A 144,179-nucleotide genomic window follows, 5' to 3' on the forward strand; every position below is an offset into this window, starting at 1 on the left:
CTGTAAAGGTGCTAAAATTCACCCATTTCATATCTGAATTCCAAGTATTATTTTTAGCTCGCGCTCCGCGCTCGCATTATTGATTTTCATGATAAAAAAATTGAATGTATTCAGAATTCCCAGCACGCATGTTTATTGAGATGCACAGCTTGATCTCATTCAAAATGTGCTAAAATTATCCAGTTTCAGATCAGAATATCAAAAATGTTCTGCTCGCGCTTTGCGCTCGCAGTATTAATGGCAATGTAGGAAGATACCAAAACTTACCAATCCTTTTTCATGATTGACAAAACATGAATCAAGTGTCCCGTTGGGGGTTTGAAATATCATCTTTTTAGGTTGGAATATAAAAAATGTTCAGCTCGCGTTTCGCGCTCGCATTATTTAATCGTTGAAATATGTATCATCTTATTGGCTAACTGCAAAACATCCTTAACAGGTCCCTTTTCGACCAGGCGAGAACGCATATTAAACATTTCTGCTCGCGCGTCGCGCTCGTGATAATTATAAATACCATTCATTTATCTTTTGTCTTGTCTTATATTGTTTTAATGATCTGGCAACAATACTTTGATTATCACTTTCGCTTGTATTTATTTATGTTTTAATAAAATGTTTTAATTTTTATTGTCTCTTTGTTTGTACATGATCATGATATCAACTTGTATTTTAATGAATGCTGAATTGAATTAAATAGTTACATACGCATTTTGTTTAGGCTCACAAACATTGCCCAGAATGTTCAATTTTTGGGACGAAATACATACAATTTCAATTATTTTAGCTCGCATAGGGCTTATGAGATTATTACACATTTAGGTTGTTTATTAAGTAAAGCTAGGAAATGACAGTTAGGACATGGGCGTTTTGCCCCCCCCCCCAAAAAAAAAAGAATCTACTTTCAGCGGCCGATCGGGGAAAATATGGGTGAAAAAAATTGCCCCCCCCCTCCCTATTCATTGGCGGAAGCTGGGTCCGCCCCTGACTCAGCCTTTCAGGATAAAAGACATGAAAAAGGAAAATATCATATCGCGATTCGCGTTCTCATTATTTATTTAGGCCTTGTGAGATACCTCAATGTGTTTTTAAGAATAAAATTTAATATTTTCTTTAACATCTACCCCCCCCCATTTCATTTTTTTTGTATCTCGGTGCCCTCTACAAAAGTTTAACAAGCCCTCCTCCCCTCCCCCCCCCCCCCCCCCGTGCACCCCATGCTGAATAAATAACGGCTACGCCACTGATGAGGAGATTGAGTCGATCCCTTCGAAATTGCATTTTTCCCAAGAGGTTATTATGAATGTTGTTGAAGGCTATTTTAAAACAACTAGTAAATAAACTACAGCTCTCGTTCACACAATAATCTAGTAGGGACTACTTTAGTGAGAAGTTAAACCAAATTGAAACCCCCCAAAATCGCACGCGCTTCGCGCTCCCATTGATGTTGCATTAAATTTTATATTCTTGGATTTTTTTTGTCATGAACACATTAAAAAAGTGATCTTTAATTGCCTTAAAAATGTGATTATAAGATATTTAAAATGCATTCAAGGCACTTAAGTTAGCCCGGCCGGGAGGGAGGGTGCAATTTTTCAAAAAGTACACCTGGGCGCCAAAAATCAGGTCAAATTTGATCCTGGATCCGCGCCTGGGTTCTATAACAATAACCCATTTAGGGCAATCATCTCCTGACAACTACTTGAAGGGAAATATTATCCCTTTATGTTTACGCCGGGGACTGTTACCCCCCGGAAATTTACCCTCCAGACAATTAGCCCGGATAATTACCCCTAGTACGGAGCCTTGAAAATGCCATCGAAGTGACGATATGGCGTGATACTTTATCTTTCCATGTCTAATTAATAAGCTTATTATTTCGACTTGGCATTATATTCTATCTTGTCAAGTCTATATGTCGACATGGCGAGATGTGAAGTGTAAAACTAAAAGTCCCGGCGAGAATCCCGATATATCGCCATGTTGATATATAACTTTTTATAAGTGGACTTGGCAAGACAACGTATCTCGCCATTTGGACATAATAAGCTTATTTAGTCGACATGGCAAGATAAAGTATCTCGCCATGTCGTCAAGTCGATGGCATTTTAAAGGCTACGTTCTAGGGGTAATTGGCGTCTATAGGGTAAGTTTAGGGGGGGGGGTAACAGTCTCCGACGATAAAAATATGGGAATAATATTTTCCTTGAAGTAGCTGTCAGGGGGCGATTGTCCTTTGGGTCATCGTAATGGAACCCCATGTACTCGTATCATTGGCATTTTGACCTCTTTATGACATTTGATCTCACTATATCCTGATCATAATTTTACACACACCGCGGACTATCAGACCCGAGGACTATCGGACCCGCAGTCTATCGGACCCGCGGACTAACGGACCCGCGGACTATAGGACCGCAGTCTATCGGACCCGCGGACTAACGGACCCGCGGACTATCGGACCCGCGGACCATCGGGCTGTATCCTAAAATACATAAATTCTCTGAAAACATACATGTCACGTGGCGAGTGACTTTTATTTTATTATTTACCTACTGCTGCTTGACACAAAATAAAGAATACGTAAAACTTATAAATACAGTTATTAAAAAGATTTAATCAAATCTCTTTTGTCATTCTGTGGTTTCATTTTGATTTCTTTTACAATGATTGTACATGAAATATGCAAGGATATAACAAAATGTAACTTAACTTGGAGGGCGTCTTTTTCCATGGGATGAGACAGTAGCCATGTGACAATGCTGGTCTAAATTTCCACCAAAATTCTGACAGAGAGAAGATTCTGGCGGTAAGCAAAGTATTTTTCTGTCGATTGATGATCTGTGGCAGATATTGAGTAGTAATGGGACCTAAAAGACAGTTAGACACTCCTGAAAAGAATAATCCCAAGCTGACAGCCCCAATGAAAATTATCGTGCAAGATTCTGTCGCGACTCAGGCCAACGCCCCAGGGGAGGTTTCGGCGGCGGCGTCTGCAGGGGAGATTCTGGTCGGAACGGCTAAGCACAGTGTTGGTGAGATGAAATCTGACCCACCTCCACATTGGTTCAGTAGTTTTGTCGATCGATTTGAGTCTAGCTTAATTCGTTTGGAACAGCGCATGGAGTTACTTCTTCTGGAGAGATTAGATGAAGTGAACCTGAAAGTGTCTGAGAATGAGGAGAAAATCTTTGCATGTGCCATTCAACTTGATGATGTAGTGGCAGAAGTGAAAAAGCTCAAATCAGAGAGAGAAGACATGATTGCCAAGATAGACGATTTAGAGAACAGATCTCGTCGTAATAACCTTGTTTTTCATGGTGTGCCGGAAAGCCCTAGAGAAAGCTGTATCGAAGTACTTGTGGGCTTATCTCCAGAAAAGTCTACATTTGAGAGATGTCACCGTACACCAACATCAAAGCGCTCATACCCAGATCAGAAGCCAGATCCAAGCCCAAGGGTCATACATGTGGCCTTCACATCATATACCATAAAGGAGCGAGTTCTTAAGGCATGCATCGCTAAATTGAAGGAGAATAAGGGAAAGAAGATCTTTGTATCTGAAGATTTTTCTAAATGTGTTTTGCAAAAGCGGAGAAACAAGTTGGATCTCATTAAGCGCTTGAGAGATGAGGAGAAGAGGCCTTTCTTCCTTTACCCGGACAGGGTGGGCTTCAGAGCTCGAGATGGAAAGTTGCACGTCGTTGGTTGACTTAACACGTTGTAGTGTATTACTGTTTTTTTTTTACTTCATCAGAAACCTTGAAAGAGATGTAAACTGGTGTTGATTTTTATTTTGTATCTTTTCGTTGTCATGAGTGTAATATCACTCCCAAAGGCTGTTTACTTTAATTTCATTTTACTTTCATCCATTGTTACTGCACTCCAGTGATCTTTACGGTTAGTATTTGATCGACATCACTTCATCTGAGTCTACTCTCTAGTCAGTATGTTGGTGCCTTCATGTACATGTACTGTTTTGATCTCAGTTGGTTTAGGTTATTAGCACTTATACACAGGGCTGTGTTTTTTTTATTTGAAGCCCTTTGTTCGATCCTGTGCTTGCCTTGCTTTATTTTTTCCATGTTTAGTAATATGTATTTATTTGTTTTTATTCTTATTTTTAATGTCCCTTTCTGTAATGGCAGATTGCATAACATTCATGTACCTTTTCTTCTTTGTGCTATGTTGTATTCCATATGGTGGTGATGGTTTTGGAATCTTAAAAAATTATTTTTATTAAGCTCAGTTCGTTTAATTGTAGGGGGCTACAGATGTATATGTTAAAAGGAAAAAAGTTTTTAATTTCTTGCGTTCTCTAAAATCTGATATTGTATTTTCTCCAGGAGACCCATTGTGATATTAGTGATGAACACTAGTGGAAAACCCAGTTGGGTGACATAGCTTTTTTTGCTAGTTTTGCATCGAATAGTAGAGGTGTGGCCATTGTAATAAGAAACTCGTTAAATACAAATAGTAAATCTATCTTTAAGGATCATCATGGAAGATTTTTTATTATAAATGCCATGATAAATGAACTCCCTCTCACTTTAGTAAATGTTTATGGACCAAATAACGATGACCCAGATTTTGTATTAAGAGTGTTTGCAGAACTTGAAAAATTTGATAATGAATTTATAATAGTAGGCGGTGATTTTTACACAGTTATTGATGACAATGAATATCAGAGTTCTAGAGATCACCATTCAAATATTAAAACTAGTGAAATGCTTTCTGTATTAATGGAGGAATATGGCTTATGTGATGTGTGGAGATCTTTCCATCCAGGCTTGAAAAAATACACTCGACATCAAAAGTCCCTTAGAGTATTATCCATATTAGATTTCATTTTAGTTTAAAATAAATTTTTGGATAATTGCAAGAAATCGCAGATTTTACAAGGAATCCAGTCAGATCACTCAATTGTTTCTCTTGATTTTAATTATAATCAACCAGTGAAAGGTAAAAGTTATTGGAAACTCAATACCCATTATTTACAGTTTGATACTAAATTTATCAATTTAGTTAAGGATAAAATTAAGGAATTTAAATTTTTTCATCAAGACTCCCAATGTAACAACAACATTATTTGGGATACTTTTAAATGTTTCATTACAGGAGTTTGTATAGAATACTCAACCCGTACGAAAATAAAACAAAGAAATTAAGAAAAAAATACATTATTGGCTAATATTGATAAAATCAAGATACAATTATCAAATAATGTATATGTAGCTGGTTACCCCTTGTTCTCACAATTGGAGGAACTTGAAGATAAATTGGATAAGATATATGAGTTTGAAACTAAAGGTTTGATTATCAGATCTAAAGTTAGATGGTTAGAAGAAGGTGAGAAAAGTAGCAAATATTTTTGTAATTTGGAAAACAGATCCTGGCAGAGGAAAAATATAAATAGGCTTAAATGAAAATGAGGAAAATTTGATCGCTAATTCCACAAAGATCTTAGAAAGTATACATGATTTTTATGCCAAGTTATATATCAGATGATAATTCAGGCGTAGATGATGATGATCTTAATGGGGCAATTTTTGCTAATATTTCAGTTCCAAAACTTGATGATATAAAGTTCATGGAAACACCTCTTATCAAAAGTGAATTGTATAATGCAGTTAAAGCAATGAAAATGAACGAAACTCGAGGGTTAGATGGCCTGCCAGTTGAATTTTACATTGTATTTTGGAATGATATATGCGATATGTTAATTGATTCCTTCCAATTTTCATTACAGAATGGTGTTATGTCGTCTTCTCAACGAAATGGAGTTATAACCCTTCTCCCTAAAAAAGATAAAGATCCTTTGTTCATAAAGAATTATCGACCTATCACATTATTAACCACAGATTACAAAATTATTTTATAATCCTTATATGCCCAATCTGGTTTTATGAAGGGAAGAAATATTGGTCATAATATTCGTTTTATTTTGGACATTATTGAATATACAGATTTTAATGATATCCCTGGAACTATTTTGTTACTCGATATCGAGAAAGCATTTGATAGTGTTTCTCATAATTTTCTATTTCAAACTTTGAAACAATTTAATTTTGGCTCAAATTTTATTGATTCAATAAAAACCTTGTATTCTTCTCGTTAAAGCTATGTTTTAAATAATGGTTTCTTAACTAATCGTATTTCTATGAGGAGAGGAAATTTTCAGGGTTGCCCAATTTCCGCATATTTGTTTTATTGGTTATTGAGATAATGGCTCTTTCTATTCGTCAAAATAATCAAATTAAAGGTATCCCCTCCCAAAATTATTCTGAAGTTAAAATCTTTTTATTTGCAGACGATTCAGTTTGTTTATTAGATTGCCTTAAATAATTAATTTTCCAAATTCTTTGATGTTTTGTCAAATTTTGGTAAATACTCTGGTTGTAAAATAAACTTTAGTAAAACAGAGGCGGTCTGGATTGGATCTAAAATGGGATGCCAAAATTTTCCTTATTCTAACCAGGGTGTTTCATGGAAAACTACTCAATTCTATTGTCTAGGTGTACACTTCTCATTAAACTTAAGTCTCTTGTATTGTTTGAATTACAAAGAGAGATTGAAAAAATAGAAAATACTGTAAATTGTTGGCGGATGACAAATCTCTTTTTAATAGGCAAAATGTGTGTAATTAAAACTCTTGTACTGCCACAATTGATTTATCTTTTCTCAGTTCTTTGTATAAAAATACCTCGCTCCTTTTTCACAGAGTTGAACAAGATTTTTTACAAGTTTATTTGGAGTAGAGGTAGGGATAGAGTGCAGAGAAAAGTTATGTGTAATGATTATAGAAATGCTGGTCTTAAAATGATTGATCCCCTATTATTCGCCATTTTCCAGAAATTGACTTGGGTTAAAAACCTTCATGATGAAAATTTTGATGCTTTCTGGAAAAAATCGAGTTGACCTTTTTGGAAAAGTTTAATCAAGATGTTTCTCTTTTGTGGAAATGTAATGCGCCAGAGTGTGTTTTGAACTCTCTTGGCAATATTCAATTGGCTGGTTCTTTACGTTCATGGTATTTATACAGAGAAGAAGCCGATAAGGAATTTTATGGTCACAAATTCTCAGAACTAAGTGCATGTCAGTCATTATGGTATAACAAATTAATTCGTTAAAAATCAAATCCTTATTTATATTATGAAGCATGGTTTAATAAAAACAACCTTACAATTTCAGATTTGTTTAATCCTCCTTTTCCCGGACATAAACTTTTCGAAGAATTGGTACTTGATTTTTGTATATCCTTGAGAGATAGAAGAAAGTTTAACTTTTTGATGAAAAATATCCCAGAGAGCTGGTTGGTCGAATTTGATGTTGACATTGTTGAAGTTCATGATACTATTGTGTTTAATTTGTTACAATACAAAAAAGTACCTAAGAGTGTTTACAACATCCTACTTAGCCCCCATGTTCCAATCAAGAAATATGCATTCTGGAATGATAATTTATTGTTACCTGTTGATATTAGCTGGGAGAAGATTCATTACACTAATTTCTGTTGTACTATTGACACTAAATTAAGGTCTGTTTATTAATTTTTTTTTTCATAAAACTATTGCAGTCAACAGTTTCCTATTTCAGATCAAGAGGAAAGATTCTCTTGACTGTTATTTCTGTGGAAAGAAGGAGGAAACCTTAATCCACATGTTCTGTGATTGTGAAAAGATTACTCCTATTTGGCATAACCTTATCACTGTTGTCTCACAGAAATTGAAATCGACCTTTTCTGTAACTAACTTTGAAATGCTTTTTGGCATCAGCACTGACAGATTTCTTTCATATTTATTTTTACATTCGAAATATCACATTTATTCCTGCAAGTTTAGACATATTCTTCCAAATTTTATTTCATTTAATTATGTTGTTAAAAAACTAAAAGAAATTGAATATATTTTAGCTAAAAAGAAAAATAGACTGCATAGTCATTTAAAAAAAATGCGTTTTGAACTTTAAGGGTGTGTATCATTATTGCATGTATACTTTACAGCTAGTGACCATGCTCCATTATTTCCTCTACATTACAGAATTTTCTTGTAGAATTGTCCATGCCAACTCTATATTTATTCCTGTGACCCACGATTCTGATATCTAAATTTTCTTTTTCTCTTTTTTTTACAGATTGTTGGTACCTATATTGTTCCCCTTACCTAATAATATCTAAGTTAGAATTCATACTGCCACTGTATTATAATATATTGATTATTGTTTGTACATTATTTTGATATGAAGAAAACCATGTTTATCTTTGAACTGTTATCTTTCAATGCATAGTACGATGTAAGAATGTACTGCTTGATTCGTCCGTATATTATATACATACATGTATGTACTTTCAAGGGCGACCTCCGAGACTTAATCTATGCAAGCGTATTCTGGAAAGTGTTTAACCCCCTGACCTTTTTCTCGAACTTACAAAGTGTTTCCAAATTTATGAGATTGATGGTCCATATTTGGCAGGATCTTGGATTGGATGGAGCCACATGGCTGAGGGTTTCCTCCCCTTTTCTTTACGTGAGCGTGTGTGTGTGTGTCGTATGCAGGATGGGGGGCAAAGATATTTGTGTTTGTACGGGGATAAGGTTTTAATTTGCGTGTGTACGAGTGAAGGGAGAGTGAGAGGGAGAGTGAGAGAGGGAGAGAGAGAGGGGGGGAATTGGGGCGGGGGGTCCTTCAGATGCTTGTACTCATTCTAGTCCGATTTCGTTATTTTGGCTTCTGTTCTCCTTTTATTTAGGGCGGTCCTTTTGTTTTTATCTCGGCGCTTCCCTCTTGAAAACGTTTAGATGATCTAATATCTGCATTTTTTTTATTGTAATGTTTCATGATTTTATGCTTTTTCATTATACTAATCATTTGTAAATATTGTGATTGTTATGATTTATTTCAATAAAAACTTAAATATAAAGAAAAATAAAACTTAACTTAAACAGTAGTTGACTAAAGCCCCCATCATCTCCTCTGGCTTGATATGCCCCACTCGGCCCTGGTGGTCGGTCCAGTTCCTGGATATAATAGAGAAAGAATTCTCTAAAAAATGAATATTTCCTACTTACTCTCTTCCAGAATCAGGATTATCGCAGGCCCTTACTTTGCTTCATCAGCTAGGCTATTGCTGCCTACCCTGTTTGTAGCTGCAAAATAATAAAAATCGTCTGCAAATCAGCTGCAGCTTGCGTTCAAACGCCAGACGTTTTCTTGCAACGCAAATTGGCGATTGATTGCTAGTTGCAGTCGATCGGAATCGGCTGCAAAGTTGCAGTCGATGTGTAATCAATTGCAACTCAAGTTTCTTGCAACGCCCCATTAGTCACACCCGCAAGAGCATGAGGAAATAACCATTTCCTTATCAGTAGCTTGATAATAAAATATCGTGCTTTTTTTGAGCCCCCAATGTGGCAAGATGGTGTTTCGGCTATGTTAAAAAAACTATTATTTTATTGAAATAACTTGGACACAAAACAGTAGGCTATTCTCTATCAGCTACATTATAAGTGAGGGCACATCAAAGCGTACCCCCCCCCCTTTTTTTTTAAGGGACCGCCGAAGTCCCCCATCTCTTTTTTTCATTTTGGGAGCCCCATTGAAGGGAAAAGACGTTTCTGCTTTGCAGTCAAGCCACTTTTATTGTTTTGAAACTACATGGAGACAGAAGAGTAGAGTTTTTTTTTTAATATCTGCTACATATAAAGAAGTGCTGGTACAGCAAAGCCTATCCCCTCTGGAAACTGCCGAAGCTACCCACACCTTTTACGTATTTTACCTATTTATGGAAAAAGTATGTAATTTTGGAGCCCCCATTGAGGCAAAAAGCGTTTCTGCTATGTAGTAAAGCAACTTTTATTGTTTTTAAACTATATGTAGCCGAAAGAGTAGAGTCTCTTCTATATGCTACTTATAAAAAAAATGCTTGTACAGCAAAGCCTGTCCCCTCTGGGGACTGCCGAAGTTAACCCACCCCTTTACGTAATTTAGCCATTTATGGGAAATGTGCCATTTTGGAGCCCCCATTGAGGCAAAAAGCGTTTCTGCTATATAGTAAGGCCACTTTTATTGTTTTTAAACTACATGACGTCCAAAAGAGTAGAGTTTCCTCTATCTGCTACGTGTAAAGAAGTGCTGGCATATTGAAGCAAACCCCCTTTAGGGGGTCGTCGAAATCACCCACCCCTATTTCATATTTTACCTATTTATGGGAAAATATGCCATTTTCGAGCCCCCATTGAGGGAAAAAGTGTTTCTACTACGTAGTAAAGCCACTTTTATTGTTTTGAAACTACATGGAGATAAAAGAGAAGAGCTTCCTCTATATATCTGCTACATATAAAGATGTGCTGGCACAGCAAACCATACCCCCGCTTGGGACTGCCAAAGCTACCCACCCCTTTTACGTATTTTACCTATTTATGGGGGAAATATTCCATTTTGGAGCCCCAACTGGGGCAAAAAGCTTTTCTGCTATGTAGTAAGGCTACCGTTATTGTGTTTAAACTACAAGTATATGCAGACGAAAGAGTAGAGTTTTCTCTATCTGCTACATATAAAAAAGTGCTGGTTCAGCAAAGCCTGTCCCCTCTGGGGACTGCCGAAGTTACCCACCCCTTTTACGCATTTTACCCATTTATCGGAAAATATGCAATTTTGGAGGCCCCTATTGGGGCAAAAAGTGTTTCTGCTATGTAATAAAGCCACTTTTATAATTTCAAAACTACATGAAGACAAAAAGAGTAGAGTTTCTTCTATCTGCTACATATAAAGAAGTGCTGGTACAGCACAGCCTATACACTCTGGGGACTGCCAAATTTACACAGTCCTATTCCATTTTTTAAAACCTATTTATGGGAAAAATATGCAATTTTCGAGCCCCCATTGAGGAGAATAGCGTTTCTGCTATGTAGTAAGGCCACTGTTATTGGTTTTAAACTACATGGAGATAAAACAGTAGAGTTTCCTCTATCTGCTACATATAGTATAGCATAGTATTTATTCAAACCATATATCAAACACAAACAGTTGTACAAAACACAAAATCATAGAACTCAGAATGTTAGGTTTGGGACCCCAGTGAAGCACAGCTTCTTGACGGGGCCCCCTTAACATAGTGTTATATAACAAAAGTAACATCTTAACAATGAGTATAACTTAAGAACAAATGTGACGCATCACACCGAAATGAGAGACTAGTCGGAATTTTTCAAATACACTTTTATTGGTGATTATTATTTCCCATTTTATTACCTTTAATATGGTATATAACTCGACCCGTAAGAGTAAATACAAATGGAGATATTAGCCTTTGAACGCGATATTAATTGGGCTCTTGGAAATCAAAATCAAGAGGAAAACGCATTTGAAGTTTGACTTCCGTTTTGACTCCGCGCCAGGAAAAAATATACTTTGTCACCGCTATGCTAATCGAAATGCCCTAGCATGACAACGACGATGTTAAATTTGGTTTTAATTTCCGTGATTACACCAAGGAGGTTATAGAAACTTCTTGATTATACAAGGGATTTATATCTTAATCAAAGAAATTAAAATGTCATGCATGTTCTACCTAATTATTGTAAGAAACGGTCGGATCTAAAACCATTGGGGAGGATTCCCTGGTTTCGTTGTGTCAACGTGTTATTTGAATGCCAATCGACGTATGGTCCAATTAAATAAATTATCTCTGTAAAATAGTTCATGTCTTTTTTTTCTATAAATATGAACCTGTTATAATGGAGATAGGCCATCATTTTTTCCCTTACAAATTTACGTGTTATTAATGCTTATATTATTGAGACAGTGGGAATAATTTGCTCGATCTCGTGATCTCGTCTCTTATAGATCACACTTGTTATCAGGCATAGCATGTGTTTGCTCTACTCTGTTGTATAATGTCAAAGCATATAAAAGGAAGCTCCTGTTAAATGTTTCGTCATGTTGATGAGTAAAAGTTCATTATGCGCCTCTAAAAATATCTGCCTTTGCCACATTATTTCAGCATGGACCCTACTACGAATTTCAGGTACACGCATTTTTGGTACACCGTTATTGAGTCTTCCAAATCAACTTGCGATAGCTCTTCAATACTTGATAATAACAAAGATATTGTTAAATTGTAGGGTATAAAATATTTTCATGACACTTCATTTTTAATACATGGAGTTATCATATTTAAAACAATAATAAACACCATTTTATTCCATATTTATTATGACTTTTCCTCCCTTGAAATGTTATCACCAAACCAACACTATGGAGAAATAATCTTTCTTCTGATACCTTACAAAGCTCCCAAAGCTTAGGATACGGTTTGTTGAAAAAAGAGGTTCAAAGGGAACGAGAAATCAAAGTATCCCGGTTAGTCACCCTTGACAATGGGGTAATCTCTCCCATTAAAACCCCCCACAAGTGAGCCTTTTTTTGACAAAGGAGTCAACCTGTGGCGACCGCATAGAAGCGTTGTTAGCGTAACAGAACACTAACATTATGGCCAGTCACACCTTTCACGGATGACCACCGCCTTGACGCATTGTTTTTACTAAAAGAGCACTAAAAGTAGGCCTACTGGTATCGATAAACTCACAGAAGATTAGCCGAATTCCTAATAATCTAACAATAAAAGGCTTAGCAGAAGCTAACAGTGGCGCCAATGTTGATACAAATCACTAACAGTGCCAAGGGCACCAAAAGTGACAATGTTAGTGATTAATTTCTCTCTTTAAAACTTGTCTCCCTTTCTAATACCAAGTAATTTAAAATATACCTCGACAGAATTAAAGGGGTATTCGGGGCCCAACAATGTATGAATTAATTGAGAAAAATAGACGAGCAAATTGCTGAAAATTTCATCAAAATCTGATTTAAAAAAATAACAAAATTCTTAAATATTAAAAATTAAACACTGTATTTTGCAACTGATATTACTGAGCAGCATGTGGCCATGAATATGCAATAAATGGAACGATAATGCCATATCCTCTGGCTCTTTCCCCTCTTTCTGATTTCATTGAATTGTTAGAAAGTCAAAAAGGGGCCTAAGCTTTCGATCCTAGCAGAATCTTCGTCGGAGGCAAAATGACAAACTATAAAGTGGAACAACCATAATATAGACCACAAACAAGCTACAGCAACACTAGAAACAAGGAGACAAAGGGGGCATTAGTGAGTAGAGAAGACCAATCAGGTTAGTGAAGGGGATGAAAGAAAAGGAGTAGGCAGACACAAAGGGAAGTTAGTGTAATTAAGGCAAAGAGGGATTAAGATAATGAGGCAGGCAACATCAAAAATGATCTGGAACAAAACAGTGACAGAGGGATGAATAACTAGAGAATTAGTGAGAGGTGGGTCAAGCAGGTTACAAAGAAAGGCATAATAAACTGGTGCATAAGAGTGGGGAAAAAAGGAAAAGAATGGGGAACAACTGATAATGTGCAAAAGACATATAAGTATATATGATAAAGCATTAAACAAACTAAGAGAAGAAGGTAAGTGTAAATATGTATATAAATATATCAAAAAAAGAAATGTATATGAACAAATATAAATACACATATGGTGTAACTGATCTTGTAATCCGCTAGGTGTGACGGGAAAAAAACATAGGACTATACAGTAGGGAAAAAAAAGCATGTATATGTGAAAAAGAGGAAGCAAATTGCCTAAAAAGGTAAAAGCAAATATAGAAGAGAGGGTGTGTATTATGAAGAAACCATAGTATACATGTAAATAAGCAAATGTGGTTAATCCAAAAGAGGTGAGTGGATAAAAAAAAAATATATATATAATAATTATTATATCGCCTGAATAAGGAAGGAAAAATTGGAGCTGAGCTTGTATGAGATATGGGAGGAAAGTAGAGGAAGAAACTATAATGTAACTATTCAAAAGAGCTGAGGGGAAAAATTATATGTATATATAAATTTAAAGTGGATAGGAAAGAATAATCAGTAATTCCCCTCTTGGATGTTCAGGCCATGAGGTTGGGTGGTGCGAAGTCGTCTCATCCAGAGCTTCTCTCTGCTAGTACGGACTGAGTCAGGACGGGTACCTAAAGATTCGATGCCCTGTAGCATCATGTCAGTGATGGAATGGTTGGGGAGGTTAAAATGGCGGCCAACTGGAGTGTCCAGCTTTGCTGTGTTGACGGTGGATCTGTGCCCGTAGAATCGTCTCTTGAGTGTGGTCTTGGTTTCCCCTATGTATTGTACCCTACAAACTCTGCAAGTGATGAGATATACAACATTAGTGGTAGTGCATGTTATGTTGCCCTTGATTTGGTGAGACAGGCTGGTAGAGTTACTGGTGAAAGTGTCGCCCTCGTGAAAGTGTATTTCACATATGATGCACCTGTTGCTGGTGCATTTGAAGGTGCCATGCTGTATGGGAGAAGAATGGTTAGTGAGGGAGGGCACTTCAGCACGAACAATGAGGTCCCTGAGATTCGGTGGGCGTCGGTATGCTAGAAGGGGAGTATCGGGAACGGCCAGTTGGAGATGATCAGAAGTGTGTAAAATGTGGTGGTTATCACACAGGATTTTGCGGAGAGGGGGTAGATTGGGATGGAAGGTGGTCACAAGCGGTATTATGTCGGTAGTCTCCTTGTCACTTTTTTGGTTTGAGAACTTCAGATCTGGGGAGAGAACAAGCTTTGTTAATTTCCAGTTGGAATGCCCTGGCCCCGTGTCCCCTGGCACAGAGATATTTCTGCAAATTCCTGGCATGGAAGGAAAAAATCAGTGTCCTCGGAGCAGATACGGCGAAGTCTGAAGGCTTGACTGTAAGCAATGCCGGTTTTGCAGTGACGGGGGTGGCAGCTGGATGAGTGGAGGTACTAGTTGGTATCTGTGGGTTTAGAGTATAGGGTAGTGGTGATACCGTTAGACTTTTTCTGGACTGTGACATCAAGGAAGTGGGTTTCCTGTTGGGAGAAATCAGAAGTGAATTTGATGGTCCCGTGGAAGGAATTGATGTGGTCAATGAATGTATGGAGGTTATCTTCATCCCTGGTCCAGATGAAGAAAATTTCGTCTATGTAACGCCACCAAATCCATGGGCGACAGGGGGCTGAATCTAACATCTGCTGTTCCAGCTTGGTCATGAAGAGACAGGCGAATGAAGGAGCCATCCGGGTGCCCATTGCTGTACCGAATATATGTAGGTAGTGCTTGCCCATGAATGTGAAGTTGTTTTTTGTTAGTACATGAGACATCAGAGATTTGATATCGGATATGGGGGGACTGGAATGGCCACTGGCGGCCAAGGCTTCACATGATGCTTGGATACCTTCGTCGTGGGGAATGCTGGTGTACAGTGAAGAAACATCGAGAGTGCCGATGATCGCAGTCTCGGGTATCTGGTCCTTGATGTCATTTAGTTTCCTGAGAAAGTCTGGAGTGTCGTGGATGTAAGAGGGTGCACGTGAGACAAGGGGCTTAATGTGGTAATCAACAAAAAGGGAGATGTTCTCTGTTGAGGAAACATTTCCTGAGAGGATTGGTCGACCGGGGTTGCCAGGTTTGTGGATCTTCGGGAGGAGATAGAAGCGGGCAGGTTTAGCATTAGTAGGGGAGAGAGATTTGTGGGCCTTCTCGGAGAGATGCTTGCGTTCTTTCATGTCATTCAGTGTTAATTGGATATGTAGGGAGAAATTACAAGTAGGGTCAGAATCGAGGAGTGCATAGTGAGATCGATTATTGAGATGTTTCATGGCTTCATCGATGTACTGCTGGCGGTCCATAACAACGACGGCTGATCCTTTGTCTGCAGGCTTGATGATGATGTCGGACCTGTTTTCGAGTGATGAGAGAGCCTGGCGTTCTTCTCGAGGAAGGTTGTCATGTGCTCTGGTGTCGAGGGTATCTGTGGAGCGAACTTGGGATGAGACAGCTTGGATGTAGGTTTCAAGGGAAGGAACTCTATTCTTGGGTGGAATCCATGTGCTTTTCTTGTAGAAGGGCTCGGGATCAGAAGGGGGTGCATCTAAATAGAACTCTTTGAGACGTATCCTGCGATATAATGTAGAGAGGTCTTGGCTGAGAGCTATCTGTTCAACTTCTGGTGGCGTGGGGCAAAAGAGAAGAGGGGTTTATGCTTGGGAGAGAAGGGAGGATGAGAGATTAACAACCAAACGGGGGGATGCATCATTGTTGTTGGTATGTCGTCTAAATCTGTTTGACCGTTGTCGCTTCTTTGTGAGGTTGCTTATTTTCTTGTTCCTGCGTTCAGTGAGGAGAGACCTGTGTTTAGAGAGATCAGATTCAATTTCATCATTATACTGAAGCCATTGGGTTTGGGTACAGCAAGAACGTAGTTCGTCTTCCAGGCTACTGATGTCAGCTGAAAAAGAATCAAGAGAAGCAATACACTGTTCAGAGAGGATGCTAATTAGTCGAACTGAAGCTCCATGTAAGGTATGGTTCCATCGTTTGCGAAGTTCAGGTGTGAGCGTACCGAGACCAGGAGTGCAATGAAGTTGGAGGCCTGTGGGTATAATGCGATCGAGGGAATAAAATCTGTAATTGTCCTGGTGAAAAGAGTTCTTGAGGTCCTTCAGCTTGATCTTCCTGAGCTGGTGAAATAAAGATAGATGGTTAGTCATGGTAGAAAAGAGACCTAGAATAAAAAATTGTGTAAAACAAAGAAAATGGATATTCATAACAAATCAAAATATAAAGAAGGAGAAAAGTCGAGTAGATTTGAACTGGACCTAAAACAGAATGATAATAAGAATACACAAAGTTAATTAAATCAAGCTGAAAGGGACCTTGAATAAAAAAAAGTGTGAAACAAAGAAAATGGAAATTAAAAAAATATAAAATATAAAGAATGAGAAAGGTCGAGTAGATTTGAACTGGACCTAAAACAGAATTGAATTGTCTCAAATGTATGTATGTCGCCCGAGTAACAAAATGATGATCTTAGAAGCAATATTCTGTGTGGACAAAATGTAAATATACCTAATTTTGTATGATACAACAGACCCTCATTGCATATTCCTGAAGACATGAATATAAATTTCATTGAAATAGGGCCTAATGCTAAATTTTAAGATACCATTTTTTTTTATTTATTCATTTCCAATTTGTATCAATTTGTCAGTGTTTTGTTTGTCTCACTTTACTGTTTAAACCGTATTATTTTCTTCAGCCTGGAGTACCCTTTTAGGAATAGGTATATAGCGGGGGATGTTGATTAGTGCCAAGATATATGATCCTTTTCAAAGATTTTTTCTTTCAAGATATATCATTTATTTAGGTGTTTAAATACATTTTTATGAATAGACCCTACATTAGAAAGAAGAACAATGGCTGATGAAATTTATCGCATGATAACCATCATTGGCAAATACTCTGTCATGAGCATGATGAGTGAAGTCTGTGAAGAGCATTTTCAAAACAATAAAAAACTGATGAAAAGTGGGATTGCATTTTTTTGCATCTTTGTTAAGCTTATTCTATATTTTTTAGATTGAAATTAGTGAATATATATTTACTACCTGCTGCCATTTCATGTTTAAAATGTAATAATAATTCTATTTTGTAGGCCTATATGACAATGAATTACATTCCTTTACCCTATCCTAGACAAGATTTCAGCGGCGTAACAGGGCTCGGTGGCCAAGGGGGGGGGTTGAAGAGCCAAAAAATTCCCGGTCATAAATACCACGGTATGAACAGGCGTAATGGTGTAATGAGGCGACGATTTTGAGAGGGCCAGATATTGCGTATCAGGCAGAATTTATCCTAAGGAAAGAAGTTAGGAGCGAGCGAAGCGAGCGAGCAAAAATTTTGACATTTTAAATACAAAAATCAAATTTTGACATGATATCAAAAGAATAATATACTTCACTCTTTTCTCTTTCCATTCCTTTTTTGTGGTCTGCATGCCACTGTGAACATGATTTTTTGCGGCAGCAGCGCGAAGAGTAAACAAAACGAGAGGCGCAGTATGGCGCATGTACTAGAAAGCTGCTTAATATAAGTCCCGAGCGAGCGAAGCGAGCGAGAATGAAAAATAACATTTTCATGAGAATTTAACTTTGAGATATTTTTGAAATTATATTCAGTAAATAAAATCTTATCCTACACTTCTCCTTTGCTTTTCCTTCCTCCTTTTTTTCTTTCTGGAGCCCCCGGAAATTTGGATCAAATCGCGGGTATATACAGAATATAGCTTTTACGCAACAAATTTATTCAACCAAGTTGAACCAAATATTTTCAGGAGGCAAAACAGCAATGTGGAAAAATCTGTAAAAAGTCGCAAGCGAGCAAAGCAACCCCCCGCCTGTACGCCAGTGATTGAACGTAAAGCTTAATGTAGGAAGGGTCCCTACAGGGGGGCGTTATAGAGCAATTTGAAGGTTATAGATGAAGAGCCCCTACGGCATGGGGTCTGGTGCAAAGCCCCGGTAGCTTATTTGCATAAAATTTAGCAAGCTTATAGCACAATGTTGTATACAGTCCATCTTTCTTCCCGCTCTTTATTTTCTATCCTCGGCAGCCCGGTCATGTTATTATTGTTTTTTTCTTGTCCTTTTCTTTGTATTCCAATTTAACTTTTGACTAATTCCATTCTACCTTCATTTCCCGCTATTGTTTGCCATTTTGTCATCTTTTGATTTATTTCCCATCATGCTTTTGCATTACAAAGGCCTATTTCGGAATGATGTGTTCCTTCTCAAATGTTCTTTCGTTCCTTTTCCCGCTTTCCTTCCTTTTTTTTTCTTCGTTTTCTTTTCACTTTTCCCTTTCCTTTTTTTCTTCTTTTCTTCTTTTCATTTCCCCTTTCCCTAATTCTTTCTTCCTCCCTCCCTTTTCTTTTTTTCCCGCAGCTTGCCCTCCCCGCCTGTTACGCCACTGCATATAAATTTGTAGGATGTGCAAATAATCCTAAATAAATCTAAGTTAAATCTAGATCACTACCATGACTACGAACAAATTATAGATTTTGCCTAACTCTAATCCCCTAACAACAGCTTGCTCTGCCTTCTGTGCGGTAATTCTACCCATGTTGTTAGGAGCTGATTTGTTACTACTATACAGATTGTGATGTCAAGCGTTGATCTCAGATGTAAATAATGCATTATAGCCATCGAGGCGAGATTACCGGTTGTAACAGGGCCCTTTGTTAGCGCAGTATTAGTGAAATGTTCCGCTAACAGCGTTTCTGTGCGGCCGATACAGGTCAATGTCAACATCCTGCTTTGGGGGAATGAAAGGGAAAATCACAGGATTTTTTTTTCTTCTTTCTTTTGTTGCCGTAATGCAGTGTTTGAATAAAGATAACTTAATTGATCTTTTTTCTTTCAATGATAGTTTACTGTAATGTGCATCTTCCATGCATAACAAATCATGTAATGCAACTGTGGCATAGGCGGATTCAGGGGGACCGACGCCCCACCATTGTCGGCGCAAAAAAGGGGGAAAAGAGGGAAAGAAAGAAAAAAAGGGGTAAGTAGAGAGGAGGGAAAACGAAGATGACATAAGAGGAGGAAAACGAGTAAAAAAAATAAGGTCGGGGAGATTTCGCGACATTAAAATATATTTCGCGTCCCTAAATACAATTCGTGCTCGCATTTCATGTTCGATAAGACACATATCTTGTTCAATAGGCTGATACGTTGCTTAAAATATCAAGATTTGAAGTCAATATGCAAAACATATTTCATTTCGGACATTGGGCTTTCATTTTTTTGTTTGATTTTCAAATTGACTTTTTAAAATGCTCTCTAAAATGTGCGTTTTATACCGTGTGAATATCCACATTTTTGGTTTGCGCTGTGCGTTCGCAAATATGCTTAAAATGTCCAACTTTCACTCCTAAATATCAACAAATTTCACGCTCTCATTTGGCTTACCTATATTTATAAAACAATATTTTCATGAATTCCTAGCTAATTCTCAGAATGGAATAACAACAAGTTTCATATCACGCTTAGGAGGAGGAATAGGAAGAAAAAGTATCCTTAGAATGTCCCGGTGCTATGTCGAAATAATGATATATGTAATGATATGTTATTAAGATACACATCTTGTTCTTTATTTAAAACGTGCTTGAATTATCTCATTAATGAATAATTATAAATAATTTATTGTTTCAGCTTCCGGAAACCCCCCCCCCCCCTTCCCCCGACGCACAAGCTTTTATAATAAATTTTGTTTCTTTTTGAAAATAATACTTTAGATCAACTCACATTCATAAACAGTCCATACTTTTAAGGATTTGAACAACTAGTTTCTTTGGGAAATGCTTTCTAATACATTTCTTAATGAAAACATGCTGATCATGGGCCTATGACGAGAGAATCTGAAACATGTTCTTGTTATTTTCAATGAAAATGAGCCGGGGAAAATAATCCTTACAAACACACCGTGAATCGAATACTCTGTGTTCTTGGCTTTTATAACGCGATTATAGCTTGACTAAATACTCTAGATAAGGTATTATTCCATCTCCTGTAGTCCGGGTTATAATTGAGCAAGGTGCCACTCGGAGAAGGAGAAATGTTCATATAGTGCTTCTATACCAGTTTCTTACGCTGAATATGAATATATGAGGTAAACAGGCTGTATTCTGAAAATTAACCTTTGCAAAATCGTGTCCAACGGGGTTCAAAATTGATATCTTTGGCGGCCCTCTTGGATTTATTTAAAAATGTAAATTATTATTCAAATTTCAAATTTTTGGATGAATTATAATATTTTTTTTTTATTAACCGGACTATCCAGAAAACGATTTCAACCGATTTATGCTATTCAAATCATAATGAAATGCGTATTCAGGAAATATATCAAAAAACGTACACTGAAAAGAAGAAAAAAAATTCTAAATCGATTTTCGACAATTTTTAAAGCAAGAAATCTCCCAAACTAATGATATGAAAATTTCATGACGCAATTTGCATATGTAAACAATAATTTCTGTCCGTAAAATTTCGCACGTTTCTTATGCACAAATTGAACATTATATTTTGAAAGTTACATACAAAACAAACATAGTTTGGCTGAGATATTTTCCAGTGACTTCATGCTAGGTGTAGAATGTCAAAAAAATAGTGAAATAGGGCCTTTATGTAGTGACGTCATTTATTACGTCATTTCGGCGGGAAGACCACAGATAAAACCCGGCAGAATGCATTTTTTGTAAACTTTAGGTTCCATGCCATCCAGCTATGGGGTCATTTGCTTGTCAGGTCTTTGTTTGAATAAATCTCCTGGGCTGCCGTACTATGAATGTCAAACTATTCAAATAGATTTAGATAAAATACCTTTTTTCTCTAATCAGGTCACTATCAATGCTTTAGTAATATAGAACAAAATACACCTTTTCACCTAATATATTTCCCTATATTATTTGAACCAACTGTTTTCTATCTTTTTTTTCTTTTTTTTATCTGTTTTCTTCTTTTTCTTCCACCTGTACTTTTAAACAATTACTGCATTTTTCTCTAGATCTCAATTTCAACCTTTAGTCTTTATTTTAAATTAAGCCCTATAATTATCTCTTACCGTGCTTATAATTGAGCTCTCCAATTTTAAACAATTTTTTAATCCTCTATAATCTACTTTATTACTAAGTTCATCCTTTTTGTCCGTCTTTTAATTATAGATTTCTTGCCTTTAACTCTATTCATTATTTGTAATCACTCTGTTTAGTATATCTACCTTGCCTATAATTCTGTTCTTCACTTTTACCGATGTCCATTTTTTCACAAATTTTGCTTATATTTCTGCCCTGTACTATCAATCAGTACTTATTTCCCGGTATCTTATAAATCTGTTTTTCATTTTTAGTCTCAATTCTCTCTATCTGGCTTGCGATTCTGTTATTCACTTTTACTACGTCTTTTAATTATCGTTTTTCCTTCACTTTTAAACAGTCTTAACTCTATCTTGCTTATAAGTCTATTCTTCACCTCTTATCAGTATTTCTGTTTTATTGCCTATAACTCTCTTTACAGATAGGCCAGTGCGTTATGCTCTATATCTCACCTTACTTTGAATCCTTTTTTTTTTCTCCATCTTAATTATGACTCTTATTCTTTACTTGTAATCATTCTTTTTATTATCTCCGTCTCCCTTATAACTCTATTTCTCACTCTAAATCATTTTTTTTGTCTCCGATTACTTGTATCCCTGCTCTGTATAATTGATCAGTGGTTTATCGATATATCCCTTTTAATTGTGTTCTTCACTTTTAATCAGTCTTTGTAATTATATCTATCTTACTTAGAACTTTATTCTGTTCTTAAAATCACTCTTAAAATTATTTTAACCTTGCTGATAATTCTTTATTTCTCAGATTTGTCTATATTCTTTCCTACTTATCAGTCTTGAAATTATCTCTACTATGCTTACATGTATAATCCTGTTCTTCACTTTTACTCAGTTTTTTTCTCTTAGATTTTGCTTTTATTTCAGCTCGGTACTATAAAATATCGTTTATTTCCCCCTTTTTTTTTACTTTGTTATTCACTTTTAAACAGTCTTGATTATCTCTATCTTGCTTCCGACTCTGTTCTTCACTTTTATTCATCTTTTCCCTCCTTATAATTTCTGCGCTTTTGTTTCTCCTTATCTTGCTTATAACTTTCAAATACTTTTTTTAAATATCTCATGATATTTATTAACTTTGTTCTTCATTCAACACATTCTTTAGTATCTACTTCTTGCCTAGTGTAGTAGGTTTCACGGTACACCATGTATCTTTCTTGGGCAGATGTTGGTCCTGAAAAGGACCACCCAATCTCGACGTTTCGACAAGTGTGTTCTTGTCGTCCTCAGGAGAATGAGCAAAGTTTGTAAAAGCAGGCCTTATATACTCTGTCGAAGTGCCGTATGCACGGTATCTCGCAGGGTACTGATTGGCTAGATAGGTCACATGACATCCACATATGCGGACGTGGGTGATAACACACAAATTGGGCGCGCAAAACCATCGACGACCGGAAATGCTGTCGGTTATTATTCTCGTTAGGATTAGCATGAATGACAATAGTCACCACTTCCGCCCATGCACTGCAGTGCTCACACGTGTGTGGAACGTCCGGGTAGGCTAATTAGGCAAATTAGCCTCTTTGTCTAGAACGGTAAGCCAGATATTGCTGAGTTGGAGGCCGCTGTCTTGAAGAACAGCGTTATGTTCCTCAATCTCCAACGCTTCTCTGACTCTCCGCTGATGCCAGTAGGGGACACGGGTGACCAGTCTACTCTCATCCTAAAGAATCCGACGATCATGCGTATGGGCATGATCGATCATTGCAGATTTTTCCCTCTCGTCTCTCCTACCATGGGCCTTGTGTTCCTTAATCCGAGTGTTGAAGGTCAAGGAACGACCCGTCTCTCCGATGTAAACTTTACCGCATTCACAAGGAATTCGGTAAACTCCAGGGAGGTCACTGGAGTTGCGCTTGTCCTTATGGGTAGTGAGGGCAGATTGAAGCTTATTTGAGGAACTATGACGAACCTCAATGCCGACATTGAGGTTCGTCATAGTTCCTCAAATAAGCTTCAATGTAAATAGATGCCTATGCAGTAAGATTGATCGAGTCGGGGTCCGACCACTTGACCGAAGGCCCGCAAAACCGATTTTTTTTTTCCTTCATCAGGTGCCGAGTGGTTTAAGGCGCCTCGTTTTAGCGGCGTATGCCTGTTATCGAAGGGGGAGGATGCAGAGCCAAATAGTGACATACCAAGGATTTCAATTTAGGGGCGGGAGTAAGCACGGGAAGCGCACTCCGGGGGGGGGGGGGGGTGCAGGGAGTGGGAGTGTCCCCCACGAGAACCGTTGAAACTCCGACGTTCCTGTGAATCGTTTCTTGTCTGCTCCCGCTCATCTTAATACGTCCTCTGTCTGTTTTCGGGGGGGGGGGGGGTAGAGCCAAAATATTTCCCGGTAACTAAGTCCAGAAAGATTTCACTAGAGGGGGTGGTAGTGAGCAGGTGAAGTGGCAAAACACTTAATATTGAGCCCGCTCCTCTCACATTATCTGCCTGTTGTCGGGGGGGGGGGGAAATAATTCCCAGTAACTAAATTTAGAATCAGTGCCGTTGCTAGGATTTTTAAGGGAGCGGTGGTAAGCACGCAAATCGTGCGAAATACTTACTGCACGCACGAAACGCCTCTCTATGGGGGGGGGGGGGGGTGCAGGGAGGGGGTGTTTCCGCTACTTACAGTATAAACTTACGTTGCCTAATTTCATTGACACTACTTAATCATTACAGTCAGTTTGCAAGCCCCTATGTTGATGAGCATGATTTATTTTAGTCCTCTCGTGGCTGAATTCATATCCCTGCAAAATCTTGTAAATTGTGGGATATTTTTCTCAAAGAATTTAACAATTTTCTCCTTGAGTAAAATTGATTATTTTTGTACCATAAGAACGGGTAAACGTTACTATTTTACTAATTAGAGGCCTCAAACAGAGTTTTCTTTTTCTGTTTTCTCTTGCAAATTGTACAAAATTTTGTGTTTTTGGGCTCAAACATTAGTTATATCTTCTGAAAGCTCAGGTTCTCTACTTTCATACAATGTCACTCTTAATATGTAACACCTTTTAGATGGGTCAGCAGCCAGCCCTTTCCATCAAGATGCAAGACGAGATTTCTGAAATTTCTTAGTAGCATAAAATCTAGAGTTCTGATTGGCTGGATATTGTTTTCAAAACAACAAGCGCGGGTAATTTGAAGAGATAACCACATGGTGAGTGTGACCTTCTTTGGAAAATGAACTACTTTTTAATCAAGTGCTCATTGAACCACGGAATGTTGAGTTTTGTTGAAAATTTTCCCAGAACTGATTATCATAATTAATTAATTCATCTTTTGTTATTTGTTTATGTTATGGTTATCACTAGAACTTATATATTCACTTTTATCGGACCTTTTCTCTTTAGGCGGTAAAACACACATTAGTTGCTGCAACAACGGCATGCGTTACTCTTTGCATTCTCACGAATCACTATTATTCGCTGCAACGTCGTAACGACTGTGAAACACGTGTTGGGAACTATGTGCAAGAAAAGAATTCGGCGATCCTGAAAAGACAAACAAATCACACAATAGTTTATAGGAATTATAAACATAAAGACTTCTCAAATCCCGCGTCGTATAATGATGAAGGAAAGTGTCGTGGTCTTTCATGTAAATGGTCCATGATGCCAGGAGCTAAAAGGCAGCTCGTTCAATGGGCACCCGAGGTAAGTTTTCTTCTTTTAACTCATTTCCAAACATTTAAAAAGATTCAGCACTTTTCTCAATGTACCATACACTTTAAGACGTGTTTGTATACACATTGGGCATGCTTCTGTACGTAAACCTAACTGAAATGCCCGTTTGACACTTGCACATACTGTGGTGCAAGCATTGCCCCCGCATGTATACGTGCCAGCGCGGGACATTTTATGACACGCATTGTCTTGAACACGTTCACGATATACTTGCGCACCTGTTTTACCAAATGTTATCAGTAAACTACAAATATAAATCATGATTTTGGATCTGTATCATACTAAGAAATTATGTTACTTATAATTTAAATTATAGATTTTGAACTGTACGAAACTGATTTGTAAAATAGTCAGTTAAAACATAGAGCCAACTGAGATTAGTTTTGTTTATAATTTCCCCAATGTGTATGCTGTGTAGTCAACATAAACTGGTCGGCACCCCGCGCGCCAACGCGCTCGCGCATGAAGAGAACATTTTCTATCGGATCGCTGCGAAGAACCCTTCACGTCACAAAAAATGTAAGTTTCTTTAATAATAAATGTAATTACCGTTTGTAATATTATGTATTTGTATGATGGAATTGAATAATTTCTAATTTCAATTGATTTACTGAGTAATTGTCCACGGTAGCTTGTGGTGAGAGTGTGAGACATTTTTGGGCCAAATATTGCACGTAAAACAGGGCGTCACATGCGCTCGCTGGTGTTTAGCCAATAGCTACGGCCCTACGCCAGCTCCCGTGTCCGTCGATGCCCAGGGCCAGGCTTACGCAGGTAGCTCAGGCCCGAAAAGCGGGCCTAAAAAGAACAATGTCTGGCGACGTTCAGTATCGGTACGGTACAGTACCTGCCGCCGCATTTGCTTGTTTGGCTTGGGCTGGGAGTTGGCAGTGGCAGTGCACTGCCACCGGCCTGGCCCGACATGCCCTGCCTTCGCCGACCTTAGCCTAGACTGATAAATATGTCTAATCTAGCTTTTTGATATATTTCTTTCAGGAAAATGCTCCGCTGAAATTTCGTTTGGCTCCGCAGCATAAATAAAATAATTAATTATATAGGATTTGTATAGCGCACGTATCCACCTTGCTAGGTGCTCAAGGCGCTCCTATTACCCCAGCTAAGCTAGTCTACCGATTTTGGTGCGCACAGCTTTTTGAGCAATTACTTCCTGCCGGTACCCATTTATCTCGGTTACACTTGGTAATTTTGAAGGTTCGTAATTCTGAAACACGTAAATTGCGTATACCTCGATCTTCGTTAATCCGAAAACGAAAACTTTACCCATTTTTTTGAGCAAATTTCGTTTTTATCAACCATATAGTTGTTTGCCCTTGCTGGATAAGTCATAGAGAGGGGAATGATGTTGAAATTAAATATTTCATTTTATTTACCAAATAAAACAAATATACAACATTCGAAAAATGTAAACATCGATATGACTGGTGGAATTATGATTGCTTATTCCATCAAAAATATAAAACGGATCGACATCTAAACAAATGCTGGCAACTGTCAAATTCAAAAGAAAGGGGGGATGTTAAGAGTTGAATGTTGGCCATGATGTCAGATATTCTAAGTCTTTACTTTCCAATATATAATAATAGCAGTAACAATAATATTAATTCTTATTTTGCCCAGGAACCCACTTCAGCTCTTATGAACTGTTCATCCAGTGGGTCCTGCATAACATAGTTATAATTATCCTCCTTCGTTCTGATACGTCAACCGCCTGATGAAGGCATAAGGCGCAGCTCATTATTCCAAAACACGTAAATTCCAATACCTCGAAGTTTGTTAGTCCCAAAATGTTAAAGGTTTCGTTAACCAAAACATTTGTGGCGTTATTTCGAAGGTACGCGTTTTAGAAAGTCAGTTAATCCGAAAATAAACGAGAGTTTGTTTGTTTACAATTTCGGACTAACGAACCTTTGGAATAACGAACTTTCGGAAAAACTTACCTTCGAAATAACGCCACAAATCTACCCACGTTTAGGGTTAACTGCTGATTCAATATGTGAGATAATAATTCGTTATATTAATATTTATCCGGAGGATACATCTTGTTCTCGAATGTGTGCCATTATGGGGGTTTAATGTAACAACGAAGGGGGGAGTGGAAACGTGACATCTAGACAGCACAATCATTGCATATTTATGACCCTGTGCAAATATCTGTTTACCAAAATATAATATAAAAAATAAATTTATTGACTTCGTTATTCTTCATCTGATTTTGATGCAGCATTTAGTGTGTGTTTGTCTCTGTCCAATTATTTTTGCCCGGAGTTATCAGTATATGCAATTAAGAATTCAAAATTCTTCAGTCTCATGAACTCCCCGCCCTTTCTGTTTTTCCTCTCCTTTTCTATACCTATTTTATTTCTCCCTATATTTCACAATTTCTTAGATCAATCTATCTCGCTTTTTTATAAAACAACAACCAGTGAATCAAGAATTTAAATTCTAACTGGATAGCTTTAAATTGCCTACTATAAAGTTTTGAAATAATATCCATGTATCCATGGGGAAGGGGAATCATCATCATGATCATCATCATAATCATTATCATCATAATCAACTATATTTATCATCATCCAAATTATCATTACAGAGTCATCTTGGCTGTGCTCCTAAAACTGAATGGCTTAACTTAAACTATAAACCTATACACCTTAACACCTGCAGAGACTATAAGTATACAAGCAGGATACTGGTTGCTATAACGGCAGTGCAAGAGATGCACAATAGTAAAAAAGCACTCTCCTGGTTCTCAGTAAATCGGTATTGATTTTTAGGATAAAGACAACAGAGCATCAGCGAAGGACTATTAGCTCGCTCGACCATGTCAACTCTACATCGGGTCAAACAATAAAAAAAAAATTGAGGGCGAGAGTTTGACATAATGTACAAGTTTATATACACTTTTAAAAATATCTTGTCAATTGACAAAACAAAATCGTCAAAACATGTTCTTATTTGACAAACTTTGAATTTGTCAAATAAAATTGACAAATTTAACAAACTTTGAATTTGTCAAATAAATTTGTTATGCAAGCAGATTTCTTCGACAAATTGAATTCGTCAAGTATTTATGGGAAAAGATTTGTCATTAGACAAATGTTAATTCGTAATGAAAAGTGGTCTTATTTGACAAATTTTCATTTTGATTCGTCATGCAAAGAAATAAGTTTGTCATGCATAAAAATTAATTCGTAATGTATGACAAATATTTTGTCATGCATGAAAATTAAACTGTCATGTAGCACTGCACATAAACCCACTGCAAGACGAATCGTTCATTTCGCTGACAACAAAGTTGTCATGGCATGCACTTTAAAATTTTCACACGAACATTAACAGTTACACTAGAGCTGTATAGACCTAACTGTTGCACATGTAGGTTAGAACTCTATATCTGGATTCTAGATAACTTAATAATGTGTGTGATCTGAAATGCAAGACTAGATTCTAACTTATCTAGATCCAACTTAGAATTCTAGACTCTATCAAATAAAAAAAGGATAGACCCTAGATCTACAGGTTTGTCCTACACTCCACGCAGACTAAGACATATATCCTAACTGTTAGGTATAGTTACGAATAAGACTGGGTAATGAAGTGGAACTTTAGGTTGGTTAGATCCTAAGTTAGATTTAAGTTAGATCTAGTAGATCTACATCACTAAGTTAGAGTTCTATAGATTATGTAGACTAGTCTTACGTTAGACCTAGCCTAGAAATCTAACTTTAGATAGGAGTCTAACGTTAGATCTAGAGATAGAAAAAATTGAAGCTAGACTAGGCCTAACTGTTAGTCTGACGGCATCGGACCACGCTAGAACGGGGTCAGACTCAGAACATCAAACTTCTTTGCATAGATCTAACGTTAGATCTAAATCTAGAGATCTATTTACAATTCGAAAAAAAAAACATGTGTGTATTGCTATGGAATAGCAGTTGATGTCACACACATAGAACTCCCCCATTACTTTAATACTTATTTCACTTAAATTATCTATGTTATAGAGTCTATTGCAAGAGGAGGTGTTCTTTTCAATGGAGGGACAAGTACAGAGGTTTCACATAATATCATGGATGAATTATTTGTTATATCATTAGAATGAGCAAAATGAGATGTTTTGGGGTACATTTTCAGTGTCCAAATGGGAGAGTTGTTCATCTGTGACACCAAAGATCTTGATCGCATTGCCAATGGGAACGTTTCCATAGCATTAGTGATCTCGACATTCAAATGCTCATAACTTTATTATTACCTATCCAATTTTACAAAAAAAAATTGTTGATTTGATTTTCCTGCTTTCGCACAAGCGTCATGTAACTTGCTCCAAGGATATCATTCTCCTTTAAAAGGTAGACCCTTGGTAATTTTCCAGTGACTTAGGTCAGCTTTGTGATTTTTTTTTTTTGACAGCAAACTCACTTGATCTGCTTCTTTGTATGGAAATAGTGGTGAGCTGTACAGGATGAAAAAAAATGTGAATGTTTCAAATCACAGAGAGGACCATTACGTCAAACCCTAGCCTATAATCTAGGCGGAGGCTGCAGCTTTTGTATTTGTCTTTACGAAGGGCCTACTGCAGGCAGAGCTGCTCTTACGTAATACCACAGCTGTTGTTTATCTTTTCACCCAGGCTCTACGCTCAAACTGGCTTGTGGAGGTGAAAATTGAGATAGTAGGGATTACCTGGCCGTGCAGGGTTGATAGCGCTTGGAAATAAATATTTTGGACCTTCAAACGAACACTGGGGTATACAGTCCTCACACAGAGGTTTTCGGCATGACCAGCTTGAAAGATGCAGTTTGTGCTTCTAAGCATTTTGACACCTTTTTCTGAAAAAATCTTCCAAAAATTGAGGGGGTGCCACCCAAAAATAATTTGAGGCAATAAGGTTGGTTGACCGCAACCCATTTTTGCCAAAATTGGATATCTCGGCTTCTGCATAAGCTATTTAAATAATGTTTGTGTCAAATTCTACATTATTTTGGACAAGGAATTTATTTTCAACAACATTTGGATGGATAAATGCTGCCATTGTACTTAAAATTTAACCCTTACTTAATTTGGGAGTAAATTTGACCCTCCAAACAAATTTTGTTACTACGCGACCGCAATAAATTGTTTTTACCTTGTCGCTCGATGACTTTTAAACTTGCAAGCCTAACGCATCTTCGTATACCAAATTTGCGATGCCCAGGTTAGCCGTTCCGAAATCATGCAACATTTTGTAGGTGCATGTCAGACCCAAAATTGCACAAAAACGTGTTTCTGTGTACAAAGTCAATGTAAAACTCATTTTTGAACAATTTTGGGTCTGACATGCACTTAAGATCGTGACAAAATCTGTCAAGAGGGGGTCAAATTGACCCCCTTCCAAATTAAATAAGGGTTATTTAATTTTAAGTACAAAGACAGCATTTATGAATCTTTTTAAGATAACATAGACATTGATACAAATATCATTGAAATAACTTATGCAGAAGCCAAAATGTACAATTCCGATGAAAATGGGTTGGGATCAACGATCTTTCTGTCCCAAATCGTTTTCAGGTGGCACCCCTGTTACACCCACAAATGTAATAATCGCCCACAAATGTAATAACACCCACAAATGTAATAACACTTTACCCACAAATGTAATAACGCCCACAAATGTAATAACACTTTACCCACAAATGTAATAATTTCACCCACAAATGTAATAATGCACTTTACCCACAAATGTAATAATTTTTGATCGCCCACAAATGTAATAATGACTTTACCCACAAATGTAATAAATTTGAAGGGATTTTTGGCAAATCCGTTCTAAACTAATATCCTATAGTAATACGTTAATATAGCACAAAAGTGCATAGTCTTTTTTCCAGACACGGTTAATTCCAAAATTATAATATAAGTCCAAAGTATTTTTCCAGACCCGGTTGTTTCAAAAATTATAATAAAGTCCAAAGTCTTTTTTCCAGACCCGGTTGTTTCAAAAATTATAATAAAAGAAGTTCAAAGTCTTTTTACCAGACCCGGTTATTAAAAAAGTTATAATATAAGTCCAAACTAAGATACGATAATGATATTCCAGTGGAATAAAAATGAGAATCGAGCTTTGTCTTTTCTCCAGACCCAGTTAATTAAAACTAGTGGAATAAATGTCTTTGTTGTTATTTTAACTTATACGGCGCGTATTGTAAACATATGCGCTAAGAGTAAAGTGAGAATCAAGCATAGTCTTTTCTCGAGACCAGTGGCGACCGCACAGAAGCGTTGTTAACGTAACAAAACGCTAACATTAGGGCCAGTCACACCTTTCACGGGTGACCACCGCCTTGACGCATTGTTTTCACTAACAGAGCACTAAAAGTAGGCCTACCGGTATCGATAAACTCACAGAAGCTTAGCCGAAATCCTAAAAATATAACAATAAAAGGCTAAGCAGAAGCTAACAGTGGCACTAATGTTAATACAAATCACTAACAGTGCCAAAGGCACCAATAGTGACGATGTTAGTGAATAATTTCTCTCTTTAAAACTTGTCTCCCTTTCTTATACCAAGTAATTTAGAATAAACCTCGACCGAATTAAAGGGGTTTTCTGGGCCCAACAATATATGAATAAATTGAGTAAAATTAGATTAGCAAATTGCTGAAAATTTCATCAAAATCTTATAAAAAAATAACAAAATTCTTGAATATCAAAAATTAAACACTGTATTTTGCAACTGATATTACTGTGCAGCATGTGGCCATGAATATGCAATAAATGGAACGATATTGCCATATTCTATAGCTCTTTCCCCTTTTTCTGATTTTACGTCGCCCGAGTAACAAAATGATGATCTTTGAAGCAATATTCTCTGTGGACAAAATTTAAATAAACCTAATTTTGTATGATACAACAGACCCTCATTGCATATTCCTGAAGACATGAATATAAATTTCACCGAAATAGGGCCTAATGCAAAATTTTAAGATACCATAATTGTTTGTATTCATTTTCAATTTTTATCAATTTGTCAGTGTTTTTTTTATCTCACTTTACTGTTTAAACCGTATTATTTTCTTCAGGAATAAGTATATAGCGGGAGATGATGATTAGTGCCAAGATATATGATCCTTTTCAAATATTTTTTTTCTTCCAAGATATATCATTTATTTAGGTGTTTGAAGACATTATTATGAATAGACCCTACATTAGAAAGAAGAACATTAGCTGATGAAATGTATCGCATGATAACCATCATTGGCAAATACTCTGTCATGAGCATGATGAGTGAAGTCTGTGAAGAGCATTTTCAAACAAAAGAAACTGATGAAAAGTGGGATTGCATTTTTTTTGTACAGAATCTCCATCGTAATATCATGATAGGCTAATTTTTTTTTAAATCTTTTTGAAGCTGATTCTATATTTTTAGATTAAATTAGTAAATATATATTTACTAACTGCTGCCAATTCATGTTTAAAATGTAATAATAATTCAATTTTGTAGGCCTATAATTATGATAATGAATTACATTCCTTTACCCTTTCCTAGACAAGATTTTAAACTTGTAGGATGTGCAAATAATCATAACTAAATCTAAGTTAAATCTAGATCACGACGCACAAATTATAGATTTTGCCTAACTCTAATCCCCTAACAACAGCTTTCTGTGCCTTCTGTGCGGTAATTCTACCCATGTTGTTAGGAGCTGATTTGTTGATGGATAATACTATACAGATTGTGATGACAAGCGTTGATCTCAGATGTAAATAATGCATTATAGCCATCACGGCGAGATTACCGGTTCTAACAGGGCCATTCGTTAGCGCAGTGTTAGTGAAATGTTACGCTAACAGCGTTTCTGTGCGGCCGATACAGGTAGCTAGAAACAAAAACCCTATAGTAATGCGTTCATATAGCACAAAAGTGCAAAGTCTTTTTTCCAGACCCGGTTAATTCAAAAATTATAATATAAGTCCAAAGTCTTTTTTCCAGACCCGTTTGTTAAAAAAATCATAATATAAGTCCAAAGTTTTTTTTCCAGACCCGGTTGTTTCAAAAATTATAATATAAGTCCAAACTAAGATTCGATAATGATATTCCAGTGGAATAAAATTAAGAATCGAGCTTAGTCTTTTCTCCAGACCCAGTTAATTAAAACTGGTGGAATAAATGACTTTGTTGTTGTTTTAACTTATACGGCGCGTATTTTGAATATATGCGCTAAGAGTAAATTGAGAATTAAGCATAGTCTTTTCTCCAGACCCGGTTACTTAAAACTAAAAACTAAAACCCTTTACGCACAAATGTAATAATTTCACCCACAAATGTAATAATGCACTCTACCCACAAATGTAATAATTTTTGATCGCCCACAAATGTAATAATGACTTTACCCACAAATGTTATAAATTTGAAGGGATTTTTGGCGAATCTGTTTTAAACTGAAACCCTATAGTAATGCGTTCATATAGCGCAAAGTCAGTCTTTTTTCCCCAGACCTGGTTATATAAAACATTTAAACAATCTTCCAAATAAAGATCCCAAAATCAATTCTTCTTAATGTTGAATAACATAGAAGTTTAGCGTAGTCTTTCCTCCAGACCCAAATATTTCAAATAGCAAATAAAAAATGATAAATAATAATAAAAAATAAAAAAAGACCCCACAATCTTGTTTATGTTGAACAAAATGTAAATATAGCATAGTCTTTCTTCCACACCCAGTTATAAAATAATCATTCAAAAACAAAACAACAACAACCGAAAACAGACGCCGCAATCTTTTCAACATTGAATAGCATCGAAATATGGTGTAGTCTTTGTTCCAACCCCGGTTATTTCAAAATAGCAAATCATAGAACAATATTAACAAAGACCCCACAATCTCATTGATGTTGAATAACTTTAAAATATAACCTAGTCTTTCTTCATGACCCATTTATTCTAAAATAACAAATCATAAAAAGATATATAATAATAATAAAACAAAGGCCCCACAATTTTATTGATGTTGAATAACAAGGAAATATAGCGTAGTCTTTCCTCCAGACCCACTTATTTCAAAATTACAAATCATTTTTAAAGAGTCAACAAGTAACAAAGACCCCCAATACCTTATGAATTTTAAATAACATGGAAATATAGCGTAGTCTTTCATCCAGACCCATATCTTTCAACTAACAAATGATGAATAATAATAATAGATTAATAATAATAAAAAAAAAGAATTAGGCCCACGATCCTATTTATGTTGAATAACATGGAAATATAGCGTAGTCTTTCCTCCAGACCCAGTTATAAAATTCATTAAAAACACAACAACAAAACAAAGACCCTGCAATCTTATCAACATTGTAATTGTGTATTATGTAGCAGGCAATGTAACTTAACTTGTAACGATTGTTTCTTATGTAGGCCTTTAAGAAATGAACAGGAATCTGAAACTAGTTTTGATGAAAATGATGGGTACTTTGAAAATTTGATAAATAATAAATATTATACCCCTACGGAATTCGGAAATGTCTTGAAATTACATGGTGAGAAAAATCATCTGATTTTGGCAAATTTCAATTGCCGTAGTTTAAAGTGTAATTTTGAGACATTCACTAATTGTCTTGATGAAATTGGTCAGAAATTGTCATTTATTGGTACTTGTGAAACATGGCTCAATAATGAGGAAGAACATGAATGTATGATTCCAGGTTATACATTTGTAGGCAAACACAGAAATAACAAAAGAGGAGGAGGCGTAGGCATGTATATAAATGATAACATGAAATATATTAAACGCCCAGACTTGGTCACATTTACTGAAAATATAGAAAGCCTGTTCATTGAAATTCCAAATAAGATTAAGAATTATATTGTAGCTGTGATGTATCGTCCGCCAAATCGAAAAATTGTAGATGCTTTAAACGATATTAGTGGAAGTATGAGTAAGATTGCAGGAGAAAATAAAGAATGCATAATAATGGGATACTTTAATGTCGATTTTCTCAAAAGAAATGAAAACATTGACACATCAGATATTTTCAATAGCTTCGTTACTTTCTCATACTTACCTTTTATTCATAACCCAACAAGAATTACCAACACTAGTGCGACGACTGTCGATAATATATTTTATAACTTTCCTGAAAAAGTTATTCAAAGTGGTATTGTAATTACGGACGTTAGTGATCATTTGGCACCATTTATTGTACTGGAAAATAATAACTTTAATAAGGAAAAAGATATTGAAATTGAAAAAATAGATTACAGTGATGAAAATATAAACCTATTTTGTAGTGAACTAAGCAAAGTAAATTGGGATGTTTTGAACGCAATTGACAATGTAAACATAAGGTATGATTGTTTTCTGAAACTGTATAGAGATGTTTATAATCGATATTTTAGTGCAAAGATAAAGAAAAAGAAAGTAAACACAAAAAGAAAACCATGGATAACGAAAGATATCATAAACCTAAGTAAACGAAAACATGCTTTGTACCAAAAATACCTGAAGAGTAAATCTGATACATGTGAAAACGCCTATAAAGGTGCCGTAATGATCTCGGTAACTTGATAAGAGAAAAGAAACGCGAGTATTTTCACACGAAATTTGCGAAACTACAAGGTAATATGAAAGGGACATGGAATGTTATAAACCAGACTTTAAATAGAAATATATCGAAAACAATTGTAAGAGGGTTAGAAATAAATGGTAGTACAATAACTGATCAACAGGAAATAGTCAATGAGTTCAATGACCATTTCACTTAAAAATGGGGGTCTTAAATGACTGATGTTACTAAAAAGTGGATGTAGAACAATATAAATACACCTCGGGGATATTGTTTTGGTGTCTACACTAGGGTTTCAAGGGCCAAACAATACTTTGGGACTGGTTACCGTGATATGCAGCTATCCATTTTGCCTCAAAATCCAAGTTGGCTTAAAAAATGGGTTCTAAAGTGACTACTGTTACGTAAAATATCTACCTGTTAGAAATAATCTTGGTTCTTACACTTAAATGCATGGGACAAGTTATTATTGTTTCATGAGTTGGTAACAGCACCCATTTTGATGAAATTTTTGAATCCATCATGGATTCTTTGACAAAATTGAGTACTAACCATCCTTGTTACTTGTCCGATTGTATTATTTGACCCTTCATACCACAATTTGGACACCAACATTATTTTTCACAGATTAATATTGTAGAACTCTGACCACTATTGAATATGAGTCGTTTTAGATTCCTTTTTAAAAAACCCTCTTGTGTTTTAGGCAAACTGGACAACTGCATATCAATGTAACCAGTCCAAACGTATTGTTTTAACCAAGAAACCATAGTGTGGACACCGAAATCATATCTCCTTGGTGGATTTTAAATGAACTAATTTAAAAGTAACAGCAGTCATTTTAGACTCCGATATTTGGAAGCTTTCTTAGATTTTCGACATACTGGACCACTGACTGTCCTTGTAACAATTTTTTTTCCTTTTGAAACCATGATATAGGCAACAAAATCATATGCCCTTGACGAATATAACATGAACTATGTCCATTCTTAAATACCATCGCGGCTAATTGATACAATTGTTTAAGCCACCGTGGACTTTTGGACATACTTGACCACCCATCGTCCTTGTAACTTATCCCAATTTATTTGTTGACCCATTTAACCATGGTATAGGCACAAAAATCATATTCCCGGATATTGAACAAACTATGTCGGTTTTTTTTTAGTAGCAACAGCATTTTTTACTCCAGTTTTGGAAGCCATCTTGGATTTTTGAATATACCGGACCACTGACTGTCCTTGTAATATGTCACAATGTATTATTTGACCATTGAAACCATGGTCTAGACACCAAAATCATATCTCTCAGGTAGATGTGATATGAGCGATGCCCATTTTAAGGATAAACAACCATTTTAAACTCAATTTTTGGTAACCATCTTGTATTTTTGGACACACCAGACCACTGGCTGTCCTTGTAACTTGTCCCGATGTGCTACTTCATCATTAAAACAATCGAATGAAAACCAAATTAAAGCCACTTAAGTAAGTAATAGATGAATTGTTGATTTTTTAGACTAGGGCAGCCATTTTGGGCACCATCTTGGATTTCCTGGTAACCTGGAGTGCTAATATTAATAATAATAATACATGAGATTTATATAGCGCCATTATCCACTTTGTTGAAATGCTCAAGGCGCTTGAAAAAGAGGAGCTAGAATTATAATTTAATGTAAGAAACAAGTGAACTAGAACAAGAAAAATACAAGTTGAAATAGATAAATGAATGCCTGTCTTCAGAATGCAGTGTTAAACAAGTAGGTTTTTAAGTTAGTTTTAAAAGATGAAGTAGTATTGGAATTCCTCAAGACCAAAGGAAGGGAATTCCATAGCGTGTGTGCTGCGTGAGCAAAAGCACGATCCCCCCAGGATTTCTTGGAAGAAGGTATTTGAAGAAGGACAGAGTTGGAAGAGCGTAAGGTACGTATTGGTTGGTACTGGTGCAATAAGGATATGTTGTATTGGGGGGCAGTTCCGTAAATAATGTGGTGGACCAAGAGAAGGATTTTGAAAACAATGCGTTCCTTGACCGGTAGCCAATGAAGCTTCTGAAGGATAGGTGTAATATGAGAGTGTTTCTTTGTCCCAGAAATAATGCGTGCAGCTGCATTTTGTAGTTTTTGTAGCTGTGATATTGAAGTATTTGGTAGGTTGTAGAGAAGGCTGTTGCCAAAGTCAAGGCGGGAAGAAATTAACGAATGGACAATCTTTTCTGTTGAAGAACGAGTTAAATATTTACGGATAAAACCGATATTACGTAATTGGTAGCGAACCGATCTACAGATGTTGGTGATTTGCTTTGACATGGTCATTTGTGAATCAAGCATAGCGCCAAGATCGCGGCAAGAATCAGACAAAGGAACTGTATAACCCGAAATGGAAATGGAGACGATATTCAATTTTTTCAGCTGCGCTTTTGAACCAAAAAGGAGGAACTCGCATTTACTGTGATTTAGGGACAGTGAATGCGACTTCAACCAAGAGACAATATCAGCGACACATTGTTCCAAATGATGCAAGGTTTGAATAGCTTGGGTTTGGATTGGTGGAAAAGAGACTAGGATTTGTATATCATCTGCGTAGAGATGGTAACGCACTTGATAGCGTGAGAAAACATTCCGGAGACCGGTGAGGTAAATAGAAAATAATTTAGCCCGCCCACAGAGCCTTGGGGTACTCCACAGACTATCGACCTAGAGGAGGAAGTAAAGCCATTCAGGTATACAAAATGGGAATGGCTAGAAAGGTATGATCTAAACCAATCAAGTGCTTTGGCTTGGACACCCAAACTTTCCAGTGTATTCAGAAGAATATGATGGTCAATGGTATCGAAGGCTGAGGACAGATCGAGGAGGACCATGGCCGTGACACGACCGGAATCCATATCTTGAAGAATGGAGTTAGTCACGTTAACGAGCAAAGTCTCGACGCTGTGATGGGGGCGATAGGCAGATTGTAGAGGGTCAAGTAAATTGTTTTCGAGCAAATAGTCGGAAAGTCTAGAGAAAACAACTCTCTCGAGAACTTTGAATAAAAATGGCAGATTACACACAGGTCGGTAATTTTTCAGAGATTCATGGTCTAAAGACGGCTTTTTGAGCAACGGTCGAACGAGTGCAGTTTTCAAAACTGAGGGTACTGTGGCTTGGTCTATGCTGAGATTAATGATTTGAGATATGATTGGGGCAACGGTCGATGCGCATTCTTTTAAAAGAGTTGTAGGAATGGGATCTGAGGGACAGGATTTTGGAGGCAATTTACGTAAAAGTGAAAGGACTTCATCAGCGGAGGTGTGCTGGATTGTTGACAAAGTGGAAGAGGTGACAGGTTCTGGTGGTATGACAATTGGGTTGAGACATTCTCTAATATTTTTAACCTTATCATGGAAAAAATTACCAAAAGATTCTACTAATAAATTGCCGTCGTAGTGCGTGGGTAGAAGAGATGCTTGCTTCCGGTTGAGGAGTCGGTTGGCGACATTATAGAGCTTCTTGTTGTCTTTTCCGCATTCTTCGATGAGCTTGGTGTGGTATATACGTTTCGCTTTCGAAACAAGATAGTTCACCCGGTCTCTCTGAGTTTGAAAAATCTGTCGGTGAATCTCGAGCTTTCCGTTTTCACGCCATTTCCTCTCCAGTCTCCGCCGCTCTTTCTTGGCTTCAGTAATGTCATGGCTGTACCAGGGACTTTGTTGGTGTGATCTTGCTTTACGAGTCCTGGCTGGTGCATGAGAGTCTAACAACGTGCCGAGTCCCAAGTTGTAACGTAAGACAGCGGCATCTACACTCTCTGAAGCAGAAGACATGATGTTACTGTCTTTGATATCATTGATGAAGTAATTCCTGTTGATTCTCTTGATATTGCGAGAGGTGAATGTGGAAACATCACATTTAGGCTTGTCAAAACGGAGAAAACAGTTAATGGCGAGATGATCAGATATACCAAGTATGACACGCGGACGACTATGGAGCAGTCTGTCAGAGTTCCTGACCAGGATGACATCAAGAATGTGGCCACGGTCATGGGTAGACTCTGTCACTAACTGGCGCAGTCCATGTCTGTCGATAAGGTCATTGAATCCTCGGGTGTGTTAGGAAGAAAGATCGTCTAGATGTATATTTAAATCTCCAGTTATAACCAAAGGAGATAATGTATATAATCTTTCATCCAGCAAATCCGAAAATTCGTTCATGAACATTGAAAAACATTTGAAACCAGGTGGTCTGTAAATTACCAAAACCTCAAGAGAAGTTGTACCACTAGATACAGTCACAGACATGTATTCAAAACTGGTACGATCAACTAAGTGGTTTTCAGTGACAGTGAGATTCTTTTTGTACAGAAACCCGACACCTCCTCCACGCTTACACCCTCTAGGATGCTGCAAAAAAGCAAAACCTGGGGGAGTAAGATCCGCGATGACTGCATCATCAGAGGCAGACAGCCAAGTCTCAGTAACTGCAGTGATGTCACACTCGTTATCCTTAACAAAATCTTGGAAAATTGTTGATTTATTTCGAAGGGAGCGTGCATTGATAGAGCTCAATTTAAGATGGTCCCTAAATCTGTCGCGGCCACCCCGGGTCCCCCGATGTGTCCTCCGCCTTCGATAAATACCAAGAGACAAAACCCTTCTCCAGGCCATGGTGTTTTCCTCTTGCCATTTTGCTGAAAATCTTGCATTTCTAGAATTAATTGAGTGAAGAAATTCACTAGTATATTGAATTCTGTTTCTGGTAGGACTAACAGCAGGATCATCACCAGGGCCTGGATTAGGGTGAATGTCACCACAACTCAATAGTTTAACACGGAAAGTAGACAAAGAGTTGTGATAGTACAGGGTTAAACCCACCACATACTTCTCCTTAAATTGAACATCAGAGGCATTGAACAAGTGAGAGTGGCTGGCAATCATACAACAATAAGTAATAGGTAGCTGAGTGCTCTTACATAATAGAAGCACAGTCAATACAATGAAATGCACTCTCAATGGCACCATTGTGTAAAATATAATGGGAAGGTTCCCAGGTCAAGTATACAGAGTTAAATGCTGTAGGCCTACAGTGTATAGCCTATTTTCAAACATGCATAGCAAATTTGAAATCAAAATCACAAAGTACACAAAATATACAACATAACAAACTCTCAAAACTTTACCTATGGGTACTGAAGACAGACATTCAGGTAAACTAACACAATTTACTTTCAAAGAAAACTGTAAACAGTAAAAATAAAGTGAAAAACCAAGAGCTCCGTGGGTGGGCCGCCACCTGGCGCGCGCTACCAAAAAAAAAAAAAAAAAAAAAAAAAAAAAAAAAAAAAAAAAAAAACTTATATAAATAAATTCGTTTACCCATTGGACCATGGAATATGAACCCAAATAGGATTCTAGGGTGGATAATGAGTGAGTTATATCAATTTTTAGTGAATGGCGGCCATCTTGGACGCCATCTTGAAAATAATCACTTTCCCGGATGTGGATTTCGGTAGATTTTAAGTATGTTCCTGATGTCATATACTGCTAGAAACGGTTGAAAAATCATTTGTTGCAATTTGTTCCGGGTCAAACCATATATTGACCCGTCTAAAGTTTATTGCGACGATCAAAGAAGACCAGCACAGTATTATACAACGGAACTATGGTGCAGTATAGTTGCCACAGAGTACACACACAATAATTAGGTCCCTCTCAAACAAAATCCCACTCAAACAAAATGCATAACCTCATCATATTCACAAGTTTGCCAATCCTAATTGCAAGAAGTAGAAATACAATATATTCTACACAGATTTAATCATATGATTATAGATGGATATACAAGAAAACAGCAGAAATGACAATACATTTGAGCGATAAACGAGCGTAACAACATCCCGGTCGGTATGCAAAACAAACCTATTATAAATAGAATTGATAATTATTGACAATTATTATTGATAATTATTATTACTCTTAATTTCTTTTTACAGATTCTTCATAAACAAGCAAGATGCGATTTCGAATTGACATTTAGTTATCGCACAGTTAGTGATTCAGCTAGCATAACTTTGTTACCTGGGCTGATTACGCTATGCTCAACAAACCCTTATAAAATGTCTGCGCCGTCACATCACTAGACTTAATCATTGGAGGCAGCCAGTCGTGCGTTGTGCATGAGTAAAATGCGTCGTTTTCAGTTTGGATCAACATATATATATATATATATATATATATCTGTCTATCTGACGGTCAATCGGATCGGGGTCGCCCTAGCCACTAACCCGTCTCTGTGGTGTAGTGGTTAAGGCACCGGCGTTCAAAGCTGGGGGCCCGGGTTCGATTCCCGGCAGGGACATTTTTTCGGCATCACCAATTTTTCCAAAAAGGGTAGATAGCTCTGGGGAACATTGATTTAAGCTACGCCTACCATTGTTCTCTTCATCCATTTCTTTCACACAATATTTAAATATAAAAGAATTGCCAAAGCTGTAGTACATGTATAACTTCACACATTTGTATACTTTCTCCCATACGTGTACTGTATCAAAGCAATAGCTTTGATCCAGCTGAGGCATGGCGGCTTGTCATTGTTCAAAACCCACCTTCACCCGACAAAGGAAATTATAATTGGTATGGTGTCGAAAATCTGTCTATCTGACGGTCAATCGGATCGGGGTCGCCCTAGCCACTAACCCGTCTCTGTGGTCTAGTGGTTAAGGCACCGGCGTTCAAAGCTGGGGGCCCGGGTTCGATTCCCGGCAGGGACATTTTTTCGGCATCACCAATTTTTCCAAAAAGGGTAGATAGCTCTGGGGAACATTGATTTAAGCTACGCCTACCATTGTTCTCTTCATCCATTTCTTTCACACTATATATATATATATATATATACATATATGCAGCAATGGAGATACACACCTGAAAGTTGACCCTAAGTCAACCGACTTGAAGTCAATTTACTCAGGGTCATGTTCAGAACTTAGAATTTTTTTGAGCTCGGAGAGTGTACTACGGGCGGCAATGGAGTGCTTTCACGATGGGAAACACAGTTGGGGGTGTGATCGCTTATTAGCCACTACGTACATTCATATACCTGCTGTGTGTTCTGCGGAGCGAGAGCTGATTTTGTGAAATAGTGTAGTCTTATTCCAGGAACGAATAAATAACACCCCAAAAAAAAAGAGTAAAATTTTGATTTTTTTTTTTTGTAGTTGAATAATATGGTTCCAAGATTAATCACCAAACTATTTGTTCATTCAATTCAATTTGGATTACATCCAATTAAGTGTACTGAGGCCTAGATTAGTAGGGTTTCCAGTTCGGGGGGGGGGGGGGGGGGCAGTTGATATTTGAATTAACAATACAAATGAAAACAAAGGTAGATCGATTTGATTTCGATGTATACATAACATATCATAGATCCTGTCCATGTCAATTTTTTTTTTTTTTTTTTTTTTTTGGGGGGGGTGCAGTTGATATATTAATATATCATAATACTCAGTATTATTATTATATTTCTTGATATAATGGACTAAAAGTGATGGAATGTTTTTGTACGGTGACTGGAGGTCACTGTCTGTAGTATTCATTAAACTTGATGTTGTTATGCCTCACTTCATGGATTTTCATGTTGAGATAACATTACCTCACCCCATATCCCTGTCTGTGTCTAATTATATTTTTTTCAGGGGGGGGGGGCAGTCAATGATTTTGCCAAAAATTGAAAATAAAACAACCCCAGGGGCCCAATTCATAAAGAGTTGCTATCATAGCAAGTTGCTATCATAGCAACTCTGGTAGAATAGCAGCTTGTACTTCCTATGCTAGCAACTTTGCATTTCATAAAAGCACATTCGCTGGAAAGTCAGCTTGACTTTCCAGCTATTTATTTGAATAGTCATGTACGAGGCTGATTAGGGGGGAATCCCCTTTCTCTCCAGTTTTTTGTTTTCAATTCAAGTCATAAGTTTTGGTAGAAAGCACTGGCGGATCCAGGGGGGGGGGCACAGCCGGCCCGTGCCCCCTGTTACACCCACAAATGTAATAATCGCCCACAAATGTAATAACGCCCACAAATGTAATAACACTTTACCCACAAATGTAATAACGCCCACAAATGTAATAACACTTTACCCACAAATGTAATAATTTCACCCACAAATGTAATAATGCACTTTACCCACAAATGTAATAATTTTTGATCGCCCACAAATGTAATAATGACTTTACCCACAAATGTAATAAATTTGAAGGGATTTTTGGCGAATCTGTTCTAAACTAAAATCCTATAGTAATGCGTTCATATAGCACAAAAGTGCAAAGTTTTTTTTCCAGACCCGGTTAATAAAACATCAAAGTACAAGTCCAAAGTCTTTTTCCAGACCCAGTTGTTTCAAATATTTAATATACGTCCAGTCTTTTTTCCAGACCCGGTTAATTAAAAAATTATAATGCAAGTCCAAAGTCTTTTTTCCAGACCCGGTTGTTTCAAAAATTATAATATACGTCCAAAGTCTTTTTTCCAGACCCAGTTGTTTCAAAAATTATAATATACGTCCAAAGTCTTTTTTCCTGACCCTGTTAATTAAAAAATGTATAATATATGTCCAAAGTCTTTTTTCCAGACCCGGTTAATTCAAAAATTATAATGCAAGTCCAAAGTCTCTTTTTCAGACCCGGTTGTTTCCAAAATTACAATATCAGTCCAAAGTCTTTTTTCCAGACCCGGTTGTTTCAAAATTATAATATATGTCGAAAGTTTTTTTTCCAGACCTGGTTAATTAACAAATTATAATGCAAGTCCAAAGTCTTTTTTCCAGACCCAGTTGTTAAAAAAATTATAATATACGTCCAAAGTCTTTTTTCCAGACCCGGTTGATTAAAAAATTTATAATATACGTCCAAAGTCTTTTTTCCAGACCCGGTTAATTCAAAAATTATAATGCAAGTCCAAAGTCTTTTTTTCAGACCCGGTTGTTTCCAAAATTATAATATACGTCCAAAGTCTTTTTTCCAGACCCGGTTAATTAAAAAATTATAATATACGTCCAAAGAGTTTTTTCCATACCCGGTTAATTAAAAAATTATAATGCAAGTCCAAAGTCTTTTTTTCAGATCCGGTTGTTTAAAAAATGATAATATACGCCAAAAGTCTTTTTTCCAGACCCGGTTGTTTCAAAAATTATAATATACGTCCAAAGTCTTTTTTCCAGACCCGGTTAATTCAAAAATTATAATATACTTCCAAAGTCTTTTTCCAGACCTGGTATTTTCAAAATTATTATAAGTCCAAACTAAGATACGATAATGATATTCTAAGTGGAATAAAAATGAAAACCGAGCTTAGTCTTTTCTCCAGACCCAGTTAATTAAAACTGGTGGAAAAGTAACAAAGACCCCAACTCTCTTGTAAATGTTAAATAACATGGAAATATAGCGTAGTCTTTCATCCAGACCCAGATCTTTCAAATAACAAATGAATAATAATAATAAATTAGTAATAATAAAAAAAGCAAACAAAGACCCACGATCCTATTTATGTTGAATAACATGGAAATATAGCGTAGTCTTTTCCCCAGGCCCAGATCTTTCAAATAACAAATTAATAATAATAATACATTAGTAATAATAAAAAAGCAAACAAAGACCCACGATCCTATTTATGTTGAATAACATGGAAATATAGCGTAGTCTTTCCTCCAGACCCAGATCTTTCAAATAAGAAATTATGAATAATAATAATTTATTAGTAATAATAAAAAAGCAAACAGAGACCCACGATCCTCTTTATGTTGAAAAACATGGAATATAGCGTAGTCTTTCCTCCAGACCCAGTTATAAAAGTCATTTTAAACACAACAACAACAAAACAAAGACCCTGCAATCTTATCAACATTGAATATGGTGTAGTCTTTCATCCAGACCCAATTATTTCAAAATAACCAAAATCATTAAAAAAGAATAACAGAATCTAAGGCCCAACTATCCTTCAAACTAAGAACCTTCAATAAATAAAAGTTTAGAGAGTTTTCTTTATTCCAGAACTTGTCATTTCAAAAATAAGATAAATGAAATCCTCATAACTAAGACTCAATTATATTCTTGTACCTGTTCAACATGAATAAGATGATTGGGGGAGTATTTCATCAACATTTATGTCCGACAAGTTGTCAGATCTGACAACTGTTCTTGATTTTGATTGGCTAAGAAGCAGTGCTACCAGTGTCGGATAAAACGTCAGACAACTCCTTTCATGAAATACTCCCCGGGCTCCAAGTTTTGATGTTGTTTTTTTTTTATTATAAATTTCTTTGCCTGGAAGAAAAAATGAATTTTCAATTACATCATTTATTACAGGATGTTAGGCTGGAAGAGGGTTAATTTTTTTTGGTTCTTTTTTTTTTTTTATAAACTGGTCTAGTCAAATTAAGTATACGTTATCACAAGGGTTTTATAGTTTGGAAGATGCTGGGGTCTAAGTTTTAAGATTAATGTTTCGCTTAATTTGTATTTTAAAGAGAACTGGGTGAGGGGTTAAGACAACACTCTAAGCCCAAGCATTTTAAGTGGGTTTAATTTTGAAGATTGGTCTTAGCTGTGATTTTTTTTTTCAATATTTGTTTATCTTTTGAATAATCGGGTCTAGACAAAAGTTCCACAAGAATAAGAATATGACAAAGTCCTTTGTTTTTAAGATTGTTTAAATCATTTTTAAATTACTGGGTCTGGAATAAAGACAACGCTCTAAACATGTGCTTTTCTACATACATGGTCTTAATTTGGAGGATTGTTGGTTCTAAGATTCGTTTTGGGGGGTTGGGTTTTATTAATTTTTTTAGTCTTGAAAAAAATTGTGTCTGGTGGAAAGTCGATCTTCGACAATCGGTCTTCATGTTATTCCACAGTACTTAGATTATTGGGTATTCGTTTTAGAATATTTGTACAAACTAATTAATGTTTTTTCAAATAATAACCAAGTCTGGAGAAAGGATGTTTGCTTTACCCATGCATTATTACAATGTTTTGTAGGGGTCTTAGTATCATTATTAAACTGGGTGTGGGGTAAAGACATTTTTTTTTTACTGAGTGAAACTTTAAAAAATTGGTCTTAGATTTGAAGTTTTTCAATTCATTTTTTAATAGCCGGGTCTGGAGGAAAGACTTTGGACTTATATTGTAATTGTTTAATAATCCGGGTCTGGAAAAAAGACTTTGCACTTTTGTGCTATATGAACGCATTGCTATAGGGTTTAGTTTTTAGTTTTAAGTAACGGGGTCTGGAGAAAAGACTTTGCTTGATTCTCAATTTACTCTTAGCGCATATATTCACAATATACGCCTTACAAGTTGAAACAACAACAGAGACATTAATTCCACCAGTTTTAATTAACTGGGTCTGGAGAAAAGACTTAGCTCGATTCTCATTTTTTTATCTGCAATACCATTAACGTAACTTAGTTTGTATTTATATTATAATTTTTGAAATAACCGGGTCTGGAAAAAGACTTTGGACTTATATTAAATTTTTTTAAATAACCGGGTCTGCAAAAAGACTTTGGACTTATATTATAATTTTGGAAACAACCGGGTCTGGAAAAAAGACTTTGGATTTATATTACAATTTTGGAAACAACCGGGTCTTGAAAAAAGACTTTGGACGTATATTATAATTTTTGAAACAACTGGGTCTGGAAAAAAGACTTTGGACTTATATTATAATTTTGGAAACAACCGGGTCTGGAAAAAAGACTTTAGACGTATATTATAATTTTTGAAACAACTGAGTCTGGAAAAAAGACTTTGGACGTATATTATAATTTTGGAAACAACCGGGTCTGAAAAAAAGACTTTGGACTTATATTACAATTTTTGAAACAACCGGGTCTGGAAAAAAGACTTTGGACGTATATTATAATTTTTGAAACAACCGGGTCTGGAAAAAAGACTTTGGATGTATATTACAATTTTTGAAACAACCGGGTCTGGAAAAAAGACTTTGGACGTATATTATAATTTTTGAAACAACCGGGTCTGGAAAAAAGACTTTGGACTTATATTATAACTTTTGAAACAACCGGGTCTGAAAAAAGACTTTGGACTTGCATTATAATTTTTGAATTAACCGGGTCTGAAAAAAAAGACTTTGGACGTATATTATAATTTTGAATTAACCGGGTCTGGAAAAAAGACTTTGGACGTATATTATAATTTTGAAACAACCGGGTCTGGAAAAAAGACTTTGGACTTGTACTATAATGTTTAATTAACCGGGTCTGGAAAAAAAAGAATTTGCACTTTTGTGCTATATGAACGCATTACTATAGGATTTTAGTTTAGAACGGATTCGCCAAAAATCCCTTCAAATTTATTACATTTGTGGGTAAAGTCATTATTACATTTGTGGGCGATCAAAAATTATTACATTTGTGGGTAAAGTGCATTATTACATTTGTGGGTGAAATTATTACATTTGTGGGTAAAGTGTTATTACATTTGTGGGCGTTATTACATTTGTGGGTAAAGTGTTATTACATTTGTGGGCGTTATTACATTTGTGGGCGTTATTACATTTGTGGGTGCAACACCCCCCCCCCCCCCCACACCTTTGAGAAGCAAAATTAGAAGAAGAAAAATTGAAAGAGAATATTATTATTTTTTTGCTTATTAATTTTTTCGGGAGCGAAATTTTTATTTAGCAGCTGCAAACAGGGTCTGCAGCATAAGACTAGCAGTTGAAGCAGAGTGATGGCTCTATGGCGATAGTTTGCAATTCTAGAAGAGAATAAGAAGAAAATATCTATTTGTCACAGGATGGCATAGCATTGTTTCTCCATTGTGTAAGTTTTCAGAGAATTGATTTCATTTAGCCCTATGCCAGGGAAAAAATTATTTAAAAAAGGGGGAAAATTTATTATTATTGCCGGTCAAAATTTCACCTTCAACAAATTTTCTACCGTACTACAAGTTTAATCCCAGTCCCACACTTGACTATTTGTGTCGGTAATGCAAGGTTGTATCAACAACAAGGCAGGCGGCGGCCCACTGCTGGTGCAGTGCTGTATGATCACCCTGAAGCAAGTAAATTTGTAGGCTCTAATTATGCATGAAACATCGAAAATGACCTTAAAAGATTATTTTTGTTCAAAATGGAAATGATTTTTAAGTTATCGGTTTCAACGGTGAATAACCATTCAGTAAATGGTTGTGGCCCAGTGGATTAGTCTTCGGACTTTGAAACAGAGGGTCGTGGGTTCGAATCCCAGCCATGGCGTAATTTCCTTCGGCAAGAAACTGATCCACAATGTGCTGCACTCAACCCAGGTGAGGTAAATGGGTACCGGTAGGAAGTAATTCCTTAAAAAGCTGTGTGCGCTATGAACGCCTAGCTTAGCCGGGTAATATAGGAGCGCCTTGAGCACCTAACAAGGTGAATATGTGCGCAATATAAATACCCTATATTAAATGGATTCAACAATGCCATGGCCACAACTTTTTTTTTTTGAGAAAGTCAGAAACAGAAAAAAAAAGCAATCATTTTTTTATCGCATACATTCGTAATTCCGAAGCTTCATTATTCCGAAGGTTCGTTAGTCCGAAAACGAAGTGAGGTTCGTAATTCCGAAGGTTCGTTAATCCGAAAACGAAATGGTTAACGAACGTTATTTCGTTTTTGGACTAACGAACCTTATTTCGTTTTCGGATTAACGAACCTTCGGAACAACAAACCTTATTTCGTTCTTGGATTAACGAACCTTCGGAACATCAAACCTTATTTCGTTTTCGGATTGTCGAACCTTCGGAATAACGCCACAAATGTTCGGATTAACGAACTCTTTTACGTTTTCAGATTAACGAACATCGAGGTATAGGCAATTTACGTGTTTCGGAATTACGAAGTGTAACCTTTTTTATGGCTTAGGGCTTTTTTAATTTAGGCCTTGCATTAAACACTTCCACATAATAGATCTACCTTCCTCTATTTTTTCCCACAAGAAAAAAAATCCTTTAAATTTTTTTTTTTTTAAAGTCTGTCTATAACTTGCCTCCCTTTTTTTCCCTTTGCCTGCCCTGGGAAAGACTGAAAAATTTGCTGTTTCGGAGGAATTTTTAGAATTTTTTTTTTTTTTTGGGGGGGGGAAGTAGAAAAAAAAAAAGAAACAGCATTTCTACTAGAAAGCATTACATTAATATTTTCTTTATTAGCATTATCACAGACATTGCTCTAAATATATGTTCTCTTGTAAGAGCCCTTTGGGCATGCCTGAGCACAACGTACACCATTCTTAACAATGAAAAACCCTTTACAGTGTCAACTTGACGCTCCCCCATGACCAGCGTCAAATATTTAACCCTATTTGACGCTCCAGTAACCATACTTGTCGCTCCAGTAAAAAGTTGACGCTCCTACTGGAGCGTCAACTTTTTATGAAATGCGCTGCAGCGTCAAATATTTAATTTGACGCTGCAGGTGAAAATTTGACGCTGTTTTGGGACTTGACGCTGACGCTGTACCTTTATGAAATAGGCCCCAGAAGTGTCCTTCATATAATCGACTGAAAGTGATGACATGGTTTTGTAAGATGACTTATTGACTTTACTTCATGTTATGGCTCGCTATAATGGGTTTCCATTTATACTAAACAGTTGAATTATCGGAGATCCGTGTATCATACGGCCTCAGGTCATTTGTTTTGTCTCCCTTTATTTATTCATTCATTTGGGGTGGGGGGGGGGGGGGTGGGTGCAGTTTATATTTACATTTACCCTAAAAATGAAAACCAAAGTGGGTTGACTATCAGTCAGGACGTGCTATTGTTCATAACTTGAGGTTAGTGTTACTGGTGTTTAGTTTACTTGAAGTTGTTCTGGTTCACTTGATGGTTTTCCATAGAAATAAATAACATAATCTTATCCCATATCCTGACCATGTCTTAATTTTTATTTCTGGGGGGCAGTTGATATGTTAATTTAACATGAAACTAAAAATAAAACAGCAGTGATAATATTCATTCATATAATCGACTAAAAGTGATATGCTTGGTGACTTGAGGTCACTGTGAGATGTACTTATTTTCATGCTTTTAATGCTAACTTGATGGATTTTCATGTTTAGATAACATTACCTCATCCCATACCCTGTCTATGACTTTTTTTCCAGCGGGGGGGGGGGGGGAATTGATACCATGATTTTGCATAAAACTGTTAATAAAAACAACCTCAGTCGTGTGATTATATTCCTTCATGTAACTGACTAAAAGTACTGACTAAAAGTGATGACATGTTTTTTTATTAGATGACTTGAGGGTTTTGTGGGTAGTATTAACTTTACTTGAAGTTTTGGGTCACTTTATGGTTTTCATGTGTGTACATTGTCTAGAGACATTTAATTTATCCCGGCATGTCCGACATCCACGTATCATACCTACTCATACTATTTTCCCCCATTTATTCATTTATTTATTTATTTATTTATTTTTTTTTTTTTGGGGGGGGGGTTGATATTTAAAGACGCACATTCCTCGCCAGTAGTTCTGCAGCATGAAGACGTAACGCATCAATGCCCACGCGATTTCGTGCGAATGGGACTGTGTGTTGTTATGACTCTCTTTGTGGATTTTCAGGACTAGATAACATTACCTTATATCCCTTAATATAATAAACTCAAAGAGAATGTATGTTTTAGTTTGCTGACTTGAGGTCAATAATGGTGGTATTCATCTTACCTGAAGTTGTTATGACTCTATTTGTGGATTTTCAGGAATAGATAACATTACCTTATATCCCTTAATATAATCGACTCAAAGTGATTATATATTTTACTTAGCTGACTTGAGGTTAATAATGGTGGTATTCATCTTACCTGAAGTTGTTATGACTCTCTTTGTGGATTTTCAGGAATAGATAACATTACGTTCTTCCCATATCCTGTCCATATCTTAATATAATAGTTTCTTTCTTTTCTTTTTTTTTTGGGTGGGGGGTGGAGCAGTTGGTATCTTACTTTAGCGTGAAACTGACCTAAAATATATAAAGTATCTAAAGTAAGATATCCCTCATTAAAATCGACTCAAAGTGATGATATGTTTTAGTTTGCTGACTTGAGGGCAATAATGGTGGTATTCATCTTACCTGAAGTTGTTATGACTCTATTTGTGGATTTTCAGGAATATATAACATTACCTTATATCCCTTAATATAATCGACTCAAAGTGATGATATATTTTACTTAGCTGACTTGAGGTCAATAATGGTGGTATTCATCTTACCTGAAGTTGTTATGACTCTCTTTGTGGATTTTCAGGAATAGATAACATTACGTTCTTCCCATATCCTGTCCATATCTTAATATACTATTTTTTTTTTTTTTTTTTTTTTTTTTTTTGGGGGGGGTGGAGCAGTTGGTATCTTACTTTAGCGTGAAACTGACCTAAAATATATGAAGTATATAAAGTAATATATCCTTCATTAAAATCGACTCAAAGTGATGATATGTTTTAGTTTGCTGACTTCAGGTCAATAATGGTGGTATTCATCTTACCTCAAGTTGTTATGACTCTCTTTGTGGATTTTGTTAGCGTTGCGGGGTGATATGTATCGAAATCTGACATAGTTACCATATAGATCTAGATCTAGTATTTTAATTATGTTGAAAAAAGTACAATTCAAGTCGAAATCAAGTCGATCTACCTTTGTTTTCATTTTTATTGTTAATTCAAATATCAACTGCCCCCCCCCCCAACTGCAGCCCTGGAAACCCTACTAATCTAGGCCTCAGTACACTTAATTGGATGTAATCCAAATTGAATTGTATGAACAAATATTTTGGTGATTAATCTTGGAACCATATTATTCAACTACCAAAAAAAAAATTCAAAATTTTACTCTTTTTTTTTTTTAGTTATTTATTCGTTCCTGGAATAAGACTACACTATTTCACAAAATCAGCTCTCGCTCCGCAGAACACACAGCAGGTATATGAATGTACGTAGTGGCTGTTCTAATAAGCGATTACACCCCCCAACTGTGTTTCCCATCGTGAAAGCACTCCATTGCCGCCCGTAGTACACTCTCCGAGCTCAACAAAAATTCTAAGTTCTGAACATGACCCTGAGTAAATTGACTTCAAGTCAGTTGACTCAGGGTCAACTTTCAGGTGTGTATCTCCATTGCTGCATATATATATATATATATATATATATATATATGTATGTATTTCAGAGGATGCTATACATACAGCTAACATAAGCAGTAAGACGTAGCCGGGGTTCAGTTTATCAAGTTAATCACAAGCTTTCGGCCATAATTGGGCATTCTTCAGGAATCTGAATGACATGTGAATTTTGATATAACTGTACATATTTAAAACCAATATCCTTAAAAATAAACCCTTTTTTCCCTTTTTTTTTGGTATAAGTCCATAACCGTTCCCCCCAATCAGTTATATCGGGAGGATAGACCTGCGGGTCATAGTGATTCAGTTCGCTTTTCGCCTCCCAGGCACAGGTGACGCCTAACAAATAATAATAATAATATATAATCTGCCTACCCATATATATGATGATATACAGTATTTATATATTCTTTAAGACGTCTGTTTATAAATTTTCATAAGGCGGCCGCCAAATCATGATTGACTTCAACAACGTAAATTAGCCTTACTTAAGTTATAGTAACATTATTCTTTGTATACATATTCCGCTAATTTGTTTGTACATTATGACCACTTGTTTTTCTTGTACATCAGATACGCGAAGAAGGCCCAATTATGGCCGAAATCTTGTGATTCAACTTGATGAACTGAATCCCGACTACGTCTCATTGCTTATTCTCGCTGTATTTATAGCATCCTCTCAAATATATTATACTAAAAGCACCCTCGCAATGTGTAGGTCCCTGCTCCTCACAATTGTATATATATATATAATTCTGACGTCACGAATTATTTTGATCTCCGATCAATTTAATAAGTGTGGTCAAAATATTATTATTAACGTGAAGGGCTCTCAGGGCTCGACCAATCAGATGGCCACAAATTTTTAGTAAGGGATAAAAGTTCAAAATAACGCCAGGCTTTTCAAGACTAGTGAGAAAAAGAGTAAACGTCAAAATGTTTCTCATTGATATCTTTTTAAAAATATTAATTTGTTTAATTTGTATTGTAAGCAAAAAAAAAAATCGAAAAGATGGCATGTAAAACCCAAAATCCAACCGGGGACATTTTTTTTGGTTAACGACTCTATGCTTCTCAGGCGACATAGTAATATTGATAATAATGACTGCTATTTTTTTTTTTTTAACAGGTTTATGAGAAGGTTCCTCTTCACTTCCTTGCAAACTTCAAAAACCCGTGTTGGGTGCGGAACGGCACGGAACTCAATTGTCTTCCTTACTTCTATATTATCGGTATGTTTAAATGCGGCACAACCGATATTTGGTCAAAGATCGTTGCCCACCCAGATGTCATCAACGTCCCAAAAGAACCCCATTGGTGGGGACCTCGTCGCCTTGGTTACACTGGAACATCAGCACATAAGAAAACAGGTAAATTGTGATAGCTGTGGGTATTTTATTGAGTGTTTAATGATTCAAAACTTGGAGATATAACCCATCCATTTCCTCGATAGCTAAGAAATTGCTCGTTATTATTGCAGTTTCGGCAAATAATCATTCAGTTCGACCTCAACATTCGCCAATCTTTTGTCTCATCATAATATAAAAAACTCTAGATACTAATCTATTTTGTTAATTTACGTAAAAGGATAATACAATCTAGTTGAGTTCGTATTATGGGGAAATCATAGAAACTCACCAATGAAAGTTCCAGGAAGAATCAATATAGAATGATAATCTTATGACCGTTTGATTATTTACATCAATCAGCCTAAGATTCTCCCATTGAAAATGTGAACAAGGTGTTTAATGTCACGCACGTTTAACGGCCTTGTTAAGATCGTCTACCTTCGCAGAGCGGGGATAGCCGCACGCTTTCGAGAAAACCGGTGAGCTTTTCTCCAGAGGGTGGGTTGGGGGAGGGAAATCAAATAAACGCACCTTTTCGGGACAACCGGGGGAGCTTTTCACGAAAGGCTGTATTGAATAGTTTTCTGAACCAGTCGTTTCATTGAAAATTATTCATCAAATAATAACAACAATATACTATTACACAAAAAAACTGAGGTGCTAAATTGTCGGTGCTGATCAGGATCATACACTTAAAGTACCACTCTCAGCACTTGATGGGTTAGCTTAAAGGCATATGCTAACGTTGTAGACATGTAATTTCAAAAATATCAAAGTAGAGATGAAATATGTACATGAATGCCTTTCTGTCTACCTAAAAACTCTAAAACAACAAAAAAAATCGAAAGAAATCCTTTCGATATACGTTATAATTGATGGTTTTGTGTAATTTCTATCGTGCCGATAATAATAGAACACATAAGTGTATGGATGAAATTAAGATGGTATTTCCGGTCACTTTATATTTCACTTTTTTGAAGCACTTAATAATGATTTTCGGACGCGATTCTTTCTGGGCTTCATTTTTGTAACATATCACAGATGCATGTGACAAGTGGGACCTCGCAGCTCAGATTTGTTTAAAGTCAAATCAATGTTTGCAAATACCTTTAAACGAGGAAACCGAAAGCGATGAATATTTGAGTGCAGAAAATGGGTGCTGCAGCAATATGCGGCACTTGACATCGAGTACTTACTGAAAACCTGATCTGATTGGTCGGTTAGTAAGCTTGGACCCAGATTTGTCAAAACTTGTGTTCTCTCGCGATAATCGTTTGTAATTGAGCAAACAGAGCGTGCACGTGCATCTGTAGCTTTATTCACCTGTCCGGATATCCCGGGGACGACGTCGCCGTGCGCACCTTACCGCCTACCGGTACCGGGATTACAGTCAAAGTGTTCGGGCTGGCAGCCGCAGCAACTTCTGACCTATGCAGCAGAGCAGTCAAGCCTCAACTCAAGGGATCAAAGCTGGCGAGGTAAGCAATGAAATAAACCAAGTAGATTTAACGTTAGGCTTAGGTTATTAGATTGAAGGGTTCTTTTCTACATTCGAGCAGATCTAGTACGGTACCGTAAAACGTTAGGCCTAAACTATGAGTCTAGTCAAACTTCGAAAATGTGATATATTTGCTATAAATGTTATTTGATTATTCCAGGGCCTGTTGGAAAGTTGATCGGCCATTTACATGTGGCCAATGCGTTGTTTGACATGCCCCGTTTGCATTTGGTATGTGGTCAAGGTGGATGTGGATTTTAACTCTTACAGGAAACATTTCTTAAACCAACATCCACAAGAATAATCTGAACCTGAAGTTTGACAGGGTATTGAGCCTCCATTGGATGGTCCAGTGGATGCTAATTTGTGTGCTGATGATCATGGTGATGTTGTTGAACTTAAAGTACATTATCCTGCAGCAGATGATGTATTAAATTTTGATGATGATATACAGGCTTACCAGATGGAGTAATGCATAATGACCGTACAAAAACAGCTGCTTTATTTATTTGTTCCCTTTTTATCAAATACCAACATGACAAATGCTGTGACAGAGTTTTATCTGCTCCGACATCTTTGAATACTAATGTCATTGACTGTTTAAAAAGCAAAGTGATTCAGACTTTTGAGGCCGTGTGTATTGACTTGGCGAATGAAGGATGTAAGAATCTCTTAGCTGAATTTCATTTACAAAAATAGCTTCCATGGGCTAGAAACGAGATACAAACAAGAACATTTGTTTAACAAGATTATTCTAGGGCTAGTGAAATCCAAATCTTTTTTTTTAGGCTTTCGCAATGATTTTCGGACTGCCGGTAAAAAGTGGTAACTCCAAAGCAGTATCTGTACCAGAAACTTTCCAGTTTATTTCAGTTTTATCTACACTAGGTTTGGTACTTGGGGAAGGACATGTAATACATGAAATAGAGATAGGACATTCTAGTACGAATGATACAATGCATGACATAAGTGATGGCCAACAGTACAAAAATCATCTTCTTTTTTTTCAAGCAATCCTCAGGCTATTCAAATTTGCCTTTATGATGATGAGTTTGAAGTTGTTAATCTATTAGGATAAAAAAGAGGCTATCACAAGCGTTCTATATCTATTTCAAGAAATATTCCCCATAAATGGAACTCATCACTTGATAATATCCATTTACTTGCTCTCTGCTATTGTTTTGATATCAAAAATTGGATTTGATATGAAATTGATTTTATATTGGCTCCATTTTTGGCCGATCTCAGAAAATAAGAGTATGGATAAGGTGCAGAAATAGTTCTTCCTAATAACTCGGTGAGATAATTCGTAGTATGTTGTCTCAAGTTTGCGGAGACAACCTTGGACTCAATAGTCATTTAGGTTTTGTGGAAAAAGTTTTATAGCAAACATGCCATGCAGGATTTGTCTCGGACATAGAGATTAATTTCAGACCAAATTCGATGGAGAAGAATTTAAACACAGATATAAACATCACCCACCGTTTGCATGTAGAAGAGGTGAGAAATGATGCTGCTTTCGTCGCAAACAGTGGTGTAAAGAGGGATTGTATTTTGAATTCATTGCAATAATTTCATGTCACATCGAATGTTGCTGTCGACATAATGCATGATTTTTTGGAGGGGATAGCTTCCATGGAAGTCAAGTTAGTATTATGCAGATTCATTTACGACGATAATTTCTTCACATTTTCTGACTTCAACACCTTTTTGTCATCTCATAATTATGGATTTTGTGATAGAAAAAACAAACCAAGTCTTGTCCTAGAGTCAACAATTAGGGGAACAGGTAATTCTTTAAAACAGAGTGCTAGTCAAATGTGGTGTCTTATCCTTGAACTACCATTGCTGATTGGCTCCCTCATACCTCAGGATAATATGCACTGGAAGTTGATCTTGAAATTGTTGATATATAGCATTTTCGGATGATATTACAGATGGACTAATTTTGTACCTGAAGAATCTGATACAGGACCACCATACCCTATTTCGTGAAATATTCCCCACCACTAGGCTTCTTCCAAAGCATTACCTTTTAGTTCATTGTCCCATTGTAATAAAGGAATTCGGACCACTAATTCACATGTGGATTGTGCGCTTTGAGGCAAAACACCACCTGAGTAAAATACTGGCAAGTGTGGTCTGTTGTTTTAAGGATATATGCTACTGCTGCTTCAAGACGTCAGATTAGTCAATGTTGCAGGTGGCAACAAGGTCCAGAAATCTTCAGGATTGATGCTGGTGAAGTTGTTAATTGTGCTGTAAGAGATTTGGAGGATTTTTTCTGCCTTTGCAACACAAGTACCAGAATTCAGAAGATGACGTGTCCATGATAATAAAAATTGACATTTTGTGGCACTGTGTACAGAAAAGGGTCAATAGTTCTCGATGTTATTGATGAACTACCCCTTTTGAACAAGTTTCATATTATGTTATTGTTGGTCAGAATGTCATTCTTGCTGGGAAAGAGTGATGGTCATATTCATTGTTTATTTTTTTAACCAGTTCCACCCGAATAACAAGATAACTCGTTCTAGCTTTTCCACACTCACACCCTAAGAACGAGACATTGTGCGCCGGGTGCGTGATTTTTAGGATATTTTCCAACAAATTTTTCATGCAGTTTTACTATGAAATTAGTCATGATATTTACATCAGTTTACATCATTACAAAATTTCAAATACTTTACTTATTAATCAAGGTGGTCTCTATTTCAAAAGATGTGATTTGCCCTTGGAAAATGTCGTTGAAATATATTATTTCTCTAGTAATCGTCTCGAAAGCCGAGCCTTGGTTACCTGCCTTCAGAGGCGTCGATCCTGGGGGGGGGCAGGGGGGCGATCGCCCCACCAATGAACATATTGGGGGGGGCAAACATATTAATTTGACCCCCAATAATTCCGGATATACCAAAAAAAAAAAACAAGATTGTAATGTTCAGCAAGCGAGATTGAGATACGCAACTCGTTCTTTATTTAAAATCGTGCTAAAAATGTCTGCTTTTCAGATTGGAATATACATTTTTTTAGCTCGCGCTTCGCGCTCGCATAATTTCTGTAGTAAAAACCCAAACTTTTCATGATTGAATAGGTGAATGTAAATGTCCCATTTTCAGTTTTAAGCTTCAAAAGAACTCCTGCTTCTATTTGCAATCATATTTTCTTGGATATATATCTTGTTCTTAATCAAAAACTTCCATTAAACTGTAATTTTTTTCAGATCGAAATATCAAAATTATCAGCTCGCGCTTCGCGCTCGCATCTATTCTTCTTCTAGATACCAATCGTAATCATTCTTTCAGGTCAGAATATAAAGAAATTTCAGCTCACTTTCGGCACTCGTACTATCTGTGTAGTGAGATATGTATCCTCATGAGTTACAAACCGCCCTAAACAGGCACGCTTTTCCTGTCAGTATGCAAAAAAAAAAATCAGCTCGCGCTTCACGCTCGCATTAATTTGTTGGTGAGATACGTGTCTCATGAGATATATATATATATATATATATATGGGTGTATGTGTGTGTGTGTATGTGAGTGTGTGTGGGTGTGTGGGGGTGTGGATGGGTGTCTTAAGTCTTATACGATCGAGCGCCTTTGGAATGTTAATGATTTTGCCCCCCCAATCTGAAAAATGGATCGACGCCCCTGCCTGCCTTCCATGTAAGAATAATCAGCCAATCGAAGCACAGCTTGTGTTCGAACTTGAAGTGTGTTGTCTTCATTTACATACTCAACACTTAGACGCCCGATGTTAGAGCGGAAAATCAATCAAAATGCCGCTCTGCTTGATTAGGTTTCCCTAATTTGCATATCAAAAAGTTCACTAGGTGATCGATTGTGACGTTGGTTTCCTTATTTACATACGTTTTTAGGGGTGGGGAGATTGAGTATTCAAGGCATTCCGGATGTTAGGAAAGCCTAAAATATATATTTTTATCACGTTGGTACGGCATAATGATTACAGAAGAATCAGTCTTTAGTTAGCAAATTACCTGTACAAAAATAATAATAAGGTTTCTTGAGAACAATCGTTATTATCATCTTATATCTCTATCCTAGAATGTGTTGTTGATTATCATCATATTTGTGATCGAATATTCACATGTAACCAGTCAAGGAAACTCCCGCTTTTCCGAGATCGTTTGAAAAGTCTCTTTTCCAAGATAGTTACGATTACCGAAGCATGAATCAGCGCTGAAAACCTTCGCCCTGTGTAGTCTTTCTCGGCTGTTTTCAGACCTTATTGTCTGTGTGTGAAACACTCCGTTAGCAAGAGCGGTGAAAATACATGTGCACGCATGTATCTCCTACATACTATATACCACCGTCCATTGTTATTTGTAAAAACACGTGCCTCAATCTTCCCCCCTCTCTGTCTCCTAATTTAGTTTCTCCCTCCCTCTTTCAAACATTCAATTTCCGTAATATCAATTTTGTTCATCACTTACCCATAGTCCGGGCGTACCATGTGCCGTACCACATTCACCGCCGTAAATTGCAATGCAGCAACATGTAACTGTACCATAATATCGAACTTTCTTGCAAATTCCTGAACATTCATTTTCAGTTTATGATCTGCTGCACAATCCATGATCAATACATTAGAATATAATTTCCACTACTGTCGGCGGAAATTATGGAAATTACACCGATTATTAAGTCAATATGCGAGTTCAAAACATGTCAAAAATACGTCTGTCCTAAATCAATCATTGCTCTGGTTGACGAAGCCAATTAAGAATTTTTTTTTTGGAATTCACCTTCAAAACAAACATACCTAGCGGCCACCAACTCAAGTGCATTATAAAAGTCTGCTTGTCAGCTCCATGCCAAAACATCCCCAACTTCCAGCCCAGATGAGTTACAATTAAGCAATAGATATAAAACGAAAACTATCATGATGATCATGACCATATTCTCCATGATCAATGCTAGCAGCGAACAGGGGTGAGATCGATGGTATTATGAACATGGCCCATGCTCTAGATGGTAACACCAGGGAAACACTTCCCTGGTAACACCGACATGACCGATATCACTGACCAAGAGTTAGTTACCATGGGAACGAATATATTTTCCAGGTCTTTCTAATCATGAATTACGTAATACAGTACCCGAAATAACTTTCAGCCTGATCATGCATGGAAGTACCGTAGGCCTATAGCACTTTACACATTATACACGCAGTACACACACATACCGCGCGTTCTGCTGTTGCAGTGGAGTATCGCGGCACAAAGGCTGAACTGAACGCAAAGACTAACGTAAATTTTGCTTGCGTTTTTTCATCATAAACGTGTCTTCTTTCTTCAATAGCATCTAAGCACCACGGTGGCGAATTTTCTTATTTTGCATATAGACGAGAAATTTAATTTTCTTTAACATATTTGAAAATAAAAATCCACCACCGTGGTTCTTTTTTATATGATTTTTTAGTGAGGGTATGTCAGAAAACCCCATTCACTTTGTACAGGAGAGCTATTCGGTGAGATCCTAAAAGATGACGTCATGCGACGATCAATCCCTGTTATTCGAGATTCTGTCGATCTCGGAAAACCGGGTGTTTCCTTGACTGGTAACTGAAGTTATTGCGGCTGTCCTTGATTGATTTATAGTGATTTCGTGATCTCCTTGTTGTTCTTTTTTTTTCTTTATCCCTTAAAGGGATGGTCCAGGCTGAAAATATTTATATTTTAATACATAGAGTAGAATTCACTGAGCAAAATGCCGAAAATTTCATCAAAATCGGATAACAAATAATAAAGTTTTAAGTTTAGCAATATTTTATGAAAACAGTCGTCATGAATATTCATTAGGTGGGCTGATGAGGTCACATCCCCATTTTCCGTTTTCTTATGTTATTACATAAAATCATTTTTTTTTTTTTCATACTTGGGTGAATAATATGTCTCCCTTATAATGAAATAAGTTGCAGCAATAAATATATAATGCACTAAATCAGTTGTCACTCCATTTTTTTTTGTTCTTGGAGGAAAACAAAATTGAATAAACCTGTTTTCATATAATAAAATACAAAAAAAAACAAGTGGAGATGTGACATCATCAGCCCACCTAATATTCATGATGACTGTTTTCACAAAATATTGCTAAACTTTAAAATTCAATAACATTGTTATTTGTTATCCGATTTTGATGAAATTGTTGGCATTTTGCTCAGTGAATACTACTCTATTTATTAAGTTATAAATACTTCCAGCCCGGACCACCCCTTTAATCCCCTTCTACAGTGAATATGAATAACAGGTTTTTTCATGTATTTATCCACAATCAGGTGATAACCTCATCTAGAAAAAAAAAACATTTATTAAAAAAAGACAATAATTTCAACAATATAAACAACTGAAATAATATGCAAAAAGTATTCACGGATGTTTCAAACCAAACATTCTTTCTGCTTACATCGAAATATCCATGTTAATCTAGTTGTTTTCTTTCCGTTTCTGTTCTTCCTCGTACCGTCATATCAATTTCTAAAACATTTTTCAGAGCAAAATCATTATAAATTATATAGTAATCCGAAATACAAAGTACTAATGTTCATAGGAGTGATCTTAAGTGAATTTGAGAGAGAGAGGAAGGGGTGTCAATTTCTGACACATAAACGGTTTGGAGGGATACCCACTCTGTAAGTCCCCCCCCCCCCCCCACACACACACACAACTCATCAATGTTTTCAAAGTTTTCAAAGATACAACAGTTTTTAAAAGATGGAGTGAGGAGCCTTCATTTGATTTTTGAAAGATTTTCGAATTGTCAATATCAAACATGATTGCATGTCGAGTCCGATGCTATTTTTATATCAACCTAATACCATAATCATCATCATCATCACACCAGTGTCTATTAAATTATACATTTGTGTGGATTTTGCAAAATTGAAAACTTTGTAATAGAATATTGCTTTTATTTGAGAGTACTGTAACATCCGAACTGGAAGCCATCCCGCCTACAACCTCCAACTGCGTTTACAACTCGTCGGTCATTTCGATTTATGGATGATACCAGTTCACGAATACCAAGCGGTGCACGCCTGTATCATACTCATTAAAGACCAATTATCGGTCCTACATAATCTATCCTCTGCAGGGGCGGATCCAGGATTTTCCAAAAGGGGGGGGGCAAATTTTTCAGAGGAAAATTTTGACACGCCAAAAAAAAAAATCGACCACAAATTAAGGATATTCCGTACCTGAAAAAAAATGACAAGCCAAAAAAAATCTCAAAAAAAATTTAAACATCTCCAGGTTTATTTCACGCCCCCTAGGTTATTTCTTGTAGCATATTTTTAAGATTCTATGGTATTGTTATCTTCAAAATTCATTTTCATTTTTAACAGGATGACCAAAAACACCTTCAAATTCATATTGCGGGAAATTGGACCTTTAATTCATCGAATGGATACAAATTTTCGCAAGGCAATAAGACCTGAGCATCACCTCGCCATCACCTTATGGAGGTTGGCAACAAACCAAGAGTATCGCACTTTAGCTTGGCTCTTTGGAGTCGGTCGCTCAACTGTTGGATTTATCGTTGTTGACACGTGCCAGGAAATCATTAATGTATTTCAGGAAGGAATGATTAGAATTCCAGCTGGGCAAAATCTTGAGGTATGTTAAAACGTTACCAAGGAGCTTCACATTGATTTGATAAAGAAAGTTTTAAAGGAGCTTGAAATTAGCAGAAACTTTATGGGAAATGGAAATTGCATATATATTTATCTTGTTGTATTCTTAAAATCCGAACCAGCTGAAAAAACATAAACAACTACCATTTTTCTTTATGGGTGTCTACATTTATTGTAGAAACTATTAAGTTATTACAATATGTTTACATTTATGTTTTGTATCACAAATATATATTTGTTTCGTGTGTAAAAATAAATAAAATCATACCAATACACCCACTTAATCATTTTTTTAATATGACAGGATATGCCTTTTCTCCCATGGGTAGTAATACTAGTACACAAGTATCCCTCATAGATCAACCCCTATGTACATACATGTATATATTTGTAAGTGTGAATGAGAGTTTTATCTTTTTCATTTCTTTTCCATCCACCCCCCCCCCCCCCTCCAGGAATGTGTCGCAAGATTTGCTGGAAGATTCCCACAAGCAGTCGGTGCCAAAGATGGATCACACATCCCAATTAAGGCCCGTTAAAATCCAAAATATTACTTTAACAGGAAGGGTTTTTACTCTGTCATTTTGCAAGGAGTTGTCGACAGCTTTGGCAGTTCATTGATGTAAATGTGGGTTGGCCAGGCAGTGTACATGACGCACGAGCTTTTACTAATTCTACTATATACCAACAAAGATGAATGGTAGTGCCTTTCCTGAGCGGCTCGGTGTAAAAATGGCAGAGGTAAAAATGGCAGAGGTAAAAATGGCAAAGGTAAAAATGGCAAAGGTAAAAATGGCAGAGGTAATAATGGCAGAGGTAATAATGGCAGTGGTAAAAATGACAGAGGTATAAATAGCCAGTCTTAAACCCCCATGCCAAAAAATCCAAAAGCCCCTGCATGTACAATAGCTTAAATAAGAAAGGTTCTGAAAAGAAAATTAGAATTATAATGTTTGACTAATGGAAAGGGTAACAATTTTTTAATCATACTGTAGATTTTCTGCACCAAATTGATATCACCTGAGTTGGTTTTTCTTAATTTATTCCTGGACTTACATGCACAGCATTCTCATGTCAAATCGCTATTCTAATATTCAAATTCGAAGCACACTTTGGATCCCAAGTCTGATACTTAGTTCATTAAAGGGGAAATTCACCCTGACATAAAGTTAATTGAAAAATAGCAGAAAATAATTAAAGTGATATTGGTTAGGATTTAAGGGAATCCATCAAAGATTTAAAAAGCTATTCGAATTGTATATTTTAATGGTGACGTCATTTACGAGCAGTTGTTTTTCCAAATGTGGTGTAATGAAAAATATCAATGAAATGTAATAAAAAAAAAATTAAAGTGTTTTTTATTGTTTTTCATTTTTTTTTCAATTTCAATTTTTTTTTTTTGCAACAAAACGAAGTAAAGTGGTCGAAATACTTACAATGAACTTATACAGACAATATAAATTGAGGCATGTACAATATATGATATTTTTCCTTAAGTAAACCAAAACAAATATTATATTTTAGCAAAATATCATTATAAAATCTAATTCTGAGAAAATGGAGGGATCCACTAAAAAGCAGTGTTTGTATTGTGTGGACCCCTCTAAACAATTATTGTAGTATATCAATAAACAAATCATTTCACATCCGCTCATGAAAGACCCTTTTTTAGCAATCATGAACCACTGATAAAAAATTTGAAAAGTAATACCGTGCAGCTGCTCGTTTATGACTTCACAGATCAAAAACTCAAGCTTCAAATAACGTTCTTAATATTTGATGGGTTTTCCGTAAGCCATCACCAATAAATTTTCTGTTATTTTTACAGTAAATCATTTGTCAGGGTGAATTTCCCCTTCAAAACAGGTCGATAGAATGGTACGTAGGAAAAGCCTATAAATTTAAAATAAAATTCTTGATTCGCTACACATTTCCAAATTCATGCGGTAACTGTTACCATAGAAACTAGTTTAGGAACCTGCCATCCACAGGACTAGCTGCAATGAGGTATTGCTCTGAAAAAATTAAACACTAATTGTTATTATTATATCATTTACATTAAACTATATACGTATCATATCAATATCTATTCGGATCCATTATGATGTTGAAATTAGAAAAAATACTTTTATTACAGAACGTTTTATTAGTTTTCTGTCATCCAAGTAATGCAAGTGGTTCGAAGAAATCCTGAACTTGTCTATTTCAGTGCGTTAATGGTAGCACACATTTTGGTGTTTACACTAAAATTCGTTTGGTATCGTGATGAAGTGCTGTTCTAAAATACGAAATAGCCAAGATAAATCCTTTCATCACTCACTAATTGAACTCATTTTGGGATGAAAATGTATAGAGCTGACCTAAAATGATAAACAAATCTAGATAATATATTTCAGTTCATAATGCTCATTCCCTCGATAGGATTCCATTCAAGGCCAATAATTATGACTGATATTAACTGGAAAGGCTCTGTCTTTTCCTTGTTGATATAGCATGTCATGATCTTTACCTAAGTCATTTTTAACTCTGCCATTTTTACCTCTGCCATTATTACCTCTGCCATTTTTACCTCTGCCATTTTTACCTCTGCCATTTTTACCTCTGACAATATTACCTCTGCCATTTTTACCTCTGCCATTTTTACCTGGCACCTATTGAGCAACCTATCCAAATCGGCGGTTGTAATGTACCCCTCCTCTTACTTGGAGATCCAGCTTACCCCCTTCTTCCAAACCTGATGAAACCCTTTAGTGATAATGGCAGGCTGACCAATTAACAGATTACATTTAACAACGAGTTGAGCAGCTGTCGGATTACTGTAGAGCATACCTTTGGTAGACTTAAATGGCGATGGCGGATCCTCCACAAGACGATGGACCATGAACTGAAAAAATGTGCCAAACACCATAATGACTTGTTGTATTCTGCACAACATAATAGAAATGCACCATGATCCATTTATGAATCAATGGGAAGTTGACGCGATTGAGAACAATGACCAAGAAAATGCCCAACAAGACCCTGTACATGCTAATGCAAGGAACATGGCGCAAGCTGCCACAGTGAGAAATGCTCTTAACACTTGGCATATTGAGGAGAGGTTGGACTTAACATTTTTGTTTTTTTAATCTTTATGTCATTGTGAAATATCTCAATGTTATACCCAATAATATTTGCGTATTACATGACCCTCAACCGTGGGTTGCTAAGTTATTCAGTTCTTGCCTTCTCCATTTTTAATGACTTTCAAATTTATGGAGGCGGTTGACCCCCGCTCTAGCTGTGACGCCCTTGTATACAAAGCAAGCTCATATTTTATTTGTAGACTGCCAAAAAGATAGTGGAATATTAATGTTCATATGTAAATGACATTCTATTGGGGTTTTTTATTGTCACAGTGTGGAGAAAGTTCCCCTTACGTCACAGCATAAGATTTATTTTTTTTTACTATAGGAAAAAATTTTACCATACAGTTTAAGTTTACTGACTGGTTATTTCTTCCTCTGTGTACTGTGCGATGTTGCTAAAGAACTTTTCACAAAAACAAAAGGGGATCCTTTGTGATCTATACATGTAGGTTACTGAAACATGCAACCCCCATTTTATAAATATCTGCGTACTTCAGCTTGAAAACAATAGGATTTTTTTCAAAAATTTAAAATCCAATGAATCTTTATGTGTATAATTACATACTTACGTATGCAATAATGACACTATTCAAACATTCTGCGCAAAAAAGTGAAAGCACCTCAATTCCTTCAAATTTGGTAAGATTATCATTGCTGCAAATAATTCATTAAAATAAGAAATTGTATCATTAATATCACTTAAGAAAGGAAGCAAGGATTTTACATTAAAATGGAACAAAAAAGGAAAGGTAAGAATGTGACATTGGTTCATGTAATGCATATTCATGATGATACACACACCCATGTATGGCATAAGTAATTGATGATTTCCACAGGTTAATCCAGGGGGGCAAACTTGCCCGTGCCCCTCCCCCTGGAGGGGCACGATTAAAATTAGTAATGTAAAATGCCATTAAAACAGAAGTGCCCCCCCCCTCCCCTTTGGAAAAATCTCCTGGATCCGCCCCTGGTGATTTTGATGTCAGTGTCCAACTCTGAGATGGGTTAAGACAGCTATTGACATCACTAATCTACCACATCATCTCATCTGAACATGAGAAAGGGGGGGGGGGTGCAGATTGAATTGTCTACAAGAGTCAACATTTTAGTTAAAATTTATAAAGCTCTTAATATTTGCAATCACCTTAACTGTAAACATAAGAGTTAACTTTACAGGAATGCTTTTATTGATGTCAGCCCGAAATCCTGATTTATCCAGTCTCAATGGCCAGGTGTTTGTGAATTGAGACATTATATGTAAATCATCAAAATAAGCTGTGATGATCTTTTCAGCAGGTGGCATTTAAAGAAGGGGATGATCACCGTGACCAAAAGCTGAAAAAATGATAAAAATTTTTACTGAAGGTATGATAAAAATCCAAAGAATAACAAAGTTATTAGAATTTTAATGTTTTAATTTGTGACATCATATGTGAGCCTTCCTAAGTATCGTATGGTAAAATATTTATGCATTTTATATTACTTAACATATGGGGCAGCTGCTCATTCATGATGTCACAAATCCAAAACTTAAACTTCTAAAAACTTTAATCTTTAATGTACTTTCTTCAAACTTTCACCAATATTTATTTTTCTGATATTTTTTGACAAACAGTGAACTTCCTTTTTACTACAGCCCTCAAATTGCCAAGAATACAATTTTCTAAGGGCAATCCAAACCCTATTATAGTTTCAAGTGCAGTAATATGACTGGTGTTGGTGTTTTTGTAACACCTTATTACAGAAAAGTACTTGAAATCACCATATGTAAATACATTTGTAACATTTACTTTTGATTTTTTTAAAGAAATTTATCTATAAATATGCTAAATGTTATTTCATTCATGTAATTAAAAAAAAATTGAATACAGGCCAGGAAGAAAAAAAGTGTATTGCAAGTATTCACTGATTTATAGGTAAATTTATATGTAACATACGCAACATGCTCTCATTACCCCATTCCTCATTGAATATCTGGAGAGAAAAAAAAGTGGTTTCCAAAAAAAAATTAAGCAAAGCATAAATACTTTTTGTTCAGGTTAAAAATATGTTTCAGCAATCTGTGCACAAGCGATTAAGGCACATGTCTCTTGATACACACGCATAAATGTTTCTTTGGCAAAAAGTTTCAATGGCTAAGAATAACTCAACTGCAGGTGTAGTTAAAACAAGTATACATTTGCATATGAATGTAAGCTAAGTCTACTGAAGATAAATCTAACTCTACCACAAAGTACCCTGTGACTCTAAAGCTATGTATATAACTATTGTATAATTAACAGTCCATTTCAAGAAAGAAACTTTCAATTCTGCTAACTGTCTACACACATAAATGTTTCTATGGCATATTTCAAATGTTAAGAATAAGAACTCAACTACAGTCTACATGTGTAGTAAAAACATGTATACATTTACCTATGAATATAAGCAAAGTCTATTGACAAATCATCTAACTCTACCACACTACCCTGTTCCTGTAATGCTATGGATAAAACTATTACTAATTAACGGTTCATACAAAACACAATTTTGCTAACATTCCAATAATGGTTACTAAAATATAACTGACATTGGACTGCTGAGCTTAATTTACTATATGTGTGGTAGTAATGACCTAGTTACCATCATGAATTCCATATGAAATGGGCTAAACACTTCTGGATCAACATTAATTGCATCATAATCTGCTATTATCATCTTATCCTTTTCTTTTTCCATAAAGGTAAACTACACAAGGTAGGAAAACAAAGTAGATAACTGAGTCATTTTTCCGCGTAAAAATAAAGGGATATCGTGTACATTCAAAATGACTATAATGGATATATCTTTGTAATGAGCAAAACACTTCTTACATCTGTTTTGAACAGGGCATAAGTTCTTTACCTATCAATTCCAGCCTATAACCATTCAAATATCTATTTAACTACATGTAGTTGTAAAACTTTGAAGTTAGATGTACATGTACAACCTTGCCCATGATGGTTTAGATCATTGCAACTAGCAATATCTTCTGAAAACTATATGCACAGTACATTTGAGTAAAGTAAAAAAAACGGCAAGTATGATGTAACCTTGTACATAACAGGCAAGATATTGCATTGATGATGACAAGGGATTGCACCACAGTATACACACGAGTAAATAATGCAATGGAAAATGGATGAAAGAGAGGTAGTTTGGCCTGAATTTTTATTAATTCTTCAATTTTATAACATAAAATACCAATGTTTGTTTTGAAATTTAACTTCTATCATCAGTGTTCACATGACGTTCAAAACTAATTACACAAGAAGAGAAATATTTTTGCTATCACTTGTATGAATAGATATATATCCGTCATTCGCAATACTGAATGAACTTTCAGAAACGGTCAGATGTCATTTATGTTGGTATTCTTGGAATTTGACATGGAATAATGGACTTAAGTGATTAATTATACAACACTAAATATTTACAAACATCATGTTTTATTGTTTACATGTACATTGTCATTTTCCACTTGCCATTATTCATTTTTTTCTTTGTCTTGAGAAGTTTTCATTAATATATGAAGAGCTCACTTGCAAAAGGGGTTAGGTCAATTTTTCATCAAATTTGATTTTTATGTCTTAATGTATAGACTTTTAGTAGCTCTATAAGATGATACCAAAGAAAAGTTGAAATTCCTATTAAAAAGTGAACAAAAATGGCAAAGAAAAATCACTTTTGTTAAAAGGGGTTAGGTCCACACATAATTTTTTGGGAAAAGAATATCTTTAAAAATATGAAGACAGGTAGATTTCTCTTATACCCAATTTTATGTTTTCAGAGTAGGGTATCATAACAATTCAGTTTCGCATAAGAATATTGCATTATGGGAGAATTAAAAAAAATATTTTCTTGGAGTGGACCTAACCCCTTTTGCAACTAAACTCTTCTGAATAACTAATTTGTCAAAAGGGGTTAGGTCAATTTTTCATAAATTTAATTGTTTTCTGTCTCTAAACCTCTAATGTTTTAGTCACTCTGATGATACCAAAGACAATTTGAAATTCAAATGAAAACGTGAATGAAAGTGGCATAGAAAAAACACTTTTTTATCAAAAGAGATTGGATTCATTTCAGTTTACTTGCAAAAGGGCTCCGGTCCACAATGATAATTTTTTAAAGATTTGTAGAAAAATTGAAGACAGGTAGATTTCTTTTATACCCAATTTCATGTTCACATGATGGGGTAATACATCGTGATAATTTAGTTTCTCATAAGAATATTGCATTAAGTGAGAATAAAAAACATGGTTTTTCTCGGAATGGTCCAAAGTGGACCTAAGCCCTTTTGCAACTAAACTCTTATATGTTCAGCATAATTTTTACCTAAATATGTGGAATTGCCTTCATACTTTAAATGTGCCGTCTTATTTCTGTTTATTATCCATGTATTTATATAATTTCTCAGAATGTCTTGACTCCTTCAGACCAGTCCATGGTTATGACTTCAGGTCAATGAGAAAATGAAATAAAATAGAAAAAAAATGGGGGGGGGGGGTGAACTGTCATTACTTATTGGACACCATGCTCGTACATTAACTTTCTCAATCAATTATTAACAAGTAATCATCTTGTGGCTTCCAAGGCGATTACAACGTACAGAAATATACCCTTAACGCAGATCGATTGAAACGTATACCCTTTCTGTTGGTTTGGTCACTTAGACCCTTGTGACGTATGTATTTATACAAAAAAAACAAAACCCTTTTGGTGTACTAAGTGAGCGAACGTGGCGTCCTAATTGTACGGACATATGCCAAAAATACCCCCATCACCATCTCCTGCTCCAATGGTGGTCACAAAAAGCCCTTCAGAAGTGTGAAGTCAGTTCAAAGTTCAAAGCATATGATAAATCTTCTCATTCTGATCTTTCTCTGCATCACTTTGTGTTCCTCCCATGTGAGAAGATGGCTATGAATGAAGATGCCTTAATGACTGCTGATTATGCAAATGGGATGTTGGCGTGTAAGTTGCAGGTGTTAGTTGTGGAGGGTCTACGAAAGGTTAGTTGGTATGTTGTTGAGGGTATGGTGGCTGTGGAGCAGACATAGCAGGTCCTGGTTGCCTCATAAAAGACGAGAAAAACATTTACCACTTCTTGTCTTTTTTCTCTCGGAGTTCCCTCTCCCTTCTTTCCTTTCTCTCTGCCTCTTCTCTCTGCTGTTGCATCTGCATTCTAGTAAGTTCGATCATCTGTCTCATCGTTTCTAACTGAAAAGGGGAATTTAAAAAATAAATATATAACATGAAATGCCACCTGGTATTATGTCTCAAGTCTAGAAAATAAACACCAAAAAAATTAAAAAACATCAATTCATATACATGTAGTCTATTCCTAAAGCCTCAAATGTTACTTTAGAAATGGTCATCTTTAATTTTATTACACATTTTCAAAATGATCAAAGCACCTTTAGACCATTCTATTACCTATTTCATTCATAATGATTTTTCGGCTAAAAAAATTTCAAGTTCACGTAAAAAAAAGGAATTAGAAAATGTAAATACAGAAATTGGGTCTTACATGTAAAAAAAAAACAGAGCAAAAGCCCCCACTGTTTCATCAAATTTAATTAAATCCCCCAAGGTTTTTTCTCATTCACTGGCAGTACCAAGTAATTGATGTCACACAAGCTTAATATAACATTTGCATTATTGTTTGAAATATTTCTGAAATCTCTCATTACTGTAAAATTTGTTTGATTTTTCATTAAATCATCTTTATCCAGATTATTACAAATCGATGACTTATTTTTCAACAAAGCTATGAAAATTGAGATATTTGATATTGCGTATGATAAAAAAAAACTAAATTGGGGGTATTGGACATCATAAGCTCCTTGTTGACAGGATGTACAGTTGTCTTGTAAAAATGTCATAAATTTCTTATTTATCCATTTTTGATGGATTATATAGTGTTTTTTTAATTTGTTTTGCTAACTAAGTGTAGGCTTTTGATAAAGAATGGTTTCAAATTTTGAGAAGAAAACAAGTGTACAAATAATTTGCCATTGCTTGCCATTTAATTCCATACGAGGCATCAAAACACATATGGCAATATGCCTAAATAACATAAAAGGTAATGAACATCAACACAATCTGAATAATGTCGTGAGACATAAGACTACATATGCATTAGAACTTTGGCATAATGAAAGATATGGTCACGTGAACACCAGGAGGGTAGTAACTCCTCCCTGGAGCTGTTGATCACGTGACCCACCCAAAGGATAGTACAGTAGATCCCACGGGTATTTTTTCCTAAATCTTGGTAATCAACATCTTGGGAGCATATTCTTTGATATTAATATTGGTGATCTGTCAGGTTTCAAACAATTTGTTTCTGAACACAAACCTTCTACATGCTGTATAAGGCAACCCTTTCATACTCCACCTTACCATTTACGAAGCTATGGCGTGCGGACGTGTCTCGGTTACTCTCTAAATTGAATCACCTAACTGCACCAAATATTCGTTAAATTTTGTTCTTCAGCCAGATTTGGAGTCGCTGCATTTGTCTAGGAGCTGTAATTTTTTAGTGAAACTAACTTTGTTTTGAACGGTCCTGATAGCCCTGCATTGTCGAATCATGTCCAAAGAAGCGAAACGCACAACACGCTCGTCGCCGGTTGATATATCGGAGAACATTCGGGACGAAGTGCGGAAGGCGCTGGACGTCAACGGTGAGTTGGTGGATATTCTGGTGTTAAAAATTAAGGAAACACTAATTTGTGAGTTGACGGATGTTATTGCAGTGAAAGTTGCTGAATCCCTGCGAGAGAGTCATGAATTTGATTCAGAGATCAGAGATAAAAAAAATTCTGAGTTATGAAAAGAAATTGACGAGATTAAATTACAACAGGATGAGATGGAACAGTACTCAAGAAGAAACTGCTTGATTTTTCATGGCCTGCTGGAAAAGGAGGGAGAGATCACTGATGTTGTTGTGAGAAAGGTGTGTAAGGAAAGGCTAGAGATCGACCTCGAAGTCAACGACCTCGACAGGACACATCGGCTTGGAATTGCCAAAGGGAAGCCAAAACCCAGAGGGATAATCGCCAAATTCACGAACTACGGCATCAGAAATCGCGTATATCAGAAAAGGAGGACATTACGTGAGCAAAGAGGACCCCAAGTTTTCATTCAGGAGAGTCTTACGAAGGCAAGAACTGACTTGTTTTGGGAAATTAAGACGAAACTGACAAGTGACATCAAAAGCTTGTGGACCCAAGATGGCCGCATAAAAGTGCTTACACGGGACGATCGCCGTGTTACTCTATGGAATAGCACTCACTTAAAACGGATTAGGCCTTTGTAGTTTATTGACTGTCATGTGTATTTAACTTTTACTGTGAATTTAATGCCGGGCTAATATGTTGTTATTAAACTGTAGAGTAAAATATGTGACCTAATCGTTTAATATACATGTACATGTATAACGTAATATTGATACTGTAACCTTCTCGTTTGATGGTATGAAAACTCAAACAATTGATTTTTTTTTTTTTTTTTTTTACGTTTTACACACATAATAGAAACAATTAAAGCGTAACTCGACCCCGGCGGTTTTGTGTCCTTTTTATGTCGTATATACATGATCATTTTATACAGTAATTTCAAGCTAAATATTTCTTGGATACGGAGTGAAATGGGCTTAATTCGTGTCAGTTTATACAATGCATCGTACATAATGGACATAGCACGAGTATATGTTTAACGTCATGGTTGTCAATAAGAGGCAAGGCTCAGGCCTTTCCCGCACACAATTGGTGCAATCTTTGTTTTTTATACTATTAAACTGCACGATCTATTCACTTTCAGTGCATGCCTTGTATACTAAGTCTTAGCAAGGAACGATTAGCGACCATTGATGCGTGGGCTTATACTCGCCTCCACCCAAACTTAGCACCCCTTGTATTGTCACGAGATAACACAGGTTGTATAATAGTTCACTCACGATCAGTGCAAAATTTAAGCCTCAGCGTTTTCGTCGTTTTATTATGTTTGACATAATGAGCTCGTGTTTTGCTACGACCATGGCTGCTATTGTTATAATGTAACAAGAAATTGGTAACCATGCATAGTGACTTTGTATTTGCCCTGAAATTCAGTAGTCATATAAATTCCCGATCAGCAGTCTTTTTCTCAAGCTAATTATTTGTTAACTACGGAGTGAAGTTGACCTAATCGTGTCATTTTATACAATGCATTGGAAGGCATGATACTCAACGCTAAAAAAAACTTTAAAAAAGCGTTTTAGCTTGATTCCGGCTGGTTTTGCCATTTTTCGTTATCTGATTGTACATATGACATTAAATTGGCACACAAGCCGAGTGCTCGCTTATTGCAGTTACGGTAGTAGGCTCAGACGATTATGGGCTTGAGACCAATTGATGTAATATTTGTTTATTTTGTCGTGTTGTTTTACATGTATATGCTCTACATAGTAAACCTGTGTCTTGCAATTAACGTGGCTGTTGTGTACATATATTTTTACAGCGCAATTAAGGGCAAAGGGTATAATTACAAAATCTTTGTTGCCATAATTGTAGCTTAATTTGTCAAAATGTCTTACTAGTGACATAACAAATTTGTTCCAATGATTTGGTGCAGTGTTTAGTGACTTATTGCTGATTAACTTTTCAGTTAGAGGTTTGTTGTGTGTGTGTGTGTGTTTTTTTTTTCCTTGCACAGTTATTTTGCGTGTTTTGTTATGGTTAAGCAATACCCATGCAACTTATGCTCTAAATGTGTCAAAAATAATCAAAGGGGACTCTTATGTACACATTGTGAAAATTGGGTGCATATAACATGTGCAAGCATCCCCGTAGATGTCTACAGTGATTTATCAGAACATTTTCCTTGTTGGATGTGTCAAAAGTGCTTAATGAAGCTATTGCCATTTTATGATGAGAAAGTTATAAATGATTCAAACAAAAAAAAACATCACAACCCTCAAGCGGTGAAATAGGCAGACGGGCCAAGTGAATTTAAATTTGAGGCATTGTGTAAAAAGGGTCTGAAATGCATACAATTGAATATTGTTAGTCTGATGAAAAATGTTGATGAGTTGAAATCAATAATCTTGAAAAATGACGTTCATGTATGTGCACTCAACGAAACCAGGTTAGACGAAGGAATTCAAGATGGTGAAGTACAAATCCCTGGTTATTCCATTGTAAGAAAAGACCGAAACCGATATGGAGGTGGAGTGGCCGTTTACGTTCATAATAGTATCTGTTTCAAAGTTTTGGAAAATAGGTCCTTACTTGGGTTAGAAGCTATTCTCATTTCGATTGAATTAAAAAACTCACAACCCATTTTTTTCCTAAATTGGTACAGGCCACCTAGTTCTGGACGTGAAGTCTTAGATACATACGATGATTTGCTGTTATTTATGGCAAACTTCAATCATCATTCAGTTATTATGGGTGATACAAATTTTGATATCTACCGAAAACCCTTCCTTCTGCATACAAATAAATATGATCAAATAAATAACATTTATGGATTCCAGTATCTAAATACTACAAAATACACCAGAGTTACGAATGAGACAGCCACTCTTATTGATCACATGCTGACAAATAATTGTTTGTATGTAAAAACCTCAGGTGTTCTTGAAGTGTGCATGGGTGATCATTTTATGAATTACTTAATTTGAAAAACAAACCATCCCCCCAACCATGATCATAATTATGTAACTTTTAGAAAGTCTAAGGATGTTGATTGGGATTCGCTTCATAAAGATCTCATTGAGCAAAACTGGAAAGAAATTGAGGCTATTGTTAATTTGGGTGATGCCGTTAAGAAATGAGAAGAAAAGGTGTTACTGGTTATTAACAAACACATGCCGATAAAGACAAAGCGCATGCGCATAAAATACTCCCCCTGGCTGAACGAGTCAATCTATAGATTAATGAGAAAAGGAGATAAAGCAAAAAAGAAAGCGGTTTCTCAAAATGATGAACAGTTGTGGAAGGAGTATAGGCGGCTGAGAAATAAAGTCACTTATGTTATTAGGAAAACTAAGAAACAATATTATATTGATAAACTATCTGAGTGCTCTGGTAGAAACCAAACGTGGAATGTTCTTAAATCTTTTTTGCCAAGTTAATAGTGCAACATCCAATCTATCATGCGATGACTCCTTCAGTAAAGCTTCTGAATTTAATGAACACTTTGCTAATGTCACCACAAATTTGTTAAGTAAAATAAGCTTAGGGAGAATGAAGTGAATATTACTAGTTCAGAGTCAGTACCATGTCATAACATTATGTCCTCATTTACGGTTGTCTCTGAGGCCCAGGTAATGGATGTTATTAATAAATTAAAAATTAAAAATCGGTCGGAATATCGGTTCAGGTTCTGAAAGCATGTGCTGATATATTGATTAAGTCTATAAACTCATTTGATTAATAAATCTATTATAGAGGGCAATGTTCCAGAACAGTAGAAAATTGCCAAGATAATACCGCTACATAAAAAAAGAGATAAGTTAAACCCCGATAATTATAGGCCAATATCTTTACTGCCTTGTATTTCGAAAGTAGTTTTGTTACAGTTATCACATCATCTTAACGCCAACAATGTATTAGTGCCAGTTCAATCGGGATTCAGAGCAAAACACTCTACTGTGACTGCCCTTGTTACGGTAACAGATGAATGGTTTTTGGCCATGGATAAAGGTGAATACACTGGGGCAATATTCGTGGACTTACGAAAAGCCTTCGACACAGTCGATCACTATGTTATGTTGAACAAATTGTCTAATATTGGGATAAAAGGTGTAGTACTTCAGTGGTTCGGGAGTTATTTAACTGGGAGGAGGATAGTGACTAAGGTCAACGATGCTTTGTCCAATGAAGAATATTTAACCCATGGCGTGCCCCAGGGCTCACTTCTTGGCCCCTTGCTATTTTGTATTTTCATTAATGACTTACCTAACGTCTTTCAGTCATGTCGTGTTCATCTGTATGCAGATGATACGGTTATATATTATTCCGACAAAGACGTTAAAGCTGTGGAATCCACTTTAAACACAGATATGCAAGCTTTAGATAAGTGGATGTCTCAAAACAAGTTATTGGTTAACTATACGAAGACTGTCAGTATGCTCTTTGGTACGAGATGTAAAGAAGTGTAAGGCACTAGATGTAAAAATAGACAATACCAACGTCCAAAAAGTTAATACTACAAAATATCTCGGAATTCACATTGACGCTGAATTGAAATGGGATATTCATATACATAACATGTGTCAGAAAATCAGTAAACTGGTTAGTTTTCTTGAACGGTTAAGACATTTTGTTAATGAATCAAGCTTAAATTTGATATACAAATCCGCCATTTTGCCACATTTTGATTACGCGAACGTCATTTGGTATTCCGCTCCACAAGGTTCTCTGTCAGCCCTTCAAAAACTCCAGAATAGAGCTGGCCGTATAATTATGAAAATAAATCCCAACTCTTTTGTCTCCAAACAACATATTCATGAGACTTTGAAATAGGAATTTCTTGAATGCCGCTATAAAAAGCATATATGTACAATGATTTATAAAATATTGCACAATCTTTTTCCAAACTATATGTCTGATAACATTTCTATAAGAACTTTAAATTATTCGCTTCGTTCGAACCAAAACCTTAATTTACCCAAGCCAAATTCTAACAATTGTAAAAGGACATTTTTCTATAGGGGGATATCAATTTATAATCAATTGCCCAATGAAATTCGTAGTGCACCAATTTTAAGTTCCTTTCATACTCTATTATATGATTATTTAGATTGAGCATTTGTATTTCTTTTTTCTTTTTCTTTTTGTTTTTGTAAGTTTTTTTTTTCTGTCAATGTATTTTACTCTGATTTTTTTTTTTTTTTTTTTTTTTTTTTTATGTTGTATATTACTTTGTATGGTAAATGTAGGACCCCAAGGAAGAACAGCAGTGTTTTTAAAATACAGCTGAATTGGGTGATCCTCCGTTAGTGTATGTATCTCTCTTGTATATTGTATATTTTTTTTTATCTGATTCGGAAATAAAAACAAACAAACAAACAAACAACCAAAATTAGCCACTTGTATATTGTATATTTTTTTTAATCTGATTCGGAAATAAAAACAAACAAACAAACAAACAACCATGAATTGGGTGATCCTCCGTTAGTGTATGTATCTCTCTTGTAAATTGTATATTTTTTTTTATCTGATTCGGAAATAAAAACAAACAAACAAACAAACAACCAAAATTAGCCACATTACGAACTACATGTATGCTTCCTTAAGTCTGAAAATACATATGACATGTGTATGCATACTATGATTGTCTCCGCAACCATGTTGCATCTGTGTATTCCTTCTAGACAAACACTGTTATTGCCCACCCAACCTTTTAACCTTATGCAGGCCAAAGAGTTGCCTTCAGATTTTCCGTGCTTCTAATGTCCAACAGAAAATCCATATCTCTCCCAACCTCCCAACCATGCTGACATAATTGTGCCCGACCTTCCAACCATAATGTAATGTCTCACAGGACCATCATAAATGTTGATACTCAAAATTTCCAAAACATTTTCCAAGCTCCTATTCTGCACCATAGAGCTCAAGGACTCTATGTCTCTCTAAACCTCACAACCATGCTGACACGCTTCTGCCTAGCCTCCCAACCATAATGTAATGTCTTACAGGAACATCTTTAATTGTGATACACACAATTTCCTAATTTTTTTCCATGCTCCTAATTTGCATCATAGAGCTCAAGGACTCAATGTCTCTCCCAACCTCCCAACCATGCTGACATAGTTCTTCAAAACCTCCCAACCATAATGTAATGTCTCACAGGAACATCTTTAATCGTGATACACAAGATTTCCGAAACATTTTCCATGCTCCTTATTTGCATCATAGAGCTCAAGGACTCAATGTCTCTCCCAACCTCACAACCATGCTGACATAATTCTGCCCAACCTCCCAACCATAATGTAATGTCTCACAGGAGCATCGTAAATCGTGGTACTCAAAATGTCCTAAACATTTCCATGCTCCTAATTTGCATCATAGAGCTCAAGGACTCAATGTCTCTCCCAACCTCCCAACCATGCTGAAATAATTCTTCCCAACCTCCCAACCATAATGTAATGTCTTACAGGAGCATCGTAAATCGTGATACACAAAATTTCCGAAACATTTTCCATGCTCCTTATTTGCATCATAGAGCTCAAGGACTCAATGTCTCCCCCAACCTCACAACCATGCTGACATAATTCTGCCCAACCTCCCAACCATAATGAAATGTCTCACAGGAACATCTTTAATCGTGGTACACAAAATTTCCAAAACATTTCAAGGCTCCTTATTTGCATCATAGAGCTCAAGGACTCAATGTCTCTCCCAACCTCGCAACCATGCTGACATAAATCTTCCCAACCTCCAAACCATAATGTAATGTCTCACAGGAGCATCGTAAATCGTGGTACACTAACTGTCCTTAACATTCTCCATGCTCCTAATTTGCATCGTAGAGCTCAAGGACTCAAAGTCTCTCCCAACCTCCCACCTTGCTGACATAATTCTGCCCAACCTCCCAACCATAATGTAATGTCTCACAGGAGCATCGTAAATCGTGGTACACAAAATGTCCTAAACATTTCCATGCTCCTAATTTGCATCATAGAGCTCAAGGACTCAATGTCTCTCCCAACCTCCCAACCATGCTGACATAATTCTTCCCAACCTCCCAACCATAATGTAATGTCTCAAAGGAGCATCATAATCGTGATACACAAGAATTCCTAAACATTTTCATGCTCCTAATGTGCATCATAGAGCTCAAGGACTCAATGTCTTACTAAACCTCACAGCCAATGCTGACACAATCCTGCCCAGCCTCCAAACCATAATGTAATTTCTCACAGGAACATCAAAAATCGTGGTGCACAAAATGTCCTTAACATTTTCCATGCTCCTAATTTGCATCAGAGAGCTCAAGGACTCAATGTCTCTCCCAACCTCCCAACCATGCTGACATAAATCTGCCCAATCTCCCAACCATAATGTAATGTCTTACAGGAGCATCGTAAATCGTGGTACACAAAATGTCCTAAACATTTCCATGCTCCTAATTTGCATCATAGAGCTCAAGGACTCAATGTCTCTCCAAACCTCACAGCCAATGCTGACACAATCCTGCCCAGCCTCCCAACCATAATGTAATGTCTCACAAGAACATTTTTAATCGTGATACACAACATTTCCTTAAAAAAATTTCCATGCTCCTAATGTGCATCATAGAGCTCAAGGACTCAATGTCTCTCCCAACCTCCCAACCATGCTGACATAAATCTGCCCAACCTCCCAACCATAATGTAATGTCTTACAGGAGCATCGTAAATCGTGGTACACAAAATGTCCTAAACATTTCCATGCTCCTAATTTGCATCATAGAGCTCAAGGACTCAATGTCTCTCCCAACCTCCCAACCATGCTGCCATAATTCTTCCCAACCTCCCAACCATAATGTAATGTCTCACAGGAGCATCGTAAATCGTGGTACACAAAATGTCCTAAACATTTCCATGCTTCTAATTTGCATCATAGAGCTCAAGGACTCAATGTCTCTTTCAACCTCCCAACCATGCTGACATAATTCTTCCCAACCTCCCAACCATAATGTAAAGTCTCACAGGAGCATCATAATTGTGATACACAATAATTCCTAAACATTTTTCATGCTCGTAATGCGCATCATAGAGCTCAAGGACTCAATGTCTCCCCAAACCTCACAACCATGCTGACATAATTCTTCCCAACCTCCCAACTATAATGTAATGTCTCACAGGAGCACCGTAAATCGTGGTACACAAAATGTCCTTAACATTTTCCATGCTCCTAATTTGCATCGTAGAGCTCAAGGACTCAAAGTCTCTCCCAACCTCACATCCACGCTGACATAATTCTGGCCAACCTCCCAACCATAATGTCGTGTTGGGATCGGTAATTATAAGAAGGGAAGCGTAATGAGGAAACTTTGAAAAGAATTATACAGTTCAAGTATTTAATCATCAATATTCAGCTACAGTTCCAAGTACATGAAGATTCAGATATCATATAATACGATGAATATAAAATAATTGAGAAGTATCAGATTGAGATTCGGAGTGAAGTTAAATTAAGATTCGATGGACGTCTAAGTCTTGAAGTCAGTCAGTATATCTGGATGAGTGTTGGTCTAGTATTATATCGTTGTATTATATCCCTCCAATAATCAAGACGTCTTATTTATATCATTAGTTTTGGAGGTGTAACAATTTAAGGTGGGAGTGATCTCTAAACTTGATATGATTGGTCTACCAGTAACTGTCTATCAAACTTTCTCTGGTATAAGGGGTGTGGTGATGCTCTATGCAAGTGACTGGGGCTGGAAGTGTGAGTCATACTTCTTAGAACTTTTGTTCCTTAAAGTTAGCTGACGTCAATGAGGGTTGGTATTTTTATGGTAAGGTTTAGGAGTTAAATGGTATTGGGGGTTTGGGAATTCTTAGATGACATTGGGGGAGTTTGTAAACAAGTGAAGGTGAATGACTGAAATGATAACAGGAAGTTGAATACATACTACATAACAGCCCCTAAAATGAAGTCGAAATTGTTAATTTTTTTGCATACATGTGTCTCCTTTATAATGAAAAAAGGTTGCAGTGATGAATATATAATGCACTAAATCAGTTGTCAGTTCAATTTTTGAAGTTCTTGGGAGAAAAATGTAGAATAAACCTAATTTCATATAATAAAATGAAAAAGAACAAGTGGGGATATGACACCATCGATTTGCTCATTGAATATTCATGACGACATTCCTAGAACTGTTTCACCAGAATAATGCCAATCTTAAAAATGCCATAACTTTATTATCATTATTATTTGTTTTGGCGTCACCTGTGCCTGGGAGGTGAAAAGCGAACTGAATCACTATGACCCGCAGGTTTCTCCTCCCGATATAACTGATTTATTAATCCTTGTCCGAATTTGATCAAATTTTCAGTGTTTTGTTTGTCTTGATTTTTCTCTTTCCGTTCAAACCATATTATTTTCAGCTCGGAGCATCGGGAACTGTATAGTATGTGTCAAATTACCATTTACTATATTGTCCTTTTGATCCACGACAGATTTTAAAGTCATGTCCAGTTTTGTGCTATATACCAGTTTTATCAAAAGCCAGCATTAGAAATGTCATCTTGCACGAAATACCAAATCCATCATATAACAATAACAACCAACACATAATTATTTACATTAGTGAGATAAAAGTTGAAGATATGTTATAACTGGCAAGTATTAAAACCCAAATTTACTGGGCTTAACATAGAAAAGGCGCGACTATAAATATATGTAGTGTAGAGAATTTGGCAAAAACCAACTAAATGACAAAGAAAACTTGGCATAATTGATGTGATTGACCTGTGGTAAAACCTAAAGTGTACTTTGGGCTGAAAATATTCAAATATAAATAAATAGTGAAATTCACAGAGCAATTTGCTGAAAATTTCATCAAAATCGGATTACAAATGGCGAAGGTATTAAATCTTAAAGTTTAGCAATATTTTGTGAAAATAGTTATATGCGCGTCATCATGAATTAATTAGGTGGGCTGATGATGTCAAATCCCCACTTTCCGTTTTTATATGTTATAAAATGAAGTCGAAATTGTTTATTTTTTGCATACATGTGTCTCCTTTATAATGAAAAAAGGTTGCAGTGATGAATATACAATGCACTAAATCAGTTGTCAGTTCAATTTGTGAAGTTCATCGGAGAAAAATGTAGAATAAACCTAATTTCATATAATAAAATGAAAAAGAACAAGTGGGGATATGACACCATCGATTTGCTCATTGAATATTCATGACGACATGCCTAGAACTGTTTCACCAGAATAATGCCAATCTTAAAAAATGCCATAACTTTATTATTATTATTATTTGTTTTGGCGTCACCTGTGCCTGGGAGGTGAAAAGCGAACTGAATCACTATGACCCGCAGGTTTCTCCTCCCGATATAACTTATTTATTAATCCTTGTCCGACTTTGATCAAATTTTCAGTGTTTTGTTTGTCTTGATTTTTCTCTATCCTTTCAAACCATATTATTTTCAGCTCGGAGCATCGGGAACTGTATAGTATGTGTCAAATTACCATTTACTATATTGTCCTTTTGATCCACGACAGATTTTAAAGTCATGTCCAGTTTTGTGCTATACACCAGTTTTATCAAAAGCCAGCATTAGAAATGTCATCTTGCACGAAATACCAAATCCATCATATAACAATAACAACCAACACATAATTATTTACATTAGTGAGATAAAAGTTGAAGATATGTTATAACTGGCAAGTATTAAAACCCAAATTTACTGGGCTTAACATAGAAAAGGCACGACTATAAATATATGTAGTGTAGAGAATTTGGCAAAAACCAACTAAATGACAAAGAAAACTTGGCATAATTGATGTGATTGACCTCTGGTAAAACCTAAAGTGTACTTTGGGCTGAAAATATTCAAATATAAATAAATAGTGAAATTCACAGAGCAATTTGCTGAAAATTTCATCAAAATCGGATTACAAATGGCGAAGGTATTAAATCTTAAAGTTTAGCAATATTTTGTGAAAATAGTTATATGCGCGTCATCATGAATTAATTAGGTGGGCTGATGATGTCAAATCCCCACTTTCCGTTTTTATATGTTATAAAATGAAGTCGAAATTGTTTATTTTTTGCATACATGTGTCTCCTTTATAATGAAAAAAGGTTGCAGTGATGAATATACAATGCACTAAATCAGTTGTCAGTTCAATTTGTGAAGTTCATCGGAGAAAAATGTAGAATAAACCTAATTTCATATAATAAAATGAAAAAGAACAAGTGGGGATATGACACCATCGATTTGCTCATTGAATATTCATGACGACATGCCTAGAACTGTTTCACCAGAATAATGCCAATCTTAAAAAATGCCATAACTTTATTATTATTATTATTTGTTTTGGCGTCACCTGTGCCTGGGAGGTGAAAAGCGAACTGAATCACTATGACCCGCAGGTTTCTCCTCCCGATATAACTTATTTATTAATCCTTGTCCGACTTTGATCAAATTTTCAGTGTTTTGTTTGTCTTGATTTTTCTCTATCCGTTCAAACCATATTATTTTCAGCTCGGAGCATCGGGAACTGTATAGTATGTGTCAAATTACCATTTACTATATTGTCCTTTTGATCCACGACAGATTTTAAAGTCATGTCCAGTTTTGTGCTATACACCAGTTTTATCAAAAGCCAGCATTAGAAATGTCATCTTGCACGAAATACCAAATCCATCATATAACAATAACAACCAACACATAATTATTTACATTAGTGAGATAAAAGTTGAAGATATGTTATAACTGGCAAGTATTAAAACCCAAATTTACTGGGCTTAACATAGAAAAGGCACGACTATAAATATATGTAGTGTAGAGAATTTGGCAAAAACCAACTAAATGACAAAGAAAACTTGGCATAATTGATGTGATTGACCTCTGGTAAAATCTAAAGTGTACTTTGGGCTAAAAATATTCAAATATAAATAAATAGTGAAATTCACAGAGCAATTTGCTGAAAATTTCATCAAAATCGGATTACAAATGGCGAAGGTATTAAATCTTAAAGTTTAGCAATATTTTGTGAAAATAGTTATATGCGCGTCATCATGAATTCATTAGGTGGGCTGATGATGTCACATCCCCACTTTCCTGTTTTATATGTTATAAAATGAAGTCGAAATTGTTTAATTTGTGCATACATGTGTCTCCTTTATAATGAAAAAAAAAGGTGCAGTGATGAATATATAATGCTCTAAATCAGTTGTCAGTATAATTTTTGAAGTTCTTGGGAGAAAATTTTAAAATAAACCTAATTTCATATAATACAACGAAAAAGAACAAGTTGGGATATGACACCATCAATTTGCTTAAAGAATATTTATGATGACATGCCTAGAACTGTTTTACCAGAATAATGCCAAGCTTAAAAAAATCCATAACTTTATTATTATTTGTTTTGGCGTCACCTGTGCCTGGGAGGTGAAAAGCGAACTGAATCACTATGACCCGCAGGTTTCTCCTCCCGATATAACTGATTTATTAATCCTTGTCCGACTTTGATCAAATTTTCAGTGTTTTGTTTGTCTTGATTTTTCTCTATCCGTTCAAACCATATTATTTTCAGCTCGGAGCATCGGGAACTGTATAGTATGTGTCAAATTACCATTTACTATATTGTCCTTTTGATCCACGACACATTTTAAAGTCATGTCCAGTTTTGTGCTATATACCAGTTTTATCAAAAGCCAGCATTAGAAATGTCATCTTGCACGAAATACCAAATCCATCATATAACAATAACAACCAACACATAATTATTTACATTAGTGAGATAAAAGTTGAAGATATGTTATAACTGGCAAGTATCAAAACCCAAATTTACTGGGCTTAACATAGAAAAGGCACGACTATAAATATATGTAGTGTAGAGAATTTGGCAAAAACCAACTAAATGACAAAGAAAACTTGGCATAATTGATGTGATTGACCTCTGGTAAAACCTAAAGTGTACTTTGGGCTGAAAATATTCATATCTAAATAAATAGTGAAATTCACAGAGCAATTTGCTGAAAATTTCATCAAAATCGGATTACAAATGGCGAAGGTGTTAAATCTTAAAGTTTAGCAATATTTTGTGAAAATAGTTATATGCGCGTCATCATGAATTCATTAGGTGGGCTGATGATGTCAAATCCCCACTTTCCTTTTTTATATGTTTTAAAATGAAGTCGAAATTGTTTATTTGTTGCATACATGTGTCTCCTTTATAATGAAAAAAAAGGTTGCAGTGATGAATATATAACGCACTAAATCAATTGTCAGTTTAATTTTTGAAGTTCTTGGGAGAAAAATGTAGAATAAACCTAATTTCATATAATAAAATGAAAAAGAACAAGTGGGGATATGACACCATCAATTTGCTCATTGAATATTCATGACGACATGCCTAGAACTGTTTCACCAGAATAATGCCAATCTAAAAAAATGCCATAACTTTATTATTATCATTATTTGTTTTGGCGTCACCTGTGCCTGGGAGGTGAAAAGCGAACTGAATCACTATGACCCGCAGGTTTCTCCTCCCGATATAACTGATTTATTAATCCTTGTCCGACTTTGATCAAATTTTCAGTGTTTTGTTTGTCTTGATTTTTCTCTATCCGTTCAAACCATATTATTTTCAGCTCGGAGCATCAGTAACTGTATAGTATGTGTCAAATTACCATTTACTATATTGTCCTTTTGATCCACGACAGATTTTAAAGTCATGTCCAGTTTTGTGCTATATACCAGTTTTATCAAAAGCCAGCATTAGAAATGTCATCTTGCACGAAATACCAAATCAATCATATAACAATAACAACCAACACATAATTATTTACATTAATGAGATAAAAGTTGAAGATATGTTAAACTGGCAAGTATTAAAACCCAAATTTACTGGGCTTAACATAGAAAAGGCACGACTATAATTATATGTAGTGTAGAGAATCTGGCAAAAACCAACTAAATGACAAAGAAAACTTGGTATAATTGATGTGATTGACCTCTGGTAAAACCTAAAGTGTTCTTTGGGCTGAAAATATTCAAATATAAATAAATAGTGAAATTCACAGAGCAATTTGCTGAAAATTTCATCAAAATCGGATTACAAATGGCGAAGGTATTAAATCTTAAAGTTTAGCAATATTTTGTGAAAATAGTTATATGCGCGTCATCATGAATTCATTAGGTGGGCTGATGATGTCACATCCCCACTTTCCTGTTTTATATGTTATAAAATGAAGTCGAAATTGTTTAATTTGTGCATACATGTGTCTCCTTTATAATGAAAAAAAAAGTTGCAGTGATGAATATATAATGCTCTAAATCAGTTGTCAGTTAAATTTTTGAAGTTCTTGGGAGAAAATTTTAAAATAAACCTAATTTCATATAATACAACGAAAAAGAACAAGTGGGGATATGACACCATCAATTTGCTTAAAGAATATTTATGATGACATGCCTAGAACTGTTTTACCAGAATAATGCCAAGCTTAAAAAAATCCATAACTTTATTATTATTTGTTTTGGCGTCACCTGTGCCTGGGAGGTGAAAAGCGAACTGAATCACTATGACCCGCAGGTTTCTCCTCCCGATATAACTGATTTATTAATCCTTGTCCGACTTTGATCAAATTTTCAGTGTTTTGTTTGTCTTGATTTTTCTCTATCTGTTCAAACCATATTATTTTCAGCTCGGAGCATCGGGAACTGTATAGTATGTGTCAAATTACCATTTACTATATTGTCCTTTTGATCCACGACACATTTTAAAGTCATGTCCAGTTTTGTGCTATATACCAGTTTTATCAAAAGCCAGCATTAGAAATGTCATCTTGCACGAAATACCAAATCCATCATATAACAGTAACAACTAACACATAATTATTTAAATTAATGAGGTAAAAGTTGAAGATATGTTATAACTGGCAAGTATTAAAACCCAAATTTACTTGGCTTAATATAAAAAAGGCACGACTATAAATACATGTAGTGTAGAAAATTTGGCAACACACACATTGCATTTTTGGTTACAGCATACTCAACAAAAGTCACTTGAGTGATTTATAGAACCCGTAGTTTTATCTTTGATTCCTGAAAAGATGTTAATTTGTACTGAAAACATGAACAAACTAAATGACAAAGAAAACTTGGCATAATTGGTGTGATTGACCTCTGGTAAATTTCAAATTAATTATCAATGGCACCCTGCTACTCATTTTCGGTTGTATCTGTAAAAACATTATCTGCAGCAACCAATTCAGCTTCATCATTGGCAGCGGCAGCTGGAACTCCAGCCTTAAAGGCGTCAGGTTTCTGCAAATCAGAGCAAATATTTATTCATAAATTGAGGTTCATTTCAACTATACCACAATAAACTAGGGGGGTATGGTAATCCACCTTCCTAAAAACAACGCCTATACAAGTTCATTTGGTGACAAACTTGCATAATGAAAAATAAAAATCAAAATTGTATCTGCAATGATATACACACATAGTATTGCCTGTCCGAAATGTTAAGTCTGGAGACCGGTGAGGTGAATCCGGCCACCCCCATCAACAAGAGCAAAATTTGACTAATAGTCTGCTTCATAATTTGGGCTTGATATTGGGTCCATCCCTTTGAAACGGCACATACACCGTAACAAAAAAAATACACATTTTTTAGAACCGTAATCCTAAGGGGGAGGGGGCACAATGGACTTGTGTGATTAAAAAAAGCCCAATGAGATTAGGGTTCATGCCCAAGCAAAAATTGGTGAAAAAAGTGATCTGGTATTATCTTCCAACAAATGTTTTGTATTCTGATAAAAATACACATAGTAAAACAATTTACCTTCCATTTCCTCCTTCCCGTAATAGGGTTTGATTGAGAAATTCCCATATGACTTATTCAATATTCGTCTCTTTGGAACCCTGGTGGGTCTTCACGCAGGCTCCTGAAAGACAGAAGTGCCGACCCCATTGATCATTATATTGACATTTTTTGACGACAAATAGACAATACAGATTACAAATCTTAACCCTAACACTGACCAGGCTATTTAGGAAGATCATATGGCTGGGGGGGGGGGGGGGGCTCACAGGGCCCCCATAGATCTTGGCGCCAAAAATCGACATGCATTTCGCCCACGATGCTATCTACAAAGATGCATAACGGTAGTCAAATTTCTAAAATTAGCTAATTTCATTAATTATGCTAATTTATGCATAAAATCAGATTATTGGCTATAAATCATTGAATATAACTGCAAATTTCTTAATTATTTGTAATTATATTAACAAATGAACTGCAAACAAAAATCGGTATTTGTTTATTGTAACTCAAGTAGGAACTCGACAGGACAACGTTTTGTTGGTAAATACCAAGCTGGTATACAACCAATTACCTAGGAAATATTTTACGTCAAGGTTAATTAGTCATAATGGTTGACCTTATTAGACGACTGTTAAGGTCTTAAAAGCGACTCGGGCTTAACGTGTAACTCGCCGGGTAAGTTCGCGAAAAAGTGTTCTATTGCAAATATAATGTACGCGCGCGCACTAAATGGGGAGTTTGTGCTAGAAAATCAATTCAGTACCGTACACGGTACCATCAATTTTCCATAAAATACGTGAGTATTATTGAAAGAATCGTACTATATCAGTTATGTAATGTTAGGGAGTAATTACCGTATATAACTGCGGGCGTGAATTTATACAAGCTAATGCACTTCATTCGATATTTGTATGTAATAACATCGCCAACAAATATTGCGGTGATTGCTTCGAATACTCTTGCCTTGGCTGCTCTATCTGTCTCTAGCGGTGTGACGCTGACAGTGCATGCGGAGAGTTCCGGCGAATGACTAACCTGAATTTCGTTTAGGTTTATACGGTTTCCAAATAGGCGGAACGGGTCATATCGCCATGGATTAACTGTGTTACGGTGTTTGGGTTGCAAGTTCTATCCTCGACATTGTTTAATACATGCATGCTGACTGTCAAGTTGACTCACTTCTGTTATTCGAGAATAGATCTTGTTGTAGCAGTGTAATTAATTGACTGTCTGTGTACCTCTGGCTCTAGACCAAAAGTTTTGGTCTCAGTAACTTATATTGGTTGTTCCGCTGAACTATGTTGTGGCTCCACTCACCAAATACAGAGACCGAAGTTCTAATTCAATCTGTACATGGACTCAATGGCCATATGTTTATTTATTAAGTTGAATAAACCAGGGAAGTGGGAGTTGCATGACAGCCGAAGAAACAGCCGAAGTCACTGTTTTTCCCTCTTAATTTTTTAAAGGTTGTTTTTTTATCCTTTATTGATGGGGCAAAACCAGTGATGGGGCTGGGATAATTAAGCTGGATTTGCTGGCTTACCTTCAGCTTAACAATATGGGTTTGGAGCTCATGAACCTACCAATTTCCATACTTAAATGTGGAATCTTTTACTAGATTCTGGAACAATTATGGTTGACCTGAGGGAGGGGGGCAGTGGTTGATACACAGCAAAAACTGTGGTGTTAACCGGTGTACATAGAGGAACACACCAGTCATTTTACACCGGTGTTAAATTGACAGTGTTAAGTGTTATTACAACACTTTTGGTTGTTACACTTACACTAGCTGGTGTTACATTCAATCTCTAGTGTGTAATTTTAGCACTTCAGTGTGTGGTCCTCTATAGACACCTACGTGTGTCAGGTTGAACACCACAGTTTTTACAGTGTAGCAAGTTGAAAATACAAAATTAATAGTGAGATGGTGCACCCGTGATACATGACAATTTCGGGTTTTTATGCCCCCGCAGACGAAGTCCGTAGGGGGCATTAAGCGTTGCCCTTGTCCGTCCATCTGTCCGTCCCCCCACTTGGTTTCCAAGCAATAACTCAAAAAATATTTAATGGATTTCAAAACTGTTTGGTGTGTAGGTAGATGACACTAAAATACAGGCTAAGTTCGAATTCGGAGTCTGCAGGTCAAAGGTCGCAGCTCATTAAATATGCAAGTTGGTTTCTAGCTCATTAAATATGCAAGTTGGAGTCTGCATGTAGGTCAAAGGTCACATCTCATTAAATATGCGAGTTGGTTTCTGCGCAAAAACTCGAAAATATTTAATGGATTACATTTTTTGGGTATGTAGGTAGATGACACCAAAAAAAAAGGCAAAGTTTGAATTCGGAGACCGCTGTTCAAAGGTCACATCTCATCAAATATACAAATTTGTTTCATCATAACTTTGAAAGTTTTTTGATCTGACTCATGAAACTTGGACATAAGAGTAATCTGGGGGGCATTTTATGAAAGGACTTGTCGAACGTTTTATCCGACAAGTCCCATTTTATCCGACAGTTACCATAGGAACAGTGCCTCTCTGCCAATCACAATCATGGAAAGATGTCAGGTCTGACAAATTGTCCGATGAAAATATTGATGAAACGCTCCCCAGGTATCACTGAACATCCTGTGCAAGTTTTAGGTCACATGTTCAAGGTCAAAGGTCATGTAAGGTCAATGAACTTTGGCCATGTTGGGGGTATTTGTTGAATTACCATCATATCTCTGTAAGTGTATTGGTCTAGTTCATAAAACGTGGACGTAAGAGTAACCAAGTATCACTGAACATCTTGTGCGAGTTATAGTAGTTTTCAAAGTCAGCACTGCTGCTATATTGAATCGCGTGATGCAGGTAAGACTGCCAGAGGCATTTCACTTGTTACTCTAATCTCGATATGCTCTCCAAATCATAAAGCAATGTAAGTATTTTTATAACACTTTTCATTTGCTTTCATCCAACATGCAGATTTAAGTTATCGGAACAAGGCATTATGACTGGAACATGAAGGCAAGCAATGCAGAGGAAGAAAAATGATATTTTATGGTGAACTATGCGGACATCCCAATACTTTTTCAGATGCCCCCAGTTAAGTCAACAATGGAACTTTCCAAGAAGAGGGAAGAGGACCTATGGAAAGATATCCGCCCATTTTTAGATGAGGAAAAGGTAGATCCTCCCAGCATGATCTGACCAATGTGGTGATGTATTTTAAGGCAAGCGCACACCTTACGACCCGATCCAGCGTCACAGCTCTTGTCAGCTTGAGAGTCGCAGACCGGTCAGAGACAAGTCGCAAGGAAACCGTAAGGATTTGACATGTCAAATTCTTATGACTGAACGGCAGGCTCAATCCAACTTCCAACCAATCAGACAGCAGAGTTGCACGACGCGTATATAATATACAACATGCATACGCTGTACGTAGTAAGCGCTATTTTCTCAGTTGCTATGGCAAAAAGCGCAGCATGCGTGAGTCAAAGACAGCATAGCATGAAAGTCGGATCGCAAGGTGTGCGGTGTCGAGGCTTATGACTACCATGCGATTTAAGCTTTGACACTGCACACCTTGCGATCCGACTACCATGCTGTCTGCTACTCACGCATGCAATATAAGGCCAGGGGGTGTTTCACAAAGATTTAAGTATGACTTAGAGTCGCACTTAAATTCCTCATTACGTGCGATTTAAAAGGCATGACCGCATTGGTCAGGTCATGAGTAGAGGCAGCGCACTACTGCCTATTTGCGTTGGCATTTAAGTGCTACCTAAGTCATACTTAAATCGTTGTGAAACACCACCCTGGTTACATTGTAAAGCCAGGTTACACTATACGTTGTTTCAATTTTAAGCCAAGTTACTATTTAATGTTGGGTTACATTACAAGGCAAGACTACATTATCAGGCCATGTTACACTTTTAGTCAGGTTACACTATAAGGTCAGTGGTGTTTCGCAAAGATTTTAATATGACTCTTACATGATATGCAACATGAATCTTTTTATCATACCGTACGCAGTAGTGCGAGTCCTCTCAGCATGATCTGACCAATGCGGTGATGTCTATTATACTGCACGCAAGTAGGCCTAGATAACACTTATAGATCATGATACATTATAAAGCCAGGTTACAATCTAAAGCCTGGTTATGCTTTAAAGAAGGTAACTCTTTAAAGCAGGTTAAATTATTAGGCCAGGTAACACAATAATCACATGAATCACACTTAAAAGGTCTATGGAAGCCACATGACTTTTCAATTGCAGGTTACATTATAAGGCAAGGTTACACAATAAGCACAGGTATCACACTATCAGGCAACTCAGCCTAGATTACAATAAAAGATCAGGATACATTTTAAAGCCAGGTTTAAAGCAAGGTTACTGTTTTAAGAAGTTAACTCTTTGCAGGTTAAACTATAAGGCTAGGTTACACAATAAGCACATGTATCACACTTTAAAGCCTATCAAAGCCAGATTACTTTTTAATTCCAGGTTACATTATATAGGCCAGGGGGTGTTTCACAAATATTTAATTATGACTTAGAGTCGCACTTAAATGTCTAGTTTTGCGCGGTGTAAAAGCCATGACCGCATTGCGCATTGGTCAGATCATGCAAAGAGGACGCGCACTATTGCGTATTGATGAATTAGATTGCGCGTTGCATTTCAGATACGCATCGGCATTTAAGTGCGATTTAAGTCATACTAAAATATTTGTTAAACACCCCCCAGGTTACGTTGACCATGTTTCAGTTTTAACCTAGTTACTCTTTAATGTTGGGTTACATTACAAGGCAAGACTACATTATCAGGCCATGTTACACTTTTAGTCAGGTTACGCTCTAAGGTCAGGGGTGTTTCACAAATATTTTAATATGACTCTTACATGACATGCAACGTGAATCTTTTTTATCAATACTGTACGCAGTAGTGCGAGTCCTCTCAGCATGATCTGACCAATGCGGTGATGTCTTTTATACTGCACACAAATAGGCCCAGATTACACTTATAGATCAGGATACATTCTAAAGCCAGGTTACACTCTAAAGCCTGGTTATGCTTTAAAGAAGGTAACTCTTTAAAGCAGGTTAAATTATTAGGCCAGGTTACACAATAATCACATGAATCACACTGAAAAGGTCTATGGAAGCCACATGAGTTTTTAATTGCAGGTTACATTATAAGGCAAGGTTACACAATAAGCACAGGTATCACACTATCAGGCAACTAGGCCCAGATTACACTTAAAGATCAGGATATGTTTTAAGCCAGGTTTAAATCAAGGTTATTGTTTTAAGAAGTTAACACTTTGCAGGTTAAACTATAAGGCCAGGTTACACAATAAGCACGGGTTTCAAACTTTAAAGTCTATTAACAAAGCTAGATTACTTTTTAATTTCAGGTTAATTTGTAAGGCCCGGTTACACTATAAGTTGTTTCAATTTTAAGCCAAGTTATTATTTAATACCTAAAAAGCCATTTGTGACTTTGAGGATTTTTTCACTCTTATTTTTTGGGGGATTTTTTTTTACAAAAACATCACGCTGATCATTTTATGACATGAATGCAAGGAAGAATAAAACCTGCAAAATAAACATTTCTAATTATATGCATTCTAATTTTATATGAATTAAACAAGGATCAATAGACCGGTTTACTAACATATTCAAATTTTATGCATACCAGTTTAACAAAGGTTGCTTCTAACAACCGGAAAGCTTGCCTGATATTTGCCGAAAATAGCAACAACAAATGTATGCAAAGTCGATTCCGAGTATTGAAATACCATTAATAGGTACAGGTTAATCGAATAACTCGTTACTAGGCCCCGATGGAAGAAACATCCATAAATTTGACTATATTAGTAAACCGGTCTATTCCAGGGCGTCACTGGTACCAGTGGCGTAACTACGGGGGGGGGGGGGGTGGGGGGCCATGGGGGGCACGTGCCCCCCCCCCCAATCGGCTGGCAAAAAAAAAACCAAACAAACAAACGGGGAAAAGGAGAAAAAAAAAGGGAAAAAGGAAGAGAAACGTAGTGGAGAAAGAAGAAATAGTTTTTAATTATAGTGTTATATTATATTATGTTATATAACATAAGAAGCATTTTTTTCATAACTTTATGAAACATGATTTGCTTAATTGTGTCTTCATTGTTCCTGGTGCTTGCATAGACTGTTTAACGTGATATATAAACCTGCTGTACTAAAGCCTCCCTTTTTCAAATCAATATACAACAAAATTATATATTTTCTCGCAATTAGAGTTATTGTTTTAAGTAGTAACATATTCTTCTTTTTCATGATTACTGAAAGTGATTACCCTATTTTAAGGTCTTAATATAAAACATTTCCTGTCCGTGCTAACGTTCACATCAGTGGATTGGTGAGATTTCTGCTCTTCATGAACTCATAAAATCAGTCCTTAAAATGTCAATTCTTCTGATCTGAATATCAAACAATTTTAGCTCGCGCTTCACGCTTGCATCATTTGGTTATTGAAATACGTAGGGTCTTAGTGAATTCCTACAAACAAGCCTTAGAATGCCCCTCTTCAGGTCTGAATTTCCTAGATTTTCAGCTCGCGCTTCGTGCTCGCAGTATTCGATTAGTGAGATGCGTATGATAATCATGTTTACAATGACTTCAAAAAGTGCTTCATGTGTTTAGATGTACTTCTAACCAAATCAGCAAAGGATAGCACTAGCATTAGATGACTATGGTGAGATATTTATACTGTTAATGGATTCTAAAATATAATCTTTAAAATTTCCTTGTTTAGGGTCAAATATACAAAAAATTAAGCTCGCGCTTCGCGCTCGCATTTTTTTTGTTTAGCGAGACAATAAGTATCATGATTACCAAAAAATATGCTTATAATGTCCTCTGAATATAAAAATTGTCAGCTCGCGCTTCGCGCTCGCATTATTTAATTAGTGAGATACATATCCGCTTAATGGCACTGCATGTCCTTAAAATATCTCTAATAGGTCAGTATACCTGACAACTGAGCGCGCTTTGCGCGCTCCCTAAGTGACCCGAAATTTTTGCTGGTGCCCCCCCAATGCCGTGACCCACGGTACGCCACTGACTGGTACCTATCTCCTGTTGGTGGCGAGCTGCTCATTGTTGGAAAGTGAACATTGCGCGTTGGATCTCAAATCAAAAGTTTTTTATTAGAATATCTCTTTTACAGTTTTATTGATCAAATTTGTATATATCCAATATATAGTATTTCTCTGGTAATTATGGAGTCAGAAGACATAAAACTGTTATTATTTTGGCTATATAGATCCATATTTTTTTGGATATTCATGTTTGTGCAATCATCAATTTCAGGCTTCTGAATGTATCAGGATTGGGTTCTGGCTTAGTGGTCGAGGATTTGGCTTTGCGTCCCACCCCCACCCACAAACAACAATATATAGTTGACTTGCCATATTATTGTATTTTAATAACTCGGGTATATGATTTTTTTTTTGTATTCTAAGAATTTTATGTCGTATATATAATGCTTTTGTCTAGTTTTGTTTTTAGGAGTTTCACAGAGTATTCATTTGCTTTATACTTTGCTTTATTTTGCTGCTTTGTTCTCCTTAACAAGATATATATAGCATCATTTTGCTAGTACGTTTGTTTCTTTTGATTGCTCTTTCTTTTATGTACATATATTTTATAGAAACAGGCCCACTCCACCTCAAGTAAAATGTTGTCTTGTACACATCGGGGTGTGGCCTTCTAATCTAAATTGTTTGGTCTTCCTTATGGTATGAGATATATGTAGTTTAATTTAAACTATTATTTGAATAGTTTTGTGGAGTAGAGTATCTGTTACCCATACAGATAACATGACTTTTGTCTTTCTTAATCTAAGAGTTTTATGAAGGATATTGACGACTAGATTTGCTTCACATCTGAGTGTATTTTGTTGATTTTTTCTTCAATAAAGTTACATCAGCACTTTATATGCACATGTGTTTCTTGAGTGCTTTATGTACTGTATCTTAAGCTTATTATAATGACTTACATTCATTCATTTTATAATGTTTAAGCCTGGTGATGCTTCAGTTTTAATACTTGATGTATGTCAAATTCATAGATGCCTTAAAATTAATGTTGGGATGTTGCAAGAAAATATTTGCGATCAATTGCAAATTTATGATGCAAATTTACAAGTAATAGATCAATTTAAACTCAAGCAAATCAATTTATACTTGTTGATGCAAAATGCAGGCCATCAGTAAGTTGCAAATTTGCAATGAAATGCATGAATTTCAATTGATTTTGGGACATGAAGTTGACTTGCGATCAATTGCAAGTTTCTTGCAACACCCCATTATGGGGTGTTGCAAGATTTATAAATTGATTATATAAATAAATTGAATATATGAATAATGTGTGTGAGCACCAGCACTGGTATGAGGCAAGTAAAAGTATTGTGGAAATATGAAAAGATGTGACGAATATGAGAAAAGATGAGCATGAGAAGACTGAGAAACATCTAAAATTATCTTTGAACCAGGACTTCGATTTAGCTTATTTATAGAGAAATGCTATGCACTGAGGCCAAAAATCAAAATAAATTAAGAAAATGATATCTTTGCAGATCTTGCTTTTCTTCTTTTACAAATAAACAATTTTTACCAAAGAGTTTACCTTATGAAGGGATGGTCCCATTTGGAGATATTTACATATCAATACATAGAGTAAAATTCACAAAGCAAAATGGCGTCCCTTGGTTGACGGTGACCTGAATAATTTCAGTGATTTTTCTTTATTGGCTTATGAATAAATAAATTATGAATAAACACCAAAACCAAATTCTCCCAATCAATTTCAGACCGAATCAGAGTCAAATCGGTCTGGAATAAGTCCCGAATCAGAGCATTATTGACTTCCCAAAATAATTGTCCAAATGCCTCCCCAAATTCAATCGAATTCCATCCCAATACATCCCGAATGTGGCTCGAATAAATTTTGTCGTGGCCACAGTTGCCAAATTGTTCACATTATAGATGTATTTATAGACTTTCTAGTTGATTATTCCTACTTGATCACATTTTGTTGTAAATAACTATTGTATCTGTGGTTTCAAATGGACCATTCCAGCTAAATATCTGTGTACTTATTTTTTCTGCTCTACGTCAAGGAAGGAGAAATGCATGTCTTACGCTACCAGTCCGCCTGTAGCACCGTATTCTCATTTCACATTACTGCAAGTAAACAAAAAGAAGAGGAAAATTCTAATTGATTTATCAATTCAAAAGACACCATTTACCACTTTTCCTTATTTCATTCAATTCGTTAAGCGGAGATTTCTAAGAGTTTATTCAACAAAGGGACTCTTAAAATATTTCATTATATCCTTATCTGGGTTTGTCAATGACAAGATCTTTCGTTTATATAGTTCTCGGTAATATATGGATGCATATTGCTTTACCTCAAAATGGTCAAAAACTTGTTCAAAATCTTCCCAAACAGTGAAGAAAATAATGAAATATACCAGGCCAAATAGATGTGGGCAGTTCATGATTCCCTCATTGAGTATTATTTTTGTACACTGTAAAAATATTTGGTAAAATTTTTACCATCACGAGGTTAATTACGTGTCCAACCTATTTGGGGCAGTATTTTACCCAATGCGGGAAGCATATTGTCCAGTAAGGTTAATAAGCAGACTTTTCTTTTAAAGGGCAAAGTTTTCATCATTTAAGATAAACAAAAATGACAAAAAGAAATGCCCAATCTTGGTTGGACACATAGTTACCCTCATGGAACACTTTTAGTCTTTTACCCAATATTTTTTAGAGTGAATTTTGTTTTATCAGCCATAGTTCTTTGCCCTTGCGGATAAATAACAGAGAGGGACATGATGACGAAATTAAAAATTACCTAAGAGGTCCTCTATATCGCAGGGAAAAAAATAACCCGATGCTGCATACGTTTTCATTTTATTTTATTTACCAAAAAAAAACAAATATGCAACATTCGAATAATTTTTAATATGGATATGCCTGGTGGAATAACGATTGCTTATTCCATTAAACATATAAAACGGATCGATACTTAACCGAATTCCGGCAACTGTCGAATTCATAAGAAAGGAAAGTATAAAAATGTTAAAAGTTGAATGTTGGCCATGATGTCAGATATTCTAAGCCTTTACTTTCCAATAGATAATAACAGCAGCAACAATAATGATAATTCTTATTTACCCAGGGAACCCACTTCAGCTCTTATGAACTGTTCATCCAGTGTGTACTGCATAACTTAATTATCCTCCTTCGTTCTAATACGTCCAGCCCCTGATGAAGGCATAAGGTGCAGCTCGTTATCCCAAGGATTCGTTATTCCAAAACACGTAGATACCAAATACCTCGATATTTGTTTGTCCCAAAATTTTAAAGGTTTCGTTAACCCAAACATTTGTGGCGTTATTTCGAAGGTATACGCAATTTCGAAAGTCCGTTAATCCGGAAATAAACAAAAGTTTGTTTGTTTACATTTTTGGACAAACGAACCTTTGGAATAAAAACCTTTTTGGAAGAACTTCATTCGAAATAACGCCACAAATTTACCCACATTTAGGGTTTTAAGATGAAAACAAAAGACGGGAAGTAAAGTTCAGCGAAAGGTTCAACTCTCACTCAACCATTCCCTAAAATCCCCAAACAGAAATGTGGACACGAGAGATAGATAGAGGGAAATCAAAGTATAAACCTGAAAATGTCATCAAAATCAGATGTAAATAACAAAGTATACTGACATTCTATTGTTTTTGGTTTTTTACAACAGTTATAATTATGCAAATCTTAGTTAGGGGCTCGTCATCGACACAACGATACGTTTGTGTTTTATAATTATGAATTAATTCAATATGTTTATCGTGATAAATTCGGTTTGATTTCACCGAACATCCTAACATTGAACATATACCATAAGCGGGGTGTCCCCATCCTACAAAAAGCCTGGATCTTGCCCCTTTTCTATCTCTTTTCTCCTCTCGTTTTCTTCCTTCACCTAACTCTTCGACCCATTTTTCTTCACATATTGTCCCCATTTCCAGTGTCCTGCTGTCTACTCCTTATGTTTCTCTACATTTCGTTACCTCTTTTTTCATTATTTTTGTTCCTCCTGTTGATCTCCTACTTGACCACCTTTTTTATTATTTTCAGCTGTTACAAGTTATTTTCCGTCTCTTCTTTGTATTTCCCCATTCTGTCATCCCCTATCTCTCAATCACTTCTTCATACCTTTTTTTTCTCTTTCTTTATTTTCCTATTTTTTGCCCGATCATAATATTGTTCTTTTCACCCTTCTATTGTCGTTCTTATCCCTGACCTTGTGCCTCCACATCCATGACATATTTGTTATTACATATCCTTCGTATTCAATCTTTTCGTTTATCCTCTTTTCCCCGATCCCCTTTTATGCCTTTCTAATCATTTTCAACCACCATCACCTTTATCATTTTTGTTTACGCTTTCTCTCTCGCTCGCTCATCTCAATAGCCCCTCCCCATCCAGCACTTTCTTACTCTGTCACCACTCAGAGGAAAGGGAATTCCTTTTCCTATTTCTCACATCAAAATTATTTTCGCTTGTGGGTTCAAAACTAAATTAATTTTCTGTGCAATCATACTATAAAAGCAAAACTATGAATTCTAAATAGCACAAAAAGGTAGAAAATATCGTTATAAATGATTGTTGGGATGTTATCGTCGGATTATCAAAATATTGACGTTGTGTTGTTATAATACACGCAAATGACTATGGGATACTAGCGTGTGCAGGCGCATGGATACGTACGTGTGTCCGCTCTGAACCCATTCATGTGCATATCTATGCACGAGTTTCGACGAGAAATATATACACAGAACTTAGTCACAGATTTTGGACAAAGAGGTTTTTCTCAGATTTTTCAATTCGGAAGCATGTAATTTTACTGGACAATAGTGTCATTTGGTCATCTGCAGAAGAACTCCAGAACTTTTCTAGCTCGAATCAGTTCGAAATAATGGGTAAAATACTAAACTGAAAAAAAATGTCCTAGTGTTGGATATTTTGGGGTCTGCCGTCTGAGCGAGTAGGATGCAAGTGGGCCATATATTGGCCTGCCGCACCTGAAAGGTTAAGACCAATGTGTGTTCAAAATGTCATGACAATCGGTTAAAAGCTGTGGAAGTAGCTCGAAATGCAAGATATGTCATTCGTGATTAACGCCTTCTTTTTTTCATTGAACCATTTCTAAGTTCTACGCAAATAACTTTTCACGAACTTTTTAAAGGTGACTTTGTCTTAGTGTCAGGACATTACAAATGTACAGTTTTCAATGATTTTGTCTGAGTGTAAACTTTTGTTTGACACGCAAAGTATAATAGATCTTTTCTAATATGTTTCGGGTTATTTTATATTTTGACCGGACTATATGCTATGTATTGAATTCACTTCTGAATGACTGGTATACATTTTTTTTTTCAGTGTTAGCCGTGCGAAACATGACCGGAGGATTAGATGACAGCTCATTGGAATGGTATTTAAATCTCTACAAATTAACCGCAATTCCACGACTTATACGCAATAAGGTGCTAACCACAGAAGGTCAACCTCGATATGAAACAATATTTGGTAATGTAACTCTTTTGTTGATTTTTTTTTCTATTTTTGAATGCATTCGCAATAATGGGTTTATCTAAGCAAGTTTAGAACACAACAGGATCTTTTAGAATCTTCTTATTTTGATTAGTTTAAGACATTCTGATTCCAAATTGCTTGAAGTTCCTAAATCAAACAAATCATGGGGGTCGGTCATTTGCACATGTGGGACCTTCCTTGTGGAATAAATTGTCATATTTCATTCATATAATTTAAAACATCAATTACTTAATAATCGCTCGAATTTTTTTTTATTTAGTATTGCCTTCAAGCAGAATCCTTTTTATTTTTAGAATTGTGTTTCTTTTATCCTTTGTCTTTTTCTGCGTCATTAGGTCAATAACATTAGTCTTAACGAAATAAATCTTTGGTAACAAGCTGATTTACTTCATGATTTATCCAGGAATATATCAGGAAAAACATACCTAAAGTTTTGACAAATCATCGGGGGGGGGGGGGGTCGTAATTAAAGATGGCGTCCAAAATGACAACCTTTTACAGAAAACGGACAAAAATTGACTTATCATCCACGCCTTATGCAACAAAAAATTGGTGCATATTCAATATTCAGGGAATACAAATATTTGTTAATACAGGTTAGAGTGAACATCAGCAGACAGGGTACCTGAAAATCCAAGATGGCGGCTAAAATTAACTTCCGAAGCCTAAAAATCCACAATTTATTTATTACTTTATTGTCATTAATTTCCTTTTTATTCAATGGTATTATTACATTAGTATATACAGTGCGTCCCAGAAAAAACGAAACCGAGATTTAGCGATGATTTATCATAACTTAATCATAAATAAAATAGACAAATGACATACCAATTTAAAGCTTAGAATCTCCTCTTTCATCTTGTATTACTTAGATTATTCCTCATTCACGCATAATTGAGCAAAAACAATTCGAAGAAAGGATGCCAAAAACTCATTTGGCGGGGGGTATCTGATTTTCAAAAAGAAAATCACATGACTAAAAAGTTCAATATCTCCTCTTTTCTTTGATACCTAAATCACAGAAAATGGTCAGGTAGTAAAAAAGTTATGATCCCTCGAAACAATGCTTGTATTTCCATTATTTCATTTAAAATAAACGTATTTTCACCGGTTTCCCACTGAAGCTATCGCACGGTAACAAAAGACTTAATGCATGGCTGATCGTCAACAAAACGGAGTTTCGAGTGAGTGTGAACTCTAGCTTGTAAAAACCTCTTCATTTTATGAAATTATTGAAATTCAAGCCTTATTTCAAATAACCAGAACTTTTTTATTTCTTGACCATTTTCTGTAATTGAGGTATCAAATTAAAGAGCAGATATTGAACTTTTTAAAAATGTGGTTTTCTTTTTAAAACCCAGATACGGCCCGCCAAGTGATTTTTGGTATCCCCTTTTCAAATTGTTTTTGCTCACTCATGTGTGGATGTAAAATAATCTAAGTAATTTCAGATGAAAGACGAGATTTTAAGCTTAAAAATTATAGGTCATTTGTCTATTGTATTTGCGATTAAGTTATGATAAATCATCGATAAATCTCGGTTTCGTTTTTTTGTGGGACGCACCGTATAATGTTGGTGTTTAATCCATGGTCTAAGGGGTCAAATAATGCATTAAGACAATTTTAAAGGACTGTCAGTGGCCCAGTATGCCCTAAAATCCAAGATGGCTTCCAAAATGGAGTCTAAATATTTTTTTTGTAAAGGGCGGCCAGTATGGACGCCATCTTTAATTACGGAAAAACACAAATAATGATTTGGGAAGACTTATAGTTTGTTATTCTATACATATTCCTGGACTAATCCAGAAAATCAGCTTGTTACAGCAAATGTCATTTCTTAAGCCTTTTTTAGCCTAATGCTTTTGGCCTACAGTCATGTACTCTTATTTCCTTTTCACATCGCCAAGGGCACATAATCAATGTAGATTTAGTTCTTTAGAACTACTCCAAGTCATTATCGTTATTATAGATAGCCTCTAAACGGATTGAATACTCTTGAAATAGCACTTGGCCCAAGACTGCTATTTCAGTAGCGTGTTTCGTTCTAACATACTTGTTTATACAAAATAATGTACAAAAAATCATAAAAATGCTACATATTAAAATATTTGTTTGGTTTGATATCAAAATATCATGAAAACGTATGGCCTCCAGTGAGTAAGAGCAGGGTCCTCCATCCAACCTTCACATTTGAGGGGATCATCTATTTTCAGACCTGTTATGTATCTTAGTAAACAACTATTACGAGCACGAAGCACAGGCTTGAATTTAGGGAGAGCCAAAAGTTCGAAAGAGACATTCTTTTTTACTTTTTAATCATGATATAAATGGTATCTTCCTAAATAATTAATGCCAGCGCGAAGCGCGAGCTGAATTTTTTGTCAAATTTCCAATTGTGACCATTCCGATAATATATATATATATATATTCTCCAATTTTGCAATATCCTTATGCGAAACTAAGTCCTCATGGTATACTGCCCTCCACATGAACATAAAATTTGGTATAAAAGAAATTTACCTGTCTTCATTTTGCTCCAAAAAATTGTTTCCAAAAAAATTACAATTGTGGATCTAGCTCCTTTTGCAAAAAAACTTAACAAACTCTTGACGAGAATTTTTTTTTTCCTTGTCATTCTTTTTAACGTTTTAATGGAAATTTCAACAGTTCCTTAGTATCATCTAAGCGTATAAAAATCTATACTTTAGGACCCCCAAAAATCAAATTTTGTTAGAAATGAATTCAACTCCTTTTGCAATTTAGCTCCTCAAAATAGCTTGTTTGCAAAAATGGAAAGATCCACTTTAGACAATTCCAAGAAAATATTTTATATTTTCATTCTCCCATATTGCAATATTCGTATGCGAAACTTAATTGTCACCCGGCCATATAAAGATAATATTTGGGTATGGCATAAATCTTGCTGTCTTGATATTTCCTTTTTCCTATAAGAATGACCATTGTAGGTCTAGCCCCTTTTAAACACAAACTGAAATCGATCTAACACATTTTGAAAAAAATAGTGATTTTCCTTTGCCCCTTTTGCAAATGAAAACAATCACCCGTATTTCCAGAGTCGGCTGCTGAAAGCTGTTGTTTACATTTTTTGTTTACGGGGTAGTCTACGCTTACGTCTGTAGCTTAAAGTACATCTTAGTTTTTCTTACAAACATGATGATATATAACCAACAAAAAAGTAAGTCCCACTAAATCAAATTGCTCTAACTTTTGAACGGAATTATTTTGAGATATGATATCTCGTAGATGGTTTATTGCACTCATTAAGCAACTCCTGCATGGGGAAAAATTAGATTGATCGGTTGGGTCATGCATGAGTTATTAAAGATTGAATTAAAATGACATTTTTTTTAGAGTCACAAGAGTTGTTTTTCAGATTGTGCAAATACAAAGTTGGGCAAAAGTTGTTTTTAAATGAATTTTGTGGTGTTATGCTGTTTTACTATCCATCATTTAGCCATTCCACACACAATTGTGATACGTTTGTTCATGGTTGAGTGAGCACAATGTATTGCAGTGGGCGCGGAAGCATGTAAAAATGTAAAAATGACCATACAATTGTGATTTTTTGCATGGTCAGCCCCCACCCCCACTTTGAAAACCGTTCCAAGGCCCCTGTCTTGTGACGTATCATCATAGGGGTTTATTGTAGTATCGTCTACAACTTGTTCGATCATGTTAAAATGTGAAAATGTTGGTGGCTCTCCCGATTATAGGCCCCTCCCCCATTTTAAAATTATGGATCCACCACTGATTTGTCCATAAATTAAACTGATCATGAGAAATTGTTAGGAAAATAATACATTTATGCAGTATAAAGAGTATTCATTCCTAAGTTTTCAAATGTGCTCGCTCAACCATGAAAATGTTTAAAGTTCGGAAAGTGTGTGGTGATAGAAATTATGGATGATAAAAACAACAGCAATTAAAGTCACGTATGAAACTGAATTTTCCCCGAATATTCACTTTATTACCCTTTAAAATGAGTCTGTGACATTGAAAATACAAATTTTCCCACTTTGATGCATGTTCACTTATCCACAGATAAACAAATCGATTTTATTTATGCACAGAATTCTGCCCATATGTTGTTAAACATTACTGCCAAAATGACATTGCTAAAGACAGCCTTGAAAAAAAAGTTCCACCATATTGAATAAGGGGCTACTTATTCTTAAACATATGCACCCATAATGTACACAAGTCTGCCAACAGTTATTTCATGAAACCTCGCACATGACTTCAGGTACCCCGGGCGAAGTTCGTGCAGGCTCCACTCCACTACACTACCGCTACACTACGCTCCACCTACCCGAACTTCGGGACCATGAACTCGATCAAATATTCCGAGTGACAAAGGTGGGATCAAAAAGTGGTTTATTGTAAAAATTATAGAAAAAATATAACGAGATAGAAAAATCAATTTCTTACTCTACACCCTTATTTAAAATACCAGAAATATTCTAAGAGTTTGGGAAAATATTCCCAGAATCAGTGGAATATTTTTTCAAACTCTTTAAATATTTATGGTATTTTCTGAGCCATCCAATATAATAAACATTTATGCTGTTTGGCCTGCGACCGATCACATGCGATCTTTTGAAATCGGCCGTGAATAATACGTGTGAGGAATTAGATACTGGCCAAAAATCACAATTTTTTTGGATAACCGGATGATGGACACGGAGTGAAATAAGGGTGTATAGTTAAATTCTATAATTCTATTCTATAATTCTTACAATAAACCACTTTGGTTACTCGGAATAGCCTATCGAGTTCACGGTCCCGAAGTTCGGATAGGTGGAGCGTAGTGTAGCGGTAGTGAAGTGGAGTTGAGCCTGCACGAACTTCGCCCGAGGTAGGCTTCAGAGTAACACTATCCAAAAGGCGCGCACCCCAAAATAACCATTCGATACGGAACAAAGTGGGGCCAAGGCCTTGAACTTTCTTCTCATTTGCATAATTTTCGAATATTTTGTGCTCACTGATGCATTAAACATCGGGATTTTCATGAAAATCAAATCAAATGAACTACGCAAGGATGTTTGTGACAGATATCCATAGTTACAAATTGCATATTTTCCAATAACGTAAAAAAGAACTAATCACATTTCACATGTTCATTCACGCGTGAATGTTAAATTAAACGCCTTTGAATCATTGAGGCATTTTAATTGGTCATGAACATAACGAAAAAGTTAAGAAAATATACTTTTCAGTTACCAAAATGAAACAATACTTGCCTATGGGCATTTTCACGGTAACTGACATTACATGGCACAATTTTTCACACCTTTCATTGTATGTATCTCCAAAACAACAATTAATGGGAGTTTGCTTTTAATAGAGTTAATAAAGTGAACCTTGCTTTATATTCTGATACTAAGTTTTTCTATGTTACCACATTTTTTGGTTACAGCCCGATAGACCGCGGGTCCGATAGACCGCGGGTCCGATAGTCCGCGGGTCCGATAGACCGCGGGTCCGATAGTCCGCGGGTCCGATAGTCCGCGGTGTGTGTAAAATTATGATCAGGATATAGCGAGATCCAATGTCATCAAGAGGTCAAAAGGCCAATGATACGAGTCCATGGGGTTCTATAACGATGACCCAAAGGACAATCGCCCCCTGACATATCTACTTCAAGGAAAATATTATCCCCATATTTTTTTCGTGCAGGGATTGTTACCCCCCCCCCGGAAATTTACCTTCTAGACGCCATACGGAGCCTCTAAAATGCCATCGACTTGACGACATGGCGAAATACTTTATCTTGCCTTGTCGACTAAATAAGCTTATTATGTCCGCATGGCGTGATACGTTATCCTGCCAAGTCAGTCCACTTATAAAAAGTTATATGTCAACATGGCGAGATATTTTATCTTGCCAAGTCGACTTAAATAAGTTACATGTCAACAAGGCGATATATCGGGATTCTCGCCGGGACTTGTACACTTCATATCTCGCCATGTGGACATATCGACTTGACAAGATAGAATATGTCGAAATAATAAGCGTATTAATTACTTAGGAGGTGGAAGCGGGGGGGGGGGGTATTTCCCCTCTAAATTTGAGGTGGGGGACGGTCCCCCTAGATTTTTAGTTGAGAACCTTTTTGTTTGCTTGTCAATTTGTTTTCTACGTCCCCCCCCCCCCCTAAATTGAGGTGGGCCCCCCTAAAATCTTTTTGTCCCCCCCCCCCTAATTTTGGTTGATAACCTTTTTTTTTTCTTGTCAAGAAATTTTGGTCGTCCCTCCTATAAATTTTGGTTGATTTACTTGTCAAAATTTTTACCTGTGTCCATCCCAAAATTTCAGGTGGACCCCCTAAATTTTTTTGCCTTCCGCCACCAATGATTAATTAAGACATGGCAAGATAAAGTACCACGCCATGTCTTCACGTTGATGGCATTTTCAAGGCTCCGTACTAGGGGTAATTATCCGGGGTAATTGTCTGGAGAGTAAATTTCCGGGGGGGGGGGGTAACAGTCCCCGGCGGTAAAAATATGGGGATAATGTTTTCCTTGAAGTAGTTGTCAGGGGGTGATTGCCCTAATTGGGTTATTGTTATAGAACCCAGGCGCGGATCCAGGATTTCGTGGGGAGGGAGGGGGGGGGGATTTGACCTGATTTTTGGCGCCCATGTGTACTTTTCGAAAAATGGCGCCCACTCCCTCCTGGCCAGGCTAACTTAAGTGCCTTAAATGGATTTTGAATTATCTTATAATCACATAAAAAAAAAAAAAAGACCACTTTTTCATGTATTCTATAAAAAAAAATCCATCAATACATAATGTGATATCAATGGGAGCGCGAAGCACGAGCGATTTATTTTTGGGGGAAGGTTCAATTTGGTTTAACTTCTAACCAGAGTAGGCCCTACTAGAATATTGTGTGAACGGGAGCTGTAGTTTCTGTACTGTTGATTTAGAATACCCTTCAATAATATTAATGATAACCTCTTGGGAATAATGCAATCTCGAAGCAATTCTCCTCATCAGTGGCGTATTTATTCAGCATGGGTGCACGGGGGGGGGGGGGGGTGGCGACGGCACCAAGTTAAAAAAAATAAATGAAGTGGGAGGGGGGTAGACGTTAAAGAAAATCTGAGATTTCATTGTCAAAAACACATTGAGGAATCCCACATGGCCTAAATAAATAATGAGAACGCGAAGCGCGATCTGATTTTTAAAAAAATATTTTTCATGTATTATATCCTGAAAGCCTAAGTCAGGGGCGGACCCAGCTTCCGCCAATAGGGGGAGGGGCCATTTTTTCACCCATATTTTCCCCGATCGGCCGCACAAAGTTGATTTTTTTTCTTTGAAGGGGTTGTCCCAGTGCCGTAATGAGCCAACAATTTCGAGGGGGCTCGATATGGTGTATCGCATGAAATTAATAAGAAGTTGCCAGTGAGCGAAGCGATCAAGCAAATATGCCGACATTTTTATTACAAAAATACAAGGTTGTGATAGATTTTGACATAATATTTGGTAAATAATAATATATTTCATCCTAATCCATTTCCTTTTCTCTCTATTTTTTCTTAGTCTTGATTCTCTCTTTTTTTTTTTGGGGGGGGGGGTGGGCAAAACGCCCGTGTGCTAACAGTCATTTCCTAGCTTTATTTTATAAGCCACATAAATGTGTAATAATCTCTTAAGCCCTATGTAATCTAAAAATGAAATGTCATGTATTTTGTCCTGAAAATTGAACATTTTGGGCAATGTTTGTGAACCTGAACAGGACGCGTATGTAACTAGATAATTACCACGAGCGCGAAGCGCGAGCAGAAATGTAAAATATTCTTTATGGCCTGGTCGAAAAGGGACCTGTTAAGGATGTTTTGTAGTTAGCCATTAAGACGATACATATTTCAACGATTAAATAATGCGAGCGCGAAGCGCGAGCTGAACATTTTTGATATTCCAACCTAAAAAGATGAGATTTCAAATCCCCCTATTGGACATTCGTTTCATGTATGTCAATCATGAAAAAGCATGGGTAATTTTTGGTATCTTTTTACAATAATAATGCGAGCGCAAAGCGCGAGCAGAAAATTTTTGATATTCTGATCCGAAACTGGATAATTTTAGCACATTTTGAATAAGATCAAGCTTTGTATCTCAAAAAACATGCGTGCGCGTGTTTTAGAGTTCGACAGAATCCTGGCAATCTGAATACATTTCATTTTTCATCATAAAAATCAATAATGCGAGCGCAGAGCCCGAGCTGAAAATAATATTTGAAATTCTGATATGAAAAGGGTCAATTTAAGCACTGTTTACAGCACTGTGTATATAGTGGAATTTGATAGCACTATATAAATAATGCGAGCGCGAAGCGCGAGCTGATATTTTATTATTATTTTGACCTAGGATCGAGACATTTTAGGCCTAAGGACATTTTGTCATCATATAAGAATGATGACTGTCTTCTATTTTTTTTCCTAAAACTTGTCGATATTTATTTCTGAAAAAGGGACAATTTAGTTATTATGAATTCATACAAATTTTATTTAATATTTATTAATCTGTTAAGCCTAGTGTGTGAAATTTGTTGACAGTGCATGAGGCCTGAAAACTGGATATTTTAAGTATTTTTGTAATCATGAATAGGATTCATTGATATATTTTTAGCAAATAATGCGAGCGCAAATCGCGATCCGGAATTTTTTTATGGGGGGATTTAAGTAGTTTGTTATAGAATTAATATATAGGTATACATAACTCATCAATCAAAATGCGAGCGCACAGCGCTAGCTCATAGGCCTTTATTATTATATTTTTACAATCGAGACACCTGAAAAGGTATATTTAGAAAATCTTATATGAAATACAAAAAGACAATAGGAAGGCCTACTTGGCAAATAGTGCGAGCGCACAAATTAAATGTTGTAAATGTTGATTCAAACCATAAAACGGACATTTTCCAGAGCACTTAAAAACATAAATTGGTAAAAAAAACAAAATAATGGAAGATCGATGTCCGAGCAGAATTTCTTTTGTATATTGATATCAAAACTTGATATTTTAAACTACATATCAGCCTATTGAGCAAGATATGTATCTCATTGAACAGGCAATGCGAGCGCGATGCGCGAGCGAAACTTTAATATAGTGACATTAAATATTTTTTAAAATTGTTTTCCAAGTCTTCTCCTGACCTTATTTTATTCACTCGTCTTCCTCCTTTTATGTTTTGTCTTCTTTTTTTCTCCTTTCTTTCCCCCTTTTTTTCTTTCCCCGTTTTTCACAATTTATTTGCTCTGTCAATAGGGGGGGAGGTTGCCCTCGGGCCGCCTCAATCCGCCTATGTTAGTAGTTGTTATGATGAACATATGATGAAATATCTATTAAGAAATGAATGCGACCGCGAAGCGCTAGCTGAAAACTTTTATAATGATGAAATGAAAAATACATTTTCAGTTGTCAGTTTAGAATATCAAATATTTTCAACTTGTGCTTCTCGTTCGCACAAAAAACTGTAAGGTCGGGATGCGTATATAACTAAACAATTTATTGATGCCAGCGCGAAGCGCGAGCTCAATTTTTTAGATAGATATGCACATGTACGGGTTAAGAGCGGACGCACGTACGTGTGCGCGCGCCTGCACAAGCTAGTATCCCACAATCCTTTGCGTGTATCATGACAACACAACGCCAATATTTCGATAATCAACGACAATATCCCAACAATCATTTAAAACGTTATTTTGTACCTTTTTGTGCTATTTTGTGCGTTTTGGAAGATATTGAAGAACTTTATGACAAGTTTGAGGTAAGGCAATAAGCATGCATATATTGCCAAGAACTATATAAACGAATCGAAAGATATTGTCATTGACAAATCCATATACAGTAAGGAGAAAATGAAATATGCTAATGATTTCCTTTGTTGAATAAACTCTTAGAAATCTTTCTCTGTTAAGCGAATTAAATAAAATTAGGAAAAAGTGGTAAATAATGTCTTTTGAATTGATAATTCGATGAGAATTGTCCTTTTTTTGTTTACTTGCAGTAATGTGAAATGAGAATAAGTACCGTAATCGTATAATGCCTGGAGCTACAGGCGGGGCTGGCAGAGCAAGACATGAATTTATCCTTCCTTGACTTAGAGTGGAAAAAATAAGATAGGTATTTACAAAATTGAGAAAGAAAACAGAGTAATGTTTCTGATTTTTAATTTTATTCATAAGACGTCCTTGAGAATCAGAAAACAATGATTCATTAACTCTTTGAGAGCCATTGGCAGCTATAGCTGCCCATAGCCCTCTAGTGCCATTGGCAGCTATAGTTGCTCAAGTAACTTTTTTTTGTTTAACAAATTTTACAGCCAGAAAATCAACACCATATTCTGTGTTTTTTATGTTGTTATATTGGCAAGGAATTCACAATTGATTTTGTCATATAAAAAATAGTGGTTTACATAGACATCAGTTTTTTGAGTAAAATGGGATTTTTGCATCATTATTTTGAAGAGTTGATTTAGGATATTGCCGCGATCTGAATCAAGATTTTCCCTATAGACACGTGTGATATAAAAGTTGTGTGTAGCAATACACATACTTCTATGGGCAGAGCAGAGACGAGTGTGCGAAGGCATTCAGCTCGGAATTGACCAATGACAGAGCGGTACGATGTCTCTCACCCAACGCTACTCGCCCATTCGCTATTGTTTTATGAATATTCATGAGCTATCGATTGGGTCTTTTGCAGGCCGGTATGGTAGTATTCTTGTGTCAAGGCTTTTTTCTGCCTGCAAATGTGCAAGGTTTGGGGAGATTTTTGGGGGGCGGGGAAAAGGTATTTTACTTTGTTTTTTTAGCATTCTCACAAAATTGTTCTCGTTATAAATATATGAGTAAAGAAGGCTGTCATTTCCAACTCTTGTCGCACTGCAATCATCACACTCATTATTTATTTATTCATTTATTATTGTTATTATTATAATCATTATTAGTATTACTATTATCGTAATCATTATTATTGTTATTATTATAATTATTATCATTATTCTTCTTATTATTATTATTAATGTTATTGCCATCAGAATCATCATCATCATCATTATGATTATTATTCAAAAATAATTGTAATCATATCAATTGCATTCCTTCTGCAGCCAAACTCTCTTCATAAACTTAAGATCAGGTAAATAACGGTTCATATTCGTTTGTGTTTTTATAGCCCAATACATTATAAAACAATAATTACTGACATTGTTATGCATATCAATATCATATTCAAGCTTCTTACAAAAATATGAATCGTTCAATATTCTCCTCTAATAAAATAGGAAGAAGCAAAAAAAAAAGTGATAATTCAAACGGCCGATAATACCGCTTTATTCTTCTCAAGATTTATTTTTTTTCAAGGTGGATGTTTTTCCTTTGCGAAATCAAACCATTGGTGAGAGAAAAGGTAAACGGAGTATATACAGTAATATCAGATGTTTTGAGGAAAAGAAAGAAAGGGATATATTAAAAAAACCGATCAGACCGACCTGTTTGTTGCTGCATCATTGACGTCACTATCAAGGGGATTTTAAAACGACTTAGAGAGTAGAAAATGAAAATGATAACGGGTTGAATATTACATTTTTTTATACCACGCATATTATTGTACACTATGTTATCTGACAAATTATTTCTTTTAGCTGGGGAGGCCCTGGGCGGATGCAGGATTTTTCTGTAGGAGGTCACCCATAATAAATCAATACCAGAACTTTTGAAAGTATTCAAAAGTCAAATCAAAAGACGCGCGTGAGCCCCGATTTCTATGAACATCCTGTGCTAAATTACTCTCCTAGATAATAGGTCAGGAGGGAATGCGGATTAGAGATTCCTCATGAAAGAGAGTCTGGGCATCTATTGTCCATGACTTGGTGGCATGAACAAAAGAATGTAGTCGCGTAGAATGTTAACAGGTGGCTACTTTGGTCAGGCCAGTAATACAGAACAAATAGGCCTATTTTCTTTTTGAAAATTGGTATTGATTTTTTTGTTTGTAACTGATCTGCATTCCCTCTTCTTTGATTCACGAAAACTAAACTTTTTTTTTCTTACTTCTGTGCACTTTGCCATTAACACCCATATTATTTTGTGGGATTTTATACCCCAAACTTGTAATTATTGAATCTATCCGACCATTATTTATCTATATTTCAATATATCATCTTTAGTTATTTTATATTTTGTCTCCTTCTGACTGGCAATTACTTTGTTTGTTACACTACGAATAAAAAAAATTACAGAGTCTTATTTTGAAGACTACACGAATTAAAGGGTACGGTTGGCCGCACTTTGAAGATACATGGCTCTAATTTATTATTGTGTGTGTTTTGCGTGGGGATCGCAGCTGTGCTGTGATTGGTCACTTGATCGACGACAATGCCCTTTTTTGGAACAAGTCGCTTTCAATTGCGTGTGTATATACATACTCTATCGTAGTTCAGAGGAAATAACTTGAATAGCAAAATAGTATTTCATTCAAAAGAGCATTATTTTTCGTTATTTCTGTTTGTTCTTTTTCATCAATACATACGTCATTTGAAAGGGTAAACATTGAACATCCATTTAATCTTCTTAATTTCTTGGTATCTCTACAATTCCTCAGGTTATTTACTCTTTGAAATGTTCATGAAATCATAATTTTCTAGGTTTTACTTTTTAAAGAAAAAAACGATGTAAAATATTACATCTTTTCTCCATTTTTCGAAACGCAAATATGAAAGATAATAACACGACCATAAAGCCCATGAACCATGCATCATTTCATGTGTAGAAGGTTTTATTATACAACGTATGGGTAAAGAATTATGACCGTTCTAAAATCAGTTGCTTCTCACGTTTCGGTCAATTTAGGATTCCCTCGAATATCCCTGGCAGTAGAGGGGTATTGGGCCTGGCAGAGTAAGAGTTAATAAAAAAGACTAATAATAACCAGATCAACATGATTTTGATCATAGGGCCTAAAATTGGTCTATAAATATAATAAATTATAAAGTTGGCGTGAAAATATATAATTCTACACTGTCAATACCAAATAATGAAAAAAGGACGATATTTCACTGAATTTGACAAAATAATCCAAATGTCACCCATTGCCTAATAGATCACTTTGGAAATTTTGTGGTATTAAAGAAAAAAAAAAAAATTATCATAATTTCAAAATGAGCAAAAAATCATTCTTTAGAAACGCACTTTCAAAGTATGCTTTGTCTTTCGAAATATTTCGAAAAATCTTGGGAGAAAATGTCAATTTTTATTTTTATGGATGAGCAGTGTAAATTACCAATAAACTTCTGAGTATATCAGCGTCATCTTTCCTACTTTATAAATGATCCCTGTAATTTGTATTAGGCCTAATCCATGACACAACAGAGCTGCTAGCCATATTGTGTGGCAACAAAGCTTCGTACACCGCGCTTTTAACAAATTTAGCAGACAACGCAATGCTCTTGGAATAACCAGAAGTAAGACAATAGTCAATCAGGCCCAATGAACAAATCGTGCGTGCTGCAATGCTATGGGGCGCCAAGTGTCCGCCAGTATTTTTCGTCCAAATCAAGCCATTTCGTACACAAAATGTTTTTTTTTTTTAGACGAAAATCATTTCGTCATGACGCTGTTTTATTTCGTATATGAAATTAATTTTTGGTCACACAAAATTAATTTCGTCTAGACAAAATGCACAAAATAAATTTCGTCCAGACGAAATGTAATTGCGTCCACAAACTTTATTTGGCGTGCCATACGAAATAAATTTTGATCAAACGAAATGGCGCACCAAATGTCCGATGGTAAATTCCGTCCAATTCACTCCATTCCGTACACAATTTTTGTTCATATGAAAATGATTTCGTCATGACCATAGTTTTATTTCGTATACGAAATTATTTTTGTCACACAAAATCAATTTTCGTTGAGACGAAATGTAATTGCGTCCACAAAATGTATTTCGCACGTACGAAATGAATTTTTATTTAGCGAAATGGCGCCCCAAGTGTTCAATGGAAAATTTTGTACGAAAAAATTTGTTTCACTCCAACGAAAATAATTTCGTCATGATGCAGTGTGATTTCGTATACGAAATTTATTTTGTGTCACACTTATCATCAATTTCGTCGAGACGAAATAAAATTGTGTCCACGAAATTCATTTCGTTGCGATGCAAAAATCTATTTCGTCGACGAAATGATTTTGTGTCAAAACACAAAAAAATTTCGTCGACGAAATGATTTTGTGTCAAAACACAAAATATTTCGTCGACGAAATGATTTTGTGTCAAAATACAAAAAAAATTCGTCGACGAAATGATTTTGTATCAATACACAAAAAAATTTCGTCTCCTCTGTCTGGTAGGGGATATAAGAAGGTCGCTGATTGGCTGCACCTTGCTCAAGCTGTTTTCGCTCCGGGACGGTCACAGCTCCTGAACTTGCTGAAGGTTGGCATGTTGGTGAACTTATTAGCTTAGATTTCACGTTATTCATGCCTACATGAGCTGCATACAACTGCTCTAATCGGTAGGATGTGGACGGACATTGCATTCGTAAGTTCAGCTATGTTTTCTTTTCGAGAGAGAAAGAATTGTAAAATGAAAATGAATAAAAACAAAGATAGAGAGGGGGAGAGTGAGAAAACAGGTGAACTTTTGAGGGGCATTAAAAAGTCTCAGATTAAAAACACCATTTTTGTTTTTGTGATTGTTTATTTACACAGGGTCAGTCAAAATATTTTGGAATATGTGCAAGGGAGCGACACATTCACTCACGAGCGGTAGGGACTTGTTTTAGGAAATATGCGTTTTCTAAGAATTGTAAACACATATTTTAAGGTAAATTGCCAATTCATCTACTGCCATTCAGTCCACTCACCACATGGTCTACCTTCATTTTGTCTAATGTCATTTCGTCCAATAGCAATTTCGTCTACCACCCATTTAGTCTAATTCTATATCTCGTCCATTAATCAGTTCGTCCAATGTTCATTTAGTCCAATAGCCATGTTGGCTAATATCAGTTGGTCCAATATCCAAATTATCTACCGGTACTTGTCATTTCGTCCAATTGCCATTTCGTCTATCATTTCGTCCACCACCCATTAGGTCCAATAATCAATTTGTCTAACAACCAAATCGTCTTATACCCAGTTCGTCCTATTCTCAAATCGTCCAATAGTCATTTAGTCTAATATCCAATTGGTCCAATAGCCATGTTGTCGAATACAAATACAATGCATTATCCGAGGGGGGGGGGGGGGGCGAAATGACTTCTTAAATATACCTTGTAATTACTGAAAATATATAACTAGGCCTGCTATCAGGAATGGAATGATGCGGTACAGCATGCAGCCTCCCCCCCCCCCCCCCCGCTCTCTCTACCACATCACGCACACAAAAGGGGGAATTGGAGTGGTTAAAAATGATAAAATTGAAATAGGGTCCTTTGATTTGGAATTTACCCTCATTTTTTTTTAACAAATGCACACCGAAAAATGATAATCATCACTCATCATATAACAATGATAATAATAGTAATTAATGATAGTACTAATAAACAATAAATGTACTATAATACACTACTCAAAAAAAGTTAAGGAACACTTTTTAAAACGTACATAAAGATTTTATACAAGGTGTTTTATTTCTGGAAATTCCTCATTACAACTGTCCTAAATGTCCTTAAACACGCTGTAATCAATTTCACGCATGGGTGGTTTCAGTTGTTGCACAATGTCTCTCGCATCACTGCACATCCTGAAAAGTGGGCCCCGAGGGGTATCAGCTACCGACATGAAGTGGTAAAAACGAATGTCTGAGTGTCTTTCAGGCAGTTCAGTAACGAGTGTGACCACCTCCTGCAGCAATAACGGCTTCACAGCGCTGTCTCATGGAGCTGATGAGGCGATTGATGTCTCTGACGTTCAGTGCATCCCATGCAGCCTCCAGAGCCACACCCAGCTGCTGCAGTCCAAGTGGATGGGCTTCGAGCTGGTCGAGACTCCTCCCCATCATGTCCCAGACGTGCTCTATCGGGTTTAAGTCCGGGGACCTCGCTGGCCACTCCATACGCTCAATCCCCTGGCCCTCAAGGAACTCGGTCACCACCCTAGCTCGGTGGGCACGGGCATTGTCATCCATGAAAATGATGTTTTGTCCCACATTTTCTGCAAATGGCACCACTATAGGTTCAAGGACCTCATCCCTGTACCTCACTCCTGTCATTGCTCCCCCTGGGACCACGTAGAGACGAGTACGGTTGGCGTAGGTGATGCCTCCCCACACCATGACGCTGCCTCCCCCATAACGGTCATGTTCTGCAATACAGGGGTCTGCAAATCTCTCTCCTGGTCGCCTCCAGACTCTCGAACGTCCATCATTGTGGTCAAGGGAAAATCTGCTCTCATCTGTGAACAGAACTCTACGCCATTGCTGTCTGGTCCATCTGACATGCTCCCGGGCCCAGTTGAGACGAATTCTTCTGTGAGCAGGGGTGAGTGGGACACACTGAGCTGGCCGTCTGGCATGCATATTGGCTCTGTGAAGTCGGTTACGGATTGTTTGAGTGGAAACAATCACTCCAGTTGCTGCAGCGAAGTCATTGTTGAGGCGGCGTGCACTGTGAAAGCGGTTGCGGAGGCTGAGATTCGTCAAGTAGCGATCATCTCTAGGGGTTGTCGAAACTGGTCGGCCACTGCGGGGTCTCTCGGAGTATAGCCCTGTCTCTCGGTGTCTTTGATTTGCTCTGCTAATGACACTGTGTGACACGCCCATCATTATGGCTACTCTTCGCTGACTGAGGCCAGCTTCCAGCATCCCTAGGGCTCTGGCTACATCTGTTTCACTTAGGTGGTGTCTTGGCATTGCTGTTGTAGGCAAGTTGTTGATTGTACAGACTAAAGACGGAAAATGCTTTGGAAGACACTTGTCTTATGGCCCACTGCAATGATGCCAGAGACATCATGAAAGAACTGCATGTGTGAAATTGATGTCATTGTGTTTGATGGCATTCTGGACAGCTGTATCTTGGCATTGCTATTGTCAGCAAGTTGTTGATTGTAGAGACTAAAGACAGAAAATGCTTTGGAAGCCACTTTTGTACGGGCACATTGCAATGATGCAAGAGACATGAAAGAACTGCATGTGTGAAATTGATTTCATTGTGTTTGATGGCATCCTGGACAGCTGTATCTTGGCATTGCTGTTGTCAGCAATTTGTTGATTGTAGAGACTAAAGACAGAAAATGCATTTGAATCCACATTTGTACCACTTAACAATGGGCCCACTTTTCAGGATATGCAATAATGCGAGAGACATCATGCAACAACTGAAACCACCCATGTGTGAAATTGTTACAGGGTGTTTGAGGAGATTCAAGACAGCCATATTCGGGTATTTCTAGAGATACAGCACCCGGTTTGAAAATTGTATACACACATTAAAAAGTGGTCCTTAACTTTTTTTGAGTAGTGTATTTCATAAGATATATTTAAGGAGCTGTGATCTTTGACCGGCATACTCCGAATTCAAACTTAGCCTGTATTGGTATCATCTCCAGTGTACCTACACACTCAAATTTGTTTAATTATGTAGAATATTTTATAAGTTATCATGCAGAAACTAAATTGCATATTTAATGAACCGTGACCTTTGGCCTGCCGACTACGAATTCGAACTTAGCCGGTATTTTGGCAAATTTGGTGTCATCTACCTACACACCCTAATGTTTTATAAATCTGTTGAATATTTTATAAGATATCATGAGGAAACCAACTCGCATATTTAATGAGCTGTGATCTTTGACCTGCATACTCCGAATTCAAACTTAGCCTTATCATCTACAGTGTACCTACACACTCAAATTTGTTTAAATATGTAGAATACTTTATAAGTTATCATGCGGAAACTAAATTGCATATTTAATGAGCCGTGACCTTTGGCCTTCCGACTACGAATTCAAACTTAGCCTGTATTTTGGTGTCATCTACCTACACACCCTATTTTTTTTATAAATCTGTTGAATATTTTATAAGTTATTATGAGGAATCCAACTCGCTCATTTAATGACCCGGTGTAGTGGTCCACCTGCATTCCCCCAACCAGTTATTGGGAGAAACCTGTGGGTCACAGTTCTGTGTGCACGCCCTTATAGGCGACCCAGATTGGCTGCCTCCTCCAATATGCATTTGAATGTCTTTGACAGATATATGGTGCTATACAAATACTGTGAGTCATCATCATCTACCTACACACCCAAATTTTTATTAAAATCTGTTGAATATTTCATATTTTCAAGGAGCTGTGATCTTTCACCTGCATACTCCGAATTCAAACTTAGCCTATATTGGTATCATCTACAGTGTACCTACACACTCAAATTTGTTTAAATATGTAGAATATTTTATAAGTTATCATGCAGAAACTAAATTGCATATTTAATGAGCCGTGACCTTTATCCTGCCGACTACGAATTCGAACTTAGCCTGTATTTTGGTGTCATCTACCTACACACCCTAATTTTTTTATAAATCTGTTGAATATTTTATAAGTTATTATGAGGAATCCAACTCGCATATTTAATGACTCGGTGTAGTGGTCCACCTGCATTTCCCCAACCAGTTATCATGAGAATCATGCGGGTCACAGTTCTGTGTGCACGCCCTTGTAGGCGAGCCAGATTGGCTGGCTCCTCCAATATGCCTTTGAATGTCTTTGACAGATATATGGTGCTATACAAATACTGTGCATCATAATCATCTACCTACACACCCAATATTTTTTTTATAAATCTGTTGAATATTTCATATCTTTAAGGAGTTGTGATCTTTGACCGGCATACTCCGAATTCAAACTTAGCCTGTATTGGTATCATCTCCAGTGTACCTACACACTCAAATTTGTTTAAATATGTAGAATATTTTATAAGTTATCATGCGGAAACTAAATTGCATATTTAATGAACCGTGACCTTTGGCCTGCCGACTACGAATTCGAACTTAGCCGGTATTTTGGCAAATTTGGTGTCATCTACCTACACACCCTAATGTTTTATAAATCTGTTGAATATTTTATAAGATATCATGAGGAAACCAACTCGCATATTTAATGAGCTGTGATCTTTGACCTGCATACTCCGAATTCAAACTTAGCCTTATCATCTACAGTGTACCTACACACTCAAATTTGTTTAAATATGTAGAATACTTTATAAGTTATCATGAGGAAACTAAATTGCTTATTTAATGAGCCGTGACCTTTGGCCTGCCGACTACGAATTCAAACTTAGCCTGTATTTTGGTGTCATCTACCTACACACCCTAATTTTTTATAAATCTGTTGAATATTTTATAAGTTATTATGAGGAATCCAACTAGCTCATTTAATGACCCGGTGTAGTGGTCCACCTGCATTTCCCCAACCAGTTATCATGAGAATCATGCGGGTCACAGTTCTGTGTGCACGCCCTTGTAGGCGACCCAGATTGGCTGGCTCCTCCAATATGCCTTTGAATGTCTTTGACAGATATATGGTGCTATACAAATACTGTGGATCATAATCATCTACCTACACACCCAATATTTTTTTTATAAATCTGTTGAATATTTCATATCTTTAAGGAGTTGTGATCTTTGACCGGCATACTCCGAATTCAAACTTAGCCTGTATTGGTATCATCTCCAGTGTACCTACACACTCAAATTTGTTTAATTATGTAGAATATTTTATAAGTTATCATGCGGAAACTAAATTGCATATTTAATGAACCGTGACCTTTGGCCTGCCGACTACGAATTCGAACTTAGCCGGTATTTTGGCAAATTTGGTGTCATCTACCTACACACCCTAATGTTTTATAAATCTGTTGAATATTTTATAAGATATCATGAGGAAACCAACTCGCATATTTAATGAGCTGTGATCTTTGACCTGCATACTCCGAATTCAAACTTAGCCTTATCATCTACAGTGTACCTACACACTCAAATTTGTTTAAATATGTAGAATACTTTATAAGTTATCATGAGGAAACCAAATTGCATATTTAATGAGCCGTGACCTTTGGCCTGCCGACTACAAATTCAAACTTAGCCTGTATTTTGGTGTCATCTACCTACACACCCTAATTTTTTTATAAATCTGTTGAATATTTTATAAGTTATTATGAGGAATCCAACTCGCTCATTTAATGACCCGGTGTAGTGGTCCACCTGCATTCCCCCAACCAGTTATCAGGCGAATCCTGCGGGTCACAGTTCTGTGTGCACGCCCTTGTAGGCGACCCAGATTGGCTGGCTCCTCCAATATGCCTTTGAATGTCTTTGACAGATATATGGTGCTATACAAATACTGTGCATCATAATCATCTACCTACACACCCAATATTTTTTTTATAAATCTGTTGAATATTTCATATCTTTAAGGAGTTGTGATCTTTGACCGGCATACTCCGAATTCAAACTTAGCCTGTATTGGTATCATCTCCAGTGTACCTACACACTAAAATTTGTTTAATTATGTAGAATATTTTATAAGTTATCATGCGGAAACTAAATTGCATATTTAATGAACCGTGACCTTTGGCCTGCCGACTACGAATTCGAACTTAGCCGGTATTTTGGCAAATTTGGTGTCATCTACCTACACACCCTAATGTTTTATAAATCTGTTGAATATTTTATAAGATATCATGAGGAAACCAACTCGCATATTTAATGAGCTGTGATCTTTGACCTGCATACTCCGAATTCAAACTTAGCCTTATCATCTACAGTGTACCTACACACTCAAATTTGTTTAAATATGTAGAATACTTTATAAGTTATCATGAGGAAACTAAATTGCTTATTTAATGAGCCGTGACCTTTGGCCTGCCGACTACGAATTCAAACTTAGCCTGTATATTGGTGTCATCTACCTACACACCCTAATTTTTTATAAATCTGTTGAATATTTTATAAGTTATTATGAGGAATCCAACTCGCTCATTTAATGACCCGGTGTAGTGGTCCACCTGCATTCCCCCAACCAGTTATTGGGAGAGACCTGTGGGTCACAGTTCTGTGTGCACGCCCTTATAGGCGACCCAGATTGGCTGGCTCCTCCAATATGCATTTGAATGTCTTTGACAGATATATGGTGCTATACAAATACTGTGCATCATAATCATCTACCTACACACACAATATTTTTTTTATAAATCTGTTGAATATTTCATATCTTTAAGGAGCTGTGATCTTTGACCGGCATACTCCGAATTCAAACTTAGCCTGTATTGGTATCATCTCCAGTGTACCTACACACTCAAATTTGTTTAAATATGTAGAATATTTTATTAGATATCATGCGGAAACTAAATTGCATATTTAATGAGCCGTGACCTTTGGCCTGCCGACTACAAATTAGAACTTAGCCTGTATTTTGGTGTCATCTACCTACACACCCTAATTCTTTATAGATCTGTTGAATATTTTATAAGTTATTATGAGGAAACCAACTTGCATATTTAATGACCCAGTGTAGTGGTCCACCTGCATTCCCCCAACCAGTTATCAGGAGAGACATGCGGGTCACAGTTCTGTGTGCGCGTCCTTGTAGGCGACCCAGATTGGCTGGCTCCTCCAATATGCCTTTGGATGTCTTTGACAGATATATGGTGCTATACAAATACTGTGCATCATCTACCTACACACCCTAATTCTTTATAGATCTGTTGAATATTTTATAAGTTATTATGAGGAAACCAACTTGCATATTTAATGACCCAGTGTAGTGGTCCACCTGCATTCCCCCAACCAGTTATCAGGAGAGACATGTGGGTCACAGTTCTGTGTGCGCGTCCTTGTAGGCGACCCAGATTGGCTGGCTCCTCCAATATGCCTTTGAATGTCTTTGACAGATAAATGGTGCTATACAAATACTGTGCATCATCTACCTACACACCCAATTTTTTTTTTTCTGTTCAATATATTTCATAAGATATCTTTAAGGAGCTGTGATCTTTGACCTGCATACTCCGAATTTAAACTTAGCCTGTATTGGTATCATCTACAGTGTACCTACACACTCAAATTTGTTTAAATATGTATAATTTTTTATAAGTTATCATGCGGAAACTAAATTGCATATTTAATGACCCGTGACCTTTGGCCTGCCGACTACGAATTCGAACTTAGCCTGTATTTTGGTGTCATCTACCTACACGCCCTAATTTTTTATAAATCTGTTGAATATTTTATAAGATATCATGAGGAAACCAACTCGCATATTTAATGAGCTATGATCTTTGACCTGCATACTCCGAATTCAAACTTAGCCTTATCATCTACAGTGTACCTACACTCAAATTTGTTTAAATATGTAGAATACTTTATAAGTTATCATGCGGAAACTAAATTGCATATTTAATGAGCCGTGACCTTTGGCCTGCCGACTACGAATTCGAACTGAGCCTGTATTTTGGTGTTATCTACCTACATACCCTAACATTTTATAAATTTGTTGAATATTTTATAAGTTATTATGAGGAATCCAACTCGCATATTTAATGACCCGGTGTATTGGTCCACCTGCATTCCCCCAACCAGTTATCAAGAGAATCCTGCGAGTCACAGTTCTGTGTGCACGCCCTTGTAGGCGACCCAGATTGGCTGGCTCCTCCAATATGCCTTTGAATGTCTTTGACAGATATATGGTGTTATACAAATAATGTGCATCATCTACCTACACACCCACATTTTTTTTAAAATCTGTTCAATATATTTAATAAGATATCTTTAAAGAGCTGTGATCTTTGACCGGCATACTCCGAATTCAAACTTAGCCTGTATTGGTATCATCTCCAGTGTACCTACACACTCAAATTTGTTTAAATATGTAGAATATTTTATAAGTCATCATGCGTAAACTAAATTGCATATTTAATGAGCCGTGACCTTTGGCCTGCCGACTACGAATTCGAACTTAGCCTGTATTTTGGTGTCATCTACCTACACACCCTAGTTTTTTTATAAATCTGTTGAATATTTTATAAGTTATTATGAGGAATCCAACTCGCATATTTAATGACCCGGTGTGGTGGTCCACCTGCATTTCCCCAACCAGTTATCATGAGAATCATGCGGGTCACAGTTCTGTGTGCACGCCCTTGTAGGCGACCCAGATTGGCTGGCTCCTCCAATATGCCTTTGAATGTCTTTGACAGATATATGGTCCTATACAAATACTGTGCATCATAATCATCTACCTACACACCCAATATTTTTTTTATAAATCTGTTAAATATTTCATATCTTTAAGGAGTTGTGATCTTTGACCGGCATACTCCGAATTCAAACTTAGCCTATATTGGTATCATCTCCAGTGTACCTACACACTCAAATTTTTTTAAATATGTAGAATACTTTATAAGTTATCATGCGGAAACTAAATTGCATATTTAATGAGCCGTGACCTTTGGCCTGCCGACTACGAATTCGAACTGAGCCTGTATTTTGGTGTCATCTACCTACATACCCTAACATTTTATAAATTTGTTGAATATTTTATAAGTTATTATGAGGAATCCAACTCGCATATTTAATGACCCGGTGTAGTGGTCCACCTGCATTCCCCCAACCAGTTATCAAGAGAATCCTGCGAGTCACAGTTCTGTGTGCACGCCCTTGTAGGCGACCCAGATTGGCTGGCTCCTCCAATATGCCTTTGAATGTCTTTGACAGATATATGGTGTTATACAAATAATGTGCATCATCTACCTACACACCCACATTTTTTTTTAAATCTGTTCAATATATTTAATAAGATATCTTTAAAGAACTGTGATCTTTGACCGGCATACTCCGAATTCAAACTTAGCCTGTATTGGTATCATCTCCAGTGTACCTACACACTCAAATTTGTTTAAATATGTAGAATATTTTATAAGTCATCATGCGGAAACTAAATTGCATATTTAATGAGCCGTGACCTTTGGCCTGCCGACTTCAAATTCGAACTTAGCCTGTATTTTGGTGTCATCTACCTACACACCCTAATTCTTTATAAATCTGTTGAATATTTTATAAGTTATTATGAGGAAACCAACTCGAAAATTTTATGACCCAGTGTAGTGGTCCACCTGCATTCCCCCAACCAGTTATCAGGAGAGACATGCGGGTCACAGTTCTGTGTGCGCGTCCTTGTAGGCGACCCAGATTGGCTGGCTCCTCCAATATGCCTTTGAATGTCTTTGACAGATATATGGTGCTTTACAAATACTGTGCATCATCTACCTATACACCCAAATTTTTTTTTTAATCTGTTCAATATATTTCATAAGATATCTTTAAGGAGCTGTGATCTTTGACCTGCATACTCCGAATTCAAACTTAGCCTGTATTGGTATCATCTACAGTGTACCTACACACTCAAATTTGTTTAAATATGTAGAATATTTTATAAGTTATCATGCGGAAACTAAATTGCATATTTAATGAGCCGTGACCTTTGGCCTGCGGACTACGAATTCGAACTAAGCCGATATTTTGGCAAATTTGGTGTCATCTACCTACACACCCTAATGTTTTATAAATCTGTTGAATATTTTATAAGATATCATGAGGAAACCAACTCGCATATTTAATGAGCTGTGATCTTTGACCTGCATACTCCGAATTTAAACTTAGCCTTATCATCTACAGTGTACCTACACACTCAAATTTGTTTAAATATGTAGAATATTTTATAAGTTATCATGCGGAAACTAAATTGCATATTTAATGAGCCGTGACCTTTGGCCTGCCGACTACGAATTCAAACTTAGCCTGTATTTTGGTGTCATCTACCTACACACCCTAATTTTTTATAAATCTGTTGAATATTTTATAAGTTATTATGAGGAATCCAACTCGCTCATTTAATGACCCGGTGTAGTGGTCCACCTGCATTCCCCCAACCAGTTATTGGGAGAGACCTGTGGGTCACAGTTCTGTGTGCACGCCCTTATAGGCGACCCAGATTGGCTGGCTCCTCCAATATGCATTTGAATGTCTTTGACAGATATATGGTGCTATACAAATACTGTGAGTCATCATCATCTACCTACACACCCAAATTTTTATTAAAATCTATTGAATATTTCATATCTTTAAGGAGCTGTGATCTTCCACCTGCATACTCCGAATTCAAACTTAGCCTGTATTGGTATCATCTCCAGTGTACCTACACACTCAAATTTGTTTAAATATGTAGAATATTTTATAAGTTATCATGCAGAAACTAAATTGCATATTTAATGAGCCGTGACCTTTATCCTGCCGACTACGAATTCGAACTTAGCCTGTATTTTGGTGTCATCTACCTACACACCCTAGTTTTTTTTATAAATCTGTTGAATATTTTATAAGTTATTATGAGGAATCCAACTCGCAAATTTAATGACCCGGTGTGGTGGTCCACCTGCATTTCCCCAACCAGTTATCATGAGAATCATGCGGGTCACAGTTCTGTGTGCACGCCCTTGTAGGCGACCCAGATTGGCTGGCTCCTCCAATATGCCTTTGAATGTCTTTGACAGATATATGGTGCTATACAAATACTGTGCATCATAATCATCTACCTACACACCCAATATTTTTTTTATAAATCTGTTAAATATTTCATATCTTTAAGGAGTTGTGATCTTTGACCGGCATACTCCGAATTCAAACTTAGCCTATATTGGTATCATCTCCAGTGTACCTACACACTCAAATTTGTTTAATTATGTAGAATATTTTATAAGTTATCATGCGGAAACTAAATTGCATATTTAATGAACCGTGACCTTTGGCCTGCCGACTACAAATTCGAACTTAGCCGGTATTTTGGCAAATTTGGTGTCATCTACCTACACACCCTAATGTTTTATAAATCTGTTGAATATTTTATAAGATATCATGAGGAAACCAACTCGCATATTTAATGAGCTGTGATCTTTGACCTGCATACTCCGAATTCAAACTTAGCCTTATCATCTACAGTGTACCTACACACTCAAATTTGTTTAAATATGTAGAATACTTTATAAGTTATCATGAGGAAACTAAATTGCATATTTAATGAGCCGTGACCTTTGGCCTGCCGACTACGAATTCAAACTGAGCCTGTATTTTGGTGTTATCTACCTACATACCCTAACATTTTATAAATTTGTTGAATATTTTATAAGTTATTATGAGGAATCCAACTCGCATATTTAATGACCCGGTGTAGTGGTCCACCTGCATTCCCCCAACCAGTTATCAAGAGAATCCTGCGAGTCACAGTTCTGTGTGCACGCCCTTGTAGGCGACCCAGATTGGCTGGCTCCTCCAATATGCCTTTGAATGTCTTTGACAGATATATGGTGTTATACAAATAATGTGCATCATCTACCTACACACCCACATTTTTTTTAAAATCTGTTCAATATATTTAATAAGATATCTTTAAAGAGCTGTGATCTTTGACCGGCATACTCCGAATTCAAACTTAGCCTGTATTGGTATCATCTCCAGTGTACCTACACACTCAAATTTGTTTAAATATGTAGAATATTTTATAAGTCATCATGCGTAAACTAAATTGCATATTTAATGAGCCGTGACCTTTGGCCTGCCGACTACGAATTCGAACTTAGCCTGTATTTTGGTGTCATCTACCTACACACCCTAGTTTTTTTATAAATCTGTTGAATATTTTATAAGTTATTATGAGGAATCCAACTCGCATATTTAATGACCCGGTGTGGCGGTCCACCTGCATTTCCCCAACCAGTTATCATGAGAATCATGCGGGTCACAGTTCTGTGTGCACGCCCTTGTAGGCGACCCAGATTGGCTGGCTCCTCCAATATGCCTTTGAATGTCTTTGACAGATATATGGTGCTATACAAATACTGTGCATCATAATCATCTACCTACACACCCAATATTTTTTTTATAAATCTGTTAAATATTTCATATCTTTAAGGAGTTGTGATCTTTGACCGGCATACTCCGAATTCAAACTTAGCCTATATTGGTATCATCTCCAGTGTACCTACACACTCAAATTTTTTTAAATATGTAGAATACTTTATAAGTTATCATGCGGAAACTAAATTGCATATTTAATGAGCCGTGACCTTTGGCCTGCCGACTACGAATTCGAACTGAGCCTGTATTTTGGTGTCATCTACCTACATACCCTAACATTTTATAAATTTGTTGAATATTTTATAAGTTATTATGAGGAATCCAACTCGCATATTTAATGACCCGGTGTAGTGGTCCACCTGCATTCCCCCAACCAGTTATCAAGAGAATCCTGCGAGTCACAGTTCTGTGTGCACGCCCTTGTAGGCGACCCAGATTGGCTGGCTCCTCCAATATGCCTTTGAATGTCTTTGACAGATATATGGTGTTATACAAATAATGTGCATCATCTACCTACACACCCACATTTTTTTTAAAATCTGTTCAATATATTTAATAAGATATCTTTAAAGAACTGTGATCTTTGACCGGCATACTCCGAATTCAAACTTAGCCTGTATTGGTATCATCTCCAGTGTACCTACACACTCAAATTTGTTTAAATATGTAGAATATTTTATAAGTCATCATGCGGAAACTAAATTGCATATTTAATGAGCCGTGACCTTTGGCCTGCCGACTTCAAATTCGAACTTAGCTTGTATTTTGGTGTCATCTACCTACACACCCTAATTCTTTATAAATCTGTTGAGTATTTTATAAGTTATTATGAGGAAACCAACTCGAAAATTTTATGACCCAGTGTAGTGGTCCACCTGCATTCCCCCAACCAGTTATCAGGAGAGACATGCGGGTCACAGTTCTGTGTGCGCGTCCTTGTAGGCGACCCAGATTGGCTGGCTCCTCCAATATGCCTTTGAATGTCTTTGACAGATATATGGTGCTTTACAAATACTGTGCATCATCTACCTATACACCCAAATTTTTTTTTTTATCTGTCCAATATATTTCATAAGATATCTTTAAGGAGCTGTGATCTTTGACCTGCATACTCCGAATTCAAACTTAGCCTGTATTGGTATCATCTACAGTGTACCTACACACTCAAATTTGTTTAAATATGTAGAATATTTTATAAGTTATCATGCGGAAACTAAATTGCATATTTAATGAGCCGTGACCTTTGGCCTGCGGACTACGAATTCGAACTAAGCCGATATTTTGGCAAATTTGGTGTCATCTACCTACACACCCTAATGTTTTATAAATCTGTTGAATATTTTATAAGATATCATGAGGAAACCAACTCGCATATTTAATGAGCTGTGATCTTTGACCTGCATACTCCGAATTTAAACTTAGCCTTATCATCTACAGTGTACCTACACACTCAAATTTGTTTAAATATGTAGAATATTTTATAAGTTATCATGCGGAAACTAAATTGCATATTTAATGAGCCGTGACCTTTGGCCTGCCGACTACGAATTCAAACTTAGCCTGTATTTTGGTGTCATCTACCTACACACCCTAATTTTTTATAAATCTGTTGAATATTTTATAAGTTATTATGAGGAATCCAACTCGCTCATTTAATGACCCGGTGTAGTGGTCCACCTGCATTCCCCCAACCAGTTATTGGGAGAGACCTGTGGGTCACAGTTCTGTGTGCACGCCCTTATAGGCGACCCAGATTGGCTGGCTCCTCCAATATGCATTTGAATGTCTTTGACAGATATATGGTGCTATACAAATACTGTGAGTCATCATCATCTACCTACACACCCAAATTTTTATTAAAATCTATTGAATATTTCATATCTTTAAGGAGCTGTGATCTTCCACCTGCATACTCCGAATTCAAACTTAGCCTGTATTGGTATCATCTCCAGTGTACCTACACACTCAAATTTGTTTAAATATGTAGAATATTTTATAAGTTATCATGCAGAAACTAAATTGCATATTTAATGAGCCGTGACCTTTATCCTGCCGACTACGAATTCGAACTTAGCCTGTATTTTGGTGTCATCTACCTACACACCCTAGTTTTTTTTATAAATCTGTTGAATATTTTATAAGTTATTATGAGGAATCCAACTCGCATATTTAATGACCCGGTGTGGTGGTCCACCTGCATTTCCCCAACCAGTTATCATGAGAATCATGCGGGTCACAGTTCTGTGTGCACGCCCTTGTAGGCGACCCAGATTAGCTGGCTCCTCCAATATGCCTTTGAATGTCTTTGACAGATATATGGTGCTATACAAATACTGTGCATCATAATCATCTACCTACACACCCAATATTTTTTTTATGAATCTGTTAAATATTTCATATCTTTAAGGAGTTGTGATCTTTGACCGGCATACTCCGAATTCAAACTTAGCCTATATTGGTATCATCTCCAGTGTACCTACACACTCAAATTTTTTTAATTATGTAGAATATTTTATAAGTTATCATGCGGAAACTAAATTGCATATTTAATGAGCCGTGACCTTTGGCCTGCCGACTACGAATTCAAACTTAGCCTGTATTTTGGTGTCATCTACCTACACACCCTAATTTGTTATAAATCTGTTGAATATTTTATAAGTTATTATGAGGAATCCAACTCGCTCATTTAATGACCCGGTGTAGTGGTTCACCTGCATTCCCCCAACCAGTTATTGGGAGAGACCTGTGGGTCACAGTTCTGTGTGCACGCCCTTATAGGCGACCCAGATTGGCTGGCTCCTCCAATATGCATTTGAATGTCTTTGACAGATATATGGTGCTATACAAATACTGTGAGTCATCATCATCTACCTACACACCCAAATTTTTATTAAAATCTGTTGAATATTTCATATCTTTAAGGAGCTGTGATCTTCCACCTGCATACCCCGAATTCAAACTTAGCCTGTATTGGTATCATCTCCAGTGTACCTACACACTCAAATTTGTTTAATTATGTAGAATATTTTATAAGTTATCATGCGGAAACTAAATTGCATATTTAATGAACCGTGACCTTTGGCCTGCCGACTACAAATTCGAACTTAGCCGGTATTTTGGCAAATTTGGTGTCATCTACCTACACACCCTAATGTTTTATAAATCTGTTGAATATTTTATAAGATATCATGAGGAAACCAACTCGCATATTTAATGAGCTGTGATCTTTGACCTGCATACTCCGAATTCAAACTTAGCCTTATCATCTACAGTGTACCTACACACTCAAATTTGTTTAAATATGTAGAATACTTTATAAGTTATCATGAGGAAACTAAATTGCATATTTAATGAGCCGTGACCTTTGGCCTGCCGACTACGAATTCAAACTTAGCCTGTATTTTGGTGTCATCTACCTACACACCCTAATCTTTTATAAATCTGTTGAATATTTTATAAGTTATTATGAGGAATCCAACTCGCTCATTTAATGACCCGGTGTAGTGGTCCACCTGCATTCCCCCAACCAGTTATCAGGCGAATCCTGCGGGTCACAGTTCTGTGTGCACGCCCTTGTAGGCGACCCAGATTGGCTGGCTCCTCCAATATGCCTTTGAATGTCTTTGACATATATATGGTGCTATACAAATACTGTGCATCATAATCATCTACCTACACACCCAATATTTTTTTTATAAATCTGTTGAATATTTCATATCTTTAAGGAGTTGTGATCTTTGACCGGCATACTCCGAATTCAAACTTAGCCTGTATTGGTATCATCTCCAGTGTACCTACACACTCAAATTTGTTTAAATATGTAGAATATTTTATAAGTTATCATGCAGAAACTAAATTGCATATTTAATGAGCCGTGACCTTTATCCTGCCGACTACGAATTCGAACTTAGCCTGTATTTTGGTGTCATCTACCTACACACCCTAGTTTTTTTTATAAATCTGTTGAATATTTTATAAGTTATTATGAGGAATCCAACTCGCATATTTAATGACCCGGTGTGGTGGTCCACCTGCATTTCCCCAACCAGTTATCATGAGAATCATGCGGGTCACAGTTCTGTGTGCACGCCCTTGTAGGCGACCCAGATTGGCCGGCTCCTCCAATATGCCTTTGAATGTCTTTGACAGATATATGGTGCTATACAAATACTGTGCATCATAATCATCTACCTACACACCCAATATTTTTTTTATAAATCTGTTGAATATTTCATATCTTTAAGGAGTTGTGATCTTTGACCGGCATACTCCGAATTCAAACTTAGCCTGTATTGGTATCATCTCCAGTGTACCTACACACTCAAATTTGTTTAATTATGTAGACTATTTTATAAGTTATCATGCGGAAACTAAATTGCATATTTAATGAGCCGTGACCTTTGGCCTGCCGACTACGAATTCAAACTTAGCCTGTATTTTGGTGTCATCTACCTACACACCCTAATTTTTTATAAATCTGTTGAATATTTTATAAGTTATTATGAGGATTCCAACTCGCCTGTTTAATGACCCGGTGTAGTGGTTCACCTGCATTCCCCCAACCAGTTATTGGGAGAGACCTGTGGGTCACAGTTCTGTGTGCACGCCCTTATAGGCGACCCAGATTGGCTGGCTCCTCCAATATGCATTTGAATGTCTTTGACAGATATATGGTGCTATACAAATACTGTGAGTCACCATCATCTACCTACACACCCAAAGTTTTATTAAAATCTGTTGAATATTTCATATCTTTAAGGAGCTGTGATCTTCCACCTGCATACCCCGAATTCAAACTTAGCCTGTATTGGTATCATCTCCAGTGTACCTACACACTCAAATTTGCTTAAATATGTAGAATATTTCATAAGTTATCATGCAGAAACTAAATTGCATATTTAATGAGCCGTGACCTTTATCCTGCCGACTACGAATTCGAACTTAGCCTGTATTTTGGTGTCATCTACCTACACACCCTAGTTTTTTTATAAATCTGTTGAATATTTTATAAGTTATTATGAGGAATCCAACTCGCATATTTAATGACCCGGTGTGGTGGTCCACCTGCATTTCCCCAACCAGTTATCATGAGAATCATGCAGGTCACAGTTCTGTGTGCACGCCCTTGTAGGCGACCCAGATTGGCTGGCTCCTCCAATATGCCTTTGAATGTCTTTGACAGATATATGGTGCTATACAAATACTGTGCATCATAATCATCTACCTACACACCCAATATTTTTTTTATAAATCTGTTAAATATTTCATATCTTTAAGTAGTTGTGATCTTTGACCGGCATACTCCGAATTCAAACTTAGCCTGTATTGGTACCATCTCCAGTGTACCTACACACTCAAATTTGTTTAAATATGTAGAATATTTTATAAGTTATCATGCAGAAACTAAATTGCATATTTAATGAGCCGTGACCTTTATCCTGCCGACTACGAATTCGAACTTAGCCTGTATTTTGGTGTCATCTACCTACACACCCTAGTTTTTTTTATAAATCTGTTGAATATTTTATAAGATATTATGAGGAATCCAACTCGCATATTTAATGACCCGGTGTGGTGGTCCACCTGCATTTCCCCAACCAGTTATCATGAGAATAGTGCGGGTCACAGTTCTGTGTGCACGCCCTTGTAGGCGACCCAGATTGGCTGGCTCCTCCAATATGCCTTTGAATGTCTTTGACAGATATATGGTGCTATACAAATACTGTGCATCATAATCATCTACCTACACACCCAATATTTTTTTTATAAATCTGTTGAATATTTCATATCTTTAAGGAGTTGTGATCTTTGACCGGCATACTCCGAATTCAAACTTAGCCTGTATTGGTACCATCTCCAGTGTACCTACACACTCAAATTTGTTTAAATATGTAGAATATTTTATAAGTTATCATGCGGAAACTAAATTGCATATTTAATGAGCCGTGACCTTTGGCCTGCCGACTACGAATTCAAACTTAGCCTGTATTTTGGTGTCATCTACCTACACACCCTAGTTTTTTTATAAATCTGTTGAATATTTTATAAGTTATTATGAGGAATCCAACTCGCATATTTAATGACCCGGTGTGGTGGTCCACCTGCATTTCCCCAACCAGTTATCATGAGAATCATGCAGGTCACAGTTCTGTGTGCACGCCCTTGTAGGCGACCCAGATTGGCTGGCTCCTCCAATATGCCTTTGAATGTCTTTGACAGATATATGGTGCTATACAAATACTGTGCATCATAATCATCTACCTACACACCCAATATTTTTTTTATAAATCTGTTGAATATTTCATATCTTTAAGGAGTTGTGATCTTTGACCGGCATACTCCGAATTCAAACTTAGCCTGTATTGGTACCATCTCCAGTGTACCTACACACTCAAATTTGTTTAAATATGTAGAATATTTTATAAGTTATCATGCAGAAACTAAATTGCATATTTAATGAGCCGTGACCTTTATCCTGCCGACTACGAATTCGAACTTAGCCTGTATTTTGGTGTCATCTACCTACACACCCTAGTTTTTTTTATAAATCTGTTGAATATTTTATAAGATATTATGAGGAATCCAACTCGCATATTTAATGACCCGGTGTGGTGGTCCACCTGCATTTCCCCAACCAGTTATCATGAGAATAGTGCGGGTCACAGTTCTGTGTGCACGCCCTTGTAGGCGACCCAGATTGGCTGGCTCCTCCAATATGCCTTTGAATGTCTTTGACAGATATATGGTGCTATACAAATACTGTGCATCATAATCATCTACCTACACACCCAATATTTTTTTTATAAATCTGTTGAATATTTCATATCTTTAAGGAGTTGTGATCTTTGACCGGCATACTCCGAATTCAAACTTAGCCTGTATTGGTACCATCTCCAGTGTACCTACACACTCAAATTTGTTTAAATATGTAGAATATTTTATAAGTTATCATGCGGAAACTAAATTGCATATTTAATGAGCCGTGACCTTTGGCCTGCCGACTACGAATTCAAACTTAGCCTGTATTTTGGTGTCATCTACCTACACACCCTAATTTTTTATAAATCTGTTGAATATTTTATAAGTTATTATGAGGAATCCAACTCGCATATTTAATGACCCGGTGTGGTGGTCCACCTGCATTTCCCCAACCAGTTATCATGAGAATAGTGCGGGTCACAGTTCTGTGTGCACGCCCTTGTAGGCGACCCAGATTGGCCGGCTCCTCCAATATGCCTTTGAATGTCTTTGACAGATATATGGTGCTATACAAATACTGTGCATCATAATCATCTACCTACACACCCAATATTTTTTTTATAAATCTGTTGAATATTTCATATCTTTAAGGAGTTGTGATCTTTGACCTGCATACTCCGAATTCAAACTTAGCCTGTATTGGTATCATCTCCAGTGTACCTACACACTCAAATTTGTTTAATTATGTAGACTATTTTATAAGTTATCATGCGGAAACTAAATTGCATATTTAATGAGCCGTGACCTTTGGCCTGCCGACTACGAATTCAAACTTAGCCTGTATTTTGGTGTCATCTACCTACACACCCTAATTTTTTATAAATCTGTTGAATATTTTATAAGTTATTATGAGGATTCCAACTCGCTCATTTAATGACCCGGTGTAGTGGTTCACCTGCTTTCCCCAACCAGTTATTGGGAGAGACCTGTGGGTCACAGTTCTGTGTGCACGCCCTTATAGGCGACCCAGATTGGCTGGCTCCTCCAATATGCATTTGAATGTCTTTGACAGATATATGGTGCTATACAAATACTGTGAGTCATCATCATCTACCTACACACCCACATTTTTATTAAAATCTGTTCAATATTTCATATCTTTAAGGAGCTGTGATCTTCCACCTGCATACCCCGAATTCAAACTTAGCCTGTATTGGTATCATCTCCAGTGTACCTACACACTCAAATTTGCTTAAATATGTAGAATATTTCATAAGTTATCATGCAGAAACTAAATTGCATATTTAATGAGCCGTGACCTTTATCCTGTCGACTACGAATTCGAACTTAGCCTGTATTTTGGTGTCATCTACCTACACACCCTAGTTTTTTTATAAATCTGTTGAATATTTTATAAGTTATTATGAGGAATCCAACTCGCATATTTAATGACCCGGTGTGGTGGTCCACCTGCATTTCCCCAACCAGTTATCATGAGAATCATGCGGGTCACAGTTCTGTGTGCACGCCCTTGTAGGCGACCCAGATTGGCTGGCTCCTCCAATATGCCTTTGAATGTCTTTGACAGATATATGGTGCTATACAAATACTGTGCATCATAATCATCTACCTACACACCCAATATTTTTTTTATAAATCTGTTGAATATTTCATATCTTTAAGGAGTTGTGATCTTTGACCGGCATACTCCGAATTCAAACTTAGCCTGTATTGGTATCATCTCCAGTGTACCTACACACTCAAATTTGTTTAATTATGTAGAATATTTTATAAGTTATCATGCGGAAACTAAATTGCATATTTAATGAACCGTGACCTTTGGCCTGCCGACTACGAATTCGAACTTAGCCGGTATTTTGGCAAATTTGGTGTCATCTACCTACACACCCTAATGTTTTATAAATCTGTTGAATATTTTATAAGATATCATGAGGAAACCAACTCGCATATTTAATGAGCTGTGATCTTTGACCTGCATACTCCGAATTCAAACTTAGCCTTATCATCTACAGTGTACCTACACACTCAAATTTGTTTAAATATGTAGAATACTTTATAAGTTATCATGAAGAAACTAAATTGCATATTTAATGAGCCGTGACCTTTGGCCTGCCGACTACGAATTCAAACTTAGCCTGTATTTTGGTGTCATCTACCTACACACCCTATTTTTTTATAAATCTGTTGAATATTTTATAAGTTATTATGAGGAATCCAACTCGCTCATTTAATGACCCGGTGTAGTGGTCCACCTGCATTCCCCAAACCAGTTATCAGGCGAATCCTGCGGGTCACAGTTCTGTGTGCACGCCCTTGTAGGCGACCCAGATTGGCTGGCTCCTCCAATATGCCTTTGAATGTCTTTGACAGATATATGGTGCTATACAAATACTGTGCATCATAATCATCTACCTACACACCCAATATTTTTGTTTATAAATCTGTTGAATATTTCATATCTTTAAGGAGTTGTGATCTTTGACCGGCATACTCCGAATTCAAACTTAGCCTGTATTGGTATCATCTCCAGTGTACCTACACACTCAAATTTGTTTAAATATGTAGAATATTTTATAAGTTATCATGCGGAAACTAAATTGCATATTTAATGAACCGTGTCCTTTGGCCTGCCGACTACGAATTCGAACTTAGCCGGTATTTTGGCAAATTTGGTGTCATCTACCTACACACCCTAATGTTTTATAAATCTGTTGAATATTTTATAAGATATCATGAGGAAACCAACTCGCATATTTAATGAGCTGTGATCTTTGACCTGCATACTCCGAATTCAAACTTAGCCTTATCATCTACAGTGTACCTACACACTTAAATTTGTTTAAATATGTAGAATACTTTATAAGTTATCACGCAGAAACTAAATTGCATATTTAATGAGCCGTGACCTTTATCCTGCCGACTACGAATTCGAACTTAGCCTGTATTTTGGTGTCATCTACCTACACACCCTAATTTTTTTATAAATCTGTTGAATATTTTATAAGTTATTATGAGGAATCCAACTCGCATATTTAATGACCCGGTGTAGTGGTCCACCTGCATTTCCCCAACCAGTTATCAGGCGAATCCTGCGGGTCACAGTTCTGTGTGCACGCCCTTGTAGGCGACCCAGATTGGCTGGCTCCTCCAATATGCCTTTGAATGTCTTTGACAGATATATGGTGCTTTACAAATACTGTGCATCATCTACCTACACACCCAAATTTTTTTTATAAATCTATTGAATATTTCATATCTTTAAGGAGTTGTGATCTTTGACCGGCATACTCCGAATTCAAACTTAGCCTGTATTGGTATCATCTCCAGTGTACCTACACACTCAAATTTGTTTAAATATGTGGAATATTTTATAAGTTATCATGCGGAAACTAAATTGCATATTTAATGAACCGTGACCTTTGGCCTGCCGACTACGATTTCGAACTTAGCCGGTATTTTGGCAAATTTGGTGTCATCTACCTACACACCCTAATGTTTTATAAATCTGTTGAATATTTTATAAGATATTATGAGGAAACCAACTCGCATATTTAATTAGCTGTGATCTTTGACCTGCATACTCCGAATTCAAACTTAGCCTTATCATCTACAGTGTACCTACACACTCAAATTTGTTTAAATATGTAGAATACTTTATAAGTTATCATGAGGAAACTAAATTGCATATTTAATGAGCCGTGACCTTTGGCCTGCCGACTACGAATTCAAACTTAGCCTGTATTTTGGTGTCATCTACCTACACACCCTAATTTTTTATAAATCTGTTGAATATTTTATAAGTTATTATGAGGAATCCAACTCGCTCATTTAATGACCCGGTGTAGTGGTCCACCTGCATTCCCCCAACCAGTTATCAGGCGAATCCTGCGGGTCACAGTTCTGTGTGCACGCCCTTGTAGGCGACCCAGATTGGCTGGCTCCTCCAATATGCCTTTGAATGTCTTTGACAGATATATGGTGCTATACAAATACTGTGCATCATAATCATCTGCCTACACACCCAATATTTTTTTTATAAATCTGTTAAATATTTCATATCTTTAAGGAGTTGTGATCTTTGACCGGCATACTCCGAATTCAAACTTAGCCTGTATTGGTATCATCTCCAGTGTACCTACTCACTCAAATTTGTTTAAATATGTGGAATATTTTATAAGTTATCATGCGGAAACTAAATTGCATATTTAATGAACCGTGACCTTTGGCCTGCCGACTACGATTTCGAACTTAGCCGGTATTTTGGCAAATTTGGTGTCATCTACCTACACACCCTAATGTTTTATAAATCTGTTGAATATTTTATAAGATATCATGAGGAAACCAACTCGCATATTTAATGAGCTGTGATCTTTGACCTGCATACTCCGAATTTAAACTTAGCCTTATCATCTACAGTGTACCTACACACTCAAATTTGTTTAAATATGTAGAATATTTTATAAGTTATCATGCGGAAACTAAATTGCATATTTAATGAGCCGTGACCTTTGGCCTGCCGACTACAAATTAGAACTTAGCCTGTATTTTGGTGTCATCTACCTACACACCCTAATTCTTTATAGATCTGTTGAATATTTTATAAGTTATTATGAGGAAACCAACTTGCATATTTAATGACCCAGTGTAGTGGTCCACCTGCATTCCCCCAACCAGTTATCAGGAGAGACATGTGGGTCACAGTTCTGTGTGCGCGTCCTTGTAGGCGACCCAGATTGGCTGGCTCCTCCAATATGCCTTTGAATGTCTTTGACAGATAAATGGTGCTATACAAATACTGTGCATCATCTACCTACACACCCAATTTTTTTTTTCTGTTCAATATATTTCATAAGTTATCTTTATGGAGCTGTGATCTTTGACCTGCATACTCCGAATTTAAACTTAGCCTGTATTGGTATCATCTACAGTGTACCTACACACTCAAATTTGTTTAAATATGTATAATTTTTTATAAGTTATCATGCGGAAACTAAATTGCATATTTAATGACCCGTGACCTTTGGCCTGCCGACTACGAATTCGAACTTAGCCTGTATTTTGGTGTCATCTACCTACAAGCCCTAATTTTTTATAAATCTGTTGAATATTTTATAAGATATCATGAGGAAACCAACTCGCATATTTAATGAGCTGTGATCTTTGACCTGCATACTCATAATTCAAACTTAGCCTTATCATCTACAGTGTACCTACACTCAAATTTGTTTAAATATGTAGAATACTTTATAAGTTATCATGCGGAAACTAAATTGCATATTTAATGAGCCGTGACCTTTGGCCTGCCGACTACGAATTCGAACTGAGCCTGTATTTTGGTGTCATCTACCTACATACCCTAACATTTTATAAATTTGTTGAATATTTTATAAGTTATTATGAGGAATCCAACTCGCATATTTAATGACCCGGTGTAGTGGTCCACCTGCATTCCTCTAACCAGTTATCAAGAGAATCCTGCGGGTCACAGTTCTGTGTGCACGCCCTTGTTGGCGACCCAGATTGGCTGGCTCCTCCAATATGCCTTTGAATGTCTTTGACAGATATATGGTGTTATACAAATAATGTGCATCATCTACCTACACACCCACATTTTTTTAAAAATCTGTTCAATATATTTCATAAGATATCTTTAAAGAGCTGTGATCTTTGACCGGCATACTCCGAATTCAAACTTAGCCTGTATTGGTATCATCTCCAGTGTACCTACACACTCAAATTTGTTTAAATATGTAGAATATTTTATAAGTCATCATGCGGAAACTAAATTGCATATTTAATGAGTCGTGACCTTTGGCCTGCCGACTTCAAATTCGAACTTAGCCTGTATTTTGGTGTCATCTACCTACACACCCTAATTCTTTATAAATCTGTTGAATATTTTATAAGTTATTATGAGGAAACCAACTCGAAAATTTTATGACCCAGTGTAGTGGTCCACCTGCATTCCCCCAACCAGTTATCAGGAGAGACATGCGGGTCACAGTTCTGTGTGCGCCTCCTTGTAGGCGACCCAGATTGGCTGGCTCCTCCAATATGCCTTTGAATGTCTTTGACAGATATATGGTGCTTTACAAATACTGTGCATCATCTACCTACACACCCAAATTTTTTTTTTAATCTGTTCAATATATTTCATAAGATATCTTTAAGGAGCTGTGATCTTTGACCTGCATACTCCGAATTCAAACTTAGCCTGTATTGGTATCATCTACAGTGTACCTACACACTCAAATTTGTTTAAATATGTAGAATATTTTATAAGTTATCATGCGGAAACTAAATTGCATATTTAATGAGCCGTGACATTTGGCCTGCGGACTACGAATTCGAACTAAGCCGATATTTTGGCAAATTTGGTGTCATCTACCTACACACCCTAATGTTTTATAAATCTGTTGAATATTTTATAAGATATCATGAGGAAACCAACTCGCATATTTAATGAGCTGTGATCTTTGACCTGCATACTCCGAATTTAAACTTAGCCTTATCATCTACAGTGTACCTACACACTCAAATTTGTTTAAATATGTAGAATATTTTATAAGTTATCATGCGGAAACTAAATTGCATATTTAATGAGCCGTGACCTTTGGCCTGCCGACTACGAATTCGAACTTAGCCTGTATTTTGGTGTCATCTACCTACACACCCTATTTTTTTTTTTAAATCTGTTGAATATTTTATAAGTTATTATGAGGAATCCAACTCGCATATTTAATGACCCGGTGTAGTGGTCCACCTGCATTTCCCCAACCAGTTATCAGGAGAATCCTGCGGGTCACAAATCTGTGTGCACGCCCTTGTAGGCGACCCAGATTGGCTGGCTCCTCCAATATGCCTTTGAATGTCTTTGACAGATATATGGTGCAATACAAATACTGTGCATCATAAGCATCTACCTACACACCCAATTTTTTTTTTATAAATCTGTTAAATATTTCATATCTTTAAGGAGCTGTGATCTTTGACCGGCATACTCCGAATTCAAACTTAGCCTGTATTGGTATCATCTCCAGTGTACCTACACACTCAAATTTGTTTAAATATGTAGAATATTTTATTAGTTATCATGCGGAAACTAAATTGCATGTTTCATGAACCGTGACCTTTGGCCTGCCGACTACGAATTCGAACTTAGCCGGTATTTTGGCAAATTTGGTGTCATCTACCTACACACCCTAATGTTTTATAAATCTGTTGAATATTTTATAAGATATCATGAGGAAACCAACTCGCATATTTAATGAGCTGTGATCTTTGACCTGCATACTCCGAATTCAAACTTAGCCTTATCATCTACAGTGTACCTACACACTCAAATTTGTTTAAATATGTAGAATACTTTATAAGTTATCATGAGGAAACTAAATTGCATATTTAATGAGCCGTGACCTTTGGCCTGCCGACTAAGAATTCAAATTTAGCCTGTATTTTGGTGTCATCTACCTACACACCCTAATTTTTTATAAATCTGTTGAATATTTTATAAGTTATTATGAGGAAACCAACTCGAAAATTTAATGACCCAGTGTAGTGGTCCACCTGCATTCCCCCAACCAGTTATCAGGAAAGACATGCGGGTCACAGTTCTGTGTGCGCGTCCTTGTAGGCGACCCAGATTGGCTGGCTCCTCCAATATGCATTTGAATGTCTTTGACAGATATATGGTGTTATACAAATACTGTGCATCATAATCATCTACCTACACACCCAATATTTTTTTTATAAATCTGTTGAATATTTCATATCTTTAAGGAGCTGTGATCTTTGACCGGCATACTCCGAATTCAAACTTAGCCTGTATTGGTATCATCTACAGTGTACCTACACACTCAAATTTGTTTAAATATGTAGAATATTTTATAAGTTATCATGCGGAAACTAAATTGCATATTTAATGAGCCGTGACCTTTGGCCTGCCGACTACAAATTCGAACTTAGCCTGTATTTTGGTGTCATCTACCTACACACCCTAATTCTTTATAAATCTGTTGAATATTTTATAAGATATCATGAGGAAACCAACTCGCATATTTAATGACCCAGTGTAGTGGTCCACCTGCATTCCCCCAACCAGTTATCAGGAAAGACATGCGGGTCACAGTTCTGTGTGCGCGTCCTTGTAGGCGACCCAGATTGGCTGGCTCCTCCAATATGCCTTTGAATGTCTTTGACAGATATATGGTGCTTTACAAATACTGTGCATCATCTACCTACACACCCAAATTTTTTTTTTAATCTGTTCAATATATTTCATAAGATATCTTTAAGGAGCTGTGATCTTTGACCTGAATACTCCGAATTCAAACTTAGCCTGTATTGGTATCATCTACAGTGTACCTACACACTCAAATTTGTTTAAATATGTAGAATTTTTTATAAGTTATCATGCGGAAACTAAATTGCATATTTAATGACCCGTGACCTTTGGCCTGCCGACTACGAATTCGAACTTAGCCTGTATTTTGGTTTCATCTACCTACATACCCTAACATTTTATAAATTTGTTGAATATTTTATAAGTTATTATGAGGAATTCAACTCGCATATTTAATGACCCGGTGTAGTGGTCCACCTGCATTTCCCCGACCAGTTATCAGGCGAATCCTGCGGGTCACAATTCTGTGTGCACGCCCTTGTAGGCGACCCAGATTGGCTGGCTCCTCCAATATGCCTTTGAATGTCTTTGACAGATATATGGTGCTATACAAATACTGTGCATCATCTACCTACACACCCAATATTTTTTTTTATAAATCTGTTGAATATTT

The sequence above is a fragment of the Lytechinus pictus genome, unplaced genomic scaffold (genome assembly GCF_037042905.1).
Source record: "Lytechinus pictus isolate F3 Inbred unplaced genomic scaffold, Lp3.0 scaffold_19, whole genome shotgun sequence".
Lineage (NCBI taxonomy): Eukaryota > Metazoa > Echinodermata > Echinoidea > Temnopleuroida > Toxopneustidae > Lytechinus > Lytechinus pictus.